This window comes from Protopterus annectens, chromosome 10.part0 (assembly GCF_019279795.1).
Source record: "Protopterus annectens isolate FY-2018-M chromosome 10.part0, PAN1.0, whole genome shotgun sequence".
NCBI lineage: Eukaryota > Metazoa > Chordata > Ceratodontiformes > Protopteridae > Protopterus > Protopterus annectens.
The window spans coordinates 495240538-495384716 of NC_056744.1; positions in this window are offsets into that span (position 1 = coordinate 495240538).

The window sequence follows — 144179 nt, forward strand, 5'->3', positions numbered from 1 at the left end:
GTTGCGTGCATCATGGACTGTGATCTGTACTATGTATCATTACATGGGTAAGTGTTCTAATCTACATACAGCCAACTTGCCCTATGTGTGTTGTGCCATGTCCTGAACGCAATAATTAGAAGTGGTGCTATCCTCATTGTAGCCATGTTTGTGTGTGTGGCTGTTATAGCAATTTACATCAGCTTATGGAACCATAGCACATGTAAACTTCACTAGCATAATGGCCATACAGCCATTAGTATCATAAACAACTGTATACCCTTATTTTCATGATCAGCACATATTGCCCAAGCCTAATGATGACTGCCCAGCCCAGTCATACAGATGGCATGTGCTGATGTGCACTGAGGTGCTCTGCTTCCCATTATCCAGGGCTCTGTTGAAAATGTAGGTTAAAGCCTGCTAGACAAATCTCTCCCACCCGCATGTGTTATTAATGTCAAATACTAGGTTAATGTCCTTACAGTGATTAATCCATGTACTATGTCACCTACAGATATGCAACATTTACAGTAAAGCATTGTCACATATTGCCCCATATGCAAGGCAGAGATCACCTCTGTGTAGTCTATATGCCCCAGGCTACAATGACACTCATTTCAGATGATCACCATTGAACACATGCTGAAGACGTGAAGTTCCCTCGTGAGTGACCATGCTGTTGTGTGCACGTGCTAGTACTGCTTGGAAAGGTCCATTAACAAATGGCCATTGCACTCAGATATTGGAATGCTGAGGGAAGAGTCCATGGAGGTTATGAGTATGCCAGTTACAGGTGATTGTGCCCTCAGCTATGACACATGATTCCCATCATACCATTGGGGAGACATGGTGATCTCAGGCACATTAGGTGTAAACCTGTGTGGCCAGGTCTGTGTGCCCAGTTCTTTTACACCTGAGTATGTACATCACATTTGTGACTAATGACCTACTTATGAGGTGCATAGGTGTTACTGATGCAAATGATACTACATATATATTTGCATGGAGTTTATGGCCATTACTATGTCAACAGGCATTTGGTCATCACTACTCTCTTGTAGCTCTTGCAGGATATTGACATAACTCACAGACTCTGTGAGTGCTTACACTTTGCACGCATCACCCAACATTGTTAGCCACAGATAGTCAGCATTCATTTGTAGCATGGTTAAATGGATTCTAAGCAGTAGAGGACCCAGGACTGAGCCCTGTTGAACACTGCTGCTTACAGATCAGCTATTGGCGGCAAATGTCTCTATGCTGAGTATGTATGCCAATAATGGGCCAGCTAGTGACCTCTACAATGATATTAACGTGGATGCCTAAGTGGGTTCTTTTGGAAATGATGTCTGAGTGGGGGATATACTCAGATGGCTTGGCTAAGTCCAGGGGGTTGTATACCCTAATGTCCCCTCACCCAGGTCCTTGGTGACTGCTTCAGAAATGTCCACCATGTGTAACAGTCATGATCCCCCTGTCAGACATCCAAACTGTGTACAGTCAACTGTGTGTAGATCACATATATGTGAGCTGATCAACTCCATGATGACTATGGCCATACAGATATGGAAACTCAGGCAAAGATGTCTACAGTTCTGATGAGCAGTGCATGCACCACCTCATTGCAAGGGTATAACAGTTGCCAATGTCCAGTCAGCTGGGGTTCAACCAGTGGTTTCAGTGTGATTGCAAGGTGTTCTCAATGTTGTTAGTAATCCATGATGCATCTCATGTAGTAGGCAGCCTGGGATGTTAGCATGCCAATAGATGCTGTGTGTCTTCCATAGAGAGGCCATTTACTACCTGCTCTGTAGATATGAAAGTTATAGCACAGGTTGTAGGAATGTCATGTGTCACATGTATTGGGGACAGTGGAGTAAAGTTGATGTAGAACATGTGGAACTACAGATAAGCTATGGCTATAGACCTGTTCTATGTGGCTTCATTAAGCGTGAGTTCACCGACAATCTGGGCCTGTGCTTTGTGGTTACACATGTATTGTAGTACTCCTTTGTGTGGGTGGCTAATTTTGTCACTTACTGTGTCTACATCACATCACAACACTATGTGGTTGTTGGAGCTGAGGAGGTTGTGTCACCATTTGAGGGGTGGCACTCGCACCCCAATTGTCATACAGCAATGTCCACCTCCAATTGTACAGCCTGATAATGGGAGATGTCCAACAGGCAGGTTTGCTGTGCCATGAGCATCCTGTGTTGCTCCTGTCAGGTACAGCTGAGTTCCTGCAGTTGTAATGCTGCTGCCATAATGTGTGGATGTACAGCTCTGCATACATGCCATCCTGTAAGGGGAGGGAGGTGCAGTCAAGCTATGTAAGCCATTCCACATAAGGTAATAAATGGCTTTGATAAAATATATGTCTGTATTGTCTGCAAAGGGGGAGGTTAGTGCTGGTAGTTTCAATGACACTGATCTGTGGTCAGATCCCACTAGGGAGGACCTCATGTTGGGTGGCTGCAATGGTCATCCATATTGGTGAACACATTGCAATACATTGGTTCCCATTGGTGGGGATTTCACAGCACTACTTCAGGCCATTGTAGTTAAAGATGTAGACTAACCTTTAGGCAAGTGAGCTGCAGCATGACTAAGCAACAAAGTTGGTGGTCACTTAATGCCATCCCACAAAATAGTGTAATAATATATCTTGATAGACACATGTACATACAAATATGCACAATGGATGCCTGGATACATGGAGCTACTCCTGTAGCCAGCATTTGCTTGATTATGTGCCCTTCCAGTATTGAATGGCACCAACATTGTCTCTGGGAAATCACAGTGTTTCACAAAATCTGAATGTGTATCTATGCTTAATGAGTATCTATACACCACCTACATTACCTTGAACACTGTCATTTTGAGGTGTGAAGATGTGGATGCACATGTAGACTAGTATGGCTGGGATGCTGTCTACAACCTTGTACCAGATGTCCTTGACTGTACACATATCTGCATAATCCAGGGAAGGGACACATTCCACAGTGTGTGGTTCAGTGTTGCCATATCCACCGTGTAGCAGCATAACCATGATGTTGTATAAAGATGGTGTTCTCATTGCCAACTTTTCCCTAAACAATGCATCTAAGATGCATTGTGGGGGTATCAGTAGTTGTGGTCATTAATCCAAATCTCAGGGGTGAGAGATGAACACCATCACTGGTGAAGCATTGATGTCTGTTGAGCAAGGCATCCCAGGCAGACATGTAGTAGATCCCCCAACAATGACACCACGTGCTATGGCAATTATTGATGTCCATCAGTTTACATGTGTATGGAGCCATCATCCCAGGTGAGTGTCAACTGCAGCTGAAAGGTATGTGTATACTCGCGAGAGACACAGTGTGGCTAAGCACAGTTATGTGTCTGCATACAACCCTGTGACGTATGTCTCTAGCTGTAGACACCTGTAGGAACTATAATGTCAACATTATATTCATTGATATCCCTTGATTTGCAGCAATGTGTAGAAAGGCCTACTGTTTCATGCCACAGACAGCTATGAGTGGCTTGTCCCATATGTAGCCACTTCACACAAACATCAACGTGTCTTACAATGTAATCCCCTCTGATTAAGAGGTGTGATTTTCTGTTTTGTCTCAAGAGTTTGACCGGTGAGAGAGTGGTGCATGCAGTATTATGTGTACTGTGGCCACCAGAAGCAGGATGTTCTGATGTGTCTGTTTGGCAATGTGACAGGTAAGGAGCTGCACCACATGCAGGTATGTGTGATGTGGGTGTAGGTGGTGCACGATATGAGCTGTGCATGTTGGCCTAATGATCATTGCCATATGTAATGACTGCTATAGGTGACACCATGGAAGGAAGGTTTTAAATGCAGTCACATCTGTCACTCGTTGTGTTTGTGTGTTATTGGAGTAGAGGGGTGGGACACTCCCAGCACCTCAGCAGCAGTTCCTGCAAAGGTAAGGTCATGATGCCACATCCTTGGGGTTGACAGCCTGATATATGGTATTTGTAGGTGCACCTTGCAGTGAAGATGTAGATGCCCATGCATGCATACTGGACTTGTTCAACTTTGCTGACATTACTTTAGCCTTGTAAGAGTACAATGCATATCATGCAACTAGACAGCACACTGGTTGTAGTGTGGTATGATGTGGAAACAGAGACATGTGTGTCAGGTACATAACTGAACAGTATGACATGCCGAGGACATGTGGCAGGTAGACACACATTGGCCAAAGGTGGCCAGTCTACTGCAGTAGACCTCACAGCCATGTCATGCAGATATGCACCAGTAATGTGTTGAAGGGCAGGATGCATGAAGTTCTGTCAAAGTGTCACCTATGATGGTTCACTGGTAGTGTGCCAATTGTAACAGCAAGACTGGATATCTATGTCAGTGAACATTGTACATTATATTGTGACACTACAGCAGTGCTACTAATCTGTCTCTTGTCAGTTGCCTAGTGACATACCACTAACCCTGGAACAGACTGCATAACACATGCAAAAACCAACTGATTTCCCAGGTTGCTTATCAAGGCATCTGCTTGGAAAAGGGTATGTGAAGCCTACAGAGCCTTTCATGATGTGGGAGAGCTATGTGGATGAACAAACAGAGTGTCTCCTGCTTTGCATCATGGGCTTTGTAGTACCATTTTGTGTGTGATGGCAGAAAACATATCAGGGCATGGTATCCTATGTGAGAGTATTGCTGGTGTGACAGGCATTAGTAGTTCCCAGGTACTGGCTATTCTGTGTACTCCCCTGCTTTCCACAGTCATCACAAGGTAATTGTGTCCTTCCAGCACACACCACTTGCATAATGTCCAACTGCAGAATACCTGTGTGAAACCTCCACCTTAACTTCAAAGGGTATACATACTACACTTCCCTAACATGTTTGTTTGCGCTCTGTACAAACACCTTGGATGACTCTCTTCTTGTAACATGCTGGAAGCAACTGCAATACTGGTATGTAGTGCCAAGCAGTGTTACAAATCTCTGAGTCATGTGACATGAAATGCCATGAAAGGAATTAGCATGGATACGAGCAGTAGCACTGTTGTACACCTACTGACACTGCATCACACACTATCTTTTATGCTCAAGGCCAAATCATGCCTACTGACTCTAACTGCTGGACCCCATTGAATATTACACTATGCAATGGATGATGAGAATATTACTCACTCTACCTACCATGAGCTGACAAGATGTTTGACAATATTAGGCCAGCAGACCCTGCTGGAAACTGTGTAGGTTATCTACTGAGTGTCATGTCTGCTGGTGGGTAGGCAAATGTCTGACAGTCATAATCTAGGAAGATAGCATTGGGATTCCTAAGATGAAATGATGCCAGTCAGCAGTGGATTTCCCCAGAAATCATTGATGGTTTACCCCTTCTAGCCATTCACTATCTGCAGTTACAACCAGTGACAGTGCCTTCTGACTGCCTACATTAGCAGATTATTTCATATCAGGAGCTGTCATTGAATCCCACACAGAACCAAGATTTAACCATAATGGCCTATTACACACATTCAGTTGCGGTCTGAGCCACTGACAAATACTAAATGCAAAAGACTGCACAATACTATCCATTGGAAAGTCATCCACCCATGGGAACTATAGTAGTGTCTGCACACCACACACAGTTGAGCCATTAATCGTGGATGTATGGACACAGGGAGAAATGTAGCCTTTGACTTTCAGTGGTCAGTGAGATGTTTATTCTTGTGTGCTTGACATTCTAGTAGTGTGCTCTTGTACCAAACTGCAAGGTGCAATCCCAATTTTTGCATTACTCATTAAGCAAGATTGTATGACATGGCACAATGCGCAGCTACACTGACACACGCTTAATGACTGTAACCTGCAATTACTTTGTTTTGCTTAAACCACCTGTTTTAATTAATAGGTGTGAGGTATAGCAGGTTATTGCAGCACCCTACAGATGTGATGGTCATGGGTTCGAAGTAGGGGACAGGTGTTGTATATGTTTATTATTTAAAACACATATATCAATATAGCTCCATTTAGCTGAGCTTAGCAAAGCTGCATGATGTGGTGCGTTGCTCAGCATCACACTAAAAGAATATAAAGAAAGGAAAAATGGGGTGATAGGAAAGTGGTGAAATGGGGTGCAAGCAGGGGGATAAACATAGTGAAAAGCAGGTAGGTATGTGCAGGAAGAGTGTGGGAAAGAACCATAGATATCCATTTCTTGTATAACAATTTGTAGATGACTTTGGATTATAACCCCCAGAGAGAGGGGTGAGGACAACATAATTGTGTTGTTAAGCCAATTGCACCAAATTATGTGTGTCCAGTGGACATGTGTGTAAAATGGAGAGCTATGTATGGGACATTTTTTTTTTTTGGAACAGATGCATTTTTATTTTTTAAAGTGAGACTGGATTGTTGGGGGAGAGATATAGGTACATATGGGGGAAGTAAGTTTGGTAGGTGAGGAAGCTTTTGCAAAAAGGAAAGACAGACAAGACAGCAGAAAGGTGTGGTGTGTGACACAAGAGGGGGGTAAACACTTTGATTGGGAGGATGTTTTGTAATATCAGTTCCTTGTGCTGCCACAAAGTAGCAGGGACTATTGACACTTCTCTATCATTGCCCCGAGGGTGGCAGTGGTGGACGCTGGGCTCCAGGGCAGTGCAGTGGCAGCAGATGGAGCACCACCAGCCTGGGTTGCAGATGAGCTGGGACGCAGTGCCAAGGCCGGAGGAAGCAAGGTAGGTGGATCACGAGGAACCGGCTGACCTTGATGCACTGTTGTAAAGTAGTAATAAGTTAAAGTTAGTATTAATCAAACCAATGTTAGTATTAACAGAATGGAGCATAATAATATGTATTAATCCAAATACATATTAAGGTATACTATGTTTAACAGAATGTTAAATAGCATAACAGCAAGTATATTAACAAACCAGTATGACTTAAACCATATGACCAGTAAAGCAGTTAGTGTAACAAAATATGTTAATATTAAATCATAATAATAAAAGCAATAATGAATTAAAGAAGATAAGGGGTGGGGGAAAGAGAGGAAAACATAGCATTATTCACTTCATAGGCAATATTACTACACAGAGTACAACTACAAACTTCTACAGGTGTGCAGTGTCAGTTGTGTATACAGTGACTACAATTCTTCTATAGCTGATGTAGCACATACATACCTTTCATGCTGTTAGCATGGGACAGTATAGGCTAAGCAGTAACAAATACAGGTACAGAACTACACAAAACAGTTTCAGATAACATAGACTTACATAACCACCAAGGTGTTATGTAAATGAATTTGAAAATATATAGTATACAGGGTAATAAATTATGTGGCAATCATGGAACAGACAGATTAGACAGCTGTAATTACATGACAAAAAATTTAGACAGTTGAGAGACATGTTGTGTACATTAAGTAAACTAGACAGGTGCCATGCCTTAGTTGGCAAGCATGGGTGTAGAACCCAATGACTGTGACTGCAGGGGACATCTGCAAATAATGTAACAATTGACTGCAGCAACTTAGAACAGACATGCAATGACTGCATCCCTATTGCAAATATTAAGACAGATTTCTATAGGAAAACACAACACTGCTTAACTCTTCAGTGGTATTGCTGGTAATTATCTGTGAAATCTACACACACTATCTACTCATACAGTGGGCTACCTCAGCCATATAGCTTTTGTTCCTGAAGTGGAAGAAAAGTAGAGCATTAAGGGACTGTAATTGGCCTGGAGACAACCTTGAAACATAATATTAGTTGAGAAAAATATATTATAGGACTTTCCTTTTGCATTGTAGAGCTACTACAATTTTACACTTGACTGCACTGACAGTAAAGCGCACATGCAATAAATACAGCAGTGCTGTAAAAATTAAGACAGGTTTATTTAGGAAACCACAATGCTGCTTAACACTTTATTGGTATTGCTGATAATTCCCTTGTGTATTGCAAAACAGTTGTTATTTTCATTTATTGCACTACAGTTCTAATTGCTCATTTATTGCACTGCATTTCTAAATGCCCAGTTATTGCACTGCAGTTTTTCTTGTTTATTCTTTATTGCAGTACATGTTTTTATTTTTTATTGCTAATTGCACTGCAGGTAGCATAATATATCTGTACTTACCACACTCATGGCACAACATGGCCAGGCGCCTGGCATGGGACTGAATATTTCAAGTAATCTCAGCTGCAGCTGTTGGGAGAGAAGCACTCCATTATGCATACCAGTTTTGCACACATTCAGCTTGCAGTTTGGTAAAACAGTGGAAAAATACTTATATATTTGTGGAGCATACCAAGCCCTAGCCTGTTGGACCCAGGTGCCCAACATTCCACTCTTTTGCCACTTCAGAAAGTCATAGTAGTGATAACACTGCTATCCAGTGTGGGGGATACCAGTACCACTGGTAAGATCCCTGGCCAACTGATCCCAGGCATCAGTTTACACTCTCATCCCTGGTAACCTCCCTGCAGTAGCCTAGGTTCATAATTGTGTATGAGGAGCCCAACCAAAACCCTGGACTCCTGCACACCCCATCTCTGCATCCAAAAACATGCACCCTCCCCAACACCACCTGGCATATCAGCAGAAAAGCAAACTCCAACAAATTATACAGAATTCCTGCCTACTGGCCTTAATATAAGCTGTTTTCTTGTCCTTACACATCATTCAGCAACATTCAAGAAATCTCTGAGTGGCTTAGTATCATGCAAACCAGCTAAGCGATGCTGATCAGCATGAAAACTCACAGAACCATAGTTTTATCGAAGCTTAGCAATACACAGACAATGTTAGCCGTTAACCAAATTTAAGCTGTGCTTAGCACTGTACAGCTCTCCGAAATGTAAAAATACTGATGTTAATTTAAAAGACATTTTACTTTGCATTCAACAAATGATATTTGTGGTAGGGACTCAAACCCAGGACCTACAGAACTGTAGACCATCACACTCCCCATTTAGCTACTTGAATATTATGTAAAATAGCATACCTTCACATACACTACTAAGCAATCATAGCATACCGCGCAGACTGGCTTAAATAGGTGTACACATATGCAGAAATAAATAATTAATTACACCCAGTTTCTATCTTTAGATGTCTGGCAGGTGTCTACTGTGTATATGTAAGCCCAGCTTTGCATTGCTGTGCTCCATGCTGTTGTGCACAGACATTAAAAAAACAAAAAAAAAATTTTAAAAAGAAAAAAAAAAATGTCAAAATGAATTACATCCAGTTTCTATTTTTCGATGTTTGTCAGGTGTCAGCTGTCTATGTATAAGCACAGAGTGACATTGCTGCACTCCTCACTGCACTGAACAAACAGACATTAAAAAACATTTAAAAATAACAGATACTTTATAAATGTAAAACAGAAACTATTAATACACAGCACATTTCAACAGTAGCACATAACATTGCAGGGAGTCTTACCATGTACATAACATCTGAGCAGACTCTACAATTCTGCCTATGAGCTCTCCCTCGGCAGCACACCATGATTAATATGCATAGTGCACCGCCAAGGAGGAACTGTGGTCATGTACATGAGTGCATTCCATGTAGGCTCTACATGGAACCTACATGGATTTTATTAAATCCTGGGGTTTACCCATTCATAGAGTAAGTAACACTATAAATCAAACACTTACAAAACATCATATTTTTACAATTTGGGTCTGTGCACATTTATTTAATTACAGAAGGGTCAAAGAATAGACCCCATGCACATTCGAATACTGTTACCTTTAAATGAGTCTTTAAAAAACGTTGTGTTAACTCTACAGTGACAATTTTAACACGACAGTTCTAACATACACCAACATATAACATGTCCCACACTATTACCCTTATATGTAAAAACAATTTGTACAAGTTATCTTAATCAGCTGTTCTGCATTTAAATAAACATAAAAAACCTTAATCTTTTGTGGCCAGTGAAAACCCTTCTGATCTTTAAGATGGTGGTACAATATAACATATATGTAAACACACCATCACTTGTAAATTTTAGTCATTTGGTTACAAATATTAAAACAATAATAACTACAAAAGTTCAACATATATATATATATATATATATATATATATATATAAAGTTTGATGCTCATTCATCTAAATAGTACCAGCATGATAAGCCAGAAAATACATGCCCCCCCCCCCCCATAAAAACTATGCTTTAATGATTATATTTCCCAGGCTATTACAATAACCAAACCTTTAAACACTTTAACAATTATGGAAACTTGAAAACTCTTTCTGGCTGATGAAACTCAGTTGCAGAACAAAGTCATTTGTCTAGAATAGGACTAGCATAAATCACTGGATACATAACCAATACTTCAACATTATTTTATAAATAGATTAACATTACCTGTGCAATTACATTAACCATACCCTGATACACTTTTAACAGTCATGAAGACAAATAATTCTTTCCAGACAGTGAAAGCCATTTGAGGAATACATAATCAATTTATCAGCTTCATTCACATTTCCTTCTCAGTTTCTGCAGCAGACCTCTCAAATTATTTGCTCTAGAATTAGGGATTAAGCCAAAAATTATGAAGGCAGTTGGTAAAGGCTCAAAATCAAGGTCAGTTTTAAACACAACTCGATTTCACTGTAAAAAGTAATAGAATGACAGATTGTGTATTAACAGACTATTTTGAAAAATAAGAAATTTTAGATATTGTGTAAAAGTAATATTGTTTTTCTCTATAAAATATTAGTTAGGTTTCAGGTTACATTTTGATTTTAGTTTTCCATAACGTGCCAGACAGCTAAAGTTTCTTTTCCAATTTAAAGTAGAATGTCATGAAAGTGACACTAACAAACACTTTATTTAAAGCACCATAGCAACTGAATTAATAGTAGGACATTCAACAGGATACACATTTGGATTTACCACTCAAGACAGCTGAATCAACATTTTCAAAGACTGACCAAACAAGGAAATCAACAGAATATGCATCCAGACTGGACACAGAGGGTTTGTTTCATCATGTATGCAGTTTGCCACATACTCTGGGTAAAGTGAAGGGACTTTTCAGCAGCAGACTGATTTGTAGCATTTTATCCAGAAAAAGGAGGACTTTGAAACTCAGAGGTGAAACAAAGACTTTACTTTTTACAATGTACTGTTTTTCTATTTTAGTGAAGTAAAGAAAAATTGTGTAAATCACAGTATAGCATCCTATGATTATTTTGTAAGCAAAAAGTATATAACAAGAAATGTGAAATCCTATTGTCTATCATTATCGAATAAATGCAATCTTTAGTGATTTATCTGAAAAAATCATCCTTTTTTTGAGGGACTGGGCAAAATCCATCCACAACCCCTTTTTCTACATGGGGGTCAGAGTGTAACTTCAACAATGACAATCATCTAGAGCCACAGTTTACACTGCTGGGTGGCAAGCCTTACCACAGTAGTTCATCCACACCACCCACTTTTTGAGTGCCCATTCTACCTACTGCATGTCTTTAGAATGTGGGAGGAAACCCATGTGAACACAGGGTGGACATGCCATCTCCACAAAAAAGGTATCTCATCTGAGAATAGATCTGGAAACCTCTTTCTGTGAGGAGACAATGCTATCTGCTGCACCACTGTGTCAGGGCAAAATTTTAAGGTAAAATCAGGAATGTTCTGCAGAATCAGTGCTAGTTAGGTTGTATGCTCTCCAATATTCATCTGATTGTTGCTATGACTTTTGTAACCTTGAAAAAGCAGACTTTGTGTTCATAAACACCTGCTTGCCAGTCGCACAAAACTTCTTCAGCTCAGCCAGAAGAATTAACTTATATCCAAGTCTTTGCCTCTTTACTCTTTCATTGCATTGGAAAATTGTTTCCTTTGTGGAAGAGAGACAAGTAATAGCTACCTAACTAACTAACTAACTAACTAACTAACTAACTAACTAACTAACTAACTAACTAAATAACATTCATAGTTGAAAAACACAGGACACCCCTTTGCAGTACATCCTACCTAGCAGCCACAAACTAAACTAAAATGATATAATCCATGGTCTACTAAATTTTCTTTTGGTAAAGCTCAGTAATTGTCTGTTAGGACTTCTGATGTTCAATGTTCATTTTACAAAACCAGTCCACCATGCCAATTTGAATTGAATAAATCCTAATCAATCCAAACATTCTTCAATTTCCAGTATATTACTCACCCAAAAATTCTTCATCCATGCATTTTTCTTCCAAACTCACCAAATGGTTCTCAGTACAAACCAAACCCTCAATCCTCTCCAAAGGTTTCTCTCAGTCTTCCCTAGCAGACCACTTCAATGATATGAATGAATGATGTTTTCTTTTCCATGTTACAATTAATGACCTGACATGACTACAAATAATTCACAAAAATGCCATGTTAACTAGAGAAAAGTTTACAATCAATTAAAATTCCTTAAAGAGGAAATTTCTCAGTGACAACCTCTTTGTCACGGTAACTTGAGCAATGCTACCCTTTCTTCTTCATTGCCATTGTTTTCAACTAAAATAATTTCATCCTTATGTCTCGCCAGCTGAACCATCCTAATCATGGAAACACATCATATACTAACATTCTGAGTCTCACACAAAACGAACCACTTTAGATAACACCTTTGAATAAAAATCTAATTTTTGCTAATAAAAATAAATTGGAAAGATAACCAACTACTAAACACTAGGCATGCTCTCCTTCAAGCAATCCATTTTAAAATGATCCATCCTTGCCCACAAGTAAACATTTTAAATTGCCTTCAATGACAAAGAACACATTGGCTATTTTTTCAGAATTCATTTTTAATGTGCTTCAGATGTCCCTGTTCTATATGCAATTCAAACAGACACTCCCACCCTCCACTCCAAATACTCAGTTTATCTGTGCTTTTGAGAAGTGTACAGAAACATAATGTATGGTTCTGCATCTAAGAAGACAGTCCTTGCCAAATTGTGTTTCTTTTTTCATGAATTAGAGGTAAATCATGCACTGCAAGATCAGAACATGAGATAAATATGTTCTATGTCTTTCCAAAAATGTTCAACAACCAGTAACACATTCAGTCTCTAAATTTAAGTCATAAGAGTTTCTGGTAGTAAGTGTAGTTTAGCACTTACTGGGGGAGTAGATATTACCAGACATTCCAAAAGAGAGATTTCATACATATACATGAAGGATGCAATTGATCATATTGCAGAAGGCAAAATCAACACGGAAAAACATTCTATCCTGTAGTCCAGAATCATCAGTGCAAGTTTTATTCATCATCTGCAGCATTTTATATTGTTCCAGGGAATGTCATAGGATGCATACGCATTACCAGATTACTTCTCCTTGGCTTGTGATCTTCAAAAATGTCCAGTTTGCTCTCTAAATATATCATGACTATGTCTGGTTTATCTAAGCATGAGCATGCACAACATTTGAAATGAAATAAGAAACAGACATACTTACCTGGGTTTATGTTAAATAAACAGACGCTTAAAATGTTGAGTACAACATACTCAAACACTTTTAATTGAATGTTTATTTAATTGACCGTTTAGAACTTCGGAAAACAGAGTTCTGAAATATTTTGTTTGGCCAACACTGATGTATGTGACATAATACATCATGTAAGCTAGTGATAACAGGGCCGTATGGTGCAGAATGGGAGAATTTCCCTTTTATGCACTGAAGTGCGGTCTCAAAGTTGGTATATTTAAGTAGGGGGGTGGAGGGTGCAGCCCCCCACATGGGAGGTGCATGGGGGCTTGCCCCCCTGCTTGCAACATTACAGTATGTTTTCCTTTTTTTTTGTTATTATATGTATATACCTACTGTTAGTTGGTTTGGTGTACTATAACACTTGGGAGGGAAAGGTGGCCAAATGAAAAATTTTGAGTTTGTTTTCTAACATTCTGAGTGGTCAGTTAAATAAACATTCACTTAAAAGTGTTTGTTGTACTCTACATTTTAAGCTTTTGTTTATTTAACATAGACCCACTTACCTGAAGTGAGGTCTAAATCTGAAAGTCCAGCCAGTCAACCATATCCATGTATTTTTGATTTTATAAAAAACAATTGAGTCTAAGAGTTAGTCATGTTATACAACTGCAATAACCCTTGTATAGCTAGACCTCTGTTAGCAAGTTTATTTACTTCCACAGATTACATGTGGAGTTCCATTATTGTGGCCTGCCTCCACTTCCTTCCACAATGGGTCCTGCAAGTACCTTTCCCAGCAACAGTAAAGGACTGTCCATAGTGCTTCAACCAAATTTTCCTCAGTTTAGTATAAATACCATCAAACTTTAGTTAAAACTTAAGCTGTATTTGGACAACTCTATCTATTAAAACCATCCCAATTACAACCGTATATATACATACACACACACACACACACACACACACATATATATATATATATATATATATATATATATATATATATACATATACATATATATAGATAGATAGATAGATAGATATAGATAGATAGAGAGATATGGATAAACAGATAGATTGATAGATAGACAGATAAATAGATAGACAGACAAGCAAATAATAAATAAATAATGATATCTGCCTCTTTAACACAATACTATAAATTTCTCCTTGGCATTGCAGGTATGTCTCACTCACTTATTGACATGATAAATATTATGGTTGCTGGAAAGCACTGATACATGTTTTTTATTTCCCCTGCAGTGGAATCTACAGCTAGCAAGAATTTATATAAATAATAAACTGTATTCCTAGCAGTATGCATGAGTATGCATGTAACCACCACTAATATCCTGAACCTCTTGAAATACTCATAGACCTATATATAATTAATGAATGTACAGGTTATAAAATATATCTGGCATGTATCCTCAGAGTCTGTGGATGTCTAGTGTCTCTGTTTTTATAACAATTTATACTAATTTAAGCAAAAAAAATGTATGGACTCATCTAGGGATGAAGAGATTAGAGCTTACTTTGCATTTGATGTCATCAAAAAAATGCGTCTTATGGTAAAGAAATTATTTATCACCCTATATATTTTTTTCTTTCTTAAGTGTTATGTCCCAAATTGGGATGAGAAGTCTACCAGAGCCCACAACCTTTCCTTACTAAATCCATTCTTCTGTCAAAATAAGTGCTTACAGAATAAACATTTATCAGCAACAGACGAGATTGTTGTATACGTTTCCATTCTGCCAAAATGTTTCTTCCTCTAAGCACAATTATTGTATTTGCTTAGTTAAGAAAAGGTTCACATTTGAATATATTACTTTGTTATTTACTGTCTAGATATTTGGGCACAAAAAGAGACATCCAGTGCTTTGCAAAAATGCAACAATTCATATTGTTACATTTTTCAAAAACTTTAAAATGTCCTTGGTGAACTTGCCAGTTGCTATGTCTTTGCATAGAGTCTGTTGCCATAGTGAAGGAACTAAATCAGAATAAAATGGACTATGAACTCAGCAGCATGGATTAAAATGCTTTTGATCAAATGTGTAGGCAAACTGATGAATAGTGATTTGTTGGCTGCCATAAATAACTACAGTTCTGCCTACACATAATGAATAAAGTCCCAAGGTGTCAGCCTGATATTTTGCTATCAAAATACAGAGGCATAATTCACTGTATCATTTAGACTAATTAAAGTCGTCAAACTTGTTGACATTTACCACTGACTCATCTACATGCGTATGTAGAAATCATTTCCAAAAGCCAAGATAAGAAACAACAAAACACATTGTTTCAAAAATTATAAGCATTTTTTTCTCAGACTAGATGTAGTTAACATAAATTAATGGTTTATGTAGAATAAAATATCAGTTGCTTGTTCTGGCACCTTAAATCCATTTCCCAGCTTTGAAGGCATCTCAGACAGGATTGGTAGCTAAGTCACACTGTATGCATAAAGTGCATAAACCGCCTAAAGTGTGTGTCTGATTCTAGTACAAATACACACTGCATAAAGTGTGACAGCTACCAATCCTGTCTGAGACTCAGTGTGTATTTGTACTAGAATCAGACACATGCAGAGAGTATGTGGCTGTGTACTTGTGCTAAAGTTAGCCATGTGCAGACTGGTGTTGGTTAGTAACAATTCATAGCCATGTGTTGTGTTCCAGTGCACTGAGCTCAAACATGGAAGAAGATATATGCAAGTGACCAAATAGTAATACGTAAATGAAATGGGCTAGATAAATGAGTTCTCAATGATATTCTAATTAAACAAAATGAACATAGTTGTGATTAATAATTGCACTTATGGGAAATGTTGCATCAATCTCCTCTGCACTATAAAAGAGCAAATCACACTAGAAATATCAAAGAGGCAGATAGTGGCAATTCTTAGGGCAGCAGCATTAGTCACACGGCAGTGTGCAGTCATTGTTAGCGAATAGTGCCATTCGACATGAATGGAAACATGAGAACAGTGCCATCAGCACGCTAACATCATTTTGCTGATCAGGCCATTAAGAATAGATTTAGAGTTTACTAGAACATAGTAATGGCAATGTTTGACATTTATTGCCCACAAAATCGATAGGAATATGGGTTTATATCAGTTTGTCAATTCTTTATATTGTCAAAATTCATATGGTCGAGACTACATGTTCGACAATGTTAAATATAGCAAACCAACTGATAAGCAGAAACAGAGTTGAACAGAGGTCGCTGCACATTGGGTATTGGAGAATCTGCCCTTTTCCCTACTGTAGCATGATCTCAGAGTTAGCATATAAAATTAGCAGGAGATGTGTGGAAGTGCAGGGGAGCTTGCCCCCCCCCCCACACACTTAAATACTGTTTTTGTTTTTTACTTGCTGTTTGAGATTTTACATCGTCAGTCATGTGGTCTCAACTATATGAATTTTGGCATAGTAAAATCTTAACATCCTGTTGTAAATCCTAGGAATACATGGCTTTTCCATACCTATAAAGATTTAAGGTACATCTAGCTTTTTTTAGTCTAGCAGCAAAGAAGATTTCTACACCAGCTGGAGACTTGTTGAGTATTTCATAGGCCACTGCTTGCAGAATACTCAACAGCTATCAACAGAATGCTTCTACGCTTTGAGGTGCATACGTGGTTTCCTAGCACAGGATAGAGCTAGTACCATGAGTGCCTTCTATCATACCTCCCTGAGTTACACATACATCAAACACAGCAATGCAGGTCCTGCCCCACCCATAGTCACAAAGCTTTTGAAAAAAGAAAAGCCTACCACTTTGTACATTGCTGAGAAATGTGACACATGTAGGATTATAATCAATGTGTCCACACAGCATCTAAGCAGTTTGCATGATTCTCTTATATGGCACACATCTCAGCTATATATCTCTGTGATCCCCACACAGCAAATTTCACAGTGCCATTTTACTCACTAAGTTAGAGTGCCATGCTTATCATTAAGGAAATCAGCTACATTTATAGTGCACACAAATGTATTAATCCCCCCCCACACACACACACAAAAATACACACACACAAAACACACACACACACACACACATACACACTCTCTCACACACACACACACACACACACACACACACACACACACACACACACACACACACACACACACACACAAACACACACACACACATGTTGCTGCTCTGTTGCAGGTGATACTGGATACCATCTGGAACCCTGGATTATGATGACAATGCACACTCTACTGAGCAAAGCAGAACAGCAATAAGACTCTACATAAACAAATACACAATATCAAAGAGTATATGTGTTTGGCCTGCTCAAACACTGCTTCTTCTGTGTTGCCACATCTGGAAAAGCACTTTATTCTGTCCCTTCCAAAGCCTGGAGGGCATTTCTAGCATGTTTCATGGTCAATAATCTGCTAGTGAGGGGCAGGCTATGCAACCCCAATATACTTCCATGTTTAGGCCACACACACATGTGGGCAACATGTAAAGTGCATGAATACCATTGCATGACATATGTGTGGCAGAAAAGCAGCAACTATACAACCAACCCCATCCCCACCCCCCCACCCCAGCCCAGCAGACAGCAAGAGGTGCATTATATGGTGGTGCAGGCAAAGGAGTGGTATCTAATATGGACTTATACACCCTGATAAACACACAATGACAGTGCAATGTAACGCAGATTAAACATGATACATGCAGAATCCGTTAAAAGCTGTGCTGGTCAGTGCATGGCCAAGCCTACTTTGCATGACACGTTATAACATTCATCACACATGAAGAAGGGAGGAGTGGATTGCAGCTGTAATCATGTGCATGAGTTCCTAGGGGCACAATGGCATATGTCTAGCTACACACACTATGCATGTAAGGTCATATGAGAACTTGATGTGAAGGATCCTCTGTGTCATAAACAATTTCTTTGTGTACTAAGTGGAGAAGACACTGTTTGTCAGTTATGTGCAGTCATTATGCTGGCTTGTTGCACTAGGACTTAAATTCCACTCACAGCTATAGTTAGCTCATGTGGTACCCTAGGCAGTTTCTCTTAATGGTGCCCTCTGAAGTAAAAGTTGTGCAACAACAACAAAAAGAGGCTTTTCATGATATAACAGGGGTCCAAGGAAGTAAACAGTGTGGGAAGAAATAGCCAGGGAATTGTTATGGCTAGGCTTGTATAGGCCCTAGGGCCGATAGCCTAGTAACAACCTATGAGCCTATGAACCTATAACTGTATGATGCTACTAGCTACAAATATAACAAGCACCTACACTATATCACACAAACTTGCATTCTTTCCCACAAGAAAGAATGGAGTACCAACTTTTAATTGTGAAGCCACAATATTCTCCCAACTTGATAAATAAATGCTGTTTTTTCACTTGTGCATCATCAGGACATTTCAGTTGCACAACACAGAAGCTTGCGACTAGGGCACACACCCCTTCACCTCACCCTAATTACAGTACTGGTCCCTTCTGGCAGGAAAACTATTTGACTATGGAATACTGATATGAATGAAGACTGATCATGGTGAACTTTCCCAAAGGAGGCTGAGTTTTGTGGTTGCCATGACATGGGTGGCAGATGGCTGAAGGCATGCAGGCAAAAGTGGGGACTGTGAATGCCACAATCCCCCTCCCCCACATGGCCACACCTGGTATGTACCCATTCAAACAAATGATAAAATCGCCATTGTGAAAAGTGATGACAACACTGTCAATCCTCTGCAGAAAGGGTAGATGTAAGCATTGCGTGCTGCCTTACACCTAATAACATTAATCAGTGCTGTGTTCCAGAGGTCCATGTCATTACAGATACCATAAAGCACTGCAATCAGTCAACAGATTCTGCATGGATGATACTGCTAAACATCTGCTGATGGAGCCCAAGTACCAGGTACAGTACGTGTCAATGGCCAGCTTGGCAGGGTGCATGTTAGTAGTCAGCTATGATCAGATAACATCAAGCACACTTGCAAGGCTGCAAAAGGGAGGGTAAACCCACCTCAGATGTCCATCTGTGGCAACATCTTCAAGGATAGCATTGCAGGAAACCCATCCCCTGCATTAGATGATGTTTACTCAGATTGTACTGCCTCTGCTTTAGCTCTTGACAAAGTCTCTCATTCAGCTGATGCTATGGGCATATGCCAGCCTAGAATGGAGGCAGACAGTGGAACTGTGTAATTGGAGTGTGATTCAGTTATATGTGTCTTGGCCATCAACATCAGACCCTGCAGTGGTGGCAATATCAACCTGCTGTCTTGCTCCAGTCTCCACAGAGCTCTGTCTTGTGATTACACAACAGAAGATACACAAGAGTGGGCAGGAGTACCTGCATGCAGGCCATGCCATTTTGGAATGTACACCAAGGGTTCATGCAAGAAGTACTAAACAGTTTCAACTTAATTTTACTGCCCTCCTGACATGGATGAATACCTGATGTTCCTATAAAAAACATAGGCAACATGTGCTTTGGCCAGTCCACAGTCTGCATGTGCAGTGCTAGTGTGAAAAAATGTATGATAATGGTATGAACCTAGTGCATCGAACACTGTGACCCTTGGTCACGGGTTTCATCCTATAGACAATGTCCATCCCTCTAGGGATAATCCCAGAACTATTTTTTGCATCTGGGACAACTCCTCTGGCTTTCTCAGCCAGCTGCTTTGATGTGACAGCCCTATGGCCAGCTTTGGTGAGTCTGGGATTACCTCTCTGCAAGGAGGGGGTTCCGTTTGCTTCAAAGACCTGTAACTAACTTGGCTTGCCTGATGTGAACCAACAGCAATTAGAGAAGGTTATGAAAGCTCTGGTTGAGAGTAAGTAGATATACGAATAGATGAAAAGAAAGACAAAGTAGATTTTAGATTCACTCACATGTTCAGCCCAGACTATCAGGACAGTAGAAGAAAGTGTGTCCTATACCAGCAGTCACCATTTACCCTGATCCATGATGTGATGATGAGTCCCAATAATGTCTGTCTGTGCTGGGGCAACATATGGGGCACTGCTTTTCATACCCCACCTTATCTTTACGCAATATGTCCTTTTCACCTTTTCTTATGCCATAAATACTGTGCATTGTACAATCCATATTATCACAGGTTTTCCACTTTCTGTTGCCATCCATCTCGTGCCTCCCATGCTAGTGTATGCACATCTGCTACTGTTTGCCTGTACTGTTGGATGCATACCTGTCCATCTGTGCAAAATATTTTAACTCCATTTCCTGCCTTGCTTTACCTTTCTTCCTTCCTTGTCTTCCATTCTTTCTTTATAATGAAAAAAAGAGGGACTATCTCCACAAAAAGGTTGCCCTGCCTCCACATCTTGCACATTTCTATAGCGTCCTTGTGTGTGACCTTCTACAGGTTGGCTTTCTCATTCCTCTACTCACTTTCCCTCCTCTTTTAAGTATCTGACGAGTCCACACTTGTGCTTGTGTGATTCTGTAATACTACAGTTGCAGAAACATATGGCTATGCAGTTTTCTGCAGTGTGTTTTCTGTCCTGTTATGGCACACTATAGCATGCACACTTTAGCTGCTACACAAATTATTTTACTCCATATGTATCAGTTTGTAGGTTCACATATTCACCTCACACAAGATCACATATGATTTGTTTCTGATGAGCAGCTACTCTCTAGTTACTATCTCATGCTTTTGAGTATATGCATTTCTACACAGCTGTGTCTATTCATTGTTACTGCGCTACTCATTTAAGCATCTGAAAACACATTTAGCTGCACAAAAGCACCACTCTCTGTGCCACACTGGATACTCAGTGACTTTCTCTGTAGACTCACACTGTCACCTACCTGCAAAGCGCATTTCTGTTGATGTCAGCCTTGACTTTGGCCTTGAACATAAAACCATGTAGGTCAGTGCTATCCTAAACCTGATAAGATGTGAAAGTGTCAACAATGTTTCCTGTTGTTAGTATTACTTAATATTAGCTATATTTTTTCAGCATTTTTTTTTATCTTATTGGACTTAAAATGCGTTCTGATACTTATAAATACCAGGGATGTTTAATCTTGCATTTACTAGAGGTTAAGTCATAGGTTACTTTGTCATTTTGGACAATAGGTTTTCTGTCCCTTTTCTGTGATACATGCTATAAGAGCATAACATGCATCAGTCTGGCAGATGGAATAGAGGTAAAAGGTTATGATTTTTTAATCAGCTTAGTCCTGTAAGGCAGAGTTTGATTCCTACTGTCTATTGTCTGACTACAAGCAAGTGACTTAGCCGGGCAGTTCTCACAGGTATTCCCTGAAAATGGTGGTCGGCACACTTAACAAAACATATGAACATAAAATAAATAAGCACACATACTTAGGTGACTGTGTGACTTACCCTTACAAAACCAAACATATTGGATATAGAGTGTAAACAAGGATGATAACATGGATGTAATCTGTCTCTGTTATTGTTGCATTCCTCATTAAGCCATGATAATATAGCAGGAAAAAAGGAATAACACAAGACTATTTTATATTCTACTGCTGAACCTGTGTCTCAGCTTTACAGTAAGATAATAAAGAAACAAAGACTATACACTTGCTTCTGTTGTCTCTCTTTACAGTTTCCCTTCCATGTCCAAGTAGACAGTATCATGTGTCAAGCAATCCCCCATTTCACAACTAGAACCTATATCATGATATAGTACCTTCTCTCTAATGCACCAAGAAGTGACAGTTGTCTTCAGTGACTCAGTATCACTTTTTATGTCTCACCTGCCCCTCCTGACCCCATATTTTGCTGCTTTGGAGACCTTCATCCTTTCTGAGACAGACAGCATCAGTATATTTACAACAGTGGCTGACACATATGAAAAAATGAATATAGCATAGAATAAGCACCTGGGAAATGATATACTGCTAATCTTTGGAGTGAATAGTTTACTTGCTCATCCAGGAATTTCTATAGCAAATAAATTGCAAACCACCCCATCTCATCAAGAAAATATTGGAACAGTATGTCTGAAATGGATATATCAAAATTGATAGAGTATTTTACTGTTTGAATTCAAATAGCCAAATGAAGAATTCCTAACAGTGTTAACCTGTGCTTCAACCTTAATGTACATAAGAATAACCTTCATGCTAGCAGTGTAATTGCTGACCCCAGAATGGTGGCATGTTGATGAACTTCAGAGTGAATACCATAACATGTTGTAGACCCCTTCACTCCTGTACTAAGGGGGGGGGGGGGCCCTGAGTGTACCTGAGGCAGCATAGGTTTAGGCAGTAACTGAGATGCAGCAACAGCTGGTTGGGGGAGAATGGGGGTGAATGGCTCACAATGGCTTGAGCATTCTGGAAGAGGGAGGTGGTTCCTGGTCAGCTCCCATTACTCCAGTATAAGCAAAAGCTTACATGGCAGTATCCAAGAACTGGGAGACTGAGTGCTTGGGTCTCCCAAGCCACTGACAGTAGCTCATGTTGGTCTGTGTGGAGGAGTAAATGTGTATTTATGCAGGAGGAATAGAATGAACTTGCAGTGACACAGTTGCTCACATCAGCCACCTGTTGGAGGTTAGGCACTATCTAGGAGCAAACAGTATATCCATGCAAGTATGGCAAGGTGCAAGGGCCAAAAGAGAACATCTCAAAACAAAAAATGACCAGCACACAATTAATCGGCTACCAAGTTATAACTACATAATCTTTTTATTTGTTGTGCCAAAAGAGAAACAGACCATTTTCGGCAGACCACTGCCTTCATCAGTGTTAGGCACTATAGAAATGTCGTCAGTTAATAAGATGCCAACAAGAACACATCCAGTCCTCATAACTGCCTAAATGATGGCCCCTACAGAAAGCTCTCACTTTTGTACTGTGCTGGGTACTTCCATAGTATGGAAGACTAAATGGACAGAGTCCAACTGGGGGAGACCCAGTAGTCAGCAGGCATGAGAGTAAGTGCCATAAATGAGAGCTGCACAGCACATTTCTAGAGATTGCAAGGAGCAGTACAACACAGACGAAACTGAGGGGCTGGAAAAAAAGAAAGGGAAGAATGGAAGGAGGTAATGACTTCCTACCAGTCATAATGGAAGATCTGGGGGGTGAAAGCAATTAAAATAGTACTGAGAGGCTACGAACCTCTGGGGTAAAAGTAACAAGTCTATGAGGCTGACTGTGCCCTAGAAGACATTTCAATTAGACTTTTGCACCCTGAATTGTGTAATGGTGGTTAGTAACATTTGTCAGTTCTGCATTGAAAGCAGTTACATCACTTACTTTGCTGGCAGTTATACTTAACTATCCCAATATATTGTCTGGATGATGAGACATAGTATAATTAGATCTCAATTGAATGTTCCAGCCAGTAAGAAAGGTTACTAAAATTGGATAAGCATATGTTATTTGTTGCATTTGTGAGTAGTTAGGTGTGTGTGCACATGTTTAAATGTATGTGAATATGGTTGCTTGTATGTGTCTACATATGTGTGTGTGTATAATGTGCATACTTGAAGTACTAATACACACACTTTATAACAGAAGTAGTACAACACAAATTGCACAATAACAGGCAGAGTGCTTTTATGCTGTGTGCAACTATCATTTATCTGAAGTGCATACTTTCAACATAAATGTAAAAACCTAAAAGCTTTTGGCAAAGCAGTTCAACTCAACAGACTACACTGTGTTCCCATCATGTTGGATAGAAAGCATTTTAGGGTGCAAAAGGATTATAAATATTTCTGCAATGACAATACCAGACATCATTAAACCACTAGAATAACACTAGAGCCATTATGGCATATTCAGAGTAGCAGGCAAAAGAGGAAATGCATGATTGCTAAACAAAAAAGGTAGAAAATATGTTTAACAGACTTGAGATAAGTGTTGGTATGTGTCTTTGTGCTACACTGGTGTGCATGTCCAAAATGAGGGTCTGATGATTTAAAAGCAGAATGTAATCATTGTTCATTCTTGAATAGTAACCTCATCAGAAGTAAGCTTTGTTTTTTTTTCTGCTTCACACAAGAACATACAAGCCTTTCCTCATCAAAACTCATTTGTCTCTTGTTTATATATATATCCCTAATGAATGATGCTTTTTTAATTTCTCCAAATCTTTTGGGTTTCTAATACCATGACAGCAATGGACCCCATTCCTGAGTCAAAGTACGATTAAAGTTCATGAAATTAGTATTGTTTCAGTCTTTGATGTCAGTCAGCAGTGTTCTTCGCAGCACCCGCAATGTGCCCAGTAATGACTCCTTCTGCAATTTGTACAGAGTTACATGTATTGGTAACATATCTAAATATGATTGTAGACTCTTTTTTTATAAGGTTCATTGCTCCTACCACTATTGGAACTATCTGGGTATCTTTCTTCCACATTGCTCTCATTTCTGCCTGCAAATCCTGATATTTTATGACTTTGTATCTCTCTGTACACAAGACACTGTTGTCTCCGGGTGTGGCAATTTCAATGATCAATGCTACTTTTGTCTCCCTTTCTTAGACCACCATATCCAGTTTTCTAGCATCTATCTTTTGAAGTGTTGGAAATGGATAATCCCATGTGATGTAGACTTCTTCATTTTATATGATGGTTTGTGGCTGATGTTTCCAGTGTTTTTCAGCCACTTCAGTACCATAATGTTTGCACAATCTCCAGTGCAACAGTCTCATCACATTATTATGCCTTTCAGTATACAGTCCTTCTGCCATTAGTATATCACAACCAGCAAGAGGTGTGTGACTGTCTCCAATTTGGTTTTACAAAACCTGTATTTGTCTGCTTCTCCCACATATTCGATGGACTTTATAAACCAATGTGTATGCAGCCCTCTATCTTGGGCCACGAATATTAACCTTTCAACACTTGGTTAACCATTCCTGTGTTCATTCCTGATCAACATGAGGTTCTTCCAGAAGTTTTCTATACTTGCAACTATATTTATGCATTTTCCACATTCTTGCCTTCTCATCTGGTCCTTCACCTTATAATCTTTCTTTTGTTTTTTGGCACATTCAGTTGCTGCCTGGTTTTTATCTACTTCTGGTTTGATTTCCATTCCTGCTTGATGCCAATATGCTTCTGATAGATTAAACAGAGAAGTCATCTTAGATTTAGTCTCCTCATGTTCCAAAACTTTCACTACGTTTGGGTCTTGTGAGATCAGTAGATATGTGTGGGGTCCCACAGTTGCAGATCTATACATGTAATCAGTTTCAAAGAGGCCCATACCTCCTTCGAAATAGGGAATATATAATGTTGGTATGCACTGATTTTTATAAATCATTAGGTATGCACGAAGCATCCATCTTGTTTTCTTATCTAATTTATCCAACACATTTTGGGGCCAGTCAATCATGCCAAAACTGTAAGTTAGGACAGGAAAAGCAAATTGGTTTATAGCTTGAATTTTGTTCCTAGATGTCAATACTGTTTTCAGGATTCATTTAGGGTTGGGAGGGTGGCATAATGGTTAAGGTGTTTGCTATTAAAAACACAAAGTGCAAGGTTTGAGCCTCACAAGGGATAATTGGCTAGGCTTAAAATTACAAGCAAGGGCAGTTAGCCTAGTACTAACCCATGAACCTTTTAAAGTATTCCTTACTAAGGCTTATTCACATTCGTTCATGATTTAATGCTGATCCTTCATCAATTCCCAAATATTTACACACTCCCTTTTGCTCAAGTTCTTTTATATCACATTCTTCTCCCAAACTGATGTTTTCCTGATGCTGCAGTTTTCCTGCTTTAAAGGTTGCTTTTGCACATTGATCAAGACCAAATGACATTCTTATATCTTCTGAAAAAGTTTTGACAACCGGCAGTTGTGATTTAATTTCCTGATCTGATGAGCTATACAATTTCAAATTATCGACAGAGAAGGTGAGAAGTCTTTACACTTTGTTTTCTAGGAACCAAATTATAGCCATGACCTAAGCTGTTGTGTAAACAGCTTAATGGATTAATGGCAAGGCAGAATAGCAGCTGTGACAGAGAGTAACCCTGGAATATCCCCCTTCGAATTCTTATCCCTGGGATAATAATTTGTCCTTTATCATGGCTTAATTGCAAAGTGGTCTGCCACTGTTTCATGGTCACTGTACTATAGTCAGTGTGGGGTGTACCTTATACATTTTTAAGTACTCTTTTATCCATGAATGAGGGATACTTTTACATTTTTTTTGTACTCAGTCCATGCCATACTTAGATTATTCCACTTTTAACAGTTCTCCACTGTGAATTTATTTAACAACAAATGATCCTTTGTTCCATATGACTTTCTTTTATTGGCCTTTTATTCTACTGCCATAATTGAGTTTTCTTCTAAATGACTATAAACTCTATCGGCATCAATTCCAATGTAAAGTTTATACGTTGTTGGAAGGCAAGTGATTGGTCTATAATTTTTAGGGTAGCTTGCAAGTTCACTCTTTAAGTAGTAGCATTGTTTTTCCTGTTGTTAGTCAGATTGGTGTCTGTTCGGGGTGCGCATATAAATAGTTCTTACTCATGGCTAACCCTTCGTGCAAATATGTTAAAACTTTTAACCAGAAGTTAGGTACTGCATCTGGGCCTGGTGTTTTCCAGTTAGAGACTTTTCTTAACTTTGTTTCAATCTTTTTGTCTGTTACTTCATCCCATTTCATATCCTGTGCCTTTAAACTTCTTATTCTTTCTTTTACTTTATCTATCCATTTAGCATATTTGTTATGTTCCACAGTATCATCATAGATACTTCTCCAAAATGTATCTGTTTCTTCTTCTTTTAGCAGTCTTTCAATTCTTTTTACCTTATTTCCCAGTACTCTATAATACCTTTTTGGGTCATCAGTAAATTGTTTATTTTGTACTTTTCCTTTATATTTATCTTCGGATCTTCTAAGTTTTTCTGCCTGTGCTGAAATTTTTAGTTTATTTGTGATAGTGCATGATAGATCTTGGTCTGTTCTTATCTTGTGCATTGCTTTTAACACATCTATCTTTCTTAGTATTTTTGTTGATCTATTCCCTCTTCTATAGCCTTCTCTCAGTGACACTTCTTGTCTTAATTGCTTTATAGTTTTCTCTTTGCAATACTTCCATGATGGCATTCAATTTCTCCACTTCCTTTCCCTCAGTACCCTGTATTCTTGTGGTGCAACTTTATCAGTTATTAATTTAGCTGCACAGTAATATATCCTGTTTACTTCTGTTGTATCACATGGATCTCTGTGAACAGTCATAATTACTGTGTTCATTTGCTATATCAGACTTCTGGCTTTTTGGGTTTTATTAACCGTCTGCAGTCTATTTCTTTCATGGATCTGGATATGTCTGTCTATGTCTATTAAATCAAGCAATTATTATCTTAGCTTATTTTCTTCCAAACTGAGGGCACATCCCTTGTTTTCCAATTCCTGCAGGCATTCTATAGAAGGTTCTATAACATCTTCCTGTGACACATTCTCTTCCAGTTTCATCCTGTGCCATCCGTTGCTCTATCATATGGGAACTCACTGGTCTATCACTCCCCAACATTGATTGCATCAGAGTTTCCACAGTTTCATGTTCCATCCCTTGCTGTCTAGCTTCGGTTGAATGTTTATACTGGTTTCCTGTGGAAGGCTCCAAATTATCTTCATATGGCACCTGACCAATTGCTTCCTGTTCCACTGGTTTCCCCTTAATTTGGATATCCATTACTCTATCCTGTTGTGGTGCTTTCTGAATTAGATTTTCTACACTACATCCTTCACTTTGCAAGTACTCCATAACCTCAGTTTCTATTTCTTTAACTTCTCTATTACTAATCTCTTTTTCTACTTTTCCTCTTTGTCTTATATTTTGTATTGTAAAGTTTTCCATGTCCGGATTCCTTTCCCTGTATTTCTCTTATAGGTTCATAGGTGTCTACTAGGCTAATGGCCATGGAGCCTTTACAAGCCTAGCCCATAGGATTACCCTGGCATCATGCCACCATAACTTAGTTCCCAGTGCCTCTGTCAAGTTGAGCCACTAGAGTGATCCCTAGGGTGAATTTTCTATTTCCCATCGACTCATCAAGATATCTCTTGAAGAGGACCAGTGAGGTGCTCTGATTGACATGTATGTGAAGTCTATTCCATAGCATGGATGGTCTCTGGGTTATGTTCTGTTGCTTGTGGTAATGAGGTTGAGGTCTCTGAAGCATGTGGTGTGGAGGGATTGGGATTTCTTTAGATGTAGCATTTCTAACAGAGCTGGATCAAACATGGCTTTTAAGTCAAGCAGAGATTGCCTCTAAGTAGGCAATATGAGATAGAGAATAGTTGGAGTTTTTTTTAGTCTGTCCATATAGGACGAGTATTTAAGGTCTAGGATCCTCTTTGTGAGATACATTTGTGGCTTCTCCAGTTGTTGCAGGTGTCTAGTGAGGTACATGCCAAATGGGGCATTGTACTTGATGACTGTCCTAATGAGAGAAGAGTAGAGGGAGACAATGGCCTCTTTCTTCCTGGATGCAAAATCCTTAATAATGAGATGTACCACTTAGAAGGATTTTCTGACCACAGTGGCAATATGGTGGTCAAAAGAGAGGTTGCTGTAAACCTGTGTTCCCAAATCTCTTTTAACACCTTCTGTGTTCAGTGGACCACCATTGATGTGGTAATTCATGGGAACCAGGTTTTTCCCAAAGAGGATGATGACACATTTTTTAGCACTGAGCTTAAAGCCATGGTTCTGACATCAGTCATTCATCTCAGTGAGGCCTTTCTGTAGGATGACAACATCACTTGGGGAGTTAATAATAGCTCCCAACTTGCAATCATCTGTGAACTTTGGCAGCCAGAGTCCCTTCATAATGACCTGGACTTCAGAGAAGTAGATACCAAACAGGAGAGGACCCAGGACCGAACCCTGTGGGACTCCACTCATGACTGGTCAGCAGCCTGACTTGAAGTCAGCTACTTTCACACTGTGGGTTCTATCTGTCAGCCAATTTGCAACCCACCTAGTGATATAGGGGTTGATGCCAAGCTTAGTGAGTTTTTCTATGATTTCTGAGTGGAGAATGGTATCAAAGGCCTTGGTCAGGTCAAGGTAGGCTGTATGAACCAGCATGCCTTCATCCACTGCTCTGGTGACTGACTCAAAGAAGTCGACCAGGTTGAGCAGGCATGATCTACCCTTCACAAAACCAAACTGTGTGGGATCCAGAGTTTGGAGATTCCCTATATCCTTGTTTATTAGGTGCATGATGATGTGTTCCATAGCTTTGCATTTCAGACTAGTCAGGCTAATGGGGCGATAGTTCCCATGGTCTGTAGTCACTCCTCCTTTGTGGAGAGGGATGACTGTAGCAGTGCACCATTCGGTAGGGACAAAACCTGAGGTGAGGCTGTGATTGAACAGAGCACACAGGTGAGTTGCCAATTCATTCTGTAGTTCATATAGAACACAGCCAGGGATATTGCCAGGTCTCATAGAAGCTGTATTTTTGGCCTTGGACAGTACTGTTTTACCTGTGCAGCAGTAATTCTGGCTGCCTGGCAAACTACTGGTATTGTGATTGGTCCGTTGGTGGAGGTGAGAGGGGAAAAGTTGGCACTGAATCTGTCGGCCAGTATATTGGCACTATCTGTTGGCTCAGTATAGGAGGTACCACTGTGCAGTAGCTCAGAGCAAATCTGGCTAGTGCCTTGCAGATTCTTTACATTACTATAGGAGGCCTTGTGATTGTCTTACTATCTACTGCAATTCTGTTTTCATAGCTAGCTTGAGAGGATTTGATGAGGGATCTCAACTTTTTGCTGAGGCTGATAAGGGAATTTTTCCAGTCTTGGGACTTCACCTTATTCCACATCAGTTTCCTCCTTCTGTTGTAGAGTTTGTGTATGGCAGGCAACCAGCAGATTGGCTTGCTTTTTTGGAGGAGAGCATCTTGGTTCTATTGGGTATGGTGAGATCCATGCATTTGTGTAGGTGTTCATACAGTGCACTGGTGTATGATTCAGCGGTCATGCAACTAGTCTCCATTTGCAAGGGTGCTGTGAAGTTAGCTACTTCTATTTTTAGGAGCACAAAGTTAGCTTTGGAGAGGTTTTTCATGGTGGTTACCTTTGCGGGAGTGGTGGGGGGGGGGGGGTGGATGGGAGGGATGTGGATTTCCAAGGTGATTAGTTTATGGTTGGATCTAACCAGGGAGGAGTTGACTATTGGAGTAGAGCAACAGTTGCCCATGTTAGTAATGACCAAGTCAAGGATGTTGCTACCTCTAGTGGGGGTAAGAACGAGCTGGTCCAGGGCATTGAAATTAATGAATTCCAGGAAACACTGGACAAGTGTATTGATACATGAGTGGTTTTCCCAGTTAATGGAGGGGTAGTTGAAGTTGCCCAGTATGAGTGTGTTAGGTTTGACGCTAATATTCTCCAGGGTGCTTAGGAACATGGAGTGTGTGTCTTGGGACATGGTTGGGGACCTATAGCAGGCTGCAACCTGAATTGCTGTCTTACCTAATGTTAGCTGCACCTGAAGTATCTCTGACGTGTTATGTTGGGCTACCAGCTCTGATGCATTATGTTGGGCTACCAGACTGGAGGTGTGCACATCATTTATGAATATGGAAATACCACCGCCTTTGGAGCTTTGGTCCAAGTTCTGTGACTAAAAGATGTGGAATGAGTTATAGTCTGATAGTGCAGGGGTGCTTTCTGCTGCCTTGAACCAGGTCTCTGTTACAGCACAAATGTTTTCCATTTTAAGGAGTGCTTCAAGCGAGTGCATTTTGAGGGTCTATATTACACTGTCAAACTTCGAAAAGTCCGAATGATGTAATATCAGACCCAAACGTCCGAAACCTGAAAATAGCAAAGCCATGGCACATTGATTCTTTTCCCAGGGAAAAAAAATTGGTGGGCCGTTTTCGGGGCTTTGCTATTTCCACCACTGTGGTGCGATCTCAGAGTTGGTATATTTAAGTAGGGGGATGTGGGGGGTGTGGGGGACAAAGCCCCTCACTTCAGTGTAAGTTTAAGGTTGGAGGGTTTTTTTTTTTTTTGTTAGGGAACAGCGATTTTGTTCCCTGGGAAAAAAATTGCTGTTCTGTGTGTTCGCTAATTTACTGTTTCTGACATTTAGGTTCGATATTACATCGTTTGGACTTTTTGAAGTTCGAAGATATAATATAGACCCCATTTTGAGGTTTAGACTTCTAGCGTTGAGCAGCATGACCCTTAGATTGCATTTTTTTTGTAGCTGTTACATTGGCAATTTGGTCTTTGGAAAACCACCTTAAAAAGGCACTATGGGGGGGCAAGAACCTTGGCCAGTGTCCGGAAGCCCAAGCGGGACAGATGCAGGCCATCTCTGGCAAAGCATCGAAATTTGTCAGTCATGTCATCCCAGGCAGACAGATACTGGATCCCCTTAGAATGACAGCAGAAACTTAGCCAACTGTTGAAATCAATCATTTTCAGCTTGTACTGTGGTATCATTCTGGGTGATGGTAGGAGGCTGCTCAGGGCTAGGGTCATACTCGCCTGGGCTACATATCCAAGAGCTCCTCCGTGTCTCTTTTCATGTAGTCCAGGGAAGTACGTCTCAGGTCATTCACACCCACATGTACAATGACAGAGTCATATTTGTACTTGCTGTTGAGGGACCTGAGGCGTGCATTACGTGGTGGATCCTGGCACCTGACAGGCAGCTGACTGTTACTTTCTCCTTATTCAACCTACTGAGTGGGACATCAGTGTGTAACACTATTGAGTCACCTATGACTAATGTGTTGGGCATGCTGTTTTGCATTAGGGGCTTTGGTTATGTGTCTCCTGATTAGTGTTGTGTTATGGTCTTCAAATATCTTTGGTGCTGCTCTTTTTGTATTGGTTAGTTTTGCTTTCGCCTTTGCATAAATATTACACCATATTAAATCTCTTTTTCTTTCCCATGTCCATATTTCCTGATCTTCCTGTTTCTCTCTGCTTTGGGGACTCACTCTATCCTGCTGTGATGTAACCTGTGTTAGACCTTCTAGACCAAATCCTTCACTTCACAGGCATTCCATAGCTTAAACTTCTATTTTTTTTAACTTTTCCTTTACTAATTTTCTTTTAAACGTTCCATCTTTGTGATATTATTTTTTTTTATTGTGAAGTTTTCCATATCCAGATGCAATACTTGCGTTTCTCTTGAAATATCGTTGGGGCTGCCCTCTTTACATTGATTAATATGGCTTTCTCCTTTGCATAAATATTGCACCATATCAAATCACTCTTTCTTTCCCATGTCCATATTTCTTTTTTATACTTTACAAATATCTCTTGGTTTTGTTGTTTATGTTTTTGCGCTTCCTCAGATGCTTCTTTTTCCAAACAGATCAAAGTTTCTTGATCTATATACTGTTTTTCACACGTCTGTTGCATTAATGAACACAAATTTTCATTTGAAGCTTCTGACAGTTTTTCTTGTGGAAATATTTTTCTTTCCTCTAATTTCTGCCATAATTGTTTTGTGTATCTTGTGCCTGGAAATTCTGGGCTTTTTGCATAATAGTAACAATACATAATTTCTTATTTATCCTCAATAATCCACTTTATCATCTTTATAGCTCTTCATTGGCCTAGTATATATGGCTGTTGACTTACATATATATTCATATCTTTTTATGTGAAATTGTGACATTTTTAGTTAATCTTGAGAATTAGTACTGATTAATTAATAGGTGTTAATAATTAAAAATGTTTTTTTAATATTTAAAACAATTCTAAGTAATTATATTAGTTAATGACATCACATGTCTTGTGAATGGATGTATTTAAATGTTGACTTGTGGTTATTATGGCAGTTCTGAAGAAGTCTTTAAACTAGACGAAAGCACTTGAGTGCTGATTTTTTGCAATAAAGTGGCTGTTAGTCTTATACCATTTTCTAGAGTATTTCATTTCATCAGCCTAGTATATTATCTTGCCCCAGAGATGTAATATCCTTGGCCTAAAATAGCACCTTGAGAAATTAGTCTGTGGAGATTTAAGGGAAGCGCATGTGTGGGTATGTCATCTGAGAATATTAGTGGGGAGAGACAGAAGAGTGAAGTTTGGGTTAAATTTGTCTGGTAGAAGGTGTACTATGTCTTCTGAGTTGGAGTACGCAATATAATTTATTATTAGCTCTGTACAGTACTAGGGATTGCTTCTGACATTTTTAAAATGATTAAAGAAGGTGATGCGGTTATCTTTTGCCTGGGTGGTCATTTTTACCTCACTTCTGACTTTGGTTGATTTGATCAGTGTTCAGAATTCCTTGTTTAGTTTAGTAATATTATTCTGAAACCTTGATGGTTAGATTTATCTTTGTTTGCAGTGAATATTTATCATTTTTTATAGAGCCTGTTAATATTTGGGTTTCACCATAGAGGTTTATTTTTGAATTTTGCACTATATTTATTTGTGAGGAGAGACAGTTGCATCTATGCTGCTGCTATGTACATGTTCATAGAATTTGGCAGTGAAGAATTCTACATAAATAGTAGAGCCATCAAGATGGAGGGGGCTTTTGACTTTAACCAGGTCATCGCTCAGCTTTAGCAGAAGATGCTTCAAGCTTCATTCTTATGGTGAATGTGATTGAGTTGTGGGCTGATTTGGCAAAGAAGGGAGTTACAATTGGTGGGGATCAAAGCTGTCCCATATTGCTAAGGTTCAAATCAAGAATTTTATCACTCTTGGTTGGGGTACAGACTAACTGATTCATGGATTTTGTATTGATGAAGTCCAGAAATACTTAGGGTTTCCATGCTAGTTAGACAGGAGGTATAGGCCAGTGGAGACATTGAGGGGGTACAATAGCTGGGTATGATATGATTAGTGGTTTTCTTAAAAGGAAGTTGGACATTGAGTCACTATCAGGGTGGACAATGGTTTAACTAATGTATGAAAGCCTTGGAGGGAGAAGTGAGGCCTTACCAGCCTTTGTTCCTACAATTTCTTTCCTGTGAGGAATTTCTTCAGTTTCTTATACTTTCTTAAGTAAGTACACAGCAATTAGTCCACAGAGTATTAAAAGCCTGGTCAATTAACCATATGTCCCCCCAGCCTTTAAAAGGGAAAACGAAACAGACTAGCTAGACAAATCAGACCGGACTGGGATGTCACTTCAACAGTGCAATCATCTAGAGCCAATATTCACACCACCATGTGACTAGCTATCCCTGCATGTTTGTTCTTTCATATCATGTACATACATGCACATACATGCACACTCATACCTATTGCCAATTCAGAGTGCCCAGTCCACCTACTGAATGTCTTTGGAATATGAAAGGAAACCAGACCACCCAGAGAAAACCCGCAAAAACATAGGACATGTATAGTCTACACAGTAGACACTCTAGCCAAGAATTGAACTGGAAAACTTTTTGCTGCGAGGTGACAATGCTACCCTTTGTGCCACTATCCCATTGTGAGTGGATGGAGCCAAAAATAAATGCTGCACTATCCCAACTTTCCAAGCATCTTACAAAACTGACTGGGAAAGTTTGGTAAAACATTTCTTAAATTAGTTATTATTCTTTGGCAGGTATCAACTGATTGCACAGGAAAAAAAACAGAAGTCTGGAGGAATGCCTTACTTCATTAAATTATATGTTGGATTTTATTTTCTCTTGCAAGCCATAGCATTATCGTCTTCACTGGCTGCATTGTAGTCTCACATCCAAATGTATTTTTGCATTAATTTATTTAGATTCTTTTGGCAGCTGGATTGGCCTTACCATATTCACAGCTGGTTTGTAGATGATACAGAGATGGGATATACATAGTTTTTGAAAGTGAAGCATTGTTGATTCTCTTAGCTCATAGGGTATGGTAGTTTAAGTTTTTGTAAAGCACTGTGTTTAGCTTAAGCTGGCTACCATTGATCTTTTGACACTTCACCCAGCAGAAAGATTAACACATCTTATAAATTTATAGCCATTCACTCAGTAACTAATAATTGCATAGAATACTGCTATTGCTACTCAGGCATTCTTCTCTAAATATACAAATAAGTTTTACTCTAATGCATAGTCTCACACATAATTGCTAACCTGGTTTATAGACTACAACACTAGGGTTCCATTCCTGTTCCTGTAATAACCATTAGGCACCTCATACTGTTTGATACAGCATGGGGGGTTCACTGAGGCATTGAAGCCACTTAAAAGTGTAGTGATAGCTAGATCCAACATTCATGACTCCTTACAAAAGGTAACTAGTCTCCCTGTCATTCCTATATGAGGAACAACAAACGCCAAGTAACCAGTACACAGTTTAGAGAAAGGGAGCTAAATTAGCTATTTGTTTCATTAGAATGTATTGTAAATGGCACATTTTATTTTGTTTTTGTGAGATATAAAATATGTATGTAGATCTGAATAAGCCTATCTCTTTAGGTGAAAGCACTTACCTGGAATTGCGACTGAATCCGATATTGTTCTCTGATTTCTAGCTACATACAAATAAATATATCACATGGAATTAACGAAAGGAGACATCAGTTCTTACTCTACAAGAAGATTACAAACAATAGCCATTGATCAGTATTAGATTTCCTTAATAAATGTGATTGCTAGTCCCTAAAGATTCTGTGCAACAGACTTAGGCTTAGAAACCTATCTGCGACACCCAGGCAGATTCTTTAAACCTAATGCTGTTATTTGGACTTAATTAACTTTGGCTGTACACATAGAAGGCCAAGTTAGATATTGCAAAAGCTATATGAACACAGTGAATGAAGTGTACAGTTGCTACATACATTGCTCAGTTCTATCCTTCCCTTAAATCTCATTTATACTGAACATTATTCTGAATGTATTCTTCCCAGAAATCCTATTTTACTTTGCTCCTTTAATTTTCTAAAGATTCCAACTCTAGTTCTTTTATCTCCTTTAAAATATTCAATAATTTAGTTACATTTGATTTGACTTTTAATTTCCATTTTCTAGTAATTGCATTTTAGGCAGCTAACTGTATTAAATATAGTAAGGCCTTGCTGGGTTTAGACAATTCTGATCTAGTGTCCCAGTTCAAAAGAATAATTTCCTTAGTTACAGCCGTTTGCTTCCCCAACATTTCTGACAGAGTATTTAGTAGGGAATTTTTAAAACCTGCCAATTTGTAACTATTCCAAAACCATATTTTCAGTTCTCTCTCTATTTTCTATCACACTTGCAGCATTTGCTATCTACCTGAGGAAAAATTATCTGAAGTCTGCTTCAAGAATAAAGATACCTATGCAAATGTTTCCATGCAAAAATCCTAAACCTGCTGAACTGTGGGCATACCTGGGAGACATACACATCTCCTCCCTATGTTTCTTTGCAATTTGCCTTTCCAGTCTCTCTTCCCAGTCTTTTCTAAGATAACACTGATTCTAATTGATCCTATGATTGATAGCTATCATGCCATATTCTATATGCCTACTAAATATCCCATTTTTAAAGTGGTTGTGTCTATAGCAGCTAAGTGAATCAGAAAGGTGTTGCCAAAAACTGATAAATATGGATCAATGTAGTTTTCTGAAGACTTGACAAACATTTGACAATATCAGTAGAACAATGATCATCCCAAAGGGAGCAAAATGTAAGAAAATACCTCAATTGCTGATGGGTCTTGATTCAGAAAAAGTATTTCATATTGTCAGATTTGAATTTAAGAGTAAGACAATGGAAACCTTTGCATTCCCTGTTCGAATAAAAGGGTTAATTTAGAGGATATATGAAGGACCATTGACAAGAATTAAGGTGGGAGCTTTGTTTGAACAGAGGAACCATGCAGGGGGTTACAATTTCTCCTTTGTTATTAGCTTTGTATTTAAAGTCATTGGTAAGGAAAACAAGGGATACAAAAATCCAATGATATGTATGGTATGGTAATCAAGAAAACTTAGCTTTACCTGCGGATGATATAATGTTATACTTGATAAATCCATAAAAGACCATTATGGTGTTGTAGAATATTTTTAGACAGTTTCAAGTCCTTCTGAGATACAAAATGAATGAGGATAAAACAAAGGTTGCAACAGTAAACTATATAACCACACATAAATTGGTTTAACAATGTCCATATTTACAGGGACAAGATAAAATTAAGTGTTTAGGTGTATGGATTAAAAATGATTCTGTTACAGCAGGCAAGAATATGTTAGGAAGGATATGTGGAAAGAAACTAAAGAAAAACTAACAAAATCTGAGAAACTGGAAGATATTGATTATGGACATGCACATTAAAAAAACTGTGAAAATATTTTAGTCTCTTTAGCTTTATATATACCGCAGGCATATTTTTTTCAATCAAAGGAATATTTGTAAACCACAATTATTAAAGAGTTGAATGAATTTATTTGGGAGAGAGATTAAGTGGGATAAGTTGGTCCTCACCATAGAACAAGGTGATTTAGGATTATCTGATTTGAAATGGTGCTTTACAGCTATGCAGCTAAAGCTCATATGAATAAAAATTGTTATATATAAAACTGTAATAGGATGCTAATTAAACAGGAAATTCACAAAATAAACGGAGAGAGGTATTTTGGAGGCAGAGTCTTACAGATAACAATAACAATCATACAGAATATTATATTTATAAAGCAATAAAGAATTCTAGGAAATAAGCCGACATGGCAATGGAGAAAACAGATTTTGCCAGTAGAGATGACTGCAAGTAGGGATACAGCATATGGGCAAGAGGGGGATGGAATTTACAGGTAGAAAGGTAATACATTGGGGTGAGGCCAATCAGATATTTGGACTGCAGGTTTGAGTTTGCCTTCCATACCAGAGATTCATATCAGTCTACAGGCAAAGACAAAGAAAAAGGGGAGAGATAAGTAAAAGACCATCACTGGTAGAGTTTTTAGTCTAGTAAGTGTGTAATATTTTAAGACTGTACTGCTTTTTGATAGAATATTAGTATTACAGCATGAAAAGAGAATAGAATTGAATACATCAGAGTAAAGCAAAACAAAATACCAAAAAAGCTATAAGAAATTAACCAGACTCAATTGACTCAATTCAACTAATTTTATTAAATGAATTAGTGATTTTATCCCACATTTGACAGGGACTTCCTCAGAGCACTCACATATTCATCAAACATTTCACTGAATGAAATATTCCAGACTTCCATTTAGTCAACAATTTAATTTGCCAACACATTTATTTGTAATCATGACTAGTATCCAAATGCCCTCATCCTCAGACCTAATCAAAGTATTTGTAGACAGAAAAGACAAATATTTTGAAATGGTTAAGAATAATAGAATGTTTGTATAACTCATTATTAAAACCTTTTACTTTGATAGATTATAGGTGCCCATAAATGTGAGATATTCTAGTTGGTTTTACCCACACAGAGATTGTAACAGTTTATGTACCTAGCTATATAGCCCCAACCATGGATATTACAATCTGAACAACTATCAATGCTACGAACCCTATCTGGACCACATTCCCAAAATGTTCCTCATCTGTAAATTTCCACTGTTTGCATACACCACTTCAAATAAATCATGGTCTCAGGAACTTGTCATCATTGCCTTGACGTTATCAGTTCTTTCTACACAATTTCTTAACTTATGTGATCTTTTCCTGAGAAAATTAGGTTACTCACGAAAACCCTCATTAGTCAATTGTTGTCCATGACTACATTCTTGCTATTCTTAATAACATTGTTTTTATCTTGCAATTATTAGTACTGTAGGATACACACATGGAAAGATTACTTTTTTTTTTTTTGCAAACTATCCACTTCTCAACATAGGAAAATGATTGATAATTGTATATTCCATTATAACTTTTGCTTCTTCTTCTACCAATTCTGAAGGATGTCACCATTCCATGAACAAAACTGACAAAAGCTGGACTTCATAAAAAAACACTTAATTGATGCGTACCCTGGAAATATGAACAAAGTAGAGGTCTTATACATCATCTTTACAAAATTCAGGTGGAATCTATCATAGCACAAATATATATTTCAGAAAATAGATTTTTTAAATCCTGCTTTCAAACTGCATAAGAAACCTTTTTAATTTGAGTATACAAAATATCTCATATTGTCACGTATTAAAAGAGAAAAATTACAAAAAATATTTGCAGGATTTCATGCATGTGTAAAAAATATTAGTTCTGTTTTATTACGACTCCACAATATAAAGTCATGACTGAAGCATCAAAAAAAAAATTAGAAAAAAATGAACATTCTTTAAAAGCATGTTTCCATTTAGCTATTACCAAGATGGTTAAAAGGTAGGTGATATAGTAACATCCATTGCAAGTGCTTTAATTTGTTTAAAATATTTATCTTGAAACATGAAAACAATTTTAAATGGTTCAAAAGGCATACATGATGATTCTGTGTCAGTTCTATGTAATTTACTTTAGCAATAACTCACAAATGGGTGTGGGTATGTCAGGATTTATCCATGGATGGTGTGATTTGATCATAAGGATGAAGCCAGAGTGATGAAACAAAGCCAATCATCAGTAAATCCTTTCAGGAGTTCTGTGTGTTTTTCTCTACTCCCATTGTTTATAATGTGTCAGCATCTTATCGTAATCGTATTTTTTCATACTTTGCTACTACCTACTTGGGTGGGTCATGACTGAAAAAAGTCCTTGGACTAGTTTTCTTACCTACTTAATAAACATTCCTGATGGCATCATTAAAATAACAACTAATCAATATAGTAGTCTCATTTTCAAAGCAATTTTGATACTGAAAGTTTAGTTTACTCTATATTTCTGATTAGCCCATAAGTTTTATTTTGATTTTATTTTGCATTTTTTTTAACTAGGATGGTCTTACTGGCCATGAAAACTCCTTTTCAGTACTGGCTGTGGAGAAAAGCTCCACAATACAATGACAATACTCATGACAATAGAAGTGAAATTTGGCATAAATGTGAACAACCACTGCATATACATTTACAATAAATAGTAATTTGCAAAGTACTGTATTACATGGTTATATTACAGCTTAAGGAGCTGAACTGTGGTTGCACATAGAAAGTTGCAAGGGTTGTATATGGTGAAGTAGGTCATCTTGAATAAGCTTATAAGTTAACTTGATATCCATTCTTGCACACATAAGATAGGATGAAATATGCAGCAATGGATATAATTCTGTATATGAAGGAAACAGAGGCTGGTAACAATCAAGGTAAGGCCCTATAATATATTAATTGGGATTATGTGTAAAGCTGTGAAGCGGGATAGGTCAAACGGCAATTGCCTAGGGAAGATGGTGTGAGATGGTGGGAAGCTGGCATAACGGATAAAGTGTTTACCTTACAGAAACAAGCTGTCGGGTTTGATTCTCACATGAAGTAATTAATAGGCTAGTTTTAGGTTAAGAGAACACAGTGTTTGAATGGGTTTGATTCTCACATGAAGTAATTTAATAGGCTGGTTTTAGGTTAAGAGAACATAGTGTTTGAATGGGTTTGATTCTCACATGAAGTAATTTAATAGGCTGGATTTAGGTTAAGAGAACACAGTGTTTGAATGGGTTTGATTCTCACATGAAGTAATTTAATAGGCTGGTTTTAGGTTAAGAGAACACAGTGTTTGAATGGGTTTGATTCTCACATGAAGTAATTTAATAGGCTGGTTTTAGGTTAAGAGAACACAGTGTTTGAATGGGTTTGATTCTCACATGAAGTAATTTAATAGGCTGGTTTTATCTTAAGAGAACACAGTGTTTGAATGGGTTTGATTCTCACATGAAGTAATTTAATAGGCTGGTTTTAGGTTAAGAGAAAACAGTGTTTGAATGGGTTTGATTCTCACATGAAGTAATTTAATAGGCTGGGTTTTGGTTAAGAGAACACAGTGTTTGAATGGGTTTGATTCTCACATGAAGTAATTTAATAGGCTGGTTTTAGGTTAAGAGAACACAGTGTTTGAATGGGTTTGATTCTCACATGAAGTAATTTAATAGGCTGGTTTTAGGTTAAGAGAACACAGTGTTTGAATGTCCTGTGATGGTGATTGGCAGTGGAAAGGAAGGATAGAAGAGAATAATGAGAATATGGATGGACTGAAATGGTTTTTGAACTGGAATTATAAAAGTGGGGATAATAGATTAGTGAGGTTGACAGAGACAGGAAAGGAAGTAATGGGGTTGAAAGTGACAGGAGTAGCAGGAGAAGGAAGGCCTGATCCAGTAGTATTTTATTTGGTAGAAAGTAATATGTTAGGCATTGATTGTGCATACTTGTTATTGGGTGTTGAGCAGAAGCTACTTGTCATCAATGTCAACAATGTCTGAAACTCTCAATGAGACCTGATTTAAACCTTTGGGGCATTTTAGTTCATAGTTTCATAGTATAGTACTAGGCTATCTGCCCTAGGGCATTTGTAAGCCTAGCCATAGTGATGTGGTTTTTGCCACCCCGTGAAGTGGTACAAAAATGTACAGAATAAAATTAGAATACTGTGCCTCTGTCTAGTAGTGACACAATGAAGGTCCCCTTATATAATAGAATTAGTTTACTGTGCCCCTGTCTAGCAGTGACACAGATGTGACCCCTGGGGTAAACTTACGATCTCCCATCCACTCATCAAGATTTCTCTTGAAGAGAGTCAGTGAGGAGCTCTGCCTAATACGAACTGGGATCCTGTTCCAAAGCATGGGAAGCCTCTGGGTTATGAATCTATCCCTCCAGCATGTCCTATTCATACTTGTGCCGAGGTTTAAGTTTTTAGCTCTCGTGGTCCTGATGGATTTGGATCTTTTGAGGTGGAGCATGTCCATCAGATCCTGATTGGACATGGCCTTGTACGTCAGGCAGAGATCACCTCTGAGCAGGCGGTATGCTACTGAATAGAGCTGAAGTTTCTTTAGTCTGGCAGAATAAGGCATATGTTGGAGACCCTTGATCCTCTTGGTGAGGTACTTTTGTGGTCGCGCCAGCTGTTGCAAATGCCGGGTGAGGTGCATACCAAATGGGTCATTGTACTCAATCATGGGTCTGATGAGGGAGGAGTATAGGGGTACAATGGCATCCCTGGATCTGGATGTGAATCCCTTCATGATGAGATGTGCAAGGGTAGAATGTTTTTCTAACCACTTTGGCAACGTGGGTGTCAAATGAGAGGTCGCTGTCGACTTGGGTCCCTAGGTCTCTGATTACTTTTTCCGTACTCAGTGGGTTGCTGTCTATGTGGTAATTTGTGGGTACTTTGTTTTTCCCAAAGGGGATGACTATACATTTTTTGGCATTTAATTTAAGGCCGTGACTCCGGCAGCAGTTGTCCATTTCTCTGAGGCCTTTTTGTAGGATGTATGTGTCCGCTGGTGTATCGACTATGGCACCTAGTTTGCAGTCATCTGCAAACTTTGTCAGCCACAACCCTCCCATGTTTGCTTTAATATCTGAGAAATAAATGCCGAACAAGAGGGGTCCCAGGACAGATCCCTGTGGGACACTACTTGCGACTGGCTTTGAGTCTGACATTGCTCCAGCGATTTTAACTTTATGTGTTCTGTCCTTTAGCCAGTTTGCAACCCATCTAGTGACATAAGGGTTTACATTTAAGCTATTGAGCTTATCTATGATGCCTGAGTGGGGTATTGTGTCGAAGGCCTTAGCCAAGTCCAGGTAGGCTGTATGGACTGCTTTGCCCTCATCAATGGCTCTAGTGACTGTTTTGAAAAAGTCAACCAGGTTCAAAAGGTAGGATCTGCCCTTTACAAAGCCGAACTGGATGGGGTCAAGTGTCTGTAGGTCCCCTATGTCTCTGTTTATGAGTTCCATAATGATTCTTTCCATAGCTTTGCAGACCAGGCTGGTTAAGCTTATGGGGCGGTAGTTTCCAAGGTCTGTAGAGGTACCCCCTTTGTGAAATGGCACCACTGTTGCTGTACGCCTTTGTTCAGGTACATATCCTGAAGTAAGGCTAAGGTTAAATAGCATTTTTATGTGTGGGTTTAGCTCCTCTTGGAGTTCACGTAACACGCAACCCGGGATACCGTCAGGTCCCATTGATGCTGTGTTTTTAGCTTTCTTTAGGGCGGTTCTCACTTGGACATCTGAGATGACAGGGAGATTACATTCAGCTGGGATAAGTATTTCTTCTTTTGGGGTGAGGGAGGGGAGAAATTTGCACTGAACTTGTCAGCCAGAATGTTGGCAATATCTGTGGGTTCAGTGTATTTTTTGTTGTTGTGAACTAACTCTGAGCATATCTGAGGGTTTCTGCCCAGGTTTCTAACATAGCTGAAGAAGGCTTTGTGGTTATCTTTAGTGTCCTTAGCGATTTTTCTCTCAAAGTTGGCCTTGGATGTTTTTATGAGAGAACGTAGTTTTCTGCTAATGTTGATCAGAGATGTCTTCCCTTCATGGGATTTTGCTCTGACGTGCAGTAGCTTCCTTCTTTTGTTATACAATTTGTTAATGGCTGAGGTCCACCAGACAGGACGCTTGCCTTTGGTGGAGAGTGACTTCAATTTATTTGGGATTGCATGATCCATGCATTCTTGGAGATGTCCATAGAAAGCATTTGTGAAGGATTCGGCATTGAGGGATGTGGTACCCACTGGCACAGTGGGCTTAAAGGATACCATCTCAGTCTTAAGAAGAGTGAAGTCTGCTTTTGAGAAGTTTTTCACTGTGGTCTTTTGTGCTGGGGGTGGAGGTGGGATATGTATATCCAGGGTGATTAGTTTGTGGTCAGATCTCAGTAGTGAGGGGTATACTTCTGGTGTGGAGCATTTTGTCCCCATGTTTGTGATGATCAGGTCTAGTGTATTATCTCCCCTAGTGGGAGAGGTGACTAGTTGTTCCAGTGCATTTGAATTTATGAATTCCAGGAACCTTTGGGCTAGGGTATTAGGGCTAGAATAATGTACCCAATCTATGTTTGGGTAGTTGAAGTCTCCCAGTATGATGGTATTTTGTGATACATTCATATCCTCCAATGTCTTCAGGAAGGCTGAGTGGGGTTCCTGAGATTGGGAGGGTGGTCTGTAACATGCTACCAGTTGTATAGCAGTTTTTCCTATGGTTAGTTGCACCTGTATGGTCTCTGATGCTTCATGTGTTGCTACTAACCTGGAGGTGTGGGTGTCCTTGATGAATATGGACACTCCCCCTCCCTTTGTGGTTTGGCCCGGGTTTTGGGGCCGAAAAGCATGATACGAGGTATAGCCCGGTAGCGCTGGTGTGCTCTCAGGAGCCTTGAACCAGGTTTCAGTTACTGCACAGACGTCGATGTTCTCCATGCTGAGGAGTGCATCGAGTGCCTACATCTTGAGATTTAGACTTCTGGCGTTGAGCAGCATTACCCTTAGTTTTTTTCCATTTTTGTTTTCTAAGGAGGTGGGTTTGTCTTTTGAGCCTTGCCTAAAAAAGGTACTATGGGGGTGGCAAGAGCCTTAGCCAATATCCAGAAGCCCAGTGGTGACAGGTGTAAGCCATCCCTTGCGAAGCAGCGTGGCTTGTCCAACATGTCATCCCAGGCAGACAGACATTGGATCCCCTTAGAATGACACCAGTACTTGAGCCAATTATTAAAGCTGATCATCTTGTCTTTGTATTGTGGTATCATTCTTGGTGAGGGCAAGATGCTGCTCAGGGTCAGGGTCATACCAGCCTGGGCTACATAATCGGAGAGCTCCTCTATGTCTCTTTTCATGTAGTCCAGAGAGGTACGTCTCAGGTCATTCACTCCAGCATGGACAATGATGGAGTCATATTTGTACTTGCTTTGGAGTGACTTGAGTGCGTGTGTTATGTGGCGGATCCTAGCTCCCGATAGACAGCTCACAGTCACCCTCTCCTTGTTCAGCCTGGTCAGCGGGACATCAGTGTGTCTGACTATAGAGTCACCTATTACTAGTGTATCAGGCATGGTGTTTGGCCTTAAGGGCTGTGATTGGTTGACACACTGATTTATTGAAGTATGTGTTGCATGTGCTTTGTTTTGAGGTGGTGGATTTTTGGATGTCTGCTTTGGGAGCCTCTGTTGTTTTGGTAAGTTTTTTATTAGAGCCTCCGAGTATGTCTTTGTGTTTTTATGTGTTTGGTTTGCAGTTGTGGTAGGTCTATGTGGGACTGGGATTGTTGTGTGTGTGGTTACCATCTCCTCCTGTCTGGTCATGCCAGCCCTGAGTTGAGAGAGCTCAGCCTCCAGTTTGGCTATATAGTTGCATCTCTCACATGTATTTGTGTTTGTTGGGAGGAGGAGAGGGTTGTCTGTGTACATGAGACAATTGTAGCATTGTCTCAAGATACCCAGATTGACCAGCTGAACTGGAGAGGACGCCAGTAATCTACCACTCGACATGCTAGAACAGTATAAGGGAGTGTACCTTTAAGGGAAGTGGATATTCACAGGGGTGGTAGGTAGATGTAGTGCTTTACTTAGTACGAGAGTGCTTACTTAGTAGAGAAGTATTGAGAACAAGTGCTAGGCTTATAATATAGTGAGTAGTCTGATTATACTAAGAGTAGAGCTTCCTTAAGGGAAAATTTGAAGAGCAGACTTGGCGGAGCCAGAAGAAGTTTAACCTTGTTTAACCAGCGCTGCTACTATGCGCACAACCGCGCAAAGCCGTGCAAATGTGGATTTTAAACAGGGAACTACAAAAGAGCTAGAAATGGTCCAAAACAACCAATTACTACAGCTTCTTGTGCTGAGGTCACTTCCTACAGGGACAGGTAGGCTGCTCAAGGCTCCCCACTCCCACTGGTGAGCAAAGAAACTTCCTTCTATCCAAGTAAGGTAATGGACAACACAGGAACTACACCACAGCCCAGAATACAGCAATGCCTGTAAACTGGTCTAAACTAGTCGAGGAGAAGCGGGAAAACAAGGATTATTTTTTTGTTTTTTTGTTTTTTTGATAGAAACACACAGAAAATGCAGAAACAGTGATAAATCAGTTACACAGGCTAGCACACTTTAGTGGGCAGCCTCCACAGTTAAATTAAACAAACAAACAAACAAAGTTCACTTGAGAGGAGGAGGAATGGAATTCCCTATTTTAGAAACATAGGGTATAGAGTATATTTGTGATTTATTTGTGGTAAGTAGCATTTAATCCTAGGGAACTTAGACTTCTCTTTGGATAATACTGTCAGATCTTGTCATTTAGGGGTAGACATTTACCTGGATTGTATATTGTGTACAAATGTAAATTGAGATAGATGCAAACTTTGCAGGAGTTCTGTTCAATTTAGTAGTTTTAGGGCTTTGCAGTTGTTGATTTGGTAAGTATGGTTTGCTGCAAATTTTGTGATTTTATCCAAAACCTGCCCTTTTTTACTCTCCATATATTACTAACAATGTATTTTTGGTCAATAGCATCAGTAAGTGGGGGCTGTAAATATGGCTGTGTTGAATGTGAGACAAAAACACTAAACCATTGAATAAAATGAATTGATTTGTCAGTTGATCCTAGTTCATTTCTCGGTGTTTTTTAGTACTGTAGTGTTACACTAAAGGCAAGCTACAGGCAACATACAAGCTGTGTAGAAGGAGTATTCTTTGCTTGTCCGAGTGCCTGCCTTGCTATTTTATGATTTAACGCACACTGCTGTATTGCTGCATTTGCAGTAATAATATAACTCTTTGGTAATGCACTTTTACTATAATCTTTTTGATCTGAACATTGCTGAATTTTCATGGAACTAAAGTATTTATTAGATAAATGACCAACCTTTAATTTTTGTCAGTGAGTTACACAATTAAGCAGTGCATCTAATGAAGTGGCATCCAGTGTCTAAACCATTCCTCCCATTTCCATGCTCTTCTACATTAAGTTATTTTAAGTAAGCCAAGGCAAATTTAATTGAACTGTTTTTTTTTTACCTTGTTCTGTGTTGTTTCTCACTTGTGTCACACGCTGGCATTGAACAGCACTTAGCTAAATGAAGTCATACCCAGCTAACCCAGAGACTTAATGCTTAAAACCCATTATTAATGTTTAGTGAGATATACAGATCACACTGAAGTTTTCTGCACTAGTGTTCCATAACAAATGTCTTGTCTAGCATCCTTTGCTAGTAAATGTTGTCATCCAAACTTAGTGTTTCTAGTTGTGTTGTTCTACTCCATACCTGCAGCACTGAGTTAGGTTCTATTCCCTCTTTTCAGTGACTCTCTATATGCAGTGTTTAATATGCATCTGCAGTCTAACAGCGATTACACGTGTCCTTTACTAGTGGCTTGTTAGTGAACAGCATAGCAGAGTCAAGATGCAGAACACCTTAAACTGCACTCATCGATACTTTGAGAGGCCAAAACTGAGTCTATGACATTTCAGTTTCTGCTTCTTGGGAGGAATTCTCATACAATGCTGAACTGTTATACATGTGCTTACATAGGAGATACAATTATTTGTCCATTACTGAGTTACTTTCTAAAATCCATTTAGCTATTCAATCATTTGTGTGATAGAAAGCATGTCTGAATAGCTGGTAGAAAGAATAAAGGTCAAATCTTTAGCAGCCTGACCACTTCTCCCCATTATATCAGACTATTACTTGGTGAAGAGGAAGATGTTTGGGGTAAGTCTATCCCATTTAACCCCTACAGTGCTCTGCTAATATGGTGTATGACCTCAGAATAGGTTGCATTTCTCATGACAAAACCACACTCTCCATATTTAGGGATTCTGATGGGCCGATGGTCCCGCTGCTCTGCAATGATACAGTAGTATGATTCTCTTAATGAGTTGCTTAAGCATTGTTTTGCACTCCTCTGAACTCTACTACAATCAATGAGTTTCAGGAATCTGCATTTATCACAGATGTGGAGTTCTATTTTCACAATCCAGTGGCTGGCACGTCTTACTGTTGGCTATTTTTAAAACTGCTGGCAGTGTACAAATTCATTCAGGCAACATATACTTATTGTCATTCTTAATAGTTAACCAGTATTTCTTAATATGCAAGACAACATAGTAAAATCAAATATTTATCCCAGTTTTATTTTAGAAGGCACATTGACAGAAGTTGCAATTGTAATTCCCTAGAGGAATGTAAAATGTACCCTAGAAGTAACATCGCATTTGCTGCATCCCAGAAAAGATGTTAAGACTCCAGAAAGATTTTCACTACCAGCCTATGTTTAGTGTAAGAAAAAAACATACATTTCATGGTGGTTTATCTATGTATGAAATGTTGGGTTAAGCTGTGATTGGTTTTGCCTCTGCTGAATACTTCATCTCACAGGAAGGTCAAATTCTACATATTCTCAGCCTCTTGAGCAACTACACAAGGTGCTGCTACTACTGTTCAAACATTCTATTCTAAATATTAAAAGGTCTTTACATGCATATAAGCAAGGACTATCCTAACAAAGAAATGATTTGAAATAAATCTGGGGAAAAAATGAAACACTAACAAACGGAATCAATTTTTCCTTTAAATGTCTAGTTGTCCTAATTATATTAGATTAATTATTAGACTGCATTGGGGGTTGAATCCTGCTATTATATATATATATTGGCTATAGCTGATTGTTTTCTGTTGAGCAGGTACAGTGGAGCTGGATACTACATATGGCCTAGTGGTTTCTTCCTCTAACCTACCCTATCCCCATTCCCACCCACCATACATACCATTCCCTTTATAACTTCAAGCCATATCACATATCAATCAATTTCTAAACATCCTCTCACCAATCAGATCACTTCCATTATAACCTCAAGCCATACTCCATCTCATTCATCCAGTTGTTAATCATTCTCACAACCAGATATGCATCTGTATGTCAGCTACCTGCATTACAGATTCATAATTAAACACTAATTAGTCTGCAGACTATTGCAAACCTAACCAGAGAAGGTGAGAATCACACCCTGTACTTTGTGTTTGTGAGGCAATTAAAACAACCCAGTCCATAATGTATGTGGCAATTGAACCTACAACCCTGAAATTAAGAATTGCATGCTTTACAACTGAGCTGGCTGGGCTTTTAAGTGAGCCATCAAATTTAAAATATTGTATGTTGCAGTAATTCCTTTTCTTTTAATTCTAATAATTTTATGTTCCGTCTTCATCAGTAGTTTTCTCTGTTCTAACAATTCTAGCCATTTTACTCTCCCACCACACTAATCTAATGGTTTTCTTTACCATGTCAGCTTAACCATTCTACATATCTCTTCACTAGAAATATGTAAAAACTGTTTTGTCTCATGCAATTACTCATCCATATACTAAATGTACTGTGCATGGCCCCCGGATTATCATTCCTTGAACCCAAACACCAATACAAAAATAGAGCCAATAAAAGAAGTCATGATCACTTTTCTAACATGCACATGTGGTACAGAGCTCAGTTAACCTAACTTCTTGCCATGAGCAGAAGGAACTGCATTACTGTTACAATGTGTCTCTCAAAACAATGCTCAGATTTGACCTAAAAATGTATATGTAAACTTATTCTTAATCACTGTCACCAAGGCCCTGTATGAAAAAAAGTCAATACATGCAGCTTCCCTTCACTTAGACAAAGTCTTTGACACAATCCCCCACTCAGACATTATCGAAAAGCTATCATACCTTGGCATAAATCCCTATCTCATCAGATGGGTGGCCAACTGGCTCACCAATAGGACCCACAAAGTCAAAATAGGTGCCTCAGTCTCCGACAGCAGACCTTCTTGCCAGTGGTGTTCCCAAGGGATCTGTCCTGGGACCCCTACTGTTTTGCATCTACTTCTCAGAGGTCAAGGCAAAGAGAAAAGACATGTGGCTGAACAGGTTTGTGGATAACTGTAAGTCGGGTGCTGTCATTGACTCCCCAAATGATGTTAACGTACTACAAGATGGCCTCACAGCAACAAATGATGGGTGCCAAAGTTATAACCTTAAGTCAAATACAAAAAAAATGTATTATCATACCATTCAGCAAAAACATGCCCCTGCTGATTACCACATCAATGGCAACTCCCTAAACACACAACTGTGGTGAGAGACCTGGGTGCATAGGTTGACAACAATCTCACATTCAACCATCATATAGCATCAGTTGTCAGAAAAGACTTTTACTTGGTTCATCTCATAAGTAAAGGGATTGCATCCAGAAAACAGGAGGTTATTACCTCTCTGTAATCCTCCCTGCTTAGGCCAATTATTGAGTACAATTCCCCATTTGGTATGTACCTTGCCAAACACCTGCACCAGCTGCAAATGTCACAGAAATACCTCACAAAGAGAATCCATGGCTTGCAACACCTGTCCTATGTGGACAGGCTCAAATCACTAACACTCTACTGGGTATGGTACAGATTGCTTAGTGGTGACCTGTGTCTTGCCTACAAGGCAGTCTCAGACCCTGCCCTACTAGAGATGCTCCATATCCATAAGTTTTACTCCTTGTGCATTATCCATTTGAAAGGCCTAAATCTAATATGTGACATTAACAAAACCTTCTGGAGAGACAAGTTTGTCTCTCAGAGGCTGCCTCATCTCTGGAATAGACTTTCCATACATGTCAAGTAGAGTATGTCTCTGACCCTCTTGAATCGCAACCTTGAAGAGAGGATAGGAAATCACAAATTTGTCCCAGGGGGTTCAACCTGTGTCTCTCATTGACAGGGGAGACAGGTGCTGATTGAAGTTTCTTTGTTGGGGATAAACTCTTGGCTAGGCTTGTAAGGGCCCCAGGACCATTAGTCTAGTAACATCCTTTGTTCCTATGATCACATCATCCTATTGATAAGTCAGGTAGGATACATCAAATTAAATCCAGTTCCATTCTCTACTCCACCCAGTCACCAGCTCTCCCCATAAATTCACAGGGGTCAGCAAAAGAAATAAATCGACTCTTTGTATATCTAAATGTAGCAAGCCCAAATAGCCAATGTGTACAACTGCAGGTCTTGATATCCATATATCTGTCCTTCACATATTTTTATCTGAACTGTGTATAAAGACAGCTGTGTGTCTCACTGATATGCTCAGAAGTATCAGAGCTTCACAGACACTAACCAGCTAAGAGGGTTAAGGAGTATATTATTAACTAATAAAGAAAGGAAAACAGCTTCAACCATGTCATTTTTCCACTTAGCATGTGTCTCAATCCTTTCTCACACCCGTGTATGGATTATTGTATACATATACTTTATATCATTTCTATTTTAGTCAACTTGCATCATGCCATATGTGCATTCTATCTGTCTGTTTTTGTCTACTTCCATTGTTTATAATGTGTCAGCATCTTATTGTAATCATATATTTTTCAATACATTTCTACTATCTGCTTGACCTGGGTCATGATTGAAAAAGGTCCCTGGACCAATTTTCTTACCTAGTTAACAAACTTCAAATAAATAAATAAACCCCAAACTTGTTGAGATTAATAATGCCACACATTACAGAAGTTTCAGCTGGATGATAAAAGAAGGGCTGCAATAAAAAATATATTTATTGCCACTGAAGAGATCCTGTCTCCATCTCCAGCTTCTCTAGTGTGACTTAATTACTTATTTAATTTAGTCCTTTTGTGTTAAGCATTTTTGCTGTGTTAATTGTTTTTTTTTTTTTTTTTTTTTTTTTTTTCGTTTTTTGTTTTATGTTTTGGTTACTTATGCTGGATTCACAGGTAATTGCATAGCTTAAATGTTCTATCTGGTTAACATCTCCCACACTTCTATCCTCTCTATCCACCTTTTTACTTTCCCTTTCCTATTTTTTAATTATTCTTTTCTTCCACTTTTCTCTCTCTTTTTTCATCACTTTCTTCTTCATTTCTCAGTTTATTCCTTCTATTTTCTTTCCTTTTCCCAATTCTACAGATTTTCTTCTGATGCTTAAGAATATTACTTACATTATTGGGTACTTATGTATTATCCCAACCAGATTCCTAAGATAACTAATGGCTGTTTTCCGAGCCCTTCTCCTATGAAATATGTTGTCAAAGTCTCTTGTGAAGTGTGTGTATGTCAGTGAAGTGTGTGGAGGTAATTCAATAATCCTTACACTGAGCGAGTCTCAGTGTAGGAATAGTGTTGTGGCCCGAACATGAAATCAGGAGGACGAGCGATCCAGGAAACAAGGCTGGGGGCGTGCATGAGCCTCCTAGTGCTCTGCACACACGGATGTGAACGTGGAATGGTAATCACCTCATTTGCTGGTGAATACCTTGCAAATGAGGTGATGAAGTAATTCTGTGATGCAGGAAGCAGATAGGCATCCATGTAGGAGCCGTGTCTGCAGGAAAAATGTACACAGCTACTAACTGTGTACTGGAATGTAAAAATAAAAAAGGGGCTGTGACAACTCAAGTAAAAGCATGTATTAGGTGCAGTAGGCATACTAATGGCCAAAACTATGGCCACTGACATTTAAAAGTGATGCAATTAATGAAAAATTAAAAGTTTTTTATCACATATGCCACGTTTAAGCGGAGTGCAAATTAAAAGTGTAAAATATGAATGGTAAAGCTATAATGAATATTCCCATTATACTGGACAGCATGCAGAGTCATACAATGGCAGGTTATAGTGGTTGCTGAGGGCATAGGCTCTAGTGAAGTGTAGTAACTAAGGTATACACAATTAGGTATATTCAAATGATCTAAGTTTATTGACTAGCAAAATTGGCCACCATGTCCACAAGTACCTAACTGTGTAAGAGCTACAATGTAGTAATGTAGGCAGAAGAGGCAGCTGACATAAAAAGAGGGTGTGTCATGGTTTGTGTAAGCATATTGGAGCTCAGCGGCTCCTGTTTCTGCTCAGCTAAGCACAGCTAATCAAGGAAGCATGTCTGAGGCTGCTAAGCTGTGCTAAGCTGGTTAAGGAAAAGCTAAGCATGCTCATGTACAGGGGAGGGTCATATCTGCTTAGGAATGTTTACACTGAAGCATCAGGTTTGTGAGGCATGGCACAGATCCTAGAAGTGGAGGAAATAGAAAAAAAAGGGGGGGGTGGGATAGCCTGGGAAAGCCAATCAAGCATAAATGACTGATAAGCCCTGTTCCATTGACACTGTCCCATTCAGAACCCTAAATAATATAGCTGGCAGATGGAATGTATCATTGTCAGCCAATCACACAGGCTGCATATGCAGCGCACCAGTATAAAGTATGCATGCACCCTTCAGTCTTATTTTTCCCACATCCTTTACACCATTGGAGCACACACTTGGGAATTTTAACAGATGCAATGATAGGGTCTGCTGCTGCTCCTCTGCTACATCTGTATGCACTACAGGCTGAGGTCAGTGATGAGGATGATGCTGGCAAAAGGCCCAGACTGAGAATGGGAAGAGTGTTCAGGCCCAGGATAACCTTTCAGGGGCTACATGAGCTGGAGATAGTAGACATACTACAAAGGCATACTACAGCAACTCACCAAGCTCTGCCACCCTTGCCTCTGACCCAGAGCCAACAGAGGGGAACCAATCCCAGTGGAAACTAAGGTATGTGTAGCCTTAAGAATACTAGCTACAGGTACTTTCCAAAGACCTACTGGGAACATCATGGGGATATCACAGGCATCCACATCCAGGGTACTCCACCAGTTCCTGTTTGCCATGCTAACACATGCCAGGGAGCAGATTTATTTCCTCTAACACCCCTGATGAGAGGACTAGCAATATGCATCACTGCCACCATGTAGCACACTACCCAGAGGTACTGGGTGCCACAGACTGTACTCATGTGCACATGGAGGGTAGAGTCTATGTCAACCACAAGGGGTATCACTCCATCAACTGTCAGGTCATGTGCAATGCCCAGGGCCTTATCATCAATGTGTGTGCCAGCCGCCTGGCAGTTTTCATGACTCCCATCTGGCACGCATCACAGCTGTACCAGGCATTTGCCAGGGGGGTCATCCCATACGCAATTCTAGTGGGGGATGCTGACTACACACTAGAACTGTGGATGATGACTCCCATCAGAAATCCACACACACCAACTGAAGAATGGCATAATGAGGCAAACGCACAAACTAGGAACATCATAAAGCATGTGTTTGGGCTGATCAAGTCACGTTTCCATTGCCTCAACATATCTGGTGGAGCCCTGCAGTTTTCTCCCACCACATCTGCACACATGTTCATAGTATGTACCATGCTACACAATATGATCTCAGGGAAACAGCTGCAGCAGGAACAGCACAGGCAAGGGGCACACACCACCCAACCATTGTCAAGGTCCCCACAGGCACAGGTGGACTTGGAAGAGGAGCCCCCTGAGCCTGTCCCTGTAGGCAGACGTAGGCATGCCCAGTATGCCCTGGCCTTGGCAAAGAGGTAATGCGTAGCACATTCACTAACAACCTAGGGTCCTAGGGACTGACACCTCACTCCAACTCACACAGTAAAATGGATGCCAACCACAACACACTACCTATACCTTACCATGTATAGGCTGTGTACTGTGTGCATCCGACAAACTCAGCCCTCAATCACTGTCCCTCAACTGCTACAAAAAAAGGTAAGTTACACTTCTTAATAATAATTGAATGGGGTAGTACACTGTAACAGCATATCTATGCTATTGCTACATGTATACAAGGGAATGGAGTGGAATACTGGGATAGCAGCAGACAACTGATAGATATGTGGGATAAGAGAAACTCCCTGCCAAGTACTGTCGGCCCCAGAGTATACAGTAGGCCCCAAGCCACACAAACCCATTGCACTATGTGAGGGACCTACAAATAGTGGGTCATAGGACAGAGGCATGCATGTCAATGTTGGAGTCCCCTGCATACCTGTCAACCTCTTAGAACAAGGCATCTGGACAAAGACAAAAAGAAATTTGGGGCAAAGGCCCAAACACAGGGACAGATTTTAAGTACTGTTTCTACTTAACCTTGTCCCTGGATGAGATACCTGTACAAATGAGGTGGCCCATATAGAAAGCTTTCTTTACAGTAGTGGTCAAAAGTCAGTTTGCTATAAATGTGGGTGCCCAAGTCCCTCACGATTGATTGTGTGGTTACTGTCTTATTATCAATGTGATAGTTTGTGGGGATGTCACTCTTCCCAAAAGGGAGGATGAAACATGTTCTGACATTCAGTGTGAGGTCATGTTTCTGGCACCAGCCATTTGGTGGGTGAAATCCTCTTGGAGGATACCTGCATCAGTAGGGGAATTGATGACAGCACCAAGCTTGCAGTCATCTGCAAAATGGGTCAGCCATAGCCCACTAGAGTTGGTCTGCACCTCTGAGAAGTACATCCCAAACAGCAGAGGCCCCAAGACCGATCCCTAGGGTACACTAATTGTTAGGGGTCTACTACTTGAAGTAGCTTCTCCTAGTTGGGTTCTATCAGTGAGCTACTTTGCTACTAATCTGGTAACATATGGATGGATGCTTAGTTGAGAGAGTTAACTATTATACCTGAGTGAGGAATAGTATTGAAGACCTTGGCCAGGTCAAAGTAGGCGGTGTGCACTGTCTTTCCCTTGTCTATGGCCTTGGTGACTGTCTCAAAGAAATCAACCAAATTTAACACGTACAACCTCCCCTTGACAATACCAAACTGTATGGGATCAAGTGTCTGAATGTTGGCAATGTCCTTGTTAATACGGTCCATGATAATCCACTCTATGCCCTTGCAGATCAGGCTAGTTAGGCTGATGGGCCTATAATTCCCTGGATTGGCAGATGTCCCATGTTGTACAAAGGGATAACAGTAGCTGTCCTCCACTTGGCTGGGATGAAACCAGTACTCAGGCTTTGGTTGAATAGGGTGTCTAATGGTGCTGCAAGTTCTGGCCTGAATTCATATAGGATGCAGCCTGGGATGGTATCTGGTCCCATGGAGGCTGTATGTTTTGCCTTTGAGAGGGCATTGATGCCTTGCTCCCTAGAGATAATGGGAGGGAGGCAGGTACTGGGAATGTCCTGTTTTACTGATCGGGGGGGGCAGAGGAGTGAAGTCTTTGTGGAAACTGTCTGCCAGCAGGTTGGCTATATCTACAGGGTATGTGTATGTGGTGTCCTTGACCACCAGCTCTGAGCAGATTTGGGTGCTTCCCTTGAGACTGTGGACATACGTGAAGCAAGCCCTATGATTGTCATTAGTAGATGTGGCCAGTTTGGACTCGAAGTTTGCTTTGGAGAATTTCATTAATGTTCTTATTTTCTTGTTTTGACTAAAGAGAGAATGCTTCCAGTTAGACACCTGCTCCCTCTTGGTCCTGGACATCAATGTTTTTCTTTCATTATAGATTTTATTTATTGTAGATGTCCACTAGACAGGCTTACTCTTCCTTGAGGAGGAGGATTTTGTCCTTTAGGGTATTCCTGATACCATGCATCTATCTAAATGCTCATATAGTACTTTGTTGTAGGTTTGGACATATGTGCCAGTTCTATGGAGGGGGGAAGGGGCTGTGAAGCTGTTTATACCTTCCCTCATGAGGTTGTAATCAGCTTTGGAGAAGTTTTTTGTGAGACCCTAGTGGCCAGGGGGAGATGGTGATGTTGAAAGTGACTGCTTTGTGGTCAGATCTTACCAGGGATGATGACACTGCAGGGATGCTGCAGTAATTACTCATGTTGGTTAAAACCAAGTCCAAGGTATTTACACCTCTTTTGGGGGTGTCAAGCAACTGGTCCAAGGCATTTGCATTGATGAAATCAAGGAATATCTGGGCCTTTGTATTTTGGCAAGAGTATTTCTACCAATCTATGGTTGGATAGTTAAAGTTACCCAAGATCAGGGTAAAGGGTGGAATCTTTATAGATTGGAAGAGGTCCAGATAGGTGGATTGGGCATCTTGAGTCAGTGTTGGAGGCCTGTAGCTAGCTATGATTTGAATAGGGGTCTTGTCAATTGTGTACTGCACCTGGAGTGCTTCCTGTGTATCATTCTGTTTGACCAGCCTAGAGGTGAGTATGCCTGTTATATATATATATATATATATATATATATATATATATATATATATATATATATATCACAACTCCACCTCCTTTTGTTTTGCTGCCCACGGTTTGGTCTCAGAATGAATTATAGCATGAGCATCCTTGTATGGCTGGCGTAATCTCCTCAGCTTTGAACCAGGTTTCTGTGACTGCACAAATGTCAGCCCTTCCAGGCTTAAGAATGCTTAAACCTCCCATTGCCATACTTTACAAGGCCTGATGATGTTACTCACCTTAGAAGCTCCTTTGGACCCTTTTCAGCCAAATAATCTCTGTGGTGCATGCAATAAGTATATAGCAGTGTAGCACATACAACTAGAGATGTAGGGCTATGAATCTCAGCACTGGCAAGTGTGTGTTTGTGTATTTTCCTAGGTTAAAACATTTTGAGGCCTGTTCCACCCAGTAAAGCTCCCATTGCCCTACTTTACAAGGCCTGCTGATGTCATTCACCTTAGAAGCACCTTCAGACACCCTTCAGCCTGATAAGCTCTGGGGTGCATGCGATAATTACTTAGCACAATAGTATATACAACTAGACAGGTAGGGATTCTAATCTCAGCAGTGGCAAGTGTCTGTGTTTGTGTTTCTAGGGTAAAGAATTTTGAAGCCTGTTCCACCCAGTAAACTTCCCACTGCCCTACTTTACAAGGCCTGCTGATGTCATTAACCTTAGAAGCACCTTTGGACACCCTGCAACATATAAGCTCTGTAGCACATGTAATAAGTATGTAGAGCTGTAATACATACAACTAGATAGATACGGGTTTGAATCTCAGCACTGGCAACTGTGTGTGGTTTTAGGTTAAAATGTTTTAGGCCTGTTTCACCCAATAAACTTCCCATTGCCCTACTTTATAAGGCCTGCTGATGTCATTCACCTTAGAAGCACCATTGGACAGTATATAAATGTATAATCTCCATAGTGCATGTGATAATGACATTGCACTATAGTACAGAAAAATAGATAGGTAGGGGTTAATACCGGCAACTGTGATTGTGTGTGTGTTATACCTTTTTGAGGCCTGTTCTGCCCTGGTGACCCCCCATTACATTACTTTAGAGAGCCTATTCATGTCATTTACCTTAGATCCACTGTTGAACACTTTCTAGGCATGTAAGCTCCATGGCGCATGCGATAAGTAGGTAGCACTACAGTACATACAACTATGTAGGTAAGGGTTTGAATTTCAATACAGCCAACTGTAGTAATGTATATGTGTGGATTTGAATGTGAAGCATACCCCCTGTAGCTGTTGTGTGTGTTGGTTATACCATTTAAAGGCCTATTGACCCCCTCCCCATGGCATTAATTTAAAGGGCCTGTTGATGTTATCTACCTTAGCTGCACCATTTTAAACTCTACAGGCCATACCACTCATCTGTACAGATATATGCAGAATGTCCAGATGTTTGCAACATATATGTGGTCCATGTCTGAAAACAATGGTGTTTTATGTCAAATCATTGGCAAATACATGAGTTGCCGTCACAAACAGTGACAGACATGTCAGCTTCAGACGTCATACCCATCTGAAATGTCATGCTGATGCAAAGCCTGTTAATCCATTACTTGTCTAGGTGTCTGAGAGCAATATGTGAGAAGTGTCCCTATTTTGGGGGATTATCCCACCATTCATGAAGGGATTCCCAAGATTAGTTGGTGTAATTGGTTGTGAGTTATGTCCCCAGCATATAATATCCATGGCACATGTGATATGTATGTCACACTATAATGCATACATGTAGATAGGTAGCTGTTCTTATTTGACTGTTGGCAACTGTGCGAGTGTATGTGTTTCTGTATGCATATCCCCAGTGTCTGTCTTGCCTGTGTGTATGCGATGGTTATATCATTTTGATTGCCTGTTCCACCCTGTTTACTCCCCCATTGCCAACCTACTTAGGCCCCTACAGATGTCATCCACCTTAGAAGCACAGTTGCACATTTTGTAACACAAGGGCACTGTGGTGCATACAATAGCAGGTCAGTCTGTATTGTACATAACAAGATAGCTAGGTGTTCTAATCTGAAAAGTGTCAACTCTGTGTGCATATGTGTTTCAATGCATGTCCCTATGCAGCAGTGTGTGTGTGTGTGTGTGTGTGTGTGTGTGTGTGTGTGTGTGTGTGTGTGTGTGTGTGTGTGTGTGTGTGTTTGAGATGGCTCTACCATGTTAAGGGCCTGTTAACCCCCCACTGGCAATCCTAAAAGCCCCTGCAATTGACACCCACCTGAATAGTAGTGTCAGACACTCCAACACTTATTTAGCTCTGTGGTGCTTGTGTTATGTATATAGCAGTATCATATGTAAAACTGGGCAAGTAGAGGTTTGACTGTCAACAAGGGCAGGTCATGAGTGGGTGTGTGTATATATCTATATCCCCTTGCAGCAGTCTAACTGTGTTATGGCCACCAGCATACCTCTCAACCCCCCAACCAGAAATGCATCTGGTTAAAGCCATACGGAAAAGTGGGGTAAAGGTCAAACATTGAGCACAATCTTCACATATTGCTGTGACACAGATGGAAAGTAGATACCAGAATAGGTTGCGCATTTGAATGCATTTCCAAAGGGTATGTGTTGTGACATGACAATATCCATCATTAAACTGCAATGTTAATTTTCATTATTTTCTACCAATTTGCCAGAAAACCACAATGTTGACAAATGGAAAAAAATATATATGGCAAACATCAGGACATTCTGCAAACATATGTAGAGGTCAGTTGTATGTCTACCATCTGTACCACCCTGCAGGTTGTGGTGCATGCTTGGCAAGATGTGACCTGTGACAACAACTCAAACAATACAGAGGTCCCCAGAGTGTAGGACAACAAACATTTCATAAAGTTGTCTACTAATTGCATAGAGGAGTTATTGCACATCAGAAGCATCTTAATGTTATGAAAAATAGTGTAAGCTAAGGTAATGTTATACAATGAAGGTGTCATATTAGCAAACCAAAGGAAATCCTTTGTGCTGCACATGCCATGGGTATGGTATGTCCTGGCAACTGTCACATTACTACAAGATGTGTCCCACGGTCCACATCTGATAAGGTGGCAACCACAATCTGTGTCACCTATGTGTGTGCAATATGTAGACATGTGAAGGCCCTGTGACTACCTGCTGCCCACAATGACCAACATGTATCTAGGCATGAATGCTAACTGCCACTACCCACATATGTGGGTACTGGCTAAGGTTGTGTCAACTGTAAGTAATGTGCAGTCTGTCATTGAGCCACAAATTGCTAACAAACTGCAATGGGCCATGCAGCGGGTATGGAATGGTGGCAAGCTCCTCACCTTAAGCTGAATGCAGACAACAGTGTGAGCATGCCATACAGCAAGGACATGGCCCACTATTTTCCACATCAGTACCAACCCCATAAACACAGAGGCTGTGATGACAGACCTGGGTACTCAGGATGCCAACAATGTTGCATTCAGGCAACAAGTAGTGGCAGTGGTCAGAAAAGGCTTGTATGTAGTTCACCACATAGGTAAAGGGACTGTATCCAAAAAAAGGTGGACATTATCTGTGAATAGTCCTCATTCAGTGCAGCAATACATTAGCAGCATATCCAGTCTGCTATGCACCTATGCAGACATCTGCAGAAACTGTAAAGGCTATGTTAACACCCACAAAAGTCATCAATCCCTCAACACCTATTCCATGCAGACAGCCTGTAAGCAGTACTGCCCCACTGGTTTTCAGTCAGGTTGTCCACAGGTGTCAGTGGCATGCCTAGATGGCAATGTTGTGGTCAGCCCTTCAACAGCTGGCCCATATATGGGAGTATAACTCTATGCGCCTTACCAGCATGACAGACCTGAATCACGTATGAGATAGCAAAAAAACATGCTGGAGACACAGGTTTGGCTCCCAGAGGCTGCCCTGTGTCAGGAATGCACTCCCAAAACATGTCAAACACAGTACTAGCCATACCCTCATCAACTGCATCAAGGTTGAGTGGATGGGAAAAAACATCTGTCCCAGGGATTCAGCCAGTGTCCAGCAATGCCAGAGCCAAGTGATGTAAATTCTGTTGAGGATAAAGTAATGGCTAGGCTTGTAAGGGACCCAGGCCTAGTACTCTAGTAACCTCATCTGTACCTATGAACTGGTGATCCTATGAAACATCCAGGTGACATGTGTGACAAACCGAAATGCTGCCAGTCCAGCTAGCTGGAATTTTGTAAATAACTATATGTCACTTGAAAATATTAATATGATGCATATAGAAATGTGATACTGGCAGCCCAGCTATCTAGAATTTTGTAAATAATCATATGTCCTTTGTGAATATTAATATGTATCATATGCTTGTCTTACAAATGTAATACAACCCCACCTGTGCCTCACTTTAGCCACCATCATTGTCAGAGTCCGATGAGACACTGACATCAGGTTGTGAGGGGGGAGACAGTCTAACTCCCATGTTCACCTGTGAGGGGAAGACAACATAAGTAAATTACTTCCTGCACTATAATGTTTGCTGATCCTCACACACACACACACACACACACACACACACACACACACACACACACACACACGCACACACGCACACACGCACACACACACACAAGAGCACATGCGCAAGCATGCACGCAAGCACAGATGAGGTGCCACAAAGGCATCATACAGACCATACCTGTGGAATTATGCCATGTACAGCACACAATCAGACCACAGCAGACACACTCTGCACAGGCCCTCAATAACATGCAGTGCAGCTACATCCAGTTAATGTTGCTACTACTATACACCTGTGAGATATGTCAGAAGTGGAAGTATGTGATGGACCTTTACCCAAAACATAGTGCACCTGTATACACAATACTAATGTTCCCCTGCATAGCACAATGGCTGCACCTATGCAAAAGTATGTGTCAATATGTTACAGCTCTTGCAAATATGCTCCTGTGATGACCAATGTGATGCACTGTAGTGAACCCCACCACAAGTGAACATGGACATATTGCAATATGGCTAAGCTTAACAGTTGTGTGCATGGAAAACAGGCTGCCCTTAACATGCCTGGGGTATAGGTGAGCCACAACATGACAGTGCCACATTCACCGGCTTCAGGTTGATGTTTTCCAGCCACACAAGAGGGACCTATGGAGTTGTGGGGGAGTGGTATTGCCAGTACACACACATGTGGCATAGGTACAGGATAATATGTGCATTTATGAACATGCACATTACAAGCTGTGATACTACCCAAATTGCTGACATTCACAATATGTGTGCATATAAGTGCATTACAAAACCCCACCCATAAATACAGATTAAACTGACAACTGTGTACAGGTATGTAACGGCTGCCACCATGAAAGCTACAGTATTAACGTGATGCCCACTGGGACCTTACCTGGATGCTCCTCAGCTGTAGAATCTGTAGCACCCACCTCCATGACATATGTAGTCATGGTGTCCTGGCAGGTGGTGGCTGAACCAAAGTTTGCCAGGAACTTCTCTGTGGTGGAGAGTGGTGCTTGAGTAGCAGGCCTCCACCTGTGCCAGCACAGTCCCTGGCCACAGCTGCAGCCCTTTGCCGTACATTGTGTATGAGGTTTGTGGCATGGTGTCAAACCTGTTCATAGCTCCTGTCCCGGTGGACCACATTATTGACTGTTGCTACCTGTTCTGCCCACAGGGTAATGTGTTGTTGCAGGTTTTGGTGGCTCCTTCCCAATAGTACTCAGTGATGGAGTCTCAGGGCATCGATAATCACAGTGGTCTCGGATTCTGAGAAGGGCGGGTTCCTTCTTCTGCACATTCCACCTGAAAGACATGAGCAGGGGAACACATCACAGGATGGCATACATTGGTCACCATTATGTACAGACCCTGCTCATCCACTTTTGCCACTACTATGCACCGCTATACCGCCACCATCTATTAGCACAGTATGTGTGTGGGTATCTCCAACATAACTGGCATTACAGCATGCATTGCACCAATGATCCTGATGTTTCATGTTCCCTCCAATGAGGACCATTAATGTGCATAATTATCTGTTCATCCTTCACATCACACAGCACATACAGCAGCTGGGGACAGCACAAATGTCATCCCTCTTCTGGGTGTCATACATACTCCTCAGGAGTGATCTCACTGTGGCATGCAAGGCAACCACAGACTCCACATTGCTGGGACTGCTGCACAAGTGCAAGTCATGCTCTACTGTACTAACACCCACACATGCCCTCAACCTAGTGAGTGACCTGAACTGACCTTGTTGGCAGTTCACATGTGTGTCCCACACACATGTCCTCAACCTGGTGAGTGATCTGAACTGGCCTTGTTGGCAGTTCACATGTGTGTTCCACACAATCACCCTGCTGTGGAATGGGCATCATGTCCACATCAGACAGGGTGGCTACTTACAACTTTGCAGGCATAACCTGGTCAACTGCATGGTTAACAGCACATGCAATCTTGGGACACCACCTGTGTCCCTGTTGGATGGGGACATCAGCTACTGCCTTGCATACACATGGGTTAACATGTGGCCTAGGCATATGGCTACTCAGGGCCCATAGCCTAGTAACCTCATATTGTACCAGGAATACCAGATATGGCTTGAGTGTTGTGACAGACTGTGTTGTTATGTGTCCACACACATCACTGCTATTGACTGTTGGGTGTCCCCTACGGGCAACGTTACAGTACCATGTCATCCAGCCTACATCCAACAAATAGGTGAGTGCTACTATAGGTGCATGTGGATATTCCAGCAACATCTGAGCTACACAATACCTGAGAGCAGTGCATATCTGGTGTAGGGTATCCTCCTCATAGGTGTCTGACATCTGCAATACCCAGATGTTTGCAGAATGTGTACATATGCCTGATAGATGTAGACCCCTCTGTCAGACAAATGTGTATTTCCAGACACCATTTGGACAATATGTGATGGTTGTCCACAGAGTTTGAGGAATGTGTCTGTGACATGCCAGACCCCTGGGGACACACTAATGGTACATCAATATGTGTTACTGCATCCATTTCCTTACATTATATGCTCAAAATGTGCGCACTGCTGCTAAGCCAGAGCCAGCATTCCCTCACTATTAGTGCCTATAACCTGTTGTCCTGCTGCAGGGGCTCATCAGGTATGCTACCCATAGGTGTCAGGCAATCAGATACAGGTGTGGAGTACATAGTGACCTAGACAGAATACATCAGGAATGCTCAGGGAGACCTGGACAATCTGTGAAATAATCCTGTATGACACAAACAGGCTGAGAGGGTTTCAATGATAGTACAATATGTGATATGCCAACTGTGTCCACCAGTATGTACTGTCAGTGTGACACCCCCCCCCACTGGCCCAGTAATCAGGGAGCCTCAATCTTCACCAGTAGCACCAGTGAGGTATGTACACAATGAGAGGATGACAAGTACACCCACAATAAAGTACAATTACCCTTCAGAGCACACAGAGATCACAGTCAGTCTGGGGCTGGTTTCTCCTCTCTCTCTCTAGATCCCCAATAAGACTCTCCAGTGGCACAGCTATAGGGTTAACATCTCAGCAGAGTGGTCAACTCAAAGCCTCCATCACCCTCTATGTCCAACCGACCAATGCTTCATGTCCCTGACCAAGTAGCTGGCACACACACTATGAGATATGATTTTTCAATCAAACATACACACACTCCTGGGAAAGGCTGGCACAGGTTTACTCACTATGCCCCCTTCTGCCCTGACTAAAAGATAGTTATGACTGCCACAATCCAGCTCTTTACCAGCTACTCTAAGGCCCTTACCAAAGGGTGACCAATCCTGCTGTGTGATGTGCCTATTATACAAATGGTTAGTGTGACCAAGACCAAAGCTATTGGCAAGGCTATACAGTGTCACCAAATACATATGCAAGTACTCTAAAAGCTTAATTATCTCTAAACAGACCAGACACAATTACAAGGTTAACTATATTTAATGATAAGTAATAAAGGAACAAGAGAATACTCAAGCAATACAGTAACTACAGAGTTCAGAATCACAGGAAATATTTCAAGACAACATTGTAGGATGGTTTCAAATAAATACAGAAAACATCTAAAGTAATCTTTACTATATTCCCATTGATATCTGAACCAAATTACTTTTCCCTAGTTCCTTACTATTATCAAGACAAATGCAAATGAGTGGATGTTGTCATATACAAAGACAAATACAAAATGCAAAGGTCTTTCTCTGGGACAGGTCTGAAATTAATAATCAACATTACTGCTGGGTTAGCTCAAATTACATCACTCTTTGTCACCTGCCTTCAGTTGCCAGGCTAACAGCAATTAACATACATTGCATCATGTCTGCGTCAGAAGTACATATATCTCAGATGTTTGTGTAAAACTGGTATTCATAACACAGTTACACACTTGGACATGTTCAAACTAGTACTTATTTGTATTTCAAGACAATACAAATCCTTCTAGCTGTAGACATTTGTGTCTGCTTGCTGCTCTGAAACTGAGATAACACATTCGTAAAACAAGTTCAGCTTATTTTCTTGATGTTTTACAAGTTATCTCTGTATGTTCCAGGCTTCCAGCTTCTAGTATTAATACATACACTTGCACAGGTAATAATTTATTTACATTTCTGTTCTTTTCCAGTCGGGTACACTGTGGTTACATTGTTGAAGCTCAGTCATACCTCTCATCCTCTTAGAGCAAGACATCTGGACAAATGCACAAATAAAGGTGGGACAAAGGCCCAAAAATAGTGACACTTTTTAAATGTTGCTCTTACAAACTTAGAAAGTTGATAGAATAACGGGTTTTGCATTTGCATGAATTTTTTGAAGGATATGATGTCTAAGTTTCAAATGTGTGCTGTTATTTTATGACTTCAGTTTGTAATGATTTGCCAGTGATTTGCCAGAAAAAACACAAATGTATGAGAAACTGACTAAAAATATGAGGCAAAAATGTGGACTTGCTGCAAAAGTCTGGACAGTTGAGAGGTATGAACTCAATACATAACAAGCAGTTTAACACAAGCTTCTGCACCAGTAGATTAATATCCACCTAACATCATAGTTCTCTTACATTTGTAAGACAAGCATATGGATCATATTAATATTCACAAATGACATATGATTATTTACACAATCCTAGATAGCTGCACTGGCAGTTTCACAGTCAGTATTGTAGAACAGACAATCCAGTAGTAGTCATATGTGAGCTGACCATTGCTGGAGTGACTCAGGGGCCAGAGCTGTGATCTATGTCACTGCAGACAGAGCCATCAAGGATGGCCATAGGTGCTGGACAGCAGACTAACAGGAACTTGTCATTCCAGGAAGTCTTGTTGAGACCTACTGTTTAAATTTCTATTTCCCATGACTGCATCCCCTCATCTGCATTCCATTACATGCTTAATTGCGTGACATACCTGGTATAGTCCTGTACTCCTTTGTGAGAAGAAATCCACTTGCAGTGTTGTAAAGAATTTCACAGTCTGTCTTCATGAAGAAAGCGGGAGACCTGTTTACCATAGGCAGCATCTTGCCTTTTGTAGGCACTGATTATGAAGAGGTGATCGCCTATACACCAATCTGTGGCTCCCACTTGCTAATTGCATCCTGAACAGCTGGGTTGCCTTTCCTTTAGCCAATGACATGGCAACACAGTGCTATAATTAAGGCCTTTATGTGGGCCTTGCTCCTTTTCCTGGCCTGTGATGAGGAAATCATCGAGGTGTGGGAGCTACTGGATCACAGAGGGTAGGTGAAAATACTGTCCACTGCTTGGATTGACGTGTTTTGTCCACAGTCTTGCATGCTATCTCTGGCCATTTTTATCAGACTTTCAGATTCTGTAGCAGTGTACTGTGTAAATGTGTGTTGGGGTGAGTAAGGAGACATGCAGATGTGAGTGTCATACATCCTTTTCTATCTGACTGTGCATGCTGTTACAGTTGATCCTGGTCTATCAGCTTTGTATGTTTGTATGGGGAGACTGTGACACATGTCCCTTAAAACCTCAACACCCCCCCTCAACCCTTTATGTTTGGCTGTTGTATGGATGTCCTGCTCTAGGTGTTTGGGAGCAATGTTAGGTCTGTAGCAGGTAGCTGGACATACTGCTGCATGTGTAGCAGGCCACAACTTCTGCATTCTGGCCAGGAGTCAGACTAGGTATTGTGAAGACATTGGGAGAGAGCAAGCTGTTACTGTCAGTGAGGGAGTGGTGTCAGCTTTTGTGTCACAGCATGGCCTGGTTAAGGGTACCTACAACAGTCCACTTGAGGCATGTGCCTGTGGTGTATATGTTACATAATAGTGCCTTCCAGAGAGTGGTAGGCAACATTAAGTACACATATTCATAATTGTGAAATGTGTCCCACCCTGCAGGCCTTTAACCTGCTACTGTGGGTGGCAGTGACTGCAGTAAGAGCAACCAGTTTTGCTGGACATTGCAGGGCTTAGTTATTCCTATGTTGTATTGACATGGATGTAGTTGTCGTGACACAGACTGGGCTATGGGCCAGGACTGTGGGTGTCCAGATGTGACATATGCTAGAAATATAACAGATAGAGCAACTGAGTCATTATTATGGCAGGTATATTTGTCAGATATATGTGCATGCATACAGTGTGTAAGACAGGAGTAGCATGGACATGTTTGTTCTGATGGGTATGACGTGAGTGATGTCATAATTTTGTAACCCCAAGCTGCACTGTCTTGCCAGTACTTCAGCACACAGAGTAGGTTTTATGACAATCCTGCATAAATAGGGGGCACAACTGTGGATATTCAGCAACAGTCTGTGCAGTTGTTGGCTCTACCTGATATTGTAGGCCTCCTGTACATCAAGCAGCATTTATTTGTCTGTGTACTGGTTCTGTGTCTGTGTCAGTGGCCCACATACACTGTGATTTGGGCCAGTATATATATGAGTAGTGTGTGACTGGCAATCAGGATATGTTTGTAAAAACAGTTGTTATATTCCAGAGGTTATTTGGCATACTGGTATGTTTCTTTGACTGTAGTTCAGACAGTTCTGGGGCCAATATTTGGCAGTGGTGTCTTTTTCACCTAAAGTTACTTCACTGTAGTGTGTGATATATTTACAAAAGCAGTAGCAATGCCCCAGAGCTAATTTGGTGTACTCGTGTGTTGCTCTGATTGCAATTTAAAAGGTCCTGGGTCCAAAACTTGGCAACTTTGTCTGTTTTTCACTAATGTTACATTATTGTACTGCATGATATAGTTACAAAAGCAGTGCTACTTCCCTAGATCTGATTTGACTTAGTGCTGTGTTGCTCTGAGTCTAGTGCCCAGGGTCCTTGGTTTGAAACTTGCCAGAGCTGGCTCTTTTCTTGGTAGGCAGAACAGTGTCTGAATGACATAGGGTGATTAAAGCAGGTTTAAGTGGGTTTGCATGATGTGTAGAGATGCCAAGCAGCATAGTCCCGCTTAAACCAACCAATAAAAGAAAAGAAAAAAGGGGTAATAGGAAAGTGGTGAACTGGGGGCAAACAGGGGGAAAAACAATATGAAAGACAGATAGGGATGTCCAGGATGGGTATAGGAAAGAACCATAGCTATCCATTTCTTCTACAGCAACAGCTGTGCATGTTGTGGACAATTTGGAATTTGGAGCCTCACATCCCACAGGGAAGGGTATGAGAGAAATTACTTGTGTGATTAATTGCTGGGAAGACTGATTGATGCCAGTGTCTGTGGGGGCAAAATGGAGAGCTATGTATGGGATGACATTTTTTTTTTTTTTTTTTTTTTGTGGGGCAGATGCCCAACTTTTTTTTTTTTTTTTTTTTTGGAGGAGGGAGTTAAATGTTTAGGTACATTTGAGAAGGTAAGTTCAGTAGGAGAGGTTGCATTTGCAGACAGACAAGACCGCAGACAGGGGTGGTATATGACACATGAGAGGGGTAAACACCTTGGATGGGGAGGATTGTTGAGAATCAGAGGACCACGTGCCCCAGATGGAAACAGTGGGACTGAGGTCCCCAGTCATGGGCAGTCACCACTGCCCCTTCATGGCTCAGAAGGTGGCTGCGCTGGGGGCTGGATGCCAGGGCCAGGATGCCCCTCGAGGTGCACCAGTCTGCCCTCTATCTAGCGCAGGCAGCCATCTAAGTCTCACTTGATGAACCTGCACACCAACCTCAGAAACTGGTGTCGGGTGACAGAGTCCTCTCCGCACCCATGCGCAGAGGGGGGACAAGCCTTGTCCCCTGAGGCAGTTCCACCAGAGGGTGGTGCAGGACCAGTGGGTGAGGCTGCTCTAGGTTTGCCATGACCAGATGAGGCAGGACAGGTGGATCTGATGGGATCGGCCTACCCAAATGTGTTGTGGTATTGAGGTTTGTCAAAGTTTATTGGTTAGTCATGAACAAAACATTTCAACATTAGTTATAACATCATGCATAGGAGTTCCAATTGACCCAGCACAACAGAATTAAAAAAAACATTGCATATCAAATGGGACAAATGCATAAATGGAATATCAGTTGTTATTATAACAGCAAGCCAGTAACAGTTGCAGCAACAGGCCAACAACAGTGGAATTTGAACGAGTGTTAGTATGCAACCATTGAAATATATGAACAATAATACAACACAAGTCCCAACATTAGGTTTTGAGAATGACATACCCATAGTTTATGAATAATGATTAGTGATGCAGATAAGGGGTGGGGGGAGAGAAAAACAGTCCATTACCAACTGTACAGGCTATATTTTTCACAACAGTACTGCTCAATAGTCTACAGGTCTGCCCTTACTTTACATGTACCTGTAGCCTATAGCTTCTGTAGTATGTGCATACATGTTAAGCTGTTGACCTGGAATGGTATGGGGCAAGCTGTGAGAACTGTTGGTACATAACTAGATGGGACTTGTACATATCAGGGTTACCTATATGACTAACAAGGTGTACCATGCACTGATGTTGTGTGAGTGTGCTACTGGTATACTTCTACTGGATTTATATTTGTGTCCATGGTTATTGGCAACAGGGATCACTAGCTGTGACAGTGTGACACTTGAGAGACATGTATCAGAAAGATTGCATGGTGTATATACCTATCCTGATGTCACTTGTAGGCATGTGTTTGGACGCTAGTACATTTGTACACAGTTTATTAGTATACCCTTCATACAGCTAATACAAACATTTCTTTACCTGTAAGCCCTGCGGAGAAAATACCTCTTAACACTACCTGACTGTTTCTGCAAATAGTCGTGATTACTTGTGTATAACTATAAACATGTTAGTACCAGTCCCTGGATTCTAACAGTGGTCTGTGTGTGCAAAATTGAACAACATATCTATTTCTTATTACACTGACCTACTGTTCCACTGCTGTTGGTTGTTTGACTGATTTCTGCCTATAAATCACTTGATGACAATGTTTGACCTTGTAATATAAGTAGAGTATCACAGACTACTGCAGTGACAGTTGAACAAACATGCATGAGATTCATGCATGATAGTGAACTGTGTATTAATACTTTAAATGCAGGTGTACACATTTAACCCTAGTGGATGTGAATACTTGTGATCTGTAGAGACGATAGCAGGGTGCTGGGTTGCATCCCTGAACCATATACATTTGCACATCATATATTTGCAGTCTCAACCTATTACAGTCTTATACTTACCTGCATCGACATACCTACATTCAGGACTACATACGGCTGAAGTGCATAGGTTAACACAAGACAATGTTGCAGGGAACACACTATAATACATTACACATTACTATTCAATATACAGATCTCAGTGGAGAACATATATCAAATTTCATTGTATCTTGTTTTATAGCTCCAAATCTACAGTTCAGTATAATGGGTTGGTTGTCAGCCAAACTTCACTCAGCTCATGGCCTCATAGCCATATTTGCTGTGTAGCACCTGTACAATTGTATTTCTTCAACAATAGAACAGAATAAACACATCAGTTTGTGTAAGTAACTTTTATTGAGGGTGACATGACGCAGTGGTTTATTACACTCAAAATTCTAAATTCAGTTGTACTGCATATCCTGAAAATGATGAATGAATGTATGTCATTTATTACCTTCACTTTAGCAATCACAGTGTACTTTATTACCAGAATCATTCCTACACAGTATTACTGCAGTACTGGCTTTCTTTAATCAATAGTAGCTTCTTTGCTGCCTTCATCTGCATTACACAGTACCTGGCATTAGTCACTTATATCAATTTTGGTCTAACAACACATTTTATTTAGTGCACTCAGAACACACAATACCTAATGGCAGTAAACAATTACACTTTCTTATATATTGTATTATATATTGCAAGTTAGATCTATACTCATGTCAGCGCAACCTCACGAGACATCCAGCATGGGCCATAATATTACGAGCCCTCTCCTCTGCAGCTGTGGGGGGAAAACACACCAGTATGAATAACTGTCTATCAGATATCCATAATACAATTTGATAAACATAAGGTAGGAACCCTCACCAGACCAAATATAAAATAGTGAGAAACAGAAAAAGCCTTGGCACTACAGTATTCCTAAATGAACTACAAACAATTGACTAGTCAAAACTAAACAATCTACCATTAGAAGAGGCTGTAGCTCACTTTAACACTAAATTCCTAAGTATCCTTGATTCCCATGCTCCAGCATGTACAATAAAATCTAGATCAAACACAGCACCATGGTTCACAAAAGAGACCAAATCTAAAATCAAAGCTAGAAACAGAGCTTGGGGAAGATGGAGAACAACCAAAACCCCACTTGACCATCTAAAATATCGTCAACTCAGGAATGCCACAAAAAAAGTCTATTTTACTGGATAAAAAAAGCTTCTACCATAATCTCCTACAAAATCACCAAAACAATCCCCAAAAGTTCTGGGCAGGCCTAAATCAACTACTTCATCCAGGACATTCTACCACCCCAACCCCGGCTATCCATACCCATAGTTCCCCAGAGACCATAGCTAACACTTAAAATAACTTTTTCACCGAAACAATCCAATCCCTAACAAATCACCTAATCTCCACAAACTTAAACCACATGCCTAATTTATCCTCAAATCATCCCAAATTTAGCCTCCAACCAATATCCACTAGTTTTATCAAAATTCTCCTAAAACAACTAAAACCTACCACCCTCGCTGCTGACCTCCTCCCTGCAGAGTTCCTACAAATAGCTGCAGATGCCATTACATATCCGATATCTAGCCTTATCAACAGAACCTTATCGGAAAATGTTATCCCCTCCCTCTGGAAAATATCCCACGTCATCCCACACCATAAAGGTGGTAGCTCAATAGACATATCCAACTATAGACCCATTGCCATTCTTTCCCCACTAACCAAAATAATGGAGAAATGTGTACACAAGCAACTAATGCAATACCTTACACAGAATAACTTACTATCCAACTCCCAGCATGGCTTCAGGCCATACCACAGCACCACCTCAGCCCTCCTTTCCTTTACTAATGCCATAAACAATAGCAGAAATGACAATAGGCTTACCTCCACCCTCTTCCTTGACCTATCAAAAGCCTTTGACATGGTCAACCATGAACTTCTCATTCTTTCTCTATAATCCATTTCCCTCAACACGCACACTATCCAGTGGTTCCAGTCCACCTAACTGGTAGACAACAGGTGATACTATGGAAGGGCAAACTCTCCAGTCAGCTACCTCTCACACTTGGTGTCCCTCAAGGCTCCATACTAGGCCTACTACTCTTCTCTATTTTTATCATTAATCTTCACACTGCTATCCCTAAAGCTACCTGTATTCAATATGCAGATAATTCCACTCTCATCTGTTCAGCCACCTCCCCATCCGAACTACAGATCTTAACCCAAAATACATTTAACACTATTGAGAATTGGCTCGCCAACCAATGCCTGCTACTGAACCCCAATAAAACTAAACTTCTACTCTTCACCCCCACTAGTAGATCTGCCACACTTTCATTCTCTGTCACGTCTAACAATGGCACCACTATCTCTCCAGATCAACACATTAAACTTCTAGGGGTTATCATATACAATAATCTCAAATTTGACCTACAGGTCAACAAAACCATATAGACCATCAATAAGAAGCTTGGATCACTGTATAGAAACAAGACACTCTTAACACCACTGGCTAGGACTAAAATTGCCAGATCACACCTACTCTCTACTCTTTTATATGCCTCACCTGTGCTCTCAAACCTCAATAAAACCGAACTAAGTAAGCTGTCCCATAGCTACAACCATATTGCCAGATTCGCCACCAGCTCCACCTATAGAACCCATCACTGCCAGAACCTGAAACAATTGGAACGGCTAAAACTGCCCAGCTTAATTCAATGCAATCAACTCTTAATAGTGCACCAAGTTCTGTATCACCCTAAAGATACCCCCTGTCTTATAAATATTAAATATAGCCACCTGAGATCCCTACAGTCAGCCGACAAATTACTAGTCCAAACCCACAAAGCTAATAACTCAGCTGGTGAATCCCTGTTCATCAACTTTGTTGGCAAAACCTGGAATGCCTTGCCAAACTATATAACCCTGCAATCCTCCAAATGTCTCTTAAAAAAAAAACTCAAACAGTATCTCAAATTGAACTGGCTATGCCCATGTACCAACTTGGATTGAGTTATAAAACATTAGCATAATCAGTAATTATCATAGCATAATCAGTAATTATCATAACATCTAACTACATCACCATGCTATGTATCCAATCTTACTTGTAATTGCGTCTGTCCATGAGAACTGTGAGTCGCTACTAGGGACTAACTGTGAGTTACAATCTTACTTGTAATTGTTTCTGTCCATGAGAACTGTGAGTCCCTACTAGGGAACATTACTAAACCAATGTACATAAAATATATTACCACTTTGTTTTTATATATTCTAATTGTTTTCTAACTTCTTGTGTAACCTTTGTATGTCTGTCCATGAGAACTGTGAGTCCCTACTAGGGAACACTTCTAAACCAATGTACATAAGGTATATTACCGCAGTTTTTATATATACTAATTGTTTTCTAAACTTCTTGTGTAACCTTTTGTATGTTTGACTATGTGGAGCTTTTCTCCCCAGGCCTCCACTGAAAACAGACATGTATCCAGCTGGACTGTCCCAGTAAACAAATGTAAAATAAATAAAATAAATAAATAAAATAAATCACCACTTGATATACTTACAAACATCTGGGACATTCTGAGCCTGAGCATCTTGGATCCATTGGGCCAAGAGCACCCCCTCCTCTGTTTCAGGTCATCATAATGATGACGGACCTGCTCACCCATGCGGGAGATGTCAGTGGCATTGGTGAGCTCATGTGCCAGATGGTCCTAGGCTTCAGACTTGTATTCTGAGCCCTCGTACTGGCCCTGAAGCAGTTTGTTATTATGGGTCTTAGCAAGGACCCCAGTGATGACCCTGGACTCCAATATGCCCCAGTGCTTCACCCAAAAGCATGCTCCCTCTCCAACACCTGCCATACTTCTTGCACAGATCAAACTCTAACAGGTTCTGCCTGTATTCCCACCTGTGTGGTTTAAATAAGGCCATTTTCCCACCCTTTCCCACCATTGGAACATTTTCAAAAAATGCTAAGCAATGCTCAGCAGTGCATAAACCTGCTAAGCTGAGTTGAGGAGTGCTTAAAGTGGCAAATTCTTGGCAGTGGTTAGTAGGGTGCAAATCCCCTTAGCTGAGCTGAGGACTGCTTAGAATGAGACTGCTTAGTAATGCTCAAACTGGCTAAGCAGAGCTAAGAATTGCTAAGTATTGCTAAGACATATCCTGTTTAAGCATTGCTTAGCTTGGCTTAGCAGTGCTTAGAAAAACTGAGCTGAGGGCAAACAAAATCTTTTATTTAAACAAAATAAACATTACATATTAATTACTCATTACTGATACATTATTATTATTATTATTATTATTATTATTATTACGTATATTTATTTTACTTTACATGAACTCCCCTATGTGCTTTCATTACGTTAGCTTGGGGTGTGACTGTACTGTGTCAGCCACTTGTGTTTAAATGGTGGTTTTTCACCTCATATCTCCACTAACACTAGGATTCTGGACCATCTACACTACCCTGGTTAATAAATATCAATAACTATATACATAAATAAAATAAAAATTATTATAAAAAGGCTTTCCCATCTAAAAGATGAATTGTCTATTTGGGTACTCTGACAGTGCACCTACTGCACATGAAGCCGTGACGCTCACCACTCAGCTAACTTGGCTGTGAAGATTTCAGCTATACAGTTCGATATAGCTTCTTGATGCATTTAAGCACTGCTGACCAATGCACCAGCTTCACAAATCCACTTAGCTATGCTTAAACTTTAAAGAAAAACAAATAAAAAAAATAATTAACCATTAATTAATAATTAAATATTACACTTCAAATAATTACATAAATGTCTGAAGACACTTTCTTTATTGTTTTAGTGTCGTACAGCACTTTTACAATGCAGGGGGGTGTTTTATGGCTACTGTAACACACCCCCTACATGGCATTACACTTCACTTCTTAAATAAGTGTCCGAGGATACTTTCTTATTGTTTTAGTGCTGTACACCCTTTCACAATGCAGGTGGTATGTTATGGATACTGTAACACATCCCCTACATAACATTAAACTTCACATTCATAAATAACTGTCCGAGGACACTTTCTTTATTGTGAAATGTTGTACGGAATTTTGACAGTGCAGGGGATGTGTTACAGATCTGTGAGCACTATAACACACCTCCTAGCACTCATTCAATATCCAAGAACACAGCTTCCCCCACAGTAGCGCACCTTCATTAATATGCATGGCATGCTTCCGAGAGGGAGATGCAGACAATGATACCATTCACTCTGTGTAGGAATAAGGTTATTCCTACACGGAGTTCATTAAATCTGGGGGTGTGTGTTAATACAGTGGTGTTGATTGTAGGTTAATAATGTTTAAAATTTTTCCTTTCGAGCTGCATCTCTGAGATTTGCCCAGTACTGAAAAAGATGCCATTAATTTCTTTCAGCAGTATGGCATTCTGACCAATACTCAAGAATGCAGTTCCAGTCATCCTATGAAGTTCAATTTTGGCAAACAAATTTTTTGGAAATGTAATGTGGAGAAATGTTATCAGCATCTCAGAATATGTAGTAGGAAGTGATTTGAAGGAAGTCAAATTAGTTTTACTACAGCCTTATATTTTATTTGCTGCTGGTGTAAAGAATTGACTTCCATACCATTCTGTTTTGAACACCTATGTATATCAGTGATTGATTAGAACAATTATTTAAGAGACATTTGTGTACTTTAAATGGAAAGAGAAGAGAAAAGAAAGATAGGTGGTTCAGGACATATTGTAGAAATTGATGAAAGTCTCTTCATGAAAAGTAATGCTGGACATGTACTGCCCCAGCAATGGATATTCGGAGGTATATGCAGGGAGATAAAGGAAACACAAAATAAATGAGCACATTAAAGAGGGCAGCAGAATTTATTCCAACTCTTGGAGAGTTTATCAAACTAAGGAACTGGAAGAAGCTGGTTTCATACATGAGAAAGTTAATTATAAATATAACTTTGTGAACCCTGACACTGGTGTACATACTCAAGGTGTTGAATGCATGTGGGGTTCGGTTAAATGGAGGAATACAAAACAGACAGGAACACCTCATCACCATTTGGACTCCTACTTAGCAGAATACATTTGGCGTGAGACTCAAATTGCCAAGAAAAATTATCATTTTGAAAGTACTATGACAGCGATAGCTGTCAACTTTCCACCACAAAATAAAAAGCCACCAAGTAATTAGTTGTTTACCTAATAACAAAACCAAATATATTTATTCAGTAATCCTTTCATAATACAAAAGACATGTAAACATTGCAGAATTTATAATTCTTTATTGCATGTCATGTTGATAACATGTACCACACAAGTAAAGAGAACAATGATTCCAAAACTGCTTATGAAACCGACACCTGTCTCCTTTTCAATATACTCTAAGAAGAAGGCAAGCAAATAATCACTATAGTTACCGTCACTGTTTCTTACATTTCAGCTGTAATCCTGCCTTTAACCAAAATAAACATTGTTGAAAATATACCTTGTTTGTCTATCTGGTATGTTGGTATATCTCATTTTGATGAATGATGACTTATTTTCTGTTGTACAGCTAAGGATGTTTCTGTAGCATCAGCCATGTTCATTTTATTTTTCATTAACTTAACGTTGGGAAAGGACACTAAACAGGAAGAGGAATTTCACCATTATTCCTGTTCCTGCTGCCTAACCAATGTAATAGAATAGTAGTTAAGAGTTTACACACCCCTTTTCACTATAAGATAAATTCCTTTTCTGATAACATTGTGAATTATGCCTGCTTGCAAATCTGGTTGTGATAATACGTAACTCATTATGGTAATATTTATATTAAACTATTGTTTACCTTTTACACAGTTATTATTGAGATACTTATTATTTTTGATTATACATGTTAGCTTTTCAACTGCATGTCTCCCCTGATTAAGCCTGAAATAGATATTTATGGATTACTGTTTTACCTCAGTTAACAAATCTAAATATTCAAACAAATAAATAAATAGAAGAGACCCTGAACACTGCACTATACAATTCCAAATTATAGTCTAATAATAGTTAATTAAATAAATCTGGCTTGAAAAGCCAGATAGTACAGCAACTAAAGAGGAGTCTACCAATACAAAGTTTGGCCCAGCTTGTACGACATGGTAGAAAGCCCAATCCTAAAGCTTGCCCCATCTAAGACAAGGTACCAGACCCAGTTCAAGAAGAGTCAAGTGCACAGTCCTAAATATTGTTATCACAAACATGTCTGATAAATTATTTGTCTATGGCCTGTGTGATCTGAATTTGACTGGGGTCTCTGGTGCTTGAGGGAGATGGCTGGGACAAATAGAGTGACTGGCTGCTCTTTTCTCCAAGAGAAGGATAAATGCATCTGCGGCATGCAGCATGGTAGTACCAACTTGGAACAGTAGTTGCTGCACTCAGTGCATTAGCCAATGAGCACATGTTGCCATAATGACCATAGATGTAGGAGAGTGAGTATGTGGAGACATGCGCCTGTGGTAGGATGCACCCATGAAGTTCAGAGAGCTGCCACAATGGATGGATTGCTCCATGAGGGGTGTGGTGGTGTATTCTACAGGTACAGCATACTGGATGCCTACCTACCTCCTACACACACACACACACACACACACACACACACACACACACACACACACACACACACACACACACACACACACACACACACCTTTAAGGAATGAATGGACCAATCAGTCAACCCAGGTAAAAAGTGAATTGACTGCAGGGTTTTTATCTTGCCTACGAATGCCCATTTCTTACCCCAGTCAACAAATGGCTGGTCATGAATAAAGAAAACTATCTGCCCTACACATTCGCATACTTGCAATGAGTAACCACTATCCAGTCCTTACTACTTGGAAATTTAAAATGGAAAAAGTACCTTTTAAACTGTCACTAATTTGTAAGATTTCCAAAGCCAATGAATCTCAACAGGAAACTGAGCTATAGTTTATAACAGCAAATATTTAATCGTCACAATCCAACTGCACTTTCATCCTTCTGTAATATACTATTACCCATGATATATAAACCATTCTGTCTCAAAAAAAAACAGTGAGTCTAGTTAAAAATCTGAATAAAAAGTGTTCTAAAAATATAAATTAAAAACAGTTGCAAAGTATAGATAGATTAGAAAAGACAATAATTTCTAACATAAAAGATAAGACCTCCAAAGAAAAGGCACTGGAATAATCATTAATAAAGCTAAAGTGAGTTACCTATACTCTCTGCATACCAGTCTACTCAAGGATTCAACAAGTTTCTAGCAGTCAATTAGAAACATAAGTGCCAATAAAATATTTTTAAAAGTTACACCATTACACAGCCAATCATGAAATATTACTGAAAAGTAGGACAGCATAGTCTCCACTCCTCCTGTGCAACAAATATCTTTAACAACATGCCCATGCCCACCCCACAAATCCCACTACATACAAACATCCCCATCCCTTATGCTTTAATACCATTTCCAAAAAAGATATTTCAAAACTTGTAAAGACATTTTAAAACTATAGATTTCCACACAATATCTCTCAACTCTACAGATTTCTGCAAAATGTCCAGATTTCTGACTCATATTTTTGGTGTGTTCCTTTTAAAATCTGTACATTTCTGGCAAATAGCTGAGGATTGAAGTCATTAAATAATGAAAAACATTTGAGTTTAAGACTTCACATCCTTCAGAAAATTCATGCTAATGCAAATCTTATTATTCCATCAACTTTCTAAGCTTGTGAGAACAATATTTAAAATATGTCCCTATTTTTCCCCCCATCATTTTAGGCTTTCTCCAGATTTTTTTTTTTAACTAAGAGATTGAGAGGTATGTTCCACACGTTATTCCCCAAATTGCTCTAGAGTAGGTAGTAACATTCCAAACCACTCAATGCCACATAAACTCAGTCTCACACTCTCTACCAACTCCACTACACGCAGTTTTAAACATTCATTAATACTGACCCTCCCCAGAATTGCAACTCCTACCACAGTGAACGATTTACCAGACAACTGCAAGCCATAGCTCTGTATCCAAAATCCTGCAAGTGACAATTCACAGGAAATTATTAAAATATATTTAAAAAAACTTAATATCCTCACAGATAAACAGCATAGATTCTTTAAATGTTACTGTACACTAAAAACAATAGAAACATTAAATAAAAATATGTATAGCAACAGGAAAATTGAATGCTCAGAGGTACAGTTTTTCCTGGATCTTAAATGTGCCTTTAAAACTGTTGGCCACCAGCTACTACTTCAACAGCTTGGAAATTTTAGATTTGCTGAAGATGTAGCTCAGCTTTCCAAAACTACATTAACAACATGACCATTGTTGCATACTTTAACAATGCCATCTCAGTGATAGGGTACAGGGCAGAAAGTGTCCCACTCAAGTCAGTACTGCAATTGCTACTGTTTTCTTTATTTAGCAATAGTCTGTCTCACACTCTCCCAGATATCATTAGTGCATTGCACAAAGATGGCATTATGTTTAGAAGACTGCAAAAATCAGCCACTTCTTTTGATAAATAATCACAAGTGGACTTTGATGAGATAAGGAATTGACTGACTTCTAATATTCTGACTGCAAATATCCGCAATTCTGCTGACATGATATTAGGAACTTAGAAGAGACTCACAAAAGCTTGGACTGCAAACAGCGGGGATCCAGAAGCAATATCCATACCCTCAAGTGAGCTACAAAGGTGTCTGTAAATTATGATAAATAGCAAATTGGTTGACAAATAGCTAAAGGTATTCTATATATTGTCTTACTGAAGGATGAACATCAATAGTCAAAATTGTCCTTATTCCATGTCTTCAGTATGGTCTACCATAAACCTGTCAATATTCCCACAAAATATTGCTACGTTTAAAGCTTTAAAGTTGTTAAAAAAACTACTTGGATTTGCTCATTTATCATAAAAAAGAAACAGCATTGGGATACCATATAGAACACCATATGGTTATCAGTCCAGGCAAGATCCTGCTTTTTAATAAATTCTCAGACCTACAAGTTATTAAATGAAAGCTAATGTAAAAAAAAAGCACAGACTATAAGTCAGAAGTCTCAAGTTTAACATAAGAAACCAAGACATCTTACATATACCAAGATCCCCATAAATTGTGGCAATAACTGAAAGAGCCATCTAAAAAACTGCCTCTGTAGTACAAAATCCTTTCCTTGACAAAATAGAAAAAGCTATCAAACTACTTATTTTTCAAAAGCTTTTGAATGCATACCTCACTAGCAAATACAAATGCAATTGTTTTAGCTAAACAGGTTAGCAATGGTGAAATGGCGGTTAAGCTGTCCTATAAAAACATAATCAGCAATGTACACTCATGATTATACTTAGAGACAGCTATGCAACCAGTGTTAATAAGTAGTAATACTATTATCATTGTATATAAGGCAGTGATTTGCAAGAAAAACTATCATAGCTGTTTGGTATCTACTTCTCTGAAGTACAGGCCAACACAGAAGGTCTTTGGCTAACAGAGTTCACTGATGACTGCAAACTAGGAGCCATAATCAAAACTCCAAAAGATGTGGACATCCTACAAAAGGGCCTTGCTGAGACAGATGCCTGGTGTCAAAGCCATGGCCTCAAGCTCAATGCCAAAAAGTGCATTGTCATTCCTTTTGGTAAAAACACAGTACCCATGAACTACCACATAGGTGGTAGTCTACTTAACACCGAAAGTGTGATAAGAGACCTTGGGACACAGGTGGACAGTAGTCTCTCCTTTGATAATCACATTGCCACAGTAGTCAGGAAATCCTTCTATGTGGCACACCTCATCACAAAAGGTTTCTCATCCAGGAAAAAAGAGGTCATTGTTCCCCTCTACTCGTCACTCATTAGACCTATTATAGAGTACAATGCCCCTTTTGGTATGTACCTCACAAGACATCTACAACAACTGGAAAGGCCACAGAAATACCTCACAAAGAGGATTACTGGCCTCAAAGAGATGCCCTATGCAGCCCGTCTCAAAAAACTGCAGCTTTACTCCATTGCATATCGCCTACTCAGAGGCGATCTCTGCCTAACACACAAAGCTATGTCAAACCCAGAGCTTTTAGACATGCTCCACTTAAAGAAATCCCAATCCCTACAAGCTACATGCTCTAGGGACCTAAACCTCATCACCACAATTAACAGAACATGCTGGAGGTATAGATTCCTGTCCCAGAGACTTCCCATACTCTGGAGCAAACTACCTATCTATATCAAACAAAGCTCCTCATTAGCACTGTTCAAGAAAAATCTTGATGATTGGATGGGAGATAGGAAATTCACCCCGAGGATCACTTCTGTGGCTCTGCTCGACAGTGGCACAGGAAAATAATTTTCTTGGGTGGCGAAAGCCAGGGTACCTTTGGCTAGGCTTATATAGGCCCTAGGGCCAATAGCCTAGTACCTACCTATGAACCTATGAATCATGCAAAATCACATCTACGCTAGTTATTGAATTGTATGTGTGCTAGTATTCTAGTACAAAATGCAGTGATTTGTGTAAATATTCTAGTAGTCGATGAACTTTAAATGTTGGTTAGTAAATTGTAACTTAGAAAGTAGTGTGTTTTTTCTTTTTTTTCTGTTAATATTGTTTCAGAAAGGTACTTTCACTTGGCCTAGGTCATGGCTTAAAAGTGTTTTTAGACCAATTTACTTACCTGGTTAACATACTTCAGTAATTAAGTGAATAAATCAATAAATAAATAATACAAGTCGCTCATTAGGAATTATTCAGTCCACTGTTACATGTTTTACAGGTGTTTTTGTTTTTTTTTTGGTAGGAGGCACTGTTTTGGGGATTTGAGAGACATTATTATTTTATTTCATTATTTTGTTCTACCATTGTGACAATGTAGTAGCTGGGCACTACATTATTAAAAAATGTATTTATACACAACTGAGGTGAATTAATTTGGTTTTATTTATGAATGATATCTGGATTAATTCATTGAATGTGTTGAATTAACTTTTACCTGGGAGGCAATGCAAGTTTTATTATTTTGTAATATGTAGATGTAGATACATATTCATAATCTGGACTTGTTAAAATTATCAACAGCATTGTATGCATAAATAAATGTATACATAAATATATTTGCTAAACTGACCCTGATAAATACTGAAATATATATTATTTATTCTGCTTTTTCATTGATGCTTTTTCTTATGATATCAACTTATTTATGAAAACTAATTTTGTTGTCAGTGTAAATTCCAATTTATTTTTTTAAAACAGTACTGTCTCAATGTCAGCATTTGTGCATTTATTTATTTGGTTTATTTTTATTTATTTTTTTTTAGTTTGTTAACCAGGTAAGTGGTTTCAGGCCCTACTTGAGCAGGGAAATGAAGAGAATACACTCATTACAGATAAATGATAAAGTAAAACAAGAAGGCATACATTAGAACTCAGAATCTAAAAAATAAGTGATAGTTATGCATGAGAATGATAGCCCTGCACTCAAATGTGCATGAACTTGGGAACTGTTAATACAAACAGCCTTTCTGAGAATTTACATATTTATGTATTTATAGGAGTTTTACTAATGACATCAGACAATATTGTCGTAAATAGATTGTTATAATAGCTTAAATGTAAAGTTTCCAGTGTATGTTACCTATAATCCCTAGCACATTTAAATTGGCATTCTTGTTGAACGTACTTTTTTATCTTTGACTTCCAGTCCACCAGTGAGGTTTAGATTTCTAATTTCTTGCAGAAATTGGCTCCATGTGGCCACAGTAAGTTTAGAGAAAGCCTCTTCACCTGGGGTAACCTTTAAACTGGGTCTTGCTAACATGAAACTCTTATTTTCGCTACCTCTAAGGTCGCATGCAAATTGTAAGTACTGCTTTTATTAAAATGATAATTCCAACATATTTGCTCAGTGATAAAGCTCCAGTATTAATATTGTTAATAAATATGTTTTCTTTTACATTAGTGGTAGCATTGTTTTCATTTTGTTCAAAGCTGTGAGTTTAGTTTTAAATTTGTTTATTATGAGGTTAGATTATTGTAGCCATGATGGTTGTGCTTGTATAGATATTTGCAATTAGCTGGTACGTTTAGACATATTGATGATACTACCTGATATTGTGGAGTCATTAGCATATTGCAGTAATTTTACATCATGGGTATGGATATGCATGCTGCTACCAAATATGTTTAAAAAGTATTGACCTAGTAAGGAGCCCTGAGCTACTTCAACATTAGAGTAACAATTTTCAAGATTTGGCATTGTGACAAGCTATTTCTTTTTATCCTATCCTGTGGGTTGCTAGCAAACTGTCATATGATGGATAATCTGTAACCTATTTTTTGAGTCTTTGTATAAAGATGTGATGGCTAACAACAATCAAAAGTTTTATTCTATTAGACTAGGTGATGATATACTTAACCAGTTAAATCAGATCTGTGTGTATGTGTGTGTGTGTGTGTGTGTGTGTGTGTGTGTGTGTGCGTGTGTGTGCGTGTGTGTGTGTGTGTGTGTGTGTGTGTGTGTGTGTGTGTGTGTGTGTGTGTGTGTGTGTGTGTGTGTGTGTATGTGTGTGTGTGTGGGTGTGGGTGTGTGTGTGCACGTGTGCGTGTGAGTGAATGTATGTGTGAGTGAGTGTGTGTGTGTGTGTGTGTGTGTGTGTGTGTGTGTGTGCGTGTGTGTGTGTGTGTGTGTATGTACTATGGCTTGTATAGAAGTAATGCTGCATTGATGTATTTATTGTGCATGGCTAAATTACTATAAGCTAAGAATGTAATTCTTTTTCCAGTATTTAGAGACTGGGCTTACTATACAAATTGATCTTTCTCGACCTTTGAATAATGGTATAATTTTGGATTCTTTCAATAGGGATAAAAACACCACTCTTTAAGGTTTCTGTAAATTGTCAATCTTGCTATATTAACTATGCTGTTTGTTTGTTCTCTTGCATGTGAGCATAGTCGGATTGTCTGTAATTTCAAATATATTAGGTCTTTCATGAATTCCTTAGGTACTTTTATAGTCAAATCACTTTGGCTTAAAGCTCTGATGCACATTTTATGTGTAGTGTATTATATGGCAGGTTCACAAAGTTTAATTTTCCGATAGGCTGTGCATGCAGATCATATATGCTACCCATTATTGACTTACCAGGAACCATCCATATGTCACTGATAATGAACAGAGTGAAAGATGATTTTCTCTATATTATTTTATTACTTTAATGTATTCCCAGTTTCCATGACAGCAAACTGTTAGATATCTTATTCCACAAGCTGCATCTTAGCTGCTGGCTTGTTTACTGTGCCTTATTTTATGACAGATAAATGTGGCTAATCTGTTGGTTTTACCTAGATGACTGAATTTTAATAAACATGCACTATACTTGAGAGACTATGTACACTTTTAGTTTGTTTTAGGTTTGTTTCTTCAGCTTTGCATTGGGCAACTGATTATTCCATTATCTAACCAAGACATGCAAATCTTGCCTGAAGTACATATATGTTCCTTTATTTTCATGTGTCAGACTCTTAATGTCTCTGCTATTCTCAGTATTAGTTAAGTCTGCCTCAGGCTCTCTATATGTCTTTCTCTCTCGCTTTTTAAGTTTGTGTATTTCCCTTCTGCTTTACAGATATTTTCCCGTATGCAAGAATGTTGTAACAACATGATTTTGCTGTATCAGCTTGGCATGAGAAGCAAGGGATAACAGACATCATTAAAAATTGCTGTTTGCTTCCTCCAGAAATTTGCTTTGGATTCTATTTTCAGCCTCCAAAGTCTTACAGTTAGTGGTTATCTGAAAAATACCACCATATATTTACAATCGTCTTGCAGTTCAAATTTTTCTTTTCTTTATTCAGCATATTTAGAAGGCATTTTTGATCCAGCTTCTGAATGCACTCAAATTAATTTAAGTCATTTGTTTTTGCATCACTACATTTTTTTTTTCTCTAGCTTTTAAGTCCATTATTCTAAGAGTCAAGTATATTACTTTCATTTGCACTTTCAGACCTGTCTTCTTTTATATTCTGGGCAATGTCATTTTTTTGATAAGGAGTTTGGGTACTGTTTTTTTTTTTTAATTTCTTCTTAATCTCTAGGACTTATGCATTTAGTCATTTGCTTTCTACTTTTACATATAGACACTTTATAGATTAAATAGAGAACTGTAAGCCATTTTCAGCTTCTAGAACTAGTCTTCTCTCACTTTGTTAGACCACTATGTCAACTTGGAAGTGAAACTGATTTCCCTTTCGCCTTTCAAATTCAAACACTATATCATTTTGCGTGTTGCCCCTAGTTCATACAGTGTTCTTTTCTGATTCTTTTAAAATAAGTATTGCCTTTCCTCTGTTACCTTTTATTTTTCAGTACAGACAATTTGCAAAGTCACAACCAGATATTTCCAGGTTTACACACAATTTTCTTTTTTGCATTACCAGCAGTTGATTTAACTTTTAGAGGCATTGCCTGACAAAAACATTACTTTCTCAAAAAAATCATCAGAGATTTGGTAAAGCAATTTTATCTTCCACTCCCTTTTTTGTTGCATATCTATAGATAACATCCAAGAATTTTCTTTTCCAAGCAATCTTTCAAATATCACATTTGCTCACTTTTTTGCTAGATCAAGTCTTATTATGGGCAAAGGATAAACTATTCTTGCAGCTATACGCGTATATTTTATATATGTATATATATATATATATATATATATATATATATATATATATATATATATAAAAACATATATATATATATATATATATATATATATATATATATATATATATATATATATATATATATATATGGGTCCACTTCATTTGCCCTAACTTCCGATTGACCGACACCCATTTGCCCGAGACCAAATGACCGAAATTTCATTTGACTGACACTTCATTTGACCGACAAGTATTATTGGCAAGAAAATGGGATATGCCCCCTTCCCCACTGTAGTCCGACCCTGGAGTTAGAATATATAGTTAGGGGGGTGTGGAGGGTGTGAGTGGTGAAACCCCCCACTTAATTTCATATTATATTTTTAGTTATGCTTTAATATTGCTTAGTAAAACAAAAGTAAGTGGGGGGCTTCACCCCCACACACCCCATTGTGGGGGGGATGTGCCCCCCACAGCCCCCTAACTATATATTCTAACACCAGGGTCGCACTACAGTGGGGAAGGGGGCATATCCCATTTACTTTCCAATAATACTTGTCGGTCAAATGAAGTGTTGGTCAAATTAAATTTCGGTCAAATGGGTCGGACAAATGGGTGTCGGTCAATCAGAAGTTAGGGCAAATGAAGTAGACCCATATATATATATATATATATATATATATATATATATATATATATATATCTTTTTTTTTTTTTTTTTTTTTTTTTATATCCATGGATTTGTGTCATTTAGGGTTGCCACCTTTTGTTGTGGCTAAAACTGGACCAAAACCACACTGCTCACATCGCTCATAACCCTGTCTATTTCCACCCCTCTCCTAACCACTTTCAGCCCATCATGTGACATTATCATGATGTCAGCCAATAGAGAACACCCACTTTTTTCTGTTCCTGATGCCTTTTTTCTGCCAATTTACTATGCTTTTCTGTAAAAAAGCATAATAAATCTACGTATTTGACAAACTCCAATAGTCTGTTTCTTTTTTTGAAACAGAATACTAGAGTTTATACAGTGTTTTCCAGATTACTTGACAATCAGTTTGATTTCTGGATAGTCTAGAAAAAAATGGATAGGTGGCAACATTAGAGACATTCCACTGACATCTCAAAATTGAATCTCATACCATCAGATACTCATATGTTCAAAATGCAAATCTGCAATATTTTACAACAATATCCCACCTCGGATGCACAGTAACAAGGCATGCTCAAACCACACCCAACGTCCAGCACCAGGGGACTATGGGAAATGTAATACAGTTAAACATTCAGAAGTAAACTAAAATCTTGTAGGAGATGTTGGCACGGGAAATGTAATACAGTTAAACATTCAGAAGCAAGTTGAAATCTCGCAGGAGATGTCAGAATGCAGTAATTATCTGAACTTACTGCCATCTATACATTCAGTTATATTAATGTAGTTGCTTTGTGCAGACAAGAGTGGCGGTGGTGCAGGGTTGATAGACACATGTGCACAAGAATCCAGTTGTTAAAAAAGTCCAGATTGTTTTGTACCTCAAAAAGCATTTTCAGATTGCAGCTGAATCCGTATCTTCACAGGTAACCTGTTTCATTGTGTAAAATATTATTATAGACAATTCTCTGAAACCTAAAATGCTGTCTGTTTGCTAGATGTAGTTACTTGACTGCATTTGTTGACATTCCTGGTGTCTTATGCAACATACATGCTCCTTCTATTCTGCTTTTTATTACATCCATATCTATGTATATGTTTATACAGACACACACACACACACACACACACACACACACACACACACACTCATACAACCCCCGCTCAAAAAATAGCACAGTAACTGCAAATGTTACTTTTTTCCTTTGTTTTTGCAGGGGTGCTGTACCCCCCACATCCCCTGCTACTTAAGGATACCAGCTCTGAGATCAGACAACATTGGTGAAAAGGGTAAATTATAATTAGACAATGAATATTTATGATGTCTCAAGCAAATCTGCATAGCATGTCAATCATACACCAATGCATTATACATCACAGCCACTAGGCATGCCAATCACTCTGGCCACACCCATTTCTGTGGGAAACAGCCGAGGGCGATACTGTTTAAAACAATGCCTACAAATAATCAACTTCAAAACAAAATGAAAATATTTTTTTTATGCGGATAATCCCTTCTGCACACCCCACACCACTTGCTAATTGTAGATATCAACTCCAAAGTTGCACTCTCACTTAAAAGCCAGTTGATTTTCAGTATCTATACACACACACACACACACACATGCACAGACCCAAAATATCACAAAAGTATAAATCTAGCATGGTGACATGATAAAGTAGATGCAATAAATATTGACTCATTAAGGACCTAAACATCGACTATGAGTTCACCTAAGAAGCCTCTTCATTTCATAGGTAATTGATTAAACCCATCAAATAATTTAAATAAGTAGAAAAAATAAAAACTGTGACCAAAGTTCAGGATTGTCATAGGACAAAACTGCAAAGAGCTCATGTGCAAGAAAAGAGAAAGGGCATTTCAGGGTACCTAAATGCCATCAAAACAAAAAGTATGATATTTGGAATCTCACAATAGCTGAAAAAAACACCTAAAAATCTCAGCATAGCAGTTCTCAATGGTACTGCAGTAGAAAAAAAAACATACTTTAAAGGAAAATTCCACCCTAGAGCTAAAAAAAAAAACTCTTTTTTTTCACTCTATCTTTGTTTCCTGACCTATTTTAACACCTAATAATTGCTCTAAATGCTTTATTGGTAATTTTAGATTGTTTTCCACAACATGGCTACCGATGGGACTTGATGTATCAATGTGTTCTTGCACTCCCTCACCCCTTTCTCTTTCCCATAATACTTTGTATGACTCTTGACAGACATAAGGAAGTAACTTTAAATTCCCATGCCATTGACATATAATGGGATTTGGGAGGGTCACTGTTATTTTCTTTACCTTCTGTAAAAGGACTGCTTCTTTTCTGTCTCTAATAGCCCTCATTTATGTTTGGCTCAGACCTTGTTTTACACTATACTTAGAAGTTATCCAGCTACAGCCAGAAAAGTAACTAAATTGCAGGCCTTTGTTTAGGGTTTTCTTTTGTAGTCTGAGGAAATGATTCTGCAATGGTCTTGCAGTGCAGTGACAGTTTTAACACATCTGCAGTAGTGTGGGGCAAGGATACACTCAATTCCTCTTGAACTGCAAAAAAAAAAAAAAAAAAAAACACTGAAGAAAGCCCTGCAATTTAGTTACCTTTCTGTCTGTAGCTGGATAGCTTCTAAGTATAATGTAAAACAATGTCTGAGCCTAAGTGCCTCATGGGAAGGGGCAAACATTAAATGTCCTAACATATTTTTGATCTTCCCACCTCTGGGCTATTCATACATAAAACTTAAGAGTCAAAAACCTACCATGAGAGTGTAGGGCTAAACTTCTTAAGATCCTCACTGATCCACAGCCTATCAAGTATGTGTGAACATGAAAATCTATGACTAGTATGTTGATTTTAGGAGTCTAAGCACTTAGTATCATAAGCACTCCTAATTTTTTATTTTGTTGGTGTGAATAGACTGCAGAATTGTACCTGTTACTTAATTGGCATTCTGTTTTTCAGAAATGACCTGGAATTATTTAAAATTTCACTATATTTTTCCAGATTCAGTTAGCATGCTCTTCTAATAAGTTGTTGTTGTGTCTTTCGGCTTTTCCCGGTTAGGGGTCACCACAGTGGAACTCTGGTCTGCTAATGATTGGCAGTAGATTTTTACGTGCCAAGTTGCCAGCTCTGACGCACAACCTTCAACGAAGGTACGCCCATTCACGCATGTCTCCACACAGAAGATGCTTTAGCTGAGAATCGAACAGGACAACGTCTTACTGTGAGGCGACAACACTGCTGCAGCACCATAAGTCTGAGTATAAAATACAAGGGAAACTCATTTTAATCAAAATAATTCTATGATAATCACCACTAATTTCATATGTGAATATCTTTTACTATTAAAAACATTCCTTATTTGTAAGATACATATTAATGTGCACAGCTTTTAAAAAATCCACAGACATTCAAATGTTAAGAATTAACTTCCTTTGAATGGGAAACATATATTTGCTGCCTATGCATATATTGAAAGTAAAATATTTACTATAAACTGTATTCATTTAAATATTCAGTTTATTGTTCATTCCTTATGCTTTGCTCAGTTTTTATGTAACTATCCTTTCATAGATCTGATGTTACTTCCGTAATCTTTTTTTTTTTCTCTCACAAAGTAGAATGTGATTAGCTATTCATGATAAAAAATGTAAATAAAGCAAATGAAGCAAGAAGAAAAAAAAATAAGAAATGAAAAAGAGTGAATTCAGAGGCAGGGGAATGTGGAATGCATTATTTTAATGTAGCCTTCATTTGTACTCTATATATGTGAGAGCCCTCTTTTACTATACTATACTTCATCAACTAAACTGTCACTGCCATACATAAGAAATTTTTCTGGCTGATTTTCTTTTTTTTTCTTTGGTTAAAATAGTGAATGTCCTGTTCTTGACATTAGATTTCTTTGTGTTCCAATTTATTATTTTTGGGCTAGCTACTCATAAAAACTTGACTCACATAATGAAACCTGGTTCCCTGGCGCAGTGGCACCTCATTCACTGAAAACATAAGTAATTTAAAAGAAAAGAAAACAAATTAATCAAATGCAGAAACACATTCTAGTTGGCCTAGGAAGTCCCATTTAACACAACATAGCAAATATTTAAAAAAAGGAAGGAAATCCAGCACAGAGACATAAGTCATAATAATCACATTTATTATGTAGCAACATTGATAGAGATATTAGCTGTAATTGTTCCTAAGCCTTAATTCCATTAATTCCTTCAAATGTTGGCCTTTTGCCTTTATTGTCGAAAGCACTTCACAGTTTTCAGTTCAATTTCAATATATCATTTCAGAAACAAAACCAATCATTCAAAAAAAAAAAAAAAGGCGCATTACGTTACACTTCAAAATGAATTGATGTACTAAGGAGTGACTTATCTAATATTAATTAATTGATTTCCTTACTATAACAAGAGACATGTTTTATTGGTTTCTCATACATTTTATACTACTGATCTTGCTAAGTGGACGGACTGAAGGAAACCTAAATTGGCAATAGACACAACTATACTGTAACAGGCATAATCTGGACAGTGAGACAAAGGACATAATGGAAAATAATGGAAGCAGTCTCTCTCTTTCACACTCTCCCTATATTCATACATATACTGTATATATACACATATATATATATATATATATATATATATATATATATATATATATTTATATACGTACACACACGCATATATATATATATATATATATATATATATATATATATATATATATATATATATATATATATATATATATATATAGGTTCATAGGTTCTTAGGTTGGTACTAGGCTATCGGCCCTAGGGCCTATATAAGCCTAAGAAACAATCCACAGTTCACTCAGAGCAGCCAATGAAGAGCCCAAGTCACTCCAAGATATTTTATTCAAACAAACTGCTGTGTAACAAATAGATACTACACAAGAATTAACGCTGCTTGTACCACTTGGCGTTTTCATAAAAAACGTCATCAGATAACAATCCAAGTCACATTATATAATTTAAATAGTATAACATGATTAAAAAGCTGAATGCCATTGGACAAACCAACATACGTATACACACCTGTAAGGTTGAAAAATGATTATAAGAACCATACAATGTTACTACAAGTACCCTATAACTATTATTATAATTATAAAAAATGATATAATAAAAATATAAAAATTCATATACTAATCTTTAAAATATTGTGTTTCTAATAAAATAATGCAATGTTAAAAGCGCAGTATACACAAACTTTGGAATTCCCTGAAAGTACAGCTACAAAAGATGGGATATCAATCATCAACGCTCACTTGGGAATTCACGATACTACATATTCCCCCAATTAACCTATCCAAAACTCAAACAATCATCCTAATCAATATTTTCCTATTAATGAAATTGTACATAGCTACAAACTGGCTGACCCCATCTAAAATCTCATGGAATAACTTCAGGAATCTATCGATAAAACATATATTAGCCCACAAATACATAATAAACAGACAAAACAAAAACCCTAACATTTTGAAATGTTGGGAACAAATCTTCAATATAATACTTGCATAAATAATTAATTTTAGAAAACATTTACAACATATACAATAAAATCATAACATTATATAGCACTATTCTAACCTGATGGTTTAACCCTGGAGAAAACAAAGCTTATCTCTTTTTATACTAGCAAAATATGGAAGTATTCATGTAAATAGTGTAAATATGTTCTTAAAATATTGTTGGTATATCAGTCATATAGCACCTGTGTTTACTCTTGTGTAATGATGTATATTGAAAACTAACAATAAAGAAATATTATTGAAAAAAAAAAACATGATCATGATTTCATTTTGTCCCTAATTTTTCACAAGTAAAGCCTGCCCTCTAGAGGTATAATAGATTATTGCATTCAAAAATTTTATTTCATAGTTTGGCAGACCTATGTTTCAAAACAGGTAAAATAGACAGCATATCATTAAGTCCTGGGTACCAAGTAGCTTCCAATATTATTTGCCAATAATGCTCTCGGTACTCTAATTTTGCTTCCCACATGCCCCCTCTAATTTCTTTAGGGACCATCTCCAGGACAAAAAAAGAATAACATGCTTGTGTACATAACAATTTGTGGCGAAATAATGCATTCTTAGTATTAGCCCTACCCATCTCATACAAGTGTTCATAAATTCGTGTCCTTAATTTTCGTTCTATTTTCCCAATATAAAAAGAACTACATACTTTACACATAGCTAAATAAACAAGACCACTGCTATTACAGTTAGCATATATCGTACTCTTAATGTGTCTATTTCTACTGGGAATCTCTAACGAAGTGGTATTATGGATGTTACTACACTGAGAGTATGCACCACATTTAAATGTACCGGTTCTAGTACGATGGCTATGTTCCCCCTGTACTCCACCATATTCAAAAAAATTCTTAAAATTCATATCTCTTCTGTATATGAACTGCAATTGTCCCACTTCTGTGGGTTCTATGTCAGTAATTTATCTGAATTTATCCCATTCTCTATTGACTACCTTTCTGATGACATTAGAATCCCCATTATAGTCCAAAATATATGCATCCTTCTTATCCTGACCGAAACCAGGTGAAATTGTGCTCAAGGTTGAACCCAGGTCCTGACCCAAAATGGGTGCAAACCTGCCTAACCTGCCTTAATTCACTTCCTTAATAACTTGTTGAATCAAGCTCAATGGATAACCTCTATTCTGGAACATTTCACTTACTTTGTGGCACTCAGTGATATAATCCTCATCCTTAGAGGTCATCCGACTGACCCTAACCATTTGCCCTTTAACAAGGTTTTTCTTCTGAAAAAAAGGTGACCACTAGTAAAGTGAAGATATGAATTAGAAAAGGTTTTCTTCCTGAAAATTTTGGAACAAAACCTACCATTATTTTTCATATTACAAATGTCCAAAAAATTGAGAATATCGTGATCCATCTGATAAGTAAAATCCAGAAATTCTGTTGTACCTTTTAAGTAATTAAGAAATTCATAGAACTTCTCTTCACTGTCTGTCCAAAGAATACAAATATCATCTAGGTAACGTTTATAAAAGGACCAACATCCAACAAATTTACTATCGAGAACAAATTTATGTTCCCACCAGGAAAGAACCATATTGGCATAAATGGGGGCACAACTGGCCCCCATTGCCACACCTTTAATCTGTTTATAAAACTCTCCCTCAACATACATGAAGTTGTTTAAAACAATTTCCATGAAAAGAAGTATATTGTTGAAATCATTATGTGAAAAGTGTCCAAATGTTAGCATATATTCCTCCAACCATTGCAACCCTGTCTCATGAGGTATACTACCAAACAGATCCACTACATCCAACGTGATAAAAATCAATTTATCACTGTATATCTTCTCGTTTAACTGTCTGAGAAAATCCCACGAATCCTGTAAAACAGCTGTACCTGTAGCTGCCAAGCTTTAAAGCTTACTATCTAGATACTTAGAAATAGGTGCTGTAATGGCACCTTCAGAAGAGACTACTAGTCTCAATGGTGGATCAATAGCACATTTATGTACTTTTGGAATGCCGAACACTGAGGGAACTCTTGGATGATTATTATATAGAAATGTGTAAGTTTCCAGATTGATAGAACCTTCCAACAATAAATCATCTAACATCAAATGTATCCTAGAATTAGCTATATTTACTTCATTAATCGAGGCAAGAATATACTTACAAGAATTATAAAGTTCATTCTTCATTTTGGACTCATAAATAATACTGTCCATCAACACCATACCTCCCCCTTTGTCGGGTTGCATAATTCTAATGGTGCGGTCTGTTTTTAATGTGTCCAAATAGTGTTTTTCCCTTTTCGAAAGATTTGTAAAAATTCTATGATTTTGGACTTCCTTTCTAATTTCCCTCTCCATAATATTTTCTAGATTTTTCAATTGTGGATGCAATGGAGGGTTGAAAATACCTTTTCTCCTAAGAGTAGACTCAGTATTCAAAACCTGCCCTGTATTACCAAAATAAATAGCCAAATTCTTTTTCCTAATAAACAACTTCAGGTCCACTATGGCCTTAGCCAAATTAACCTTCGTTAATGGAATGAATTTAAAACCTTTAGAGAATAAACTGAAATGCTCTAACTCGATGTGAACAGCACTATAATTGAAAATATTATAGCCTTGAAATGTGTACACATTATTCAATACCGAAATAGTATCAATTTGGGGATCATTTAATAACGTATGTTTCTTCCCTGTTTGTGCTGGTAATTGTTGTAGTTGTAATATGTTTGTGGCTTGTTCCGTAACCTGTTGGACCTCCTTGGGGGAGGGGGGGTAGAGCTGTTCCAAAGGGATATCACTAGGAGTATGTGATGGGCCAAAATTATTATCTTCAGGTCTATAGCTGTTAATAGGCAAATCATAATTAAAACTTCTGCCATCCTGTTCCACATATTTTACATAAGGCCACAAATTGTTATGTACACAAGCATGTTATTCTTTTTTTGTCCTGGAGATGGTCCCTAAGAAATTAGAGGGGGCATGTGGGAAGCAAAATTAGAGTTCCGAGAGCTTTATTGACAAATAATATTGAAAGCTACTCGGTACCCAGGACTTAATGATATGTTGTCTATTTTACCTGTTTTGAAACTTAGGTCTGCCAAACTATGAAATAAAATTTTTGAATGCAATAATGTATTATACCTCTAGAGGGCAGGCTTTACTTGTGAAAAATTAGGGATGAAGTGAAATCATGATCATGGTTTTATACTGCGCTTTTAACATTGTATTATTTTAATAGCAACACAATATTTTAAAGATTAGTATATGAATGTGCATATTTTTATTATATCATTTTTTATAATTATAATAATAGTTATAGGGTACTTGTAGTAACATTGTATGATTCTTATAATCATTTTTGAACCTTACATGGTGCTTACAACCATATGTTGGTTTGTCCAATGGCATTCACCTTTTTAATCATGTTATACTATTTAAATGATGTAATGTGACTTGGATTGTTATCTGATGAAGTTTTTTACGAAAACGCCAAGTGGTACAAGCAACGTTAATTCTTGTGTAGTATCTATTTGTTGTGCAGCAGTTTGTTTGAATAAAATATCTTGGAGTGACTCGGGCTCTTCATTGGCTGCTCTGAGTGAACTGTGGATTGTTTCTTAGTCTCAATTTCACTACCATCCCTTTCGTGGTTTATTGGTTTTTTATGTGACGGCAGAGCAACCAGGAGTCAAGTTCGAGGATGATATGACAGGAAGTGGAAGGGGTGAGCTCCGTAAAATAATCAGACAGCTTTCTCAGCTGTTAGAACTACTCACACCAGCTTGCCAATCAATTGCTGCTATTATGTCATGTGTTCCTGGCAACCAGGAAATGTTGAGAAGAGGAGATACGATGGCGCCAATGGTTTTGGCATCTTCACAGAGTTTGTTGGTTCAAAATACACCTAATGGGAACGACTCTATAGGATTACCCCAATATTTTTACAAGGAGTGAAGAAAGACCATCGGAACATTTGAGACCGGCCATTGAGGTGACTGATTTTGGCGTTAAATCGAACGCCAATCAAGGTGACTCTTCTAACAATGGCTTTAATGTAGGCACCAACTTATGTTTTAAAGATATTATTACTAAGAACTATGAGTTAACCAACAAACCGGATCATGTCAAAACAGTTAATAGAACTTTGACTTATCAGGAGAATTTAGATAGGTTATATCTTTTAATGGACAAATTTAATATCTTTTAATGGGCAAATTTAAAAGCTTGGAGTGTGATAATGTTTATTTAAATGAATGTTTGACACAGAAATTGTACCTAAAGGCTTAAGAGTCTGTAAATACCCAAACAGGGTACAAGAAGGTTCCGAGTTTTATTCCAACCTTTTGAATATATTTGATAATTGTGGTTTGGAAATAGTAAAAGCTATAAGGAATGAAAATGAGAAAGAAAAAGTGCTTTTGTTGAAAGAAATGGAAAAAGTTAATCAATATATTCTTAATGATTTATTATTTACTGTGGAAAACGAAAAAGTTAAGTATCATGACATTTTTTCACAAATAGACAAGAAATGTATTAATAATATGTTTAGAAAACAGGGTAAATTAAAAAGAGACTTGAAGGAGTATAAAGAGTGTAAAGCTTATCCAAAACCCAAGCCTTATGTAAAATTTGTGGAACAGGATGGCAGAAGTTTTAATTATGATTTGCCTATTAACAGCTATAGACCTGAAGATAATAATTTTGGCCCGTCACATACTCCTAGTGATATCCCTTTGGAACAGCTCTACCCCCCTCCCCCAAGGAGGTCCAACAGGTTACGGAACAAGCCACAAACATATTACAACTACAGCAATTACCAGCACAAACAGGGAAGAAACATACGTTATTAAATGATCCCCAAATTGGTACTATTTTGGTGTTGAATAATGTGTACACATTTCAAGGCTATAATATTTTCAATTATAGTGCTGTTCACATCGAGTTAGAGCATTTCAATTTATTCTCTAAAGGTTTTAAATTCATTCCGTTAAGGAAGGTTAATTTGGCTAAGGCCATAGTGGACCTGAAGTTGTTTATTAGGAAAAAGAATTTGGCTATTTATTTTGGTAATTTAGGGCAGGTTTTGAATACTGATTCTACTCTTAGGAGAAAAGGTATTTTCAACCCTCCATTGCATCCACAATTGAAAAATCTAGAAAATATTATGGAGAGGGAAATTAGAAAGGAAGTCCAAAATCATAGAATTTTTACAAATCTTTCTAAAAGGGAAAAACACTATTTGGACACGTTAAAAACAGACCGCACCATTACAATTATGCAACCCGACAAAGGGGGAGGTATGGTGTTGATGGACAGTATTATTTATGAGTCCAAAATGAAGAATGAACTTAATAATTCTTGTAAGTATATTCTTGCCTCGATTAATGAAGTAAATATAGCTAATTCTAGGATACATTTGATGTTAGATGATTTATTGTTGGAAGGTTCTATCAATCTGGAAACTTACACATTTCTATATAATAATCATCCAAGAGTTCCCTCAGTGTTCGGCATTCCAAAAGTACATAAATGTGCTATTGATCCGCCATTGAGACTAGTAGTCTCTTCTGAAGGTGCCATTACAGCACCTATTTCTATGTATCTAGATAGTAAGCTTTAAAGCTTGGCAGCTACAGGTACAGCTGTTTTACAGGATTCGTGGGATTTTCTCAGACAGTTAAACGAGAAGATATACAGTGATAAATTGATTTTTATCACGTTGGATGTAGTGGATCTGTTTGGTAGTATACCTCATGAGACAGGGTTGCAATGGTTGGAGGAATATATGCTAACATTTGGACACTTTTCACATAATGATTTCAACAATATACTTCTTTTCATGGAAATTGTTTTAAACGACAACTTCATGTATGTTGAGCGAGAGTTTTATAATCAGATTAAAGGTGTGGCGATGGGGGCCAGTTGTGCCCCCATTTATGCCAATATGGTTCTTTTCTGGTGGGAACATAAATTTGTTCTCGATAGTAAATTTGTTGGATGTTGGTCCTTTTATAAACGTTACCTAGATGATATTTGTATTCTTTGGACAGACAGTGAAGAGAAGTTCCATGAATTTCTTAATTACTTAAAAGGTACAACAGAATTTCTGGATTTTACTTATCAGATGGATCACGATATTCTCAATTTTTTGGACATTTGTATTATGAAAGATAATGGTAGGTTTTGTTCCAAAATTTCAGGAAGAAAACCTTTTCTAATTCATATTTTCACTTTACTAGTGGTCACCCTTTTTTTCAGAAGAAAACCTTGTTAAAGGGCAAATGGTTAGGGTCAGTCGGATGACCTCTAAGGATGAGGATTATATCACTGAGTGCCACAAAGTAAGCAAAATGTTCCAGAATAGAGGTTATCCATTGAACTTGATTCAACAAGTTATTAAGGAAGTGAATTAAGGCAGGTTAGGCAGGTTTGCACCCATTTTGGGTCAGGACCTGGGTTCAACCTTGAACACAATTTCACCTGGTTTCAGTCAGGATAAGAAGGATGCATATATTTTGGACTATAATGGGGATTCTAATGTCATCAGAAAGGTAGTCAATAGAGAATGGGATAAATTCAGATAAATTACTGACATAGAACCCACAGAAGTGGGACAATTGCAGTTCATATACAGAATAGATATGAATTTTAAGAATTTTTTTGAATATGGTGGAGTACAGGGGGAACATAGCCATCGTACTAGAACCGGTACATTTAAATGTGGTGCATACTCTCAGTGTAGTAACATCCATAATACCACTTCGTTAGAGATTCCCAGTAGAAATAGACACATTAAGAGTACGATATATGCTAACTGTAATAGCAGTGGTCTTGTTTATTTAGCTATGTGTAAAGTATGTAGTTCTTTTTATATTGGGAAAACAGAACGAAAATTAAGGACACGAATTTATGAACACTTGTATGAGATGGGTAGGGCTAATACTAAGAATGCATTATTTCGTCACAAATTGTTATGTACACAAGCATGTTATTCTTTTTTTGTCCTGGAGATGGTCCCTAAAGAAATTAGAGGGGGCATGTGGGAAGCAAAATTAGAGTACCGAGAGCTTTATTGGCAAATAATATTGGAAGCTACTCTGTACCCAGGACTTAATGATATGTTGTCTATTTTACTTGTTTTGAATCTTAGGTCTGCCAAACTATGCAATAAAATTTTTGAATGCAATAATGTATTATACCTCTAGAGGGCAAGCTTTACTTGTGAAAAATTAGGGATGAAATGAAATCATGATCATGGTTTTATACTGCGCTTTTAACATTGTATTATTTTAATAGCAACACAATATTTTAAAGATTAGTATATGAATTTGTATATTTTTATTATATCATTTTTTATAATTATAATAATAGTTATAGGGTACTTGTAGTAACATTGTATGGTTCTTATAATCATTTTTGAACCTTAAAGGTGTGTATACGTATGTTGGTTTGTCCAATGGCATTCAGCTTTTTAATCATGTTATACTATTTAAATGATGTTATGTGACTTGGATTGATATCTGATGAAGTTTTTTACGAAAATGCCAAGTGGTACAAGCAGCGTTAATTCTTGTGTAGTATCTATTTGTTGCGCAGCAGTTTGTTTGAATAAAATATCTTGGAGTGACTCGGGCTCTTCATTGGCTGCTCTGAGTGAATTGTGGATTGTTTCTTAGTCTCAATTTCACTACCATCCTATACAAGCCTAGCCATAACAATTCCCCGGATATTTCTTCCCACAATATTTACTTCCCTGGGCCTCTGTATAGAAGGGCGACTGACGTGATCCCTGGGGTGAATTTTCTATCTCCCATCCAATCATCAAGGTTCCTTTTGAAGTTTGCCAAGGAGGTGCTCTGCTTGACATGTATGGGTAGTCTATTCCAGAGTATGGGCATCTCTGGGTCAAGAAACTATCCCTCCAGCATGTTTTGTTCATTGTGATGACAAGGTTTAGATCCCTGGAGCATGTGGCTCTGAGAGATTGGGATTTCATTAAGTGGAGCATGTCCAACAGCTCAGGGTTTGACATGACCCTGTATGTTAAGCAGAGATTGCCTTTGAGTAGATGATATGCCACAGAGTATAGCTGGAGTTTTTTTAGATGGTCAGCATAGGGCATCTGCTTTAGGCCTATGATTCTTTTAGTGAGGTATTTCTGCGGCCTTTCCAGCTGTTGCAGATGTCTTGTGAGGAACATACCAAATGGAGCATTGTACTCTATAATGGGTCTAATGAGGGATGAGAACAGTGGGACAATGACCTCCTTTTTTCTGGATGGAAAGCCCTTAGTGATGAGGTGTGCCACATAGAAGGATTTCCAGACTGTTGTGGTGATGTGGTTATTGAAGGTGATTCCACTGTCCACCTGTGTACCTAAGTCTCTCATCACATTTTTAGTGTTTAGTGTACTGCCACCTATGTGGCAATTCATGGGTACATGTTTTTTCCCAAAGGGGATAACTATACATTTCTTGGCATTAAGCTTGAGCCCATGGCTCTGGCACCAAGCATCTGTTTCTGTAAGGCCCTTTTGTAGAATATCCACATAATTTAGGGATTCAATATTGGCTCCCAGTTTGCAGTCATCTGTGAACTTTGTTAGCCAGAGTCCCTTAGTGTTGGCCTATACTTCAGAGAAGTAGATGCCAAACAAGAGCGGTTCCAGGACTGAACCCTGAGGTACTCCACTTGTCACTTGTCTAGAGCTGGATTTGGAGTCAGCTACTTTTACAGTCTGGGTTCTGTAAGTAAGCCACTTGGCAACCCATCGAGTGACGTAGAGATTTATGCCCAGCTTAGTGTGTGTGTGTATATATATATATATATATATATATATATATATATATATATATATATATATATATATATATATGTATATGTATATATATATATATATATATATATATATATATATATATATATACAGAGAGATATTGACACAGATATATTGATATCTATCTGTATCTACACACACACACACTCACACACACACACACACACACACACACACACACACACACACACACACACACACACACACACACACACACACACACACACACACAACGTACACACATACATATATATATGTATATATATATAGATATATATACATATATATATATATATATATATATATATATATATATATATATACATATATATATATATATATATATATATATAAATCAGTCAGTGTAGACACATCAGTATAGATCACATTTGCAAAGTGTAAGCCAGATTCAAAAACAATTTGCAAAGTGCAAGATGTGTTACACCATGTTAACCAATCATCACTCTCTGTTCTTATTTTCAGGAAAGAGGCTTTAAGCATGAAATAAAAATAAAACTGGAAATATAAATGGTGCTCTGTACATAATTCTGCACCACAACAAATGTATATGATGCCTCTAAAAGGTAAAAGTAAAAATTCTAAGACAATTCAAAAGGTATCAATGTACTAAAGCAAAACACAAATGTGCTTACAGACCTCCAGTCATAAATTCCATATCCTCATTTTACCCATAATGCCACAGCTAGCAAATGGCTGATATCTCATCTAGTTGCTTCAAAACTACAAGTCTGCTCAGGAGGTGGTAAATAGATACTGACTGGACAGATGACTGGTGCCAGTAGTGTGATCGTTATATGCCATCAGACAGCTTCTGGGAACTTCATTGCTTCTCGAACTAATAGTATGCATGCTCATACATCTGAGACTTAATGTATTCTAGTCATAGCCCGCTCTTGCAGTGCTGAGTTCTTGACCACCATTAGCAGGCAGGGGAGGGGGACTTCATACAGCTCCTACTAACAGTAGCTTCAGCATCATGTGTCCATCATAGGTTCCACAGAACTACATTGTTTCACAAACTACTATCACTTGCACATACATAGCAATCAAACAACAAAGTGAGCCCAGCAAAATGCATATCATCTGGGTGTGATGCCACTCAGTGAAGGACAAGAGGCATGTGCAGCCAAAGACAAATGTATTGGTGCATACCTTGGCGGCTGTATATGTTATTTATTTATTTATTTAACAGGAAAGTCCGACTTGGAATTAAGCCAATTTTTAGCGGAGGCCCATGGAGAAACCCTCCAGATGCATGTTTTTGTAATGTGGGATAAAACCGGTGCACCCGGAGGAAACCCTCACGAAGACAGGGAGGACATTCACACTCTACACAGAAGGCACTCCAGCTGAGACTCAAACCAGAGAACCTTTTGCTGTGAGGTGACAATGCCACTATTGCACTGCTACACATATGAGAATCAATACAGTAAAAATAGAGCTTTGCTTAGCAAATAGGAATATTCCATATGCCCACATGCACCTATTTGAGCAGAATACTGCAAATAATAAGCACTACATCCAAACAAAATTCACACCTGAAATTGCAGAAGTGAATACTGTAACATTCCAAAGCATGCTTGGTATGCTAAATCCAAAACACTAACCTCAGACATAGTACATTCCAATAGACATTGTATATAGACCAGCAGTGACAGAAGAAGTCATATCTGAAATTGCTGTTGGAAATATATATCCATGATGTACTCTGGAATGTAGAAGATACTCACTAGGATTCATAAAGTCTCTCCACATTGTGTTAAATGAATTTGTGTAACATGATCTCATGTGCAGAGAGTGTGCAGTACAGAGAAACAGGCTCTGAGATGCCAAGCAGCACTGTTGGGCATGGTATATGCTAATGTTCATATAACGACATAGTAATAAGCAACATTATTAAAATGAGCCTTTTTGTGCATGCTAGTGAGGCAAAACAAGATGGTGGAACAATTCAGAAATGGAATAATGCTGCACAAAGGGTTTGCACCCACAGCATATTTTAACTCAGTTAAATGCTTGTGTTTACATTAAGGGAATTGCTAAATAATGTTAAGGGTTTCAGCCACATTAGTAACTGTGTATCTGCAAAAGGCTTTTATTAACACTGCCATATCCACAAGTGAGTGACATCAGGTCTGGAGTGGCTGTGTCACCCAGCTGCACTTTACATTTCATGGACTCCACAACACTGAAAATTTGGACTGTTACTGTGTAGATGGGGGAACAGTAAAAGAATTTGTGGAAATATATTTCCCTCATTTGCAGGCCTACAGGAGGATACTAAAATGTGTAGGTTTACATATATTAGCAACAGAGACCTGTCATTGACCTGCTGGGGACAAAATGGGGGGATCTTGGGTGTCTGCCTCTAAAATACTCCATCAGTTTTTGATAATATGCTTCAGCATGTGGAGGATATGTTTGGTTCCTAAACACCCCCAGAGGACAGAGCCAACACTATGTGGGATTTCTGTGATATAACCCATTTACCCAAGGTGCTGGGGGCCATTAACTGTACCCACATTGAAATAAAGGCCCCATCTGGTGAACTGTGAAGGACGAATGTGAACCACAAACAGCATCACTCCATCAGCTTCCAGGTGATCTATAATGCACAAGGGATCATTTGCAATGTGTATGTAGGCAAAGCAGACAGTTATCATGACTGCCTTATATGGCACACCTGTGACCTGTACCAATGGTTTGTGATAAGTGATTTATCGCAGGGCCAACTTATGAGTTATGCTGGATATGTCCTGGAACCCTGGCCTATGACAACTGTAATACATCTACAAAATCAAACAATAGGTTGAGCCATACCCAGCTGAAAATAGGAAACATTATTCAGCATGTGGATGGGCTGTTGAAGGCATCCTTTTGCTGCCCAGATTCATCACATGATATCCTCTAGAATGATCCTGTCAGATGTGCAAAAACACGATATCATATTTAGGAAGCAGTTGCAGCAAGGTGGGTTCTTGCAGGGGAAGCAGTCCATAGCACACCAGAGAGTGCAGGATGGGTCAGATGAAGGGTTAATAGAGGAACCAGCAGTAGGGGATCATCATGCAAGATGGCGGTGATTACAGTATGTCATGGCACTGGCGCAGAGACAGCAACTTGCACATAACTTTGGAACATTATAGACAAGAATAAAGCAGATATAATACAGGAAAAATAATACATGCAAAACCAACCCCAGGCTTTGCTTACTGGTGCAAAGGCTAGCCATGTTGTTCATCAAATGTAGACAATCCAGGTAACAATGTACAAGGATTTAGGGAACAGTTGTTGTTATTTGCACAGGTGGAGATGGAAGGTCAGGGGTGGAGGTCTTTCAAAGGGAAGTGCATGACTGCTGAGGATTAAAAAAGTAACACTAACTTGAGGGGTACTGGGTGATGTATTTGTGGCCGTGGTGATGTGAGTGAAAGTTTGCAGGGACTCAACCTCACCACGACTTGCAGCACTGTGATTCGATCTTCTGGACAGGTCCACGGCATACATGGCAGAGGTTTCAGCATCCTGTGCATACGCCCGCCCGCCCATGAGTGCTGGCTCTACCAGGAGTTGTACTCGATGTTCCACAATCTTGGCTAGATTCTGGTGTCCTGCACAACTATGTGCTATCTCCTACTAGGCACATCATTGTGGTGGTGGCCATGATCACAGGGACATCCACTCCTGAGTGTAGTTATACCCACCATGGAAGTGCTAGTATTGCATGATCAGGATATCTTGGTCATCCATGGTCACAATAGCTACGATCTGTGGATGAAGAAGTCATCCAGCTTCAAGGATTTCCCCTCACTCTTGGAAGAAAAACCAGAGAAGACATTGCATGTTCCTTTTGTTTAATTTCTTAAAGACATTTGGGTTTCTATTACCATGACGGGAATGGACCCCATTTCTATGTCAGGGTATAATTAAAGTTCATAAAATTAATATTATTTCAGTCTCTGATGTTAACCAAAAGTGGTCTTTGTAGCTCCTGCAATATGTCCACAAGTGACTCCTTCTACAGTTCATACAGGGTTACATGTATTGAGTCTGTCTAAGCACTCAAATATACAGGATAAGCAATCCTGTAGATCATGACTCACACCCTGCATCACCCTCACAATCTCTGCCATGGCTGTGGTAGCACTAGCCTGTTCCTCCACAATTTCCTGCACATATGTTGGGTTGCTGTGATTGACCAGTTTCATGGGGGTGGCAGTAACCATATCTCCAGTCAGCACCACTATCCTTCCCCTGTGTGGACCTCTCTGTCCACAGATGTTAAGGTCAGATTTGACATCTGTCTACTCGGGGCAGCACACTTCCCTGATTGATAATGTTCTTCTTTGCCTGTCATCCCTGTGAAGTGTGTGTAGCTTGGGTATCCACAGGCATACAGGCTGTGTCCATTGTCTGTGCTGGGGATGCAGTGGTCATATTCCCTGTGCTGAGCACAAACTTGGTACTGCCTGACTGTGCCATCTCATTCCCACCATCATTATCAGTGATTGTGTATCCTTCAAAATCAGGCAGGGCACTTCCACAGTGCTGTTCCTGGATAAAGAGTCACCTTTGAATATACCAAAGCAAAAAATGTCTACTGAAGGTATGACCTAGCACCAGAAGTATACATGAAACTGAGTTTTACAGATATTATCATGATAACAATAAGTACTTTAATTTCATTCCTTGTGCAGAAGGCTGTGGAGAGTGAACCCCGGATGCAACTGAATACCATAAATTAGAAAACTTTGACAGAACGTACAGGTATTCTTACACATAAATAGGTATACATACCTGTGGTATCTCTAATCAATTGTCTCTATGTCCAGTGCACCTCTGCCCCAACATCCATAACTGCACTGTGGGGCTCTGTTGATTGTCCAGGAACACCTTCATCTCCATGACAGGTGGTACAGTTTATGGCTTCCAACCCTTTGCCACATCACTAGCCATGTGGTGTACCATATCATAACTGCAGTTGTAGCCACCAAACCCATTACTTTTTCACATGATATCATCACAAACAGGGCCCCATAGGCTTGGTCAACTGCATACAGTTGACAGAGATGTCATCCATGGTGACAGACTACCTGAAGTAGCATCTCATTCTTTGCTTCAGAGAGCTTTGGTTTAGGGATTGCTGAAATCCAAGAGTCAACAGTGTGCATCTGTTTTCCATGTTTTTTAATCATTACTCTGGAAGTATGGAAAAAAAATTGACTTCGCAGTCTTATTCTTGCACAGTGCTGCCAAACCAATACATCCCAGCATCCCACACCTCACCCCCACCCCTTCTGGCCATACAGCATGCCATCTGTGTGCCTGAGATTTATGTATCTGTAGCCTCACTCATTAATTAAGGTCAGGCACATACATTCACTGAGTAAATGTCGCCATAAAGTATACTATTGCAAGTACCAAGGTGACACGACTGTTTTCCTGAGGGTTAAAAAGAGTTTTGCAGCAGAAATATGTGTAATGCCTACAACAGACAGAAGTAGTTACTGAAAATGGCATCAGAAGCCCAATGAAATTATCTAAACTGTGCTCTGAGTCTACCATGCATTGCACAAATTAAATGCTTATCGATGCCAGTCAGTGAGTGTCAGATGGGACATATGAGAACTGTTTTGTGCAACATTTTTCTGCCATTTTATGCTGATAGTCTTCAATGTGAAATATTATAACTGGAGAAGAAGAGGGTAGTGCCCCTTTTAGGGTACAGATATGGTGCCTGCAAGAGTCAAAAAATGCCTGTACCTTTTCCATAAGGATTATCAATTTAATCCCCCCCCCCCCAGTTAGTGCAATACATTAATCCGGCTTTGGGAATACAAGAGTTGATGGTTGTGGGTTCAGGACTCCATCTCACCTGATTATGCTAGCAGTGTTGTTAACTTGGGAGGTGTGTTTGTTGTTCATTAATGTATATTAGGTGCAACATAATCATACAACAAGTACATATCAGCTGTATTTTTTCACTGTATTTTGATTTCTCTTTTCCCACCCTTTTTGTCCCTATCCATTCCATTGCATGTATTTATTTTGGTTATTAGTTTGATTTTCACCATTTATTTTGCAATTATATGCAGCAGCATCAAGACCTTTACCCATCCTTCAGACTAGGCCTATTGCCCCCCCCCAAAGAAGGCAGCAGCAGCCTCACTGTCACCCCCCATCACCACCACCAGAGGTCCTCCAGCAGATATGGTGATGCCACAGTCACCTCTATACCTCCTGCCCTACCTGAGCCACCCACTACAGGTAACCCTGCACTGGATACTGGGACTGTTGTACTCTCCAACAGCAGTGCTAGTTGAGGTTGCACCTTTGTCATCCATCTGCAGCTGACAGATATTGTGGGGGACATTATCTACAGGCAGTTGGGTGCCAGAATAGGCCAGCTGGAGAACCTCCTCTGGAGACTTGTTGAGTAATGTGCCTGTCTAGCTTTGTCTCTACCATCTGAGACAGAGCCCAGTGGTGACTGGATCCAGAATGAGGATAATCTCCCACTAGTTTGCAGCTAGGAAAGACTGCAGCTGCAGTTACCCCATCCTGATGCCCCCCACTTTTGTGTCAGTGCCCACACCTGTTGTGTCCTCTTCTCATTATTGTCTTCCTTCTGTTTGTCTGATGCCACCTTCTCCATTATGTTCCTCTTCCCTTCTTGTGTTCCTGCACACCCTGTCTGCCCTGTCTGTCTTCTCCTACTTCCAAACCTAACACTCTTACCTTACTTTTATGTCTCTTACTTCCTTTTCCAATTTACCTTCTCTTTGGGTCTATATTAGAACATCGAATATTTAACAGTTCTAATCACTAAAGATCGACCATTAGTGATCGAACTGTTAAAGCATTGAATGTTCAGAAAAAAATAAAAACAACAACAAAAAAAACTAAACAGTGTAGGTAGGGGGGCAAGCACCCCTGCACCACCCACACCCCCGCTACTTAAATATACCAACTCCGAGACCTCACTACTTTGAAGTAAATGGAAATCTCCCCTTATGGAGATTTCCATCTACTTGTTCGTTGTTCTGCAGTTTTGCTATTCTCGTGTTGACAATGTCAGATTCGACATTGTCAGCTTTCGAGAATGTAATATAGACCCTTTCTCTTTATTCATAAAAATGGGTGTCTGTCCTGAAAAAAATATTAATCCACCATCTCAACCCCTATCTTGCTAATTTCTTAGTTACTCACCTTCTGTTCTACTCTCTTTTCTTGCTTTTCCTTTTTATCTCTTTCAGTTACTCTCTTTCTATCCTTTAATCTGGTCAAAGAATAGATAAAAATGTGTCACATGTGGTCATGCAAGGCTTCCAATTTAGTCATCCTTTGTGCTTGTACTGTGTGAGACTGGTCCTGAAGAGCCAATGCCCAGGTGCAACTCTTAAACAGTGGTACACATTGTATACCATGAAGACATGCTGCTATGTTTCATATCTCCAGCTATTAAGCAGAATAATTACTATGCAAAGCATATATTGGCTTTGACATGTACCAACAATGCACATGAGCTGAGTGTCATTGTGTGGCAGTTTGCACATAAAACAGGGTGCAGCTGTCGAGATTTGGGTAGCTGCCCTTGCAAACTATTACATTACCAACTACACCTGTTGATAATAGATTATAAACAAAAGATATTGTCCTGAAGAGTCATTGTTGAGTCTCTTACTTTTTCTGGAAGTGTGTTAACACTTAGTTGCTATGTGTTTCTCTGAAGCCTTTAGTCTCACTGTTTTCATGGCTCATCCTATAAACGAAGATCTTTATAGTTTCATAGGTTCTTAGGCAATTACAAAGTCAGGGGCCCTAGGAGGCCTTTTCAAGCCTAGCCATGTTTTGTCCATTTGTAAACAACAAAATAAATTATCCAGTGGCACATAGTTAAGTTTAGGTGACAGAGCATTTACAAGCTGCCTCTGTATACATTAATAAGTGAGGAATTTTGTGGGTGCAAGTCCCCTCAAGGTTTGTGTAACACCCAATTGCTGTGTATTTTTCTAAAGCCTTTCTGACTCATTACTTCTGTGGCTCAACTTGTAAATTAAGCACATTTTTTCACACTACAAGTGAGGAAAAAGACTGAGGGTTTAAGCCTGCTCAGAGTTGTATGCTTTTGTGCCCTTTGTTTTTTCATTCTGCAAGAGTGCAACACCCAGCTGCCGTGTGTTTCCATGAATCCTTTAGTCTCACTGACATTGTAGCTCAGCCTGTAAATGGAGTGTTTTATATAGTATAGGTGAAGAAACTTGTAGGTTTATGTTGTGTAGGAGTTGCACATAGGCACATCATTATTACAACTGGCTGCTTGTTTCTGACATTTGCATTGCAATACAGGAAAAATGGTCAAACTCTGTGGATATTGTACCTGCATTTAATTGATGTATTGGTACATTTCTCTCCTCTACCCATTATGTGTTGCTTTATGTTTTTTTTATCTTTGATTAGTTGACATTTATATCTACATGTCTAATTTCCCCTTCTTCATTGTCTTCTACATCCCTGATTGTATCACCACCTTCCTACACAGTGTCATCTATGATATAAGACTATTTGTGTGGTCCAACTGCCTGCTTTACTCTCATAGACTCATTGTAATTCCATTACTACCTTCCACAAGTTACCTTCTCTGCATATATGAATCACTGGGTCAATACATCGATAAGCACATTCCTCAAGACCTGCTGAGGTTCCCATATAGCTTCTTTCTCAAGCTGCATTTGGATGCACAACATCATGCTGAACACCTTTAGAGCTCATGCATATCAGATGAGCCTTACTGCTGCTTATTTATACCTGCAATCTCTTATTCTTTCATTCTGGATGTATGTAACACCCAACTGTTATGTTTTTCCATGAAACCTTAAGTTTTGCTGCTAATGTAGCTCAGCCTGTAAATGAAGAGCTTTATAGGTTCTTAGGTAATTACTAGACAGCATGCACCTACACAGCCTTTCCACGGTCTTTGCAGCTACACAGAATATTTAATGAGCTGCTCATCATGCGCACTTGCCTGGCTGCGTTTAGTATTATTGGGCATGCGCAGTAAACAGAAAAGGGCTGACCATGATCATAGCTGCAATGTTGCTGAAGCCCAAAGATTATCTTGTGACTTACACAGCTGAATAAAAATGCATGTGACATATGCATGTGTATCTATTTACATGCATTAAATAGTTGCAAGTTCCTTTAATGTTTTAACTACAAAAACTAATATAACTACAAAAACTAAAATTAGTAGACACATAACGTGGTAGAATCAGATGCAAACTCTTCTAGTGCCATGCATAATTTTACTAATCGATAGATCATAGATACTTACTAGGCTTATATTCCAGGGGACCATTGAGGAGCCTGGCCCAAATCACCAGAAACCCCCAAGCACTGGCTGCTTAAGTGAGTTGCTTAAAGTCACACAAAAGGCAAATAAGGGGTGACGGAATCAAAATCTGCACCACAAGGAGCGCAGCTCATAGCCATAGTCCTCTGTGACAAAGATCAGATATACTATTAGGGCCCACAGAGCAGATCCTTTTAACTTTTTTTAGGGACTCCATGACATCCTATTCCAGGATACAAGGACAGTCTCCTAGCTCACACTGGTGACATGTTTGATCAGTGTCACATGAGCCTTTCCAGTATTGATCACTGACTATTGAACATATAAGCATTATCAGAAGGGGCCTCAGCTGAAATACCATTCATGATAATACGCTGATCAAAGGACATGGATGGATGTACTGGTTTCCTCTTGCCTTGGCTATTGCAAAGCCTGCACCTAGGCCCTAGTGTGCTGACCTTGACCAGCTGCAGTGGGAACAGATCTCTGCTGCTAGAGTATTGATTGGATTATCTTATGCCAATCACATCATTCCTGCTCTGTTAGAATTACACTGACTTTCATTCTTGGCTTGGTCAACATTAAATGTCTTATTTCTTACTTACTGGGGGCTGCTTGACCAGGTTTCCCCCTGCATGAAATATCTTCTGGGTCCCCATTACTTAGTCTGCCAGGTCCGATCTGCTGCTTTAATATCTTCTTATGCTTAGATTTTGTAATACTGTGAAAGTGGTGAAACCAATGTGACCATTCCTAAGTGGGGATGTAGACTGAATGAAATCAGTATTGTTTTAGCCTTTGACATAAGCCAATGTTAGTCCTTTCAGCACCAACAAGGTATCCCGAAGTGTCTCATTCTGTATTTCATATATAGTTATGTGTACTGGAAGCAAATGAAAGTACTCTTAAAAATTATTTTTATTACTGGAACTGTCTGGGTATCCTTGTTCTGCATTGCTCTTTTTGTCTCTTGTATGTTTTAATATTTTATGTCTTTGTTTAATTTCTCCAACTCATTTAGTATTCTTTAATACTGTCACAGGTATAAACAGTAAACAGTAAACAGTAAACTTTATTGTCATTCAGACAGTACACAAGAATTGCACAGCTGAATGAAATTACAATTCTCAAAGCTCACATACACATAATAAGCTCCTATACAACATACATATATAACATATATAACATGTACAACATAAACACAACAAGAAAATGCAAGCACAACAACAGCAGAGTCCAACACAGACAACCAAAGGCACATGTACCCTCTTCCATCCACAATTATTCGATCCCTCCACACCACTTCCAACTCCATTCCAGCACTGCCAAAATTCAAAACTCCCAGTTGGATTCCCTCTGATAAACAGAACCTTAGATGCCAGACCCAGTCAGACTGATACATAAAAAGTTAGGTGCCAACTGCCTGTATCCAGCACTACCACTGCCACCTGAAGGCCCGGATGGCCATACCAGCTCAATGTTCTCTCCACAGTCCCCACCATCCAGCATAACTGCCGCCAGCTGAAGGCACGAATGGCCATACCAGTTAAACGTTCTTTCCTGCAGTCTCACCATCCACGCTCTTCACCACCATCATCCCCATCACAACTTCTGACACCAAAAACCCAGTCCAATTCCTCCAACCAACAAAAATTCCATTTCCAATCTGAGAACTCAGCTTACAAAAATCGGACCTCCACCAACAAGCAATGCAACAAATCCAACGATTGAACAAGTACCACAGCCACAGACAGATGCACATCCAACAAAGTCAAAAAGGACTACACAGACAGATGAAAGCTTGACAACTCACATAAATTTAGCACAAAAACACACACAACACATACGGAGCCAGAGAGGCCACAGTCACACAAGGTGCCACCATCTTCTTTTATAGGTCACATTCCTAAGTCAATGGATAATTAAAGTTCACCAAATCCGTTTTGCTTTGGTCGTTGATGCTTGTAAGAGTGAACCTTGTAGCAGCTGCAATGTGGCAGAATTCATATACTTCATATAAGGTTACATGTATTAGTAACATTTTAACTATACTTGGAAATTCTTTTTATTAGTTCAGTTGCTCATAATATCACTGGAACCATCTGGGTTTCCTTTTTCCTCCTCACCATAGTTATTTCTTGCATCTCTTGATATTTTTGTCTTTTATTAGGTAACACACTATTATTTCTGGGGTAAAGCAGTAATCTGCTTCTGTCCTTTTCTCTTCAGCTACAGTTTTTGGTTTTCTTGCATCTCTTTTTTTAACTGTTGGAACTGAATGATCTCATGTAATCATTGCTTCTTTATTTTCAATAAATCTTCGCAGCTCATGATTCCAATGTGTCTGAGCCAGCTATATGTTATGTAATATTCATGCAGCCTCTTGTGTAATAACTTTCGGACGGATTCATGAGACCCCACACGGTGTGTCAGAATAGTGTAGGAGCTGCTGCATGCAGTATGGCTGCTGAGCAATCCAGGATCGAGCTCCCAGGACGTGCACAAGTGCTTCTACAGTATTCCGGCACAGATACCACTGCTATATGCTGATTACCTCATTTGCTGGTGAAAACCATGCAAATGAAGTGAATTAGCAATCCAGGAAGCAGGTAGTTGTCTGTGCCTGAACAGTGTACAAAGCAGAAATGTATTCAGCTAGTAGCTGAATGCATTTCTACAAATTAAAAAATGCAGGCATTACAGCTTGAAAGAAAGCATGTATTATAGTTAGTAGGCATGCCAATGGCCAACTATATGTCCACTGGCATGAAAAAAAAATGTACTTTTTATAAAATAAAATTTTTATTTTGTTTTGGCCAGTCTCGGCCATTTAAGCATAGGGCAGTAGTGCGCAAACGGGATCATGCCAAAAATAAAACAAAAATGTGAAAAAGCAATTTTCAGGGAAATCTGCATTTTGACATTATAGTCAATGGCATGCGTAATGAAAACAATACCAGGGAACAGTGGTTGCTAAGGAGAAAGGCTCGGTGTGAGTGCAGTAACTATGGAGTAAGGCAGTGGGGTATGCAAATGAGGGGAATCTTACTGAATTACAAATTTCTTCTAAGTGTCAGACTGCACCTAACCATATAGATGCTCTAATACAATCGTATAAGCATGAGAAGTAAATGACATCAAAAGGTGGTGTGTCATGCTTGCTGTAAGCACAATGGAGTTCTGTTGCCCAGGTCTGAGCATAGCTAAGCATAGCTAAGCAGGGGTGTGTCCTACTTAGCTTAGCTGTGCTCAGCTAAGCATGTTAGCGGCCAGGGCAGGCCATTTCCTTTTCAGCAGTGTTTACGTTTGCTGAACGGATTTGTGTGACACGCACTGGGACTTAAACCAGAAAAAACCCCAAAAACACAGGAAATGGCAGCACTGTGTATATGTAAGCAAGAGGGTGTGTCCGATGCTGTATAGCTTTGTTTACTTTGCCTAAACGGGTGTGTGCAGCATGCACTGGGATTTAAACTACAAAAATTAAAAAAAAAATACAGGAAATGGCAAGTCGAACAAGAAAAAAGGGGAAATAGCAGAATAGAGACACTCAAATACAAGTAAAAGAGCTGATCGGTGGAACGTATCATTCTCAGCCAATCACACAGGCAGCATGTGCAACACTCCACTATAAACTATGCAAACACCTTTTAGTCTGTTTTTTTTTACAAACTCTACACCACCAGTGTACACAGATGGAGAAATTTTACCTGACAAAACTAACAAAATGTTAAGGGCTGCTGTCAACCTCATACATTAGTATGAGCAAGAGGCTGAGGGTGGTGAAGAGGACAATGCTGGCAACTGCCCCAGACTTATGAGGAGGAGGAGAAGAGTGCTCAGGCCCAGGGTAACCTACCAGGGGCTACATAATCTGGAGATAGTAGAGCACTACAGGGTGGAGAGGGGCATACTGCAGCAAACTGTGGAGTTGTGCTGGCCTTGCCTCACATCCAGAACAAACAGAGGGGAACCCATCCCAGTGGATACCAAGGTATGTGTATCTCTAAGAATACTAGCTACAGGTATTTTCCAAAGAGCAACTGGGGATATCATGGGGGTCTCACAGGCATCTGTATCCAGGATACTCCACCAGTTCCTGGATGCCATACAAACACATGCCAAGGAGCGCATTAAATTCCCTAGCACCCATGAGGAGCTTACTGGCAATATGTCTCTTCCACCGTGTAGCTGACTACCCAGAAGTACTGGGTGCCATAGACTGCATGCACATCCACATCAAAGCACCACCTGGTGACCAGGTTAGGGTCTACATAAACTGCAAGGGGTTCCACTCCATCAACTGCCAGGTCATGTATGATGTCCAGGGCATTATCATGAATGTGTGTGCCGGCTGCCCTGGAAGCTATCATGACTCCCACATCTGGCATTCTTCACAGCTGTATGAGTGGTTTGCCAGGGTGGACATCCCATATGGCCATTTAGTGGGGGATGCTGGCTATGCACTGCATCCATGGCTCCAGTGCTGTCTATGCACTGAAGCCATGGATGATGATATCCATCAGAAATGCACACACACCCACACAAGAACATCATAATGAGACACACGCACAAACCAGGATCATTATAGAGCATGTGTTTGGGATGCTCAAGTCATGGTTCCACTGCCTTGACATATCCGGTGGAGCCTTGCAGTACTCACCAGCCACATGTGCATACATGGTCATAGTATGTGTCATGCTACACAGTATGATCCTGCGGAAACAGCTGCAGCAGGAACTAAATGGGGAAGGGCTACAACACCCCCCAACATTGCCAAGACCTCCACAGGCACAGAGTAACTCGGAGAAGGAACATCCTAAGCCTTCCCCTATAGGAAGATGGAGGTGTGCCTAGTATGCCCTGGCCTTGGCAAAGAGGCAATGCATAACACATACACTGACACTGTAGGGCCCCAGGGACTGATCTCTCTCTCTCTCTCTCTCTCTCTTACTCACACATACAGTAAAATGGATGGCAAATGTCACACCACCTATATCTGACCATGTATAGCCAGTGTATTATGTGCATCAGACATAGTTAGCCTTCAAGCACCACTCTCACAACAGCTGCACACACAAGGTAAGCAAGTCTCTGTAACAAATTAAAATAATGGGGTGGACTTTTCTGATAGCATATCTATGGTATTGATCAAGCATGTAAGGGAATGAGGTGGCTAACTGGGATAGCAGCAGACTACTGATAGCTCTGTGGGAGAGCAGGATGTGTATCCCCAGTACTGCCCTACTCACAAAATGTAGTACCACGCTAGTTGACAAATACCACTGCAGTATATGTGGTGAGCCAAATAACTGGGGGTGGTCATAGGACAAATGCATTGATGTCAAAGTGGGGTTCCCATACCCACCACCATCACCACACAGCAGATCAGCTGTAGACAACCATACAGAAATGCCTTGCAGAGGCCCCCACATGGTGACACCCATGAAATCCCAACCCACAGACTTATACACAGTGATATCACTGCAGGTCTGGGAGTGGGAGCATGGCTTTGAAAGGTAAGAAGTCTGAAACTACCAATGTCTATGCCAGAACAATCTGACATGTGGTTGATACTGTTATGCCTGTAGTCTAAAAGATAGGGCACACCACCATGCTACATGGGAACAAAATGTTAAGCAAATAAATATCAGCACATTCTGTGCAGATGTGTAATGTGTACAGTCGTGTCACCCCCCATAGTCCCATAGAAATGCAGTAACATGTTCCTAGACTTAAGCAGCATCTAGCTGTCACCCAGACTGATAGTGCAACAGCACCAGAAAGCAATTGCCAGTAACACCCACAGTCAACTTACTGGTACCATCCCAGGAGTGTCTCCTGCTGGCAGTCTGGGAACATATGATCATCAGAATGCACTACCCTGCTACAGATGGCCTGCATCTGTCACACCTGGCCTGCAGACCTCTGGAAAATGCCTATGCCTCACCCACAGTGCCCTTTTAGGGAGTGTCATGGGGTCCACAACACCAGCATAACATAGTCCACAAAATGCAAAGAAAGGCCATGCTGACAACTGCTAGGAACAAGCCTGCCAGCCTCAGAGAGCCGGACATTGGGAGAAAGCCATGAATAATGGGGTGATGAAGGTCCAAAGAGAAGGACACCTGTGAAATACACCTCTTATAATGTTATAAAGTTGATGGAATGATTTATAGTAGCATGGAATGTCTGATGGGTATGAAGTCTGAAACTGCAATGTCAACTGTCTGTAATATCTGACTTCAACCCTGAGTGACTTGCAAAACACTTTTGCTGGAAAACCACACTTGTTTGAGTAACCAACATGATGTACGTGTCATGGATGTGGACATTCTGTGATATTCTGTACAGTCTATAGGCAGGGCTAGGAGTTTAAACATGGGAATGCACCTACTACAGGCAGGCCTAGCCCTGGATGATGGTGACATGTCTGCAGCAACAGAACCCAGGGCCACAGCCATGGGGAGGAACAAACCCCTCCCTGTTCACTCATTCTATGCAACATCCTGAATCCAACACGTGGCCATCCAAGCAAAATGAGGTGGCTCATATATATATATATATATATATATATATATATATATATATATATATATACACATATATATATATATATATATATATATATATATATATATATATATGTGACAAACACACACCTCCAGGCTGGTCAAACAGTCTGACACACACAAGACCCTCCAAGTGCAGTCAACCATTGAGGAGAGCCCAGTGCAAAGTACTGGTAGCTATAGCCAAACATTTCTGCGCAGGACACACACACACCCACATATCCTATCCCCTACAAATATATCTGGAGTCTGCCTCTCACCCTGATCCTGTCTGATTTATATTACCCAACTGTGGACTGGAAATCAGACCAGGCCAGAACATAAATGCACAGAGATTCCACCATTGTAATATATCACCAAGGTGCTGGACCATTTCCAAAGCACCAGCAGTCAATTGTTTGTAGGCACACCCTTCAACAGGCTGGATAGTGCAATAATGCATAGTATTTGGCCCAAAAACCTTGTGTGTTCATCATCCATCCTGTATTCTTTTGGTAAATCATTGTGATGATGTGAGGAGGTATGCCACCAGGTACTGAAACAGTACATGACAGTGTCAAATGGCATATATGACAGATATCTGCTAAAACCAGTCCTGTAACCCTTGTAACCCATTACTGAGTGAAATTGTCACAATCATTGTATGGCCCATTTTCCCCACATTTTGATAGGCTATCGCTAGATATCCTGCACCAATAGGTTGACAGGTATGGCTGTAGCACAAAACAAACAGGACTGGAGTGCAACAATACTGGAATGGAGTCCCACATGTACTAAAGAAGGACACACTGGACATGCTCATACACTTAGAGAAATGTCAGTAGGATTTAGGAATGAACAGGCCTTCCCCACCCTGTGCACTTTCCATTCCCCACCTTAGCAGTCCTGAAGATGTCTGTCACCATAGAAGTCACTTTTGTTAGGCCTAGCCCCATAAGCTCTGTGGTGCATGCGATAACTGCATAATAAGATAGTACAAATAACTAGTTAGATAAGAGTTCTAATCTCAGCCCTGGCAAATGTAAAAGTGTGTGTGTGTGTGTGTGTGTGTGTGTGTGTGTGTGTGTGTGTGTGTTCACAACTAAAAGCTTTTGGTTCCATTTATACCCAGTACACCTCCCTTTTCCCCACTTTAGCAGTCCTGCAGATAGCAGTCATCTTAGACGTGCCTTCTGTCAGACCTCAGCCCTATAATCTCTGGGGCACATACGATAACTGCATAACAAGATAGTACAAATGACTAGTTAGGTAGGAGTTCTAATCTCAGTCCTGGCAAATGTAAAAGTGTGTTTGTGTGAGTGTTTTTAAAACTAAAAGCTTTTGGGTCCATTCAAGCCCAGTACACCTCTCCTTTCCCCACTTTAACAGTCCCGTAGATATCAGTCATCTTAGAAGTGCCTTCTATCAGGCCTCAGCCCCCATAAGCTCTGTGGTGCGTGTGATAACTACATAACATGGTTGTGCAAATAACTAGTTAGGTAGGAGTTCTAATTTCAGTCCTGGCAAATGTAGTAGGGTGTGTGTGTGTGTGTGTGTGTGTGTGTGTGTGTGTGTGTGTGTGTGTGTGTGTGTGTGTGTGTGTGTGTGTGTGTGTGACAGTTGTGTGTGCAAGACTAAGACTGTTGTGTGTTTGTTTATAGGTGAAACAGTTTTATGCCATTCTCAACCACAACACTTCACAGTGCCCCACCTTATCAGTCCAGATGATGTCAGTCCCTTATCAGCAACCTTGGCCAGCTGTCAGCCCTACAAGCTCAGTAATGCAGGTGATAAAAACTTAACACTATAGTACAAATGACTAGTTTGGCAGGGTTTTTACTCTTCTGGCAAATGTGTGTGTGGGTATGTATGTTTGTAAGTAGAAGTATTTTGATATGTTTCCCACCCACTGCCCTATGTTATCAGTCCTGCTGATGGCATTCCCCATATCAGCTCCTTTGGCCAATTCTAAGCTCAGTAAGCTCTGTAGTGTGTGTAGTAACTGTGTGACACTATGATACAAATCACTAGTGAGATAGGGATTCTACTTTCACATCTGACAAATGAGTATGTGTGTCTGTTTGTAGGACAAAGTATTTTGATAGGTTAGACACCCACTACACTACTTTATCAGTCCTGATGATGTCTTTCCCTTTATAGGTTCACATGTGTGTAGTAGGTAATGGCCCAGTAGCCTTAACAAGCCTAGCACATAGAAGGGCTCTGCCATTGTGCCACCCGATTTTACATCCTAGTGCCTGTATCAAGTATAGTCACTGCAGTGATCCTTGGGATGAACTGTCTATTACTCATCCAATCATCAAGATTTCTCTGGAACAGGGTCATCTAGGTGCTCTGCATGACATGTATGGGAAGTGAATTCCAGGTCATGTGCAGTCTCTTGGTGAGGGACCTGTCCCACCAGCATGTTGTGGTGATTGTAGTACTGAGGTAATGGTCTCTACAGTGTGTGGTGTGGATGGATTTATATGTAGCATTTCTAAACCAGCTGGGTCAGACATGGCTTTGTAAGTCTAGCACAGATAGCACTAAGTAGGTGTATGACACAGAAAATTGCTTGGGTCTGCTTTGTCTATCTGTGTAGGATGTGTGTTCCGTGCAAAGGAACCCCCTTGTGAGGTGCTTCTATGGCTTCCCCAGATGTAGCAGGTGTCTAGTGAGGTACATGGCAAACGGGCCATAATATTTGATTCGTCTAATGAGAGAATAGTAGACAGAGATCATTACCTCTGTCTTCACGGATGCAAAATGCTTGGTAATGCAATGTGCCGTATAGAAGGACTTTCTCACCACAGTGGCAATGTGGTGCTTAAAGGAGAAGTTGCTGCCAACCTGTGTCCCCAGATATAGTCTAATGCATACAGTGTTCATTGGGCTACCATTGATGTGGTACTTACTGGGAATTGAGTGTTTTAACAAGAGGGATGATGATGCATATTGTGGTGTTAACCTTCTGGGCATGGTTTTCACACCAATCAGTGGTCTCAGTGAGGCCTTTCGATGGGATGTGTGCATCACTTGTGGAATTAATGATAGCTCCCAGCTTGCAGTCCTCTGTAAACTTAGTCAGCCAGAGTCCCTCTGTATAGGGCTAGACTACTGAGAAGTAGATGCTGGACAGGACACTACCCAGTACTGATCCCCATGGGACTCCACTTGGGACTGCTTTCCAGAGTGACCTGGAGTTTGCCACTGTCATACTTGTGTGTTCTGTGAACCAATTTGCAAAACAAACAATGATATATGGGTTGATACCTAGTTTGTGGGGCTTATCAATAATCTCTCATTGAGGGATGACATCCCAAGCTTTGGGCAGATTGATGTAGGCTGCATGCAGTGCCTTACTGTCATACACAGCCCTTGTGACTCAGTCAAATACATCAACCAGGTTGAGCAGAAATGATCTGCCATTCACAAAGCCAAACTGTGTGGGTCCAGAGTTAGGAGATCACCTATATCTTGGTTAATCAGATCCCTGATGATGCGGTCCATACCCCTACATAGTGGAGTTGTCAGGCTAAGGGGCCAATAATCCCCAGGGTCTGTGGATGCTACCCCTTTATGGAGGGGGATGACTGCGGCACTGTGCCATGTTTGAAGGACAAAGCCTGAGGTGAGGTTGTGACTGACCAGGGCACACAGATTTGGCCCAAGTTCACTTTGATTGTCATGTAGAACACAGCCATGGATATGTTGGTGTCCCATGGAGGCTGTATACTTTCCTGTGGACAATGCGGGTCTAACCTGGCCTGCAGTATTGCTGGGTGCCTGCCATTCATCTACCATTGTGATTGTACACTTGTGGGTGGAGAGAGTGGTAAGGCTGTCTCTGAATGTGTTGCCAAGACTGTGGCCAATATCTGTTGTGTCAGGATAGGAATTAACATTGTGCAGTAACTCACAGCATTTGTGTTTGATGCTGTGGAGGTTGTTGATGTAACTATCAAATGCTTTTGTGATTGTCATCAGTGTCTGCTGCATTTCTGCCTTCATAGATACCTGTAGAGATTTCTATGAGGGATCCCAAGTTTTGTTTGAGGCTAATAAGGGGGTTCAACAGTCATGGGACACCACCTTTTTCTGAAACAGTGTCCTCCTTCTGTTGTACACTTTAGTAATGGCCAGAGACCATCACATTGTCTCCCAGTGTTTGGAGGACAATGTCTGGGTTCTGTTAGCTATGGCTAGTACCATGCATTCATGTACCTGTTTGTACAGTGCATACGTGTATGACTCAACAGTCAAACAGCTATTTACCATTGCCATGGATACACTGAAGTCATCCACCCCTGTTTTATGGCTACAAAGTCAGCTTTGGAGAGGTTTTGCAAGGAGGTTACCTTTGTGGGGGGTGTGGCTGACATGTTGAGTTCCATGTTGATTACAGTCTGTGTGGATCTCATCAGGTAGGATAAGTAGTCAACACAGGTCAAGGTTGTTGCATCCTCTACCGGGTGTCAGTATGAGCCCTTCCAGGGCATTGGAAATGAACTCCAGGAAGTGTTGGGCCACTGTACTGGTGCTTGGCTACTTTCCCCAGGTGATGGAGTGTAGTTGAAGTCTCCTACTATGTCAATGTTGCGTTGGACCTTCATAGATGGCAGGGTGTTGAGGAATGTGCATTGACAGTCTAGGGACATAGAGGTGGACCCATAGCACGCTATGGTCTGGATTGCACTATTACCCCAAGGCAGTTGCACTGGAAGTATATTCGATGCATTATACTGAAATACTAGTCTGGAGGTGTTCTTATCCATAATGAATATGGAGACAACGCCACCTGTAGAGGTGTGGTGTGGTCCATGTTTGGGGGCTGACAGCTGTGGAATGCATAATAGCCTGTTACTGCAGGGCTGCTGTTTGCTGCTGTGAACCACCTCTCCATTACAGCATAAATGTTAATGTACTCTACTCTGAGGAGTGCTGTGAGTGACTGCATCCTGACAGATGTCTACTGTTGAGCAGCATGACCCTCAGATTGCATACATGTCTAGCTGTTATGGTGGTAATTACATTTGGAACACTGCCTAATAAGGCATTATAGGGGTGGCAAGAAACTTAGCCAGTACTTGGAAACCCAGGGCTGACAGATGTAGGACATCTGTGGCTAGTCACTGAGGCCAGTCAATCATGTTACCCCAAGCAGATAGTTACTGGATCCCCTGAGAATGACATAAAACACGTAAGCCAGTGTTGCAGTCAATCATCTGTTGATAGTACTGTAGCATCATTCTGGGTGATGGCAGTATACTGCTCAGGGCTACTGTCACACCTGCCTGGACCACATAATCAGAGAGTTTAACCATGTCTCTTGTCATGTAGTCCAGGGAGGTGTGTCCCAATTCAGTTACACCCACAAGATACAGAGTGATACTTGTAGTTGTTGTGGAGTGCCATGACTGGCTGTGTCATGTGTTGGGTGCTAGCATGTGATAGATATTTGGCTGTTAACTGCTCTAAATTCAACTTAGTGAGTGGGATATGTGTTTGCCTCAGTATTGAGTTACCCATGATCACCATATTGTGCAAGGAAGTTAGCCTTAGGAGCTTAGGTTGAGGGGCACACTGCGTAGGTGAAATATGTGCCCCTTGGCATGTGTCATGTCATGGTATCTGAGGGGGTGTCTGTCTTGCTGGTCTATGCTGTTTGGGTAAAAGTCAATTGTGTGCCTCTCTGAAGGTAGGTGCATGGCTTTTCATGGTGCGTGGCTTTTCACTGTATGTCATGGTTGCAAAGTGGGTGTCATGGTGAGCTGTGTGTTCCACATGTTTTGTGCAGGTGTTGATCATTTCCTCTTGACCTGCTAGTCCAGTCTTTGCTGGAGAGTGCATATGTCCACATTTGGTGATATACAGGTAACTCTCACATGTCTGAGTGTTTGGAGTTTAGAGGGGAGGGTTGTCTGTATATGAGGCAGTTGCAACAGTGCCTCAGAATGGTCAAGTGCACCAGGTTAATGGATGAAAGCACAGAAAACTGCACTTCAATCAGGCCAGGAGAGGTGGACATAACTAGCAAGTACTGGGGATTCTTCTGTGATGAAAAAGTACAGCTGAGGGCTCCCAGGTGTGCCACACTTATTGATACAATAACCTGGTGAATTGGCAAGCAATAATGCTTTTTGAAGTGCAAGACAGAAAGAAATAGCAGGATGTAATGGTGAAACTGAAGGCAGACGTTCTGCCACCTGTAATACTTTACATCAGCTGTACAGTTATCAGCAGCTATGGCCATTTGAAAGTTCAGTATGCTCTGTAGCACATGGGGTAACTGCGTAACATTGTAGTAGACATAACTAGATAGACAGGTGTTCTAATCCCAATACTGGCAAATGAGTGTGTGTGTGTGTATGAAAATCATGTACTGTCTGGCTTATACCATTTTTGATGTGTGTACTACCCTTCACCCTTCCCCTCACCCCAATTTAGTAGTCCTGTTGATGTCATCCACTTTAGAAGTACCTTTGGACTAGGTGAAAATATATAAGCTCTGTGGCGCATCTGATAACTGTGTAGCACTATAGTAGAAATAACTAGATAGAGAGGAGTTCTAATCTAACTACTGGCAACTGGATGTGTGCGTTTGTGTGAGAATCATGTAGTGTGTGGGTTACACCATATTTGACCTGTGTACCACCCTTTACACTTCCCCTCACTCCAATTTAGCAGTCCTGTTGATGTCATCCACCTTAGAAGTACCTTTGGACTAGGTTAAAGTGTATAAGCTCTGTGGAGTGTTTGATAACTGTGTAGCACTACAGAAGAAATAACCAGATAGGCAGAAGTTCTAATCTCACTACTGGCAATTGTTTGGAAGTGTGTGTTTGTGCAATAATCATGTACTGTGTGGGTTATACCATTTTTGACCTGTGTACTACCCTTTAAACTTCTGCTCACTCCAATTTAGTAGTCCTGTTGATGTCATCCACCTTAGAATTACTTTTGGACTAGGTGAAAATGTATAAGATCTGTGGCATGTCTGATAACTGTGTAATACTATAGTAGAAATAACTAGATAGGCAGGAGTTTTAATCTCACTACTGGCAACTGTTTGGATGTGAGTGTGTGTTCGTGTGAGAATCATGTAGTGTGTGGGTAATACCCCCATAGTGCCTTTTTTAGGCAAGGCTCAAAAGACAAGCCCACCACTGTAAATGGCACAGGTAACAAAAAAACTAAGAGTAATGCTACTCAATGCCAGAAGATTAAACCTCAAAATGCATGCACTCAAGGCACTCGTCAGTATGGAGAAAATCGATATATGTGCAGTAACAGAAACCTGGTTTAAGCCTCCAGAGAACACCCCAGCACTACCAGGCTACAACTCATATCATACATTTTGGCCACAAAATGCGGATCGAGATTCAAAAGATGGGGGAGTATCCAAATTCATCAAAGATACCCACACCATCCAGGTTAGTGGCACAGCACAATGCATCAGAGATCATCCACGTGCAACTAACAATGGGCAAAAACTGCTATTCAAATTATAGCTTGCTACAAATCACCCACCATGTCCCAGGACCCCCACTCTGCATTCCTGGAAACACTGGGAAACGTAAAGGTCCTGCCAAACACCCTGATATTGGGGATTTCAATTACCCAAACATTAACTAGGAGAACTACTCAAGTACAATCTCCCTTGCCAACATTTTCTAGAATTTATAAACTCAAATGTACTGGATCAACTGATCAACACCCCCACCAGAGGTGACAACATATTGGACCTGTTCATCACCAATATGGGCGACCGGTGTTCCACACCAGAGGTCAACCCCTCACTGGTTAGATCTGACCATAAACTAATCACTCTGGATATCCACATTCTGTCACCACCCCCAGTCAAAGAAATCACCATGAAAAACTTTTCAAAAGCAGACTTCACATTACTTAAGCCTGAGTTGGGAAGTTTTAAAGCTCCCATGCTAAAGGATAATGCTGTCCAAGCTGCAAAATCCTTCACTGATGCACTCTACAGGCACCTACGAGATTGCATGGATCATTCTATCCCAAACAAAACCAAGACTCACTTCTCCAAGAAAAGGAAACCAGTCTGGTGGACCCCTGCCATAAACAAGCTATACAATAGAAGGAGGAAACTAGTACAGAAAAGAGTAAAATCCCAAGAAGGGAATACATCCCTGATGAGTATCAGCAAGAAACTACATTCCCTCATAAAATCATCCAAGGCTAGCTTCGAAAGAAAAATTGCAATGGACTCCAAAGATAACCACAAGGCATTCTTTAGCTATGTCAGGAATCTAAGTGGCAATTCTCAGATCTGCTTGGAGTTAGTGCAGAATGGCACAAAATACACTGAACCGACTGATATAGCCAACATCCTGGCAGACAGGATCAGTGCAAACTTCACCCCCCTCTCACCCCCAAGAGGGCCCATAACTATACCAGAAGAATGTAGTGCCCCTGAAATCACAGACACTCAGGTTAAAACAGCCCTCTCCAAAGCCAAAAACACAGCATCAATGGGACTGGACGGTGTCCCAGGCTGCGTCTTACATGAGCTCAAAGATGAACTAACCCCTCCCTAAACACACTGTTTAAACTCAGCCTCTCCACAGGCTACATGCCCACAGAGTGGCACACAGCAATGATTATTCTGCTCCATAAAGGTGGAGCCACAATGGACCCCAGAAACTATTGCCCTATAAGCCTGACTAGCTTGGTCTGCAAAGCTATGGAGTGGATCCTCATGGATCTCATTAACAGAGACATTGGGAATCTCCAAACACTGGACCCTACCCAGATTGGTTTTGTTAAGGGCAGATCATGCCTCCTAAACCTGGTGGACTTCTTTGAGACAGTTACCAAGGCTATAGATGAGGGAAAGATGGTCCACATAACCTACCTAGACCTTGCAAAGGCCTTCAACACCATTCCCCACTCAGGTATTATAAACAAGCTCACCAGCCTGAACATAAACCCCTATGTCACGAGATGGGTTGCCAACTGGCTCATGGACAGAACCAACATTGTAAGAGTTGTGGGAGCTAGGTCTGACTCTAAACTGGTTACAAGTGGTGTTCCCCATGGCTCAGTTCTAGGACCCCTCCTGTTCGACATATACTTCTCAGAGGTACAGGCAAGCACAGGCGGACTATGGCTGACCAAGTATGCAGACAAATGCAAACTAGGGGCTATAATTGACTCTCCAGCTAACACAGACATCCTCTAAAAGGGTCGCACTGAGACAGATACCAGGTGTCAAAACTATGGCCTCAAGCTAAATGCCATAAAGGGCATAGTCATCCCCTTTGGAAAAAGCAAAGTACTCACAAACTACCACGGTAGCCCCCTAAATACGGAAGACGTAATAAGGAATTTGGGGACACAAGTAGATAGTAACTGCTCCTTTGATAATCACATTGCCAAAGTGGTTAGAAAATTCTTCTATGTTGCCCACCTAATCACAAAAGAATTTGCATCCAGATCGAAAGAGGTCATTGGGCCCCTCTACACATCACTCATCAGACCCATCATAGAGTACAATGCCCCATTTGGGATGTACCTTACAAGACACCTGCAACAACTGGAAAGACCACAGAAGTACCTCACAAAGAGGATCACTGGCCTCAAGCAGATGCCCTATGCAGCTCGACTGAAGTAATTCCAGCTGTACTCGGTTGCATACTGCCTACTCAGAGGTGATCTCTGCCTGACATACAAGGCCATGTCCAACCCGGAATTGATGGACATGCTCCACCTAAAGAAAACCATATCACCTCGAGCCACACGCTCCAGGGATCTAAACCTCACCACAACAATTAATAGGAAGTGCTGGAGGGATAGATTCTTGTCCCAGAGACTTCCCATGCTCTGGAACAAGATTCCAATCTACATTAGGCAGAGCTCCTCACTAACCCTCTTTAAGAGAAACCTTGACGAGTGGATGGGAAACACAAAGTTTACCCCAGGGATCACTTCAATGGCTCTGCTGGACAGAGGCACAGGGAACTAATCTAAGGGGGCATTGAAAGCCAACACATTATGGCTAGGCTTATAAATGCTTTCGGGCAGATAGCCTAGTACCTCCCTATGAACCTATGAACCTATACCATTTTCCACTTATGTACCACCCTTTACATCTCCCCTCACTCCAATTTAGTAGTCCTGTGGATGTCATCCACCTTAAGTACCTTTGGACTAGGTGAAACTGTATAAACTCTGTAGCATGTCTGATAACTGCATAGCACTATAGTAGACATAACTAGATAAGCAGGAGTTCTAATCCCAATACTGGTAACTGTTTGTGTGTGCACGCGCGCGCACACATGTGTGTGTGTGTGTGTGTGTGTGTGTGTGTGTGTGTGTGTGTGTGTGTGTGTGTGTGTGTGTGTGTGTGTGTATGTGTGTGTGAGGATCATATCTTGTGTGCTTAAACCATTTTGATGTGTGTACTATACATGGCTGGTTACTACCTCACGCAGCCATTACTTTATATAGTGTGGTAACAGCATCTGCCTCACATGCAGCAAGTTAAACCATTGTACAGTCCACTGTACAGATTTGTCTGGGATATCCAGACGCTTGCAACCTATAAGTGGTCGGAAGTGGTGTGTGTGCCTTAACAATGCCCATGTATATAAATTTGCAGCCACGTAGGCCACAGTGAGTGTAATGACACATATGGCAGCATCAGGTATTATACCTGAATGAAACATCATGCTTATACGACATCTGCCACCCTGTCAGGTGGCCACCCTTGTAGGTGCAATACATAAGTCCAGATACTTAGTTTTCCAAGTGAACTGTTCATGCTGTGGGTCACATTAAAGGTTGGAAGAGGTGTGGACTGGCATATTGTCATCCCAATTTGTATGTATCAGAAATATATTGCATCTTAACAGGGGTGTGTACACAATTTATATACACTATATACCAGTAATGTGTCACACATGTCCCTACCTTAGGCTGTTTGTCCATCCCATTTTGCTGGCCTCTGTCCAGACGTCTTGCACTGACAAGTTATGAGGTATGCTACAGGAATGATGAATTCACCTCAAATAGGCCCCTGTGGTGACCACTGTGATGCAATGCAGTTAACCCCACCAATTCAGTTACACCCACAAGATACAGAGTGATATTTGTAGTTGTTGTGGAGTGCCATGACTGGCTGTGTCATGTGTTGGATGCTAGCATGTAATAGATATTTGGCTGTTAACTGCTCTAAATTCAACTTAGTGAGTGGGATATGTGTTTGCCTCAGTATTGAGTTACCCATGATCACCATATTGTGCAAGGAAGTTAGCCTTAGGAGCTTAGGTTGAGGGGCACACTGCGTAGGTGAAATATGTGCCCCTTGGCATGTGTCATGTCATGGTATCTGAGGGGGTGTCTGTCTTGCTGCTCTATGCTGTTTGGGTAAAAGTCAATTGTGTGCCTCTCTGAAGGTAGGTGCATGGCTTTTCAGGGTGCGTGGCTTTTCACTGTATGTCATGGTTGCAAAGTGGGTGTCATGGTGAGCCGTGTGTTCCACATGTTTTGTGCAGGTGTTGATCATATCCTCTTGACCTGCTAGTCCAGTCTTTGCTGGAGAGTGCATATGTCCACATTGGGTGATATACAGGTAACTCTCACATGTCTGAGTGTTTGGAGTTTAGAGGGGAGGGTTGTCTGTATATGAGGCAGTTGCAACAGTGCCTCAGAATGGTCAAGTGCACCAGGTTAATGGATGAAAGCACAGAAAACTGCACTTCAATCAGGCCAGGAGAGGTGGACATAACTAGCAAGTACTGGGGATTCTTCTGTGATGAACAAGTACTGCTGAGGGCTCCCAGGTGTGCCACACTTATTGATACAATAACCTGGTGAATTGGCAAGCAATAATGCTTTTGAAGTGCAAGACAGAAAGAAATAGCAGGATGTAATGGTGAAACTGAAGGCAGACTGTCTGCCACCTGTAATACTTTACATCAGCTGTACAGTTATCAGCAGCTATGGCCATTTGAAAGTTCAGTATGCTCTGTAGCACATGGGGTAACTGCGTAACATTGTAGTAGACATAACTAGATAGACAGGTGTTCTAATCCCAATACTGGCAAATGAGTGTGTGTGTGTATGAAAATCATGTACTGTCTGGCTTATACCATTTTTGATGTGTGTACTACCCTTCACCCTTCCCCTCACCCCAATTTAGTAGTCCTGTTGATGTCATCCACTTTAGAAGTACCTTTGGACTAGGTGAAAATATATAAGCTATGTGGCGCATCTGATAACTGTGTAGCACTATAGTAGAAATAACTAGATAGAGAGGAGTTCTAATCTAACTACTGGCAACTGGATGTGTGCGTTTGTGTGAGAATCATGTAGTGTGTGGGTTACACCATATTTGACCTGTGTACCACCCTTTACACTTCCCCTCACTCCAATTTAGCAGTCCTGTTGATGTCATCCACCTTAGAAGTACCTTTGGACTAGGTTAAAGTGTATAAGCTCTGTGGAGTGTTTGATAACTGTGCAGCACTACAGCAGAAATAACCAGATAGGCAGAAGTTCTAATCTCACTACTGGCAATTGTTTGGAAGTGTGTGTTTGTGCAATAATCATGTACTGTGTGGGTTATACCATTTTTGACCTGTGTACTACCCTTTAAACTTCTGCTCACTCCAATTTAGTAGTCCTGTTGATGTCATCCACCTTAGAAGTACTTTTGGACTAGGTGAAAATGTATAAGATCTGTGGCATGTCTGATAACTGTGTAATACTATAGTAGAAATAACTAGATAGGCAGGAGTTTTAATCTCACTACTGGCAACTGTTTGGATGTGAGTGTGTGTTCGTGTGAGAATCATGTAGTGTGTGGGTAATACCCCCATAGTGCCTTTTTTAGGCAAGGCTCAAAAGACAAGCCCACCACTGTAAATGGCACAGGTAACAAAAAAACTAAGAGTAATGCTACTCAATGCCAGAAGATTAAACCTCAAAATGCATGCACTCAAGGCACTCATCAGTATGGAGAAAATCGATATATGTGCAGTAACAGAAACCTGGTTTAAGCCTCCAGAGAACACCCCAGCACTACCAGGCTACAACTCATATCATACATTTTGGCCACAAAATGCGGATCGAGATTTAAAAGGTGGGGGAGTATCCATATTAATCAAAGATACCCACACCATCCAGGTTAGTGGCACAGCACAATGCATCAGAGATCATCCACGTGCAACTAACAATGGGCAAAAACTGCTATTCAAATTATAGCTTGCTACAAATCACCCACCATGTCCCAGGACTCCCACTCTGCATTCCTGGAAACACTGGGAAACATAAAGGTCCTGTCAAACACCCTGATATTGGGGATTTCAATTACCCAAACATTAACTAGGAGAACTACTCAAGTACAATCTCCCTTGCCAACATTTTCTAGAATTTATAAACTCAAATGTACTGGATCAACTGATCAACACCCCCACCAGAGGTGACAACATATTGGACCTGTTCATCACCAATATGGGCGACCGGTGTTCCACACCAGAGGTCAACCCCTCACTGGTTAGATCTGACCATAAACTAATCACTCTGGATATCCACATTCTGTCACCACCCCCAGTCAAAGAAATCACCATGAAAAACTTTTCAAAAGCAGACTTCACATTACTTAAGACTGAGTTGGGAAGTTTTAAAGCTCCCATGCTAAAGGATAATGCTGTCCAAGCTGCAAAATCCTTCACTGATGCACTCTACAGGCACCTACAAGATTGCATGGATCATTCTATCCCAAACAAAACCAAGACTCACTTCTCCAAGAAAAGGAAACCAGTCTGGTGGACCCCTGCCATAAACAAGCTATACAATAGAAGGAGGAAACTAGTACAGAAAAGAGTAAAATCCCAAGAAGGGAATACATCCCTGATGAGTATCAGCAAGAAACTACATTCCCTCATAAAATCATCCAAGGCTAGCTTCGAAAGAAAAATTGCAATGGACTCCAAAGATAACCACAAGGCATTCTTTAGCTATGTCAAGAATCTAAGTGGCAATTCTCAGATCTGCTTGGAGTTAGTGCAGAATGGCACAAAATACACTGAACTGACTGATATAGCCAACATCCTGGCAGATGGCAGACAGGATCAGTGCAAACTTCACCCCCCTCTCACCCCCAAGAGGGCCCATAACAATACCAGAAGAATGTAGCGCCCCTGAAATCACAGACACTCAGGTTAAAACAGCCCTCTCCAAAGCCAAAAACACAGCATCAATGGGACTGGACGGTGTCCCAGGCTGCGTCTTACATGAGCTCAAAGATTAACTAACCCCTCCCCTAAACACACTGTTTAAACTCAGCCTCTCCACAGGCTACATGCCCACGGAGTGGCACACAGCAATGATTATTCTGCTCCATAAAGGTGGAGCCACAATGGACCCCAGAAACTATTGCCCTATAAGCCTGACTAGCTTGGTCTGTAAAGGTATGGAGTGGATCCTCATGGATCTCATTAACAGAGACATTGGGAATATCCAAACACTGGACCCTACCCAGATTGGTTTTGTTAAGGGCAGATCATGCCTCCTAAACCTGGTGGACTTCTTTGAGACAGTTACCAAGGCTATAGATGAGGGAAAGATGGTCCACATAACCTACCTAGACCTTGCAAAGGCCTTCAACACCATTCCCCACTCAGGTATTATAAACAAGCTCACCAGCCTGAACATAAACCCCTATGTCACGAGATGGGTTGCCAACTGGCTCATGGACAGAACCCACATTGTAAGAGTTGTGGGAGCTAGGTCTGACTCTAAACTGGTTACAAGTGGCGTTCCCCAGGGCTCAGTTCTAGGACCCCTCCTGTTCGACATATACTTCTCAGAGGTACAGGCAAGCACAGGCGGACTATGGCTGACCAAGTATGCAGACAAATGCAAACTAGGGGCTATAAATGACTCTCCAGCTGACACAGACATCCTCTAAAAGGGTCGCACTGAGACAGATACCTGGTGTCAAAACTATGGCCTCAAGCTAAATGCCATAAAGGGCATAGTCATCCCCTTTGGAAAAAACAAAGTACTCACAAACTACCGCGGTAGCCCCCTAAATACGGAAGACGTAATAAGGGATTTGGGGACACAAGTAGATAGTAACTTCTCCTTTGATAATCACATTGTCAAAGTGGTTAGAAAATTCTTCTATGTTGCCCACCTAATCACAAAAGAATTTGCATCCAGATCGAAGGAGGTCATTGGGCCCCTCTACACATCACTCATCAGACCCATCATAGAGTACAATGCCCCATTTGGGATGTACCTTACAAGACACCTGCAACAACTGGAAAGACCACAGAAGTACCTCACCAAGAGGATCACTGGCCTCAAGCAGATGCCCTATGCAGCTCGACTGAAGTAATTCCAGCTGTACTCGGTTGCATACCGCCTACTCAGAGGTGATCTCTGCCTGACATACAAGGTCATGTCCAACCCAGAATTGATGGACATGCTCCACCTAAAGAAAACCATATCACCTCGAGCCACATGCTCCAGGGAGCTAAACCTCACCACAACAATAAATAGGACATGCTGGAGGGATAGATTCTTGTCCCAGTGACTTCCCATGCTCTGGAACAAGATTCCAATCTACATTAGGCATAGCTCCTCACTAACTAACTAACAACGCCAGAAGTCTAAACCTCAAGATGCACGCACTCAAAACTCTCCTTAGCATGGAGAACATCGATATCTGTGCAGTAACAGAAACCTGGTTCAAGGCTCCCGAGAGCACCCCAGCACTACCAGGTTATACCTCATACCATGCTTTTCGGCCCCAAAACTTGGACCGAACCAGAAAAGGAGGGGGAGTATCAATATTCGTCAAAGATACCCACACCTCCAGGTTGGTGGCACAGCACGAAGCATCAGAGACTATCCATGTGCAACTAACTGTGGGTAAAACTGCCTTCCAGGTTATAGCCTGCTACAGACCACCCTCCCAAACACAGGAACCCCACTTGGCCTTCCTGAGAATACTGGAAAATATGAAGGTCTCTCCAAACACCATTATATTGGGCGACTTCAACTACCCAAACATAGACTGGGAGCATTACTCTAGCTCCAACACCCTAGCCCAAAGGTTCCTAGAATTTATAAACTCAAATGCTATGGAACAACTTGTTACCACTCCCACAAGAGGGGAAAACATACTGGACCTGATCATCACCAACATGGGGACACTATGCTCCAGACCAGAAGTGTATCCCTCACTGGTAAGATCAGACCATAAACTAATCTCACTGGATATTCACATCCCGACCCCACCCCTGCCCAGAAAACCACAGTGAAAAACTTCTCTAAAGCAAATTTCACATGCCTCAAAACCGGGAAATCCTTCAAAGCCCCGGGCCTGTGGAAAATATGGCCCAGACCGCAGAATCCTTTATAAACGCATTCTATGAACACCTTCAGGAATGCATGGATCATGCAATCCCAAATAAAACCAAGACCCAATCCTCCAAAGGCAGGCGTCCTGTCTGGTGGACCCCAGCCATAAACAAACTATACAATAGAAGGAGGAAGCTACTACATGATAGAGCAAAATCCCAAAAGGGAAGGCATCTCTGATCAGTATTAGCAAAAACTACGGGCACTCATAAAATCGTCTAAGGCCAGCTTCGAGAGAAAAATTGCACAGGACACTAAGGATAATCACAAGGCTTTCTTTACTTATGTTAGGAACCTGGGTGGGAATTCCCAGATATGCTCAGAATTAGTCCAAAATGACAAAAAATACACGAGCCCACAGACATTGCCAACATCCTAGCTGACAGGTTCAGTGCAAACTTCTCCCCCCTCTCCCCACCAAAAGGACAAATATCTATCCCAACAGAGTGCTGCCCCCCTGACATCTCAGATGCTCAGGTAAGAGCTGCCCTCTCCAAAGCAAAAAACACAGCATCAATGGGACCAGATGGTGTCCCGGGCTGCGTCCTACATGAACTCCAAGAAGAGCTAAACCCAAACATAAAACTACTGTTCAATCTTAGCCTTACTACAGGATATGTACCCAAAGAGTGGCGTACAGCAACAGTGGTCCCTCTCCACAAAGGTGGTGCCTCAACGGATCCTGGAAACTATCGTCCCATAAGCCTGACTAGCTTGGTCTGCAAAGCTATGGAAAGGATCATCATGGACCTCATAAATAAAGATATTGGGGACCTACAGACACTGGATCCTACCCAGTTTGGCTTTGTTAAGGGCAGATCCTGCCTCTTAAACCTGGTCAATTTCTTTGAAACAGTCACCAAGGCCATTGACGAGGGGAAGGTGGTCCACACAGCCTACCTGGACCTCGCAAAAGCCTTCGATACAATACCCCACTCGGGCATTATAGATAAGCTCACCAGCTTAAATATAAACCCCTATGTCACTAGATGGGTTGCAAACTGGCTCAAGGACAGAACCCACATGGTTAGAATTGCTGGAGCCATGTCAGACTCCAAACCAGTTACAAGTGGCGTCCTACAAGGATCAGTCCTGGGACCTCTCTTGTTCGGTATATATTTCTCGGCGGTACAGGCCAATACGGAAGGACTGTGGCTGACCAAGTTCGCAGATGACTGCAAACTGGGCGCCATAATCAACTCTCCAGCCGACACAAGCATCCTCCAAAAGGGCCTCATAGAAACAGACAACTGGTGCCAGAGCCATGGCCTCAAGCTAAACGCCAAAAAGTGTATAGTCATCCCTTTGGCAAAACAAAGTGCCCACAAATTACCACATAGGTTGTAATCCATTAAGTACAGAAGAAGTCGTTAGGGACCTGGGGACCCAAGTTGATAGCAATCTCTCATTTGACAACCACGTGGCCAAAGTGGTTAGAAAAACATTTTATATAGCCCACCTAATCATGAAGGGATTCACATCTAGATCAGGGAGGTAATCGGCCTCTTTACTCATCCCTCATCAGGCCCATAATTGAGTACAATGCCCTTTTGGGATGTACCTTACCAGACACCTGCAGCAACTGGAAAGACCCCAAAAGTACCTCACCAAGAGGATCAAAGGGCTCAAACAGATGCCATATGCTGCCCGGTTAAAGAAACTCCAGCTCTACTCAGTGGCATACCGCCTGCTCAGAGGCGATCTGTGCCTGACGTATAAAGCCATGTCCAACCCGGAATTAATGGACATGCTGCACCTCAGAAAATCCAAATCCCATCGAGCTACGCTCGAGACTTGAACCTCAGCAGTGAAATAAATAGGACATGCTGGAGGGACAGATTCATAACCCAGAGGCTCCCTTCACTCTGGAATAAAATCCCAGTCCAGGTTAGGCAGAGTCCCACATTGACTCTCTTCAAGAGGAATCTTGATGAGTGGATGGGAGATCGTAGGTTTACCCCAGCTATCACTTCTGTGTCACTGTTAGACAGAGGCACAGTATACTAACCTCAAAAAAAGGCATAGCAAAATTAATTTAAAATGGGTGGCAAAAGCCAAACACACTCTGGCTAGGCTTATAAATGCCCTAGGGCAGATAGCCTAGTATGAACCTATGAACCTATGAACCTATGAACCCTCTTTAAGAGAAACCTTGACGAGTGGATGGGAAACACAAAGTTTACCCCAGGGATCACTTCAATGGCTCTGCTGGACAGAGGCACAGGGAACTAATCTAAGGGGGCATTGAAAGCCAACACATTATGGCTAGGCTTATAAATGCTTTCGGGCAGATAGCCTAGTACCTCCCTATGAACCTATGAACCTATACCATTTTCCACTTATGTACCACCCTTTACATCTCCCCTCACTCCAATTTAGTAGTCCTGTGGATGTCATCCACCTTAAGTACCTTTGGACTAGGTGAAACTGTATAAACTCTGTAGCATGTCTGATAACTGCATAGCACTATAGTAGACATAACTAGATAAGCAGGAGTTCTAATCCCAATACTGGTAACTGTTTGTGTGTGCACGCGCGCGCATGTGTGTGTGTGTGTGTGTGTGTGTGTGTGTGTGTGTGTGTGTATGAGGATCATATCTTGTGTGGCTTAAACCATTTTGATGTGTGTACTATACATGGCTGGTTACTACCTCACGCAGCCATTACTTTATATAGTGTGGTAACAGCATCTGCCTCACATGCAGCAAGTTAAACCATTGTACAGTCCACTGTACAGATTTGTCTGGGATATCCAGACGCTTGCAACCTATAAGTGGTCGGAAGTGGTGTGTGTGCCTTAACAATGCCCATGTATATAAATTTGCAGCCACGTAGGCCGCAGTGAGTGTAATGACACATATGGCAGCATCAGGTATTATACCTGAATGAAACATCATGCTTATACGACATCTGCCACCCTGTCAGGTGGCCACCCTTGTAGGTGCAATACATAAGTCCAGATACTTAGTTTTCCAAGTGAACTGTTCATGCTGTGGGTCACATTAAAGGTTGGAAGAGGTGTGGACTGGCATATTGTCATCCCAATTTGTATGTATCAGAAATATCTTGCATCTTAACAGGGGTGTGTACACAATTTATATACACTATATACCAGTAATGTGTCACACATGTCCCTACCTTAGGCCGTTTGTCCATCCCATTTTGCTGGCCTCTGTCCAGACGTCTTGCACTGACAAGTTATGAGGTATGCTACAGGAATGTTGAATTCACCTCAAATAGGCCCCTGTGGTGACCACTGTGATGCAATGCAGTTAACCCCACCAATTCAGTTACACCCACAAGATACAGAGTGATATTTGTAGTTGTTGTGGAGTGCCATGACTGGCTGTGTCATGTGTTGGATGCTAGCATGTGATAGATATTTGGCTGTTAACTGCTCTAAATTCAACTTAGTGAGTGGGATATGTGTTTGCCTCAGTATTGAGTTACCCATGATCACCATATTGTGCAAGGAAGTTAGCCTTAGGAGCTTAGGTTGAGGGTCACACTGCGTAGGTGAAATATGTGCCCCTTGGCATGTGTCATGTCATGGTATCTGAGGGGGTGTCTGTCTTGCTGCTCTATGCTGTTTGGGTAAAAGTCAATTGTGTGCCTCTCTGAAGGTAGGTGCATGGCTTTTCAGGGTGCATGGCTTTTCACTGTATGTTATGGTTGCAAAGTGGGTGTCATGGTGAGCTGTGTGTTCCACATGTTTTGTGCAGGTGTTGATCATATCCTCTTGACCTGCTAGTCCAGTCTTTGCTGGAGAGTGCATATGTCCACATTGGGTGATATACAGGTAACTCTCACATGTCTGAGTGTTTGGAGTTTAGAGGGGAGGGTTGTCTGTATATGAGGCAGTTGCAACAGTGCCTCAGAATGGTCAAGTGCACCAGGTTAATGGATGAAAGCACAGAAAACTGCACTTCAATCAGGCCAGGAGAGGTGGACATAACTAGCAAGTACTGGGGATTCTTCTGTGATGAACAAGTACTGCTGAGGGCTCCCAGGTGTGCCACACTTATTGATACAATAACCTGGTGAATTGGCAAGCAATAATGCTTTTTGAAGTGCAAGACAGAAAGAAATAGCAGGATGTAATGGTGAAACTGAAGGCAGACTTTCTGCCACCTGTAATACTTTACATCAGCTGTACAGTTATCAGCAGCTATGGCCATTTGAAAGTTCAGTATGCTCTGTAGCACATGGGGTAACTGCGTAACATTGTAGTAGACATAACTAGATAGACAGGTGTTCTAATCCCAATACTGGCAAATGAGTGTGTGTGTGTATGAAAATCATGTACTGTCTGGCTTATACCATTTTTGATGTGTGTACTACCCTTCACCCTTCCCCTCACCCCAATTTAGTAGTCCTGTTGATGTCATCCACTTTAGAAGTACCTTTGGACTAGGTGAAAATATATAAGCTCTGTGGCGCATCTGATAACTGTGTAGCACTATAGTAGAAATAACTAGATAGAGAGGAGTTCTAATCTAACTACTGGCAACTGGATGTGTGCGTTTGTGTGAGAATCATGTAGTGTGTGGGTTACACCATATTTGACCTGTGTACCACCCTTTACACTTCCCCACACTCCAATTTAGCAGTCCTGTTGATGTCATCCACCTTAGAAGTACCTTTGGACTAGGTTAAAGTGTATAAGCTCTGTGGAGTGTTTGATAACTGTGTAGCACTACAGCAGAAATAACCAGATAGGCAGAAGTTCTAATCTCACTACTGGCAATTGTTTGGAAGTGTGTGTTTGTGCAATAATCATGTACTGTGTGGGTTATACCATTTTTGACCTGTGTACTACCCTTTAAACTTCTGCTCACTCCAATTTAGTAGTCCTGTTGATGTCATCCACCTTAGAAGTACTTTTGGACTAGGTGAAAATGTATAAGATCTGTGGCATGTCTGATAACTGTGTAATACTATATAGATAGGCAGGAGTTTTAATCTCACTACTGGCAACTGTTTGGATGTGAGTGTGTGTTCGTGTGAGAATCATGTAGTGTGTGGGTAATACTCCCATAGTGCCTTTTTTAGGCAAGGCTCAAAAGACAAGCCCACCACTGTAAATGGCACAGGTAACAAAAAAACTAAGAGTAATGCTACGCAATGCCAGAAGATTAAACCTCAAAATGCATGCACTCAAGGCACTCATCAGTATGGAGAAAATCGATATATGTGCAGTAACAGAAACCTGGTTTAAGACTCCAGAGAACACCCCAGCACTACCAGGCTACAACTCATATCATACATTTTGGCCACAAAATGCGGATCGAGATTCAAAAGGTGGGGGAGTATCCATATTCATCAAAGATACCCACACCATCCAGGTTAGTGGCACAGCACAATGCATCAGAGATCATCCACGAGCAACTAACAATGGACAAAAACTGCTATTCAAATTATAGCTTGCTACAAATCACCCACCATGTCCCAGGACCCCCACTCTGCATTCCTGGAAACACTGGGAAACATAAAGGTCCTGCCAAACACCCTGATATTGGGGATTTCAATTACCCAAACATTAACTAGGAGAACTACTCAAGTACAATCTCCCTTGCCAACATTTTCTAGAATTTATAAACTCAAATGTACTGGATCAACTGATCAACACCCCCACCAGAGGTGACAACATATTGGACCTGTTCATCACCAGTATGGGCGACCGGTGTTCCACACCAGAGGTCAACCCCTCACTGGTTAGATCTGACCATAAACTAATCACTCTGGATATCCACATTCTGTCACCACCCCCAGTCAAAAAAATCACCATGAAAAACTTTTCAAAAGCAGACTTCACATTACTTAAGACTGATTTGGGAAGTTTTAAAGCTCCCATGCTAAAGGATAATGCTGTCCAAGCTGCAAAATCCTTCACTGATGCACTCTACAGGCACCTACAAGATTGCATGGATCATTCTATCCTAAACAAAACCAAGACTCACTTCTCCAAGAAAAGGAAACCAGTCTGGTGGACCCCTGCCATAAACAAGCTATACAATAGAAGGAGGAAACTAGTACAGAAAAGAGTAAAATCCCAAGAAGGGAATACATCCCTGATGAGTATCAGCAAGAAACTACATTCCCTCATAAAATCATCCAAGGCTAGCTTCGAAAGAAAAATTGCAATGGACTCCAAAGATAACCACAAGGCATTCTTTAGCTATGTCAAGAATCTAAGTGGCAATTCTCAGATCTGCTTGGAGTTAGTGCAGAATGGCACAAAATACACTGAACCGACTGATATAGCCAACATCCTGGCAGACAGGATCAGTGCAAACTTCACCCCCCTCTCACCCCCAAGAGGGCCCATAACTATACCAGAAGAATGTAGTGCCCCTGAAATCACAGACACTCAGGTTAAAACAGCCCTCTCCAAAGCCAAAAACACAGCATCAATGGGACTGGACGGTGTCCCAGGCTGCGTCTTACATGAGCTCAAAGATGAACTAACCCCTCCCCTAAACACACTGTTTAAACTCAGCCTCTCCACAGGCTACATGCCCACAGAGTGGCACACAGCAATGATTATTCTGCTCCATAAAGGTGGAGCCACAATGGACCCCAGAAACTATTGCCCTATAAGCCTGACTAGCTTGGTCTGCAAAGCTATGGAGTGGATCCTCATGGATCTCATTAACAGAGACATTGGGAATCTCCAAACACTGGACCCTACCCAGATTGGCTTTGTTAAGGGCAGATCATGCCTCCTAAACCTGGTGGACTTCTTTGAGACAGTTACCAAGGCTATAGATGAGGGAAAGATGGTCCACATAACCTACCTAGACCTTGCAAAGGCCTTCAACACCATTCCCCACTCAGGTATTATAAACAAGCTCACCAGCCTGAACATAAACCCCTATGTCACGAGATGGGTTGCCAACTGGCTCATGGACAGAACCCACATTGTAAGAGTTGTGGGAGCTAGGCCTGACTCTAAACTGGTTACAAGTGGCATTCCCCAGGGCTCAGTTCTAGGACCCCTCCTGTTCGACATATACTTCTCAGAGGTACAGGCAAGCACAGGCAGACTATGGCTGACCAAGTATGCAGACAAATGCAAACTAGGGGCTATAATTGACTCTCCAGCTGACACAGACATCCTCTAAAAGGGTCGCACTGAGACAGATACCTGGTGTCAAAACTATGGCCTCAAGCTAAATGCCATAAAGGGCATAGTCATCCCCTTTGGAAAAAACAAAGTACTCACAAACTACCACGGTAGCCCCCTAAATATGGAAGACGTAATAAGGGATTTGGGGACACAAGTAGATAGTAACTTCTCCTTTGATAATCACATTGCCAAAGTGGTTAGAAAATTCTTCTATGTTGCCCACCTAATCACAAAAGAATTTGCATCCAGATCGAAGGAGGTCATTGGGCCCCTCTACACATCACTCATCAGACCCATCATAGAGTACAATGCTCCATTTGGGATGTACCTTACAAGACACCTGCAACAACTGGAAAGACCACAGAAGTACCTCACCAAGAGGATCACTGGCCTCAAGCAGATGCCCTATGCAGCTCGACTGAAGTAATTCCAGCTGTACTCGGTTGCATACCGCCTACTCAGTGGTGATCTCTGCCTGACATATAAGGCCATGTCCAACCCAGAATTGATGGACATGCTCCACCTAAAGAAAACCATATCACCTCGAGCCACACACTCCAGGGATCTAAACCTCACCACAACAATAAATAGGACATGCTGGAGGGATAGATTCTTGTCCCAGTGACTTCCCATGCTCTGGAACAAGATTCCAATCTACATTAGGCAGAGCTCCTCACTAACCCTCTTTAAGAGAAACCTTGACGAGTGGATGGGAAACACAAAGTTTACCCCAGGGATCACTTCAATGGCTCTGCTGGACAGAGGCACAGGGAACTAATCTAAGGGGGCATTGAAAGCCAACACATTATGGCTAGGCTTATAAATGCTTTCGGGCAGATAGCCTAGTACCTCCCTATGAACCTATGAACCTATACCATTTTCCACTTCTGTACCACCCTTTACATCTCCCCTCACTCCAATTTAGTAGTCCTGTGGATGTCATCCACCTTAAGTACCTTTGGACTAGGTGAAACTGTATAAACTCTGTAGCATGTCTGATAACTGCATAGCACTATAGTAGACATAACCAGATAAGCAGGAGTTCTAATCCCAATACTGGTAACTGTTTGTGTGTGCACGCATGTGTGTGTGTGTGTGTGTGTGTGTGTGTGTGTGTGTGTGTGTGTGTGTGTGTGTGTGTGTGTGTGAGGATCATATCTTATGTGGCTTAAACCATTTTGATGTGTGTACTATACATGGCTGGTTACTACCTCACGCAGCCATTACTTTATATAGTGTGGTAACAGCATCTGCCTCACATGCAGCAAGTTAAACCATTGTACAGTCCACTGCACAGATTTGTCTGGGATATCCAGACGCTTGCAACCTATAAGTGGTTGGAAGTGGTGTGTGTGCCTTAACAATGCCCATGTATATAAATTTGCAGCCACGTAGGCCGCAGTGAGAGTAATGACACATATGGCAGCATCAGGTATTATACCTGAATGAAACATCATGCTTATACGACATCTGCCACCCTGTCAGGTGGCCACCCTTGTAGGTGCAATACATAAGTCCAGATACTTAGTTTTCCAAGTGAACTGTTCATGCTGTGGGTCACATTAAAGGTTGGAAGAGGTGTGGACTGGCATATTGTCATCCCAATTTGTATGTATCAGAAATATCTTGCATCTTAACAGGGGTGTGTACACAATTTATATACACTATATACCAGTAATGTGTCACACATGTCCCTACCTTAGGCCGTTTGTCCATCCCATTTTGCTGGCCTCTGTCCAGACGTCTTGCACTGACAAGTTATGAGGTATGCTACAGGAATGTTGAATTCACCTCAAATAGGCCCCTGTGGTGACCACTGTGATGCAATGCAGTTAACCCCACCAATTCAGTTACACCCACAAGATACAGAGTGATATTTGTAGTTGTTGTGGAGTGCCATGACTGGCTGTGTCATGTGTTGGATGCTAGCATGTGATAGATATTTGGCTGTTAACTGCTCTAAATTCAACTTAGTGAGTGGGATATGTGTTTGCCTCAGTATTGAGTTACCCATGATCACCATATTGTGCAAGGAAGTTAGCCTTAGGAGCTTAGGTTGAGGGTCACACTGCGTAGGTGAAATATGTGCCCCTTGGCATGTGTCATGTCATGGTATCTGAGGGGGTGTCTGTCTTGCTGCTCTATGCTGTTTGGGTAAAAGTCAATTGTGTGCCTCTCTGAAGGTAGATGCATGGCTTTTCAAGGTGCGTGGCTTTTCACTGTATGTCATGGTTGCAAAGTGGGTGTCATGGTGAGCTGTGTGTTCCACATGTTTTGTGCAGGTGTTGATCATATCCTCTTGACCTGCTAGTCCAGTCTTTGCTGAAGAGTGCATATGTCCACATTGGGTGATATACAGGTAACTCTCACATGTCTGAGTGTTTGGAGTTTAGAGAGGACGGTTGTCTGTATATGAGGCAGTTGCAACAGTGCCTCAGAATGGTCAAGTGCACCAGGTTAATGGATGAAAGCACAGAAAACTGCACTTCAATCAGGCCAGGAGAGGTGGACATAGCTAGCAAGTACTGGGGATTCTTCTGTGATGAACAAGTACTGCTGAGGGCTCCCAGGTGTGCCACACTTATTGATACAATAACCTGGTGAATTGGCAAGCAATAATGCTTTTTGAAGTGCAAGACAGAAAGAAATAGCAGGATGTAATGGTGAAACTGAAGGCAGACTTTCTGCCACCTGTAATACTTTACATCAGCTGTACAGTTATCAGCAGCTATGGCCATTTGAAAGTTCAGTATGCTCTGTAGCACATGGGGTAACTGCGTAACATTGTAGTAGACATAACTAGATAGACAGGTGTTCTAATCCCAATACTGGCAAATGAGTGTGTGTGTGTATGAAAATCATGTACTGTCTGGCTTATACCATTTTTGATGTGTGTACTACCCTTCACCATTCCCCTCACCCCAATTTAGTAGTCCTGTTGATGTCATCCACTTTAGAAGTAACTTTGGACTAGGTGAAAATATATAAGCTCTGTGGCGCATCTGATAACTGTGTAGCACTATAGTAGAAATAACTAGATAGAGAGGAGTTCTAATCTAACTACT